This window comes from Oncorhynchus mykiss, chromosome 8 (genome assembly GCF_013265735.2).
Source record: "Oncorhynchus mykiss isolate Arlee chromosome 8, USDA_OmykA_1.1, whole genome shotgun sequence".
In the NCBI taxonomy this organism is placed as follows: Eukaryota; Metazoa; Chordata; class Actinopteri; order Salmoniformes; family Salmonidae; genus Oncorhynchus; species Oncorhynchus mykiss.
In genome coordinates, this window is record NC_048572.1 from 3,259,176 (window position 1) to 3,403,354 (window position 144,179).

The 144,179-nt window shown below is 43.9% G+C and overlaps 2 protein-coding genes and 1 long non-coding RNA gene across 4 annotated transcripts; all 3 read left to right on the forward strand.

Annotated features, from left to right (window-relative positions):
• Positions 1-6,937: 6,937 nt before the first annotated feature.
• mtmr9 (myotubularin related protein 9) lies at positions 6,938-59,098 on the forward strand. Of its 2 annotated transcripts, none has more exons than XM_036984566.1 (11): positions 6,938-7,061; positions 8,478-8,684; positions 9,231-9,339; positions 10,023-10,148; positions 27,209-27,382; positions 28,257-28,474; positions 35,599-35,760; positions 35,848-35,989; positions 38,787-39,007; positions 51,665-51,816; positions 58,928-59,098. In XM_036984566.1, the coding sequence occupies exons 2-11, from the start codon at positions 8,503-8,505 to the stop codon at positions 59,089-59,091; spliced, it is 1,650 nt and encodes a 549-aa protein (XP_036840461.1). In that variant the 5' UTR covers positions 6,938-7,061; positions 8,478-8,502; the 3' UTR covers positions 59,092-59,098. The 2 variants fall into 2 exon arrangements, with proteins under 2 accessions (XP_036840461.1, XP_036840460.1); XM_036984565.1 differs by having other exon boundaries at positions 6,943-7,061; positions 8,500-8,684.
• Positions 59,099-63,060: 3,962 nt separating this feature from the next.
• LOC118965481 lies at positions 63,061-64,286 on the forward strand. The gene is made up of 2 exons (XR_005052761.1): positions 63,061-63,460; positions 63,541-64,286. It is a non-coding gene; the product is annotated as an uncharacterized LOC118965481 (long non-coding RNA).
• An 18,119-nt stretch (positions 64,287-82,405) lies between these two features.
• LOC110529158 (L-threonine 3-dehydrogenase, mitochondrial) lies at positions 82,406-104,737 on the forward strand. Its single transcript, XM_036984572.1, has 9 exons — positions 82,406-82,561; positions 86,857-87,052; positions 87,702-87,744; positions 88,076-88,146; positions 94,296-94,445; positions 94,565-94,737; positions 94,960-95,050; positions 101,742-102,011; positions 103,035-104,737. The coding sequence occupies exons 2-9, from the start codon at positions 86,869-86,871 to the stop codon at positions 103,172-103,174; spliced, it is 1,122 nt and encodes a 373-aa protein (XP_036840467.1). The 5' UTR covers positions 82,406-82,561; positions 86,857-86,868; the 3' UTR covers positions 103,175-104,737.
• Positions 104,738-144,179: the final 39,442 nt, after the last annotated feature.

The window sequence follows — 144,179 nt, forward strand, 5'->3', positions numbered from 1 at the left end:
CAACACTAATAGACAACAACACTAATAGACAAACAACAACAACACTAATAGACAACAACACTAATAGACAAACAACAACAACACTAATAGACAAACAACAACACGAATAGACAAACAAAACCACTAATAGACAAACAACACCAAGTCAATCACACCTTTGAAAGACTACAGTATATGTAATAATTGTATATATACAGTGCCTTGCGAAAGTATTCGGCCCCCTTGAACTTTGCGACCTTTTGCCACATTTCAGGCCTCAAACATAAAGATATAAAACTGTATTTTTTTGTGAAGAATCAACAACAAGTGGGACACAATCATGAAGTGGAACGACATTTATTGGATATTTCAAACTTTTTTAACAAATCAAAAACTGAAAAATTGGGCGTGAAAATACAGTTTACAATACAATACAAAAAAATACAGTTTTATATCTTTATGTTTGAAGCCTGAAATGTGGCAAAAGGTTGCAAAGTTCAAGGGGGCCGAATACTTTCGCAAGGCACTGTAATTGCATTGTTTACCTCAGTGAACAGCTCCCATCCGTCCTCAGTGGAGGCCTGGATGTTGCTGTTGTGTGCAAAGTGAATCACCTTCAGGTTGTTCTCCCACCATTCCTGGTACCAATCAAGAGACTTGACCATGGCAGTCTTGAGGTTCTGGTTGATTCGTTCATCCAAACCTGGAGGAGGGGTAGAAAAGGAATATCAATTGACAATGGAAGATATTGAAATATGTCTGATTTTGTACCATAGAAAAACCATAACAACGACTTGTCAATAAAATAAATAAAAACCTTGGTCACAACCTATAATATCCTTATCTTGTTGCGAAGTTCATGACCTCGGTCACTCAAAACGACCTCAGCAGAACCGTAGGTATTGAAGATGTCCAATATCGCCTTGGAGGTGTCCTTGCCAGTCTTGCCCTCGATGGGTATCATACAAAATAAATAATACATTTTTGGTTCCAACCCCCCTTTTAAATGGGTTACACAAGGGGATTTAGAGTTAAGCACAATCTCTTCCTTTACTGACTTTCATGGGTATTGGCTCCACCCACTTGGTAAAGCGATTGGTCGTCATCAGACCAATCAGCTGTTGCCATTCCTGGATTATAGTGAAGAGTTCGATGAGTTCCACCACTAACATTTAAAGTGAGATTAGAAGATGACTTTATTGTTTCCCGTGTCTGTGTCATACAGTATACAGATTTTAATATTTGTAAGGATACTGACACACACACACACACACTAACACTCACACACACACACACACACGCACACACACACACACACACACACACACACACACACACACACACACACACACACACTCACACACACACACACAAAATGTGAATTTGTGGCAATTTACCGATCACGTGCCATGGTGAAACAACCGATGGGCTTCAACTCCACCACCAGTCTTCACCCTCTCAAACGTCTGGCAGACTAGACAGGTACTGACCTATAAGCACGAAGTGACACGTTGAAGCATTGTGTGCTCTCTGATATGACAATCATTGAAATCATAATAACTTCAGATATAATAGAATGTTATTGATAAACAAAAAGGTTATTTCACTTGGCCAGCTGTCCTCATCCTTGACAATTCCCACGCCAGAAGAAGTGTAGGTTGATTTTGGCAATCATGCTCTTCACTCCCGAAATGGCCAGCATGCATCTCGGTCAGCATGGCCTCCTCCTCCTCCTCCTCCTCCTCAGTGAAAATCACCCTGCTGTGTGGCTGGCCATCCTTCCCTCGTAGGTAGATATGATTGATTAACAAGTTGGAGGACAAGAGTTGACAAGAGATACTCTCGTCTAAGTGCATTGACACTGCTGTCTCTCTCTGTTTCTCTCTCTTCCCACCTCTCTCTCTTTAATCCTTTCTTTCTCTGTTTCTCTCTCTTCCCACCTCTCTCTCTTTCATCCTTTCTTTCTCTCTCTTCCCACCTCTCTCTTTCATCCTTTCTTTCTCTGTTTCTCTCTCTCTTTCATCCTTTCTTTCTCTGTTTCTCTCTCTTCCCACCTCTCTCTTTCATCCTTTCTCTGTTTCTCTCCCTTCCCACCTCTCTTTCATCCTTTCTTTCTCTGTTTCTCTCTCTTCCCACCTCTCTCTTTCATCCTTTCTCTGTTTCTCTCCCTTCCCACCTCTCTCTTTCATCCTTTCTCTGTTTCTCTCTCTTCCCACCTATCTCTCTTTCATCCTTTCTTTCTCTGTTTCTCTCTCTTCCCACCTCTCTCTTTCATCCTTTCTCTGTTTCTCTCTCTTCCCACCTCTCTTTCATCCTTTCTCTGTTTCTCTCTCTTCCCACCTCTCTCTCTTTCATCCTTTCTTTCTCTGTTTCTCTCTCTTCCCACCTCTCTCTTTCATCCTTTCTCTGTTTCTCTCTTCCCACCTCTCTCTCTCTTCCTTTCTTTCTCTATTTCTCTCTCTTCCCACCTCTCTCTCTCGTTCATCCTTTCTTTCTCTGTTTCTCTCTCTTCCCACCTCTCTCTCTCTCTTCCTTTCTTTCTCTGTTTCTCTCTCTTCCCACCTCTCTCTCTTTCATCCTGTCTCCCTCTGTTTCTCTCTCTTCCCACCTCTCTCTCTCTGTTTCTCTCTCTTCCCACCTCTCTCTCTCTTTCATCCTTTCTTTCTCTGTTTCTCTCTCTTCCCACCTCTCTCTCTCTCATCCTGTCTTTATCTGTTTCTCTCTCTTCCCACCTCTCTCTCTCTTTCATCCTGTCTCTCTCTGTTTCTCTCTCTTCCCACCTCTCTCTCTCTCTTCCTGTCTCTCTCTGTCTGTCAGTGTTTCTCTCTCTCTCTTCCTGTCTCTCTCTGTCTGTCAGTGTTTCTCTCTCTCTCTTCCTGTCTCTCTCTGTCTGTCAGTGTGTATGTCTAGAGAAGACACCCAGTAAAGGTAAAGTTAAACTACCACTACTGCTCCACAAATGTAATCCCATTTGTAGCCATTGTTCTCTCTCTTATGTTTTATCTTAACAATATATTATCACGGTTGTTTTATACTGTTAACCTTGGTTTATTGGGCGTGGGTTACTGCCAAACAGTAGCCTGTATTGAGTTTGGTTAATAAACCTGGAATTGGTCAACCCCCCCCCCCCCCCCCCCCCCCCCCCTCCCCTCCCCCAGCGACCGGCAGAGGAAGCCCAGCGACCGGCAGAGGAAGCCCAGCGACCGGCAGAGGAAGCCCAGCGACCGGCAGTGGGATAAAGTTGAAGCGTTGAGTTTTTGGCCGATATTGTGTTCTTTTTTTCTCATTGACTAAATATTTGATCTCCTTACAGTTTTCAGTTTCAAAAGCTATAAACTGTAACAAACAGAGCGGACTGCATTTTGTTATTTTTGTTGTTTTGTTTAGAAGGAGTTCAAAGGGCGAATTAGTTATTACACTTCACAGAGTTAGGTGTTCCCTGACAGAAATATTTTCAACTTGCTTTACCGTGCTGTGGTACAAAACAGAAGTTCATCAAGAGGTCAAAGCCAGTTAGCTAGAGCTAACTACAAACTAACCACTTTGCTAGATAGCTTAGCTAAGAAATTGCCTGCACCAAGCTTCCACTTTGCAGCTAATTATTTCACATTTAACTGACCTGGTAATCCAATCCAATGTGTCTCCATTCAGCATTTCTTTGCACGTGATTCCCAGAAGCCTCTTGTCGCTTTGGTCAAAAATGGGAGGGAACCCAGAGACAGCGAAAATGCTGCAAACCTTTCTGCAGCCTTGCCGAAGTACATGGGCGTCAAATACAGGGAAAGGTTTGACGAAAACAAAATATGGCAAAACGCATCTGGTGTATGTATGGCATTGGGATGCTTTCATCAGGGAGATAAGTCGTTTCAGACACTTATTGAGTCTTGAAGGACAGCTGGTGTTTGGTTGCTGGAATTATTTTTGAAGGTGGTTTGACAATCAGATGAAAAACATCATTGTATTCATGGCACATGAATGCAATGGGGTGGCAGGGTAGCCTAGTGGTTAGAGCGTTGGACTAGTAACCGGAAGGTTGCAAGTTCAAACTCCTGAGCTGACAATGTACAAATCTGTCTTTCTGCCCCTGAACAGGCAGTTAACCCACTGTTCCTAGGCCGTCATTGAAAATAAGAATTTGTTCTTAACTAACTTGCCTGGTAAAATAAACATTAAAAGGTATTAACTTTTTTACAGTTAAATTACACCTTTACTGTAAAACCCATTAAAACCAGTGGGGGGAGGGTGTGGGCCTCTGCCTGGGGCCTCCAAATCACTATGTCCCGTCTCTAGCTTAAATAGACAGATTTTGAATGGGATTTGTTATTGTGCGAATTAGATTTTTTAACACAACATGTAAAGTGTTTGTCCCATGAGCTGAAATAAAAAGTTCCCTGAAATGTTCCATACGCACCATAGAGCTTATTTCGCACAAATGTTGTGCACAAATGTGTTTACATCCCTGTTAGTGAGCATTTCTCCTTTACCAAGATAATCCATCCACCTGACAGGTGTGGCATATAAAGAAGATGATTAAACAGCATGATCATTACACAGGTGCACTTTGTGCTGGGGGCAATAAAAAGCCACTCTAAAATGAGCAGTTTTGTCACACAACACAATGCCTCAGATGTCTCAAGTTTTGAGGGAACGTGCAATTGGCATGCCGACTGCAGGAATGTCCAATTAAATGTTACTTTTCCATAAGTCGCCTCCAACGTAATTTTAGAGAATTTGGCAGTACACCCAACCAGCCTCTCAACCGCAGATCACATGAAGCCACGCCAGCAAAGAACCTCAACATCCGTCTTCTTCACTTTGGTCTGTCTGAGACCAGCCACCCAGACAGCTGATTAAACTGAGGAGTATTTCTGTCTGTAATAAAGCCCTTTTGTGGGGAAAAACTCATTCTGATTGGCTAGGCCTGGCTCCCAAGTGGGTGGGTCTATGCCCTCCCAGTCCCACCCATGGCTGCGCCCCTTGCCAATCATGTGAAATCCATAGATTAGATACTAATGAATTCATTTCAATTGACTGATTTCCTTATGAACTGTAACTCAGTAAAATCGTTGAAATTGTTGCGTGTTGTTTTTATATTTTAGTTTGGTGCTGCATCCATGGCAAAGTCTCACTGGCGCCACCTGCTGGTTTCCCAAACTTCAGTTTCAGGATATGAAAGCTCCGTCGCTGACTTTAATTCACATAGTTAGATTAGATACACATAGTACCAGTCAAATGTTGGGACACACCTACTCATTCAAGGGTTTTTTCTTTATTTTTTTTTACTATTTTCTACATTGTAGAATAATAGTGAAGACATCAAAAATATGAAATAACACATATTATGGAATCATGTAGTAACCAAAAAAAGTGTTAAAAAAAAATCAAGATATATTTTATATTTGAGATTCTTCAAAAGTAGCCACCCTTTGCCTTGATGACAGCTTTGCACACTCTTGGCATTCTCTCAACCAGCTTCATGAGAGTCACCTGGAATGCGTTTCAATTAAAAGGTGTACCTTGTTAAAAGTTAATTTGTGGAATTTCTTTCCTTCTTTATGCGTTTGAGACAATCAGTTGTGTTGTGACAAGGTAGGGGTGGTATACAGAAGATAGCCCTCTTTGGTAAAATACCAAGTCCATATTACAGCTCAACTACTCAAAGAGAAAAGACAGTCCCTCATTCCTTTTAGACAAGGTGAGTCAATCCGGAAAATAACGTTGAAAGCGCAATGATGAAACTGTCTTTCATGAGGCCACAGGAAATCATGTCCCAGAGTTACCTCTCCTGCAAGATGATACTGTAATGACCCTGGGTTTATAGGCATGGATATCGACTCTGCCACTCGAGCAGTATGCTTTTGCGGCACAGTCGATAACGCGCTGGACTTTGGGCTAGCAGGTCGAGGGTTCGAGACCTGCTCCTTGCCTGTTTCATTACATTATGTTAATCAGAGTTAACTCAGATTGAAGCTCAAATAAATGCTTCACAGAGTTCAAGTAACAGACACATCTCAACATCAACTGTTCAGAGGAAACTGTGTAAGTCAGGCCTTCATGGTCGAATTTCTACAACAACAAAAAACACTACTAAAGGACACCAATTAGAAGAAGAGACATGCTTGGGCCAGGAAACACGAGCATTGGACATTAGACCAGTGGAAATCTGTCCTTTGGTCTGATGAGTCTAAATCTGATATTTTTGGTTCCAACCACCGTGTCCTTGTGAGACGCAGAGTAGGTGAATGGATGATCTCCGCATGTGGGGTTTCCACCGTGAAGCATGGAGGAGGAGGTGTGATAGTGTGGGGGTTATTTCCTGGTGACACTGTCTGTGATTTATTTAGAATTCAAGGCACACTCAACCAGCATGGCTACCACAGCATTCTGCAGCGATAAGCCATCCCATCTGGTTTGCACTTAGTGGGGATATAATTTGTTTTTCAACAGGACAATGACCCAAAACACACCTCCAGGCTGTGTAAGGCCTTTTTGACCAATAAGAAGAGTGATGGAGTGCTGCATCAGATGACCTGGCCACCACAATCACCCGACCTCAACCTAATTGAGATGGTTTGGGATGAGTTCGACCACAGAGTGAAGGAAAAGCAGCCAAAAAAGTGCTCAGCATATGTGGGAACTCCTTTCAGACTGTAGAAAAAGCATTCCTCGTGAAGCTGGTTGAGAGAATGCCAAGAGTGTGCAAAGCTGTCATCAAGGCAAAGGGTGGCTGCTTTTGAAGAATCTCAAATCTCAAATATATTTTGATACACTTTTTTTTGGTTACTACATGATTCCATATGTGTTATTTGATCGTGTTGACGTCTTCACAATTATTCTACAATGTAGAAAATAGTAAAAAAATAACAAAAAACCCTTGAATGAGTAGGTGTGTCCGAACTGTTGACTGGTACTGTATATGTAGCATCTATAGTGTCGTTGTGAATTAGAAATAGTTTTCCATTGATTGGCATCGGAACCCTAATGTCCGATGTCCTCTTGTTCCAGTCGGCATGTTTTTGTGTTCCCACTTCATTCTCACTCAACCAGTAACATTTTTGGTCAAACATCAGCAGAGGTGCCAGGTAGGATGCTTAGTGTTTACACCAGTTACATTTAAAATCTAAATTGTTGTTGTTGGACGTGTTGATTAACCAATGTATCGGACAAAGATATCATTATCAGCTTTGCTACACTTCCAGGCTGCAGTGTCTACGCAGTTAGCTAGTCAACCTTAGATAGGAAGTTAGCTCTCTAGCTAAATCTGTAATTTGTTGATAAAACTCAACTATGGTCTCCACCGCTCGCTACTTTATTCCGTTACCTGTATAAAGCCGTCTGTCAGGAACCAAAGATACATGTTTTGTATGAACTTAAAATGATCTAATATCAGCCTACTAGCTTGCGTACGACGTTAGTTAGCTAGCTAGATGCCTAGCCGGTAGCTAATGTTAGTGGAGCTAGCTAAGAGATGTGGCTTTCTAAACAACTGGGTACTCGGGAAATCAATTCAATTATTGGCTTTATTGGCATATGTTAAATATACAGAAGTGAAATAAACAAAAATATACAGTAAACATTACACTCCATAGAAGTTCCAAAATAAAAAGAGGATTAAAAATGTAATTAAAACAATATCTCCAACTGGGACAAATCGATTTGAACAGTCAACCAACTCGGGTCTCTTTCTTGAACTCCGACCCGAAGATCACCTCGTATTTTTCCGAGTTCGCATTTGTTTGGAACGCGGCATGAGGGCTGTCACTCCTACCTCCGAGTCGGTTAGTTATCTTATCTTATGGTGCTTTCAATACAACTAATGCCGCGTTCAATACAACTGCGAACTCGGAAATCGCCGATTCCCGAACGTTCAATCTACGTTCAATCTACATGGGAACTCGGGGGGGACGAGCTCCGACTGTTGAAAAATCGACTTGAATACTCATCCAACTCGGGTCTCTTTATAAAACTCCGACCTGAAGGTCACTGCCATCATGATTTGTTTTGAACTCGGGGGATAAAATAAAAAAGGTAAATTCATGACATCGGTGATGATTTGACAGACACGTAAATATTTTTCTCAGTCGGAGCTGTCCCCCCCCCCCCCCCCAGAGTTCCCAGTTGTCTGGAACAAACTGCAGTCGGAGAATTCGCAGTTGTTTTGAACGCGGTATTTCTTGAGCTCAGACTTCCCGACATGAAGACCACTGATTTCATAATTTGACCGTTTATATATATATTTTCTTCGAGTTCCCAGTTGTCTTGAAAGCACAATTTGATTACCAGGAGCATGTTAACTAGCTAGGTGGCCAAGGCTAGTATTGCAAGCATCTGATGTCTATCAAACATTCAATTATAATTTCTTGTTGTGAAAAGGAAACTGCACCTCTTGGTTGAGAAAATAAATAAAAATACAGACTGCTCTACTCCGGGGAAGTGCAACTATCTCTGGTTAATGAACAAATACAAAAAGGCTAACTCACACTATCGCTTTATGGTAGGCTGTCTGTGTCTCTGTTTTAGGAAATGGAGTTTGCTGAGCTGATTAAGACCCCCAGAGTGGATGGGGTGGTGTTGAGGAGACCCTTCCTTCCCACAGTGGAGGGAACTCTCTGTCTGACAGGACATCACCTCATACTGAGCTCCAGACAGGACAACACAGAGGAACTCTGGCTGCTGCATGCTAACATCGACGCCATAGAGAAGAGGTGGGTGGTCTGTAGCTCTGTTCCAGGCTCAGCTTCAGGCTACTGCATGCTAACATCGACCCCATAGAGAAGAGGTGGGTGGTCTGTAGCTCTGTTCCAGGCTCAGCTTCAGGCTACTGCATGCTAACATCGACCCCATAGAGAAGAGGTGGGTGGTCGGTAGCTCAGCTTCAGGCTGCTGCATGCTAACATCGACCCCATAGAGAAGAGGTGGGTGTGTGTACAGGACAACACAATGGGGTTGTAGGGGGATATTTGGGGTTAGGGACTTGCTAGTATGTATAAAGACCTGAGTGTCCGGGTGAGGATGGGGTTAGGGGTTAGGGTGAGGGATTAGGGGTTAGGATCAGGCTGAGGGGTTAGGATCAGGGTGAGGGTAAGGAGGGGTGAGGGCTTAGGATCAGGGGTGAGGTTGAGGGTCTAGGATCAGGGGTGAGGGTAAGGAGGGGTCAGGGTGAGGGGTTAGGATCAGGGGTTAGGATCAGGGGTGAGGGGTTATGATCAAGCTTAGGGTCAGTGTTAACCTTCTCCTCCCCCTGTCTGCAGGTTTGTGGGGTCGCTGGGCACCATCATAGTCAAGTGTAAAGACCTCAGGGTGATTCAGCTGGATATCCCTGGCATGGAGGAGTGCCTCAACATCGCCAGCTCTATCGAGGTGAGGAGGGAGCATAGTCTCCATGTTTTATATTGGAACATCAATGTATCAATCCCTCCGTGGAGATAAACTATGGTATCAATCCCACTGTGGAGATAAACTATGGTATCAATCCCAACCTGGAGATAAACTATGGTATCAATCCCACTGTGGAGATAAACTATGGTATCAATCCCAACCTGGAGATACACCTCTAGAGGAGTTTCTCTGTGGTTCTAATCTCATTCATAGACACTTCTGCCTAAATGCCTGGTCTGATGGACCAACGAGTCAAACTTGGCATTCGTTAGCCGACACGGACAGTCGGAAGAAACCCCCCCCCCCCCCCCCCCGGCCTCCAAATAAATAGTCTTAATCTACCCACCAATCCTCCCCGACAACACCTTCCCTATAACTCTCCCCTTTACACTAGCAAAGCACAGATTCACACATCAGTCATGTGATTCGCTAAAATTCAATGATGACAAATACTTTAGTCAGTAGGTCCCTTCAGAATTCTATGGTCACTCCCACTAAGGTCAACTCTGAGTGGTTGCTATCCCAGGCTTGTATGTGCTGTGCACAATAACCTGGGGAGGAGGTTACTGGCTATGGTTCTCAGGCTGTGGTCACATTCTCTATGAAGTGTGCACTCGTTCACTACAGAGTGCACAATCAACGTAATACCTGCTCTCTTCCTCTAGGTTCTGTCCACTCTGGACTCTGTCTCTTTGATGTACCCGCTCTTCTACCGGCCCATGTTTCAGGTCATCGAGGACGGATGGAAGTCTTTCCTTCCAGAGGATGCTTTCAAAGACCTGGAGTCCATGGTATGTAGGGCTGCTCTGCTCACCCTGGAACCTGCTGAGATAATACGATGAGTCTACAAAACATTAAGAACACCTTCCTAATATTGAGTATCAATCCCACTCTTTTTGCCCTCGGAACAGCCTCAGTTCATCAGGTCGTGGACTCTACAAGGTGTCGAAAGCGTTCCACAGGGATGCTGGCCCACGTAGATTCACACGGATGTCAAGTTGGCTGGATGTCCTTTGGGTGGTGGACCATTCTTGATACACACAGGAAACTGTTGTGCGAAAAACCCAGCAGTGTTAGTTTTTGACACAAACCGGTACACCTGGTTATTACCGCCATACCCCATTCAAAGGCACTTAAATATTATGTCTTGTCCAGTCACCCTCTGAATGGCACAGACACAATCCATGTCTCAAGGCTTAAAAATAATTATTGAAACTGTCTCCCCTTCTTCTACTCTGATAGAAGTGGATTTAACAAGTGACATCAATAAGGGATCACAGCTTTCACCTGGTCAGTCTGTCATGGAAAAAGCAGGTGTACCTAATGTTTTGTACACTCCGTGTATATTGAGTTAATTACCGCTGCGTGTTGTATGGCTGGTTCTAATTACCCCTGTATGGCTGGTTCTAATTACCCCTGCGTGTTGTATGGCTGGTTCTAATTACCCCTGTATGGCTGGTTCTAATTTACCTCTGGGTGTTGTATAGCTGGTTCTAATTACCCCTGTATGGCTGGTTCTAATTACCCCTGCGTGTTGTATGGCTGGTTCTAATTACCCCTGTATGGCTGTTTCTAATTACCCCTGCGTGTTTTATGGCTGGTTCTAATTACCTCTGTATGGCTGGTTCTAATTACCCCTGCGTGTTGTATGGCTGGTTCTAATTACCCCTGCGTGTTGTATGGCTGGTTCTAATTACCGCTGTATGGCTGGTTCTAATTACCCCTGCGTGTTGTATGGCTGGTTCTAATTACCCCTGTATGGCTGGTTCTAATTACCCCTGCGTGTTTTATGGCTGGTTCTAATTACCGCTGTATGGCTGGTTCTAATTACCCCTGCGTGTTGTATGGCTGGTTCTAATTACCCCTGTATGGCTGGTTCTGATTACCCCTGTATGGCTGGTTCTAATTACCCCTGCGTGTTTTATGGCTGGTTCTAATTACCGCTGTATGGCTGGTTCTAATTACCTCTGTATGGCTGGTTCTAATTACCCCTGCGTGTTGTATGGCTGTTTCTAATTACCTCTGTATGGCTGTTTCTAATTACCCCTGCGTGTTGTATGGCTGTTTCTAATTACCCCTGCGTGTTTTATGGCTGGTTCTAATTACCTCTGGGTGTTTTATGGCTGTTTCTAATTACCCCTGCGTGTTTTATGGCTGGTTCTAATTACCCCTGCGTGTTGTATGGCTGGTTCTAATTACCTCTGGGTGTTGTATGGCTGTTTCTAATTACCTCTGGGTGTTGTATGGCTGTTTCTAATTACCTCTGGGTGTTGTATGGCTGTTTCTAATTACCTCTGGGTTTTGTATGGCTGGTTCTAATTACCTCTGGGTTTTGTATGGCTGTTTCTAAATACCTCTGGGTGTTGTATGGCTGTTTCTAATTACCTCTGGGTTTTGTATGGCTGTTTCTAATTACCTCTGGGTTTTGTATGGCTGTTTCTAATTACCTCTGGGTTTTGTATGGCTGTTTCTAATTACCTCTGGGTTTTGTATGGCTGTTTCTAATTACCTCTGGGTTTTGTATGGCTGTTTCTAATTACCTCTGGGTGTTGTATGGCTGTTTCTAATTACCTCTGGGTTTTGTATGGCTGTTTCTAATTACCTCTGGGTTTTGTATGGTTGTTTCTAATTACCTCTGGGTGTTGTATGGCTGTTTCTAATTACCTCTGGGTTTTGTATGGCTGTTTCTAATTACCTCTGGGTGTTGTATGGCTGTTTCTAATTACCTCTGGGTTTTGTATGGCTGGTTCTAATTACCGCTGTATGGCTGTTTCTAATTACCCCTGCGTGTTGTATGGCTGTTTCTAATTACCTCTGGGTTTTGTATGGCTGTTTCTAATTACCTCTGGGTTTTGTATGGCTGTTTCTAATTACCTCTGGGTTTTGTATGGCTGTTTCTAATTACCTCTGGGTGTTGTATGGCTGTTTCTAATTACCTCTGGGTGTTGTATGGCTGTTTCTAATTACCTCTGGGTTTTGTATGGCTGGTTCTAATTACCTCTGGGTGTTGTATGGCTGGTTCTAATTACCCCTGTATGGCTGTTTCTAATTACCGCTGTATGGCTGTTTCTAATTACCCCTGCGTGTTGTATGGCTGGTTCTAATTACCCCTGTATGGCTGTTTCTAATTACCCCTGGGTTTTGTATGGCTGTTTCTAATTACCTCTGGGTTTTGTATGGCTGTTTCTAATTACCGCTGTATGGCTGTTTCTAATTACCTCTGCGTGTTGTATGGCTGGTTCTAATTACCGCTGTATGGCTGTTTGTAATTACCCCTGCGTGTTGTATGGCTGGTTCTAATTACTCCTGTATGGCTGTTTCTAATTACCCCTGGGTTTTGTATGGCTGTTTCTAATTACCTCTGGGTTTTGTATGGCTGTTTCTAATTACCGCTGTATGGCTGTTTCTAATTACCTCTGCGTGTTGTATGGCTGGTTCTAATTACCGCTGTATGGCTGTTTCTAATTACCCCTGCGTGTTGTATGGCTGGTTCTAATTACCGCTGTATGGCTGTTTCTAATTACTGCTGCGTGTTGTATGGCTGTTTCTAATTACCTCTGGGTTTTGTATGGCTGTTTCTAATTACCTCTGGGTGTTGTATGGCTGTTTCTAATTACCTCTGGGTTTTGTATGGCTGTTTCTAATTACCTCTGGGTTTTGTATGGCTGTTTCTAATTACCTCTGGGTGTTGTATGGCTGTTTCTAATTACCTCTGGGTTTTGTATGGCTGTTTCTAATTACCGCTGTATGGCTGTTTCTAATTACCTCTGGGTGTTGTATATCTGGTTCTAATTACCCCTGTATGGCTGTTTCTAATTACCGCTGTATGGCTGTTTCTAATTACCTCTGGGTGTTGTATATCTGGTTCTAATTACCGCTGTATGGCTGTTTCTAATTACCCCTGCGTGTTGTATGGCTGGTTCTAATTACCGCTGTATGGCTGTTTCTAATTACCCCTGCGTGTTGTATGGCTGTTTCTAATTACCTCTGGGTTTTGTATGGCTGTTTCTAATTACCTCTGGGTTTTGTATGGCTGTTTCTAATTACCTCTGGGTTTTGTATGGCTGTTTCTAATTACCTCTGGGTGTTGTATGGCTGTTTCTAATTACCTCTGGGTTTTGTATGGCTGGTTCTAATTACCTCTGGGTGTTGTATGGCTGTTTCTAATTACCTCTGGGTTTTGTAAGGCTGTTTCTAATTACCTCTGGGTGTTGTATGGCTGTTTCTAATTACCTCTGGGTTTTGTATGGCTGGTTCTAATTACCTCTGGGTGTTGTATGGCTGGTTCTAATTACCCCTGTATGGCTGTTTCTAATTACCCCTGGGTTTTGTATGTCTGTTTCTAATTACCTCTGGGTTTTGTATGGCTGTTTCTAATTACCGCTGTATGGCTGTTTCTAATTACCTCTGCGTGTTGTATGGCTGGTTCTAATTACCGCTGTATGGCTGTTTCTAATTACCCCTGCGTGTTGTATGGCTGGTTCTAATTACCGCTGTATGGCTGTTTCTAATTACCGCTGCGTGTTGTATGGCTGTTTCTAATTACCTCTGGGTTTTGTATGGCTGTTTCTAATTACCTCTGGGTGTTGTATGGCTGTTTCTAATTACCTCTGGGTTTTGTATGGCTGTTTCTAATTACCTCTGGGTTTTGTATGGCTGTTTCTAATTACCTCTGGGTGTTGTATGGCTGTTTCTAATTACCTCTGGGTTTTGTATGGCTGTTTCTAATTACCGCTGTATGGCTGTTTCTAATTACCTCTGGGTGTTGTATATCTGGTTCTAATTACCTCTGTATGGCTGTTTCTAATTACCGCTGTATGGCTGTTTCTAATTACCTCTGGGTGTTGTATGGCTGTTTCTAATTACCTCTGGGTGTTGTATGGCTGTTTCTAATTACCTCTGGGTGTTGTATGGCTGTTTCTAATTACCTCTGGGTGTTGTATGGCTGTTTCTAATTACCTCTGGGTGTTGTATGGCTGTTTCTAATTACCTCTGGGTGTTGTATGGCTGTTTCTAATTACCTCTGGGTGTTGTATATCTGGTTCTAATTACCTCTGTATGGCTGTTTCTAATTACCTCTGGGTTTTGTATGGCTGTTTCTAATTACCTCTGGGTGTTGTATGGCTGTTTCTAATTACCTCTGGGTTTTGTATGGCTGTTTCTAATTACCGCTGTATGGCTGTTTCTAATTACCCCTGCGTGTTGTATATCTGTTTCTAATTACCTCTTTATGGCTGGTTCTAATTACCGCTGCGTGTTGTATGGCTGTTTCTAATTACCGCTGTATGGCTGTTTCTAATTACCTCTGGGTGTTGTATGGCTGTTTCTAATTACCGCTGTGTGGCTGTTTCTAATTACCTCTGGGTGTTGTATGGCTGTTTCTAATTACCGCTGTGTGGCTGTTTCTAATTACCTCTGGGTGTTGTATGGCTGTTTCTAATTACCGCTGTGTGGCTGTTTCTAATTACCGCTGTATGGCTGTTTCTAATTACCTCTGCGTGTTGTATGGCTGTTTCTAATTACCTCTGGGTGTTGTATGGCTGGTTCTAATTACCTCTGGGTGTTGTATGGCTGGTTCTAATTACCGCTGTATGGCTGTTTCTAATTACCTCTGTGTGTTGTATGGCTGTTTCTAATTACCTCTGGGAGTTGTATGGCTGTTTCTAATTACCGCTGTATGGCTGGTTCTAATTACCTCTGCGTGTTGTATGGCTGGTTCTAATTACCTCGGGGTGTTTTATGGCTGGTTCTAATTACCTCTGGGTGTTGTATGGCTGGTTCTAATTACCGCTGTGTGGCTGTTTCTAATTACCTCTGGGTGTTGTATGGCTGTTTCTAATTACCGCTGTGTGGCTGTTTCTAATTACCGCTGTATGGCTGTTTCTAATTACCTCTGCGTGTTGTATGGCTGTTTCTAATTACCTCTGGGTGTTGTATGGCTGGTTCTAATTACCTCTGGGTGTTGTATGGCTGGTTCTAATTACCGCTGTATGGCTGTTTCTAATTACCTCTGTGTGTTGTATGGCTGTTTCTAATTACCTCTGGGAGTTGTATGGCTGTTTCTAATTACCGCTGTATGGCTGGTTCTAATTACCTCTGCGTGTTGTATGGCTGGTTCTAATTACCTCGGGGTGTTTTATGGCTGGTTCTAATTACCTCTGGGTGTTGTATGGCTGGTTCTAATTACCTCTGGGTGTTGTATGGCTGGTTCTAATTACCTCTGGGTGTTGTATGGCTGGTTCTAATTACCTCTGGGTGTTGTATGGCTGTTTCTAATTACCTCTGGGTGTTGTATGGCTGGTTCTAATTACATCTGGGTGTTGTATGGCTGGTTCTAATTACCTCTGGGTGTTGTATGGCTGTTTCTAAATACCGCTGCGTGTTGTATGGCTGTTTCTAATTACCTCTGGGTGTTGTATGGCTGTTTCTAATTACCTCTGGGTGTTGTATGGCTGTTTCTAATTACCTCTGGGTGTTGTATGGCTGTTTCTAATTACCTCTGGGTGTTGTATGGCTGTTTCTAATTACCTCTGGGTGTTGTATGGCTGTTTCTAATTACCTCTGGGTGTTGTATATCTGGTTCTAATTACCTCTGTATGGCTGTTTCTAATTACCTCTGGGTTTTGTATGGCTGTTTCTAATTACCTCTGGGTGTTGTATGGCTGTTTCTAATTACCTCTGGGTTTTGTATGGCTGTTTCTAATTACCGCTGTATGGCTGTTTCTAATTACCCCTGCGTGTTGTATGGCTGGTTCTAATTACCGCTGCGTGTTGTATGGCTGTTTCTAATTACCGCTGTATGGCTGTTTCTAATTACCTCTGGGTGTTGTATGGCTGTTTCTAATTACCGCTGTGTGGCTGTTTCTAATTACCTCTGGGTGTTGTATGGCTGTTTCTAATTACCGCTGTGTGGCTGTTTCTAATTACCTCTGGGTGTTGTATGGCTGTTTCTAATTACCGCTGTGTGGCTGTTTCTAATTACCGCTGTATGGCTGTTTCTAATTACCTCTGCGTGTTGTATGGCTGTTTCTAATTACCTCTGGGTGTTGTATGGCTGGTTCTAATTACCTCTGGGTGTTGTATGGCTAGTTCTAATTACCGCTGTATGGCTGTTTCTAATTACCTCTGTGTGTTGTATGGCTGTTTCTAATTACCTCTGGGAGTTGTATGGCTGTTTCTAATTACCGCTGTATGGCTGGTTCTAATTACCTCTGCGTGTTGTATGGCTGGTTCTAATTACCTCGGGGTGTTTTATGGCTGGTTCTAATTACCTCTGGGTGTTGTATGGCTGGTTCTAATTACCGCTGTGTGGCTGTTTCTAATTACCTCTGGGTGTTGTATGGCTGTTTCTAATTACCGCTGTGTGGCTGTTTCTAATTACCGCTGTATGGCTGTTTCTAATTACCTCTGCGTGTTGTATGGCTGTTTCTAATTACCTCTGGGTGTTGTATGGCTGGTTCTAATTACCTCTGGGTGTTGTATGGCTGGTTCTAATTACCGCTGTATGGCTGTTTCTAATTACCTCTGTGTGTTGTATGGCTGTTTCTAATTACCTCTGGGAGTTGTATGGCTGTTTCTAATTACCGCTGTATGGCTGGTTCTAATTACCTCTGCGTGTTGTATGGCTGGTTCTAATTACCTCGGGGTGTTTTATGGCTGGTTCTAATTACCTCTGGGTGTTGTATGGCTGGTTCTAATTACCTCTGGGTGTTGTATGGCTGGTTCTAATTACCTCTGGGTGTTGTATGGCTGGTTCTAATTACCTCTGGGTGTTGTATGGCTGGTTCTAATTACCTCTGGGTGTTGTATGGCTGTTTCTAATTACCTCTGGGTTTTGTATGGCTGTTTCTAATTACCGCTGTATGGCTGTTTCTAATTACCCCTGCGTGTTGTATATCTGTTTCTAATTACCTCTGTATGGCTGGTTCTAATTACCGCTGCGTGTTGTATGGCTGTTTCTAATTACCGCTGTATGGCTGTTTCTAATTACCTCTGGGTGTTGTATGGCTGTTTCTAATTACCGCTGTGTGGCTGTTTCTAATTACCTCTGGGTGTTGTATGGCTGTTTCTAATTACCGCTGTGTGGCTGTTTCTAATTACCTCTGGGTGTTGTATGGCTGTTTCTAATTACCGCTGTGTGGCTGTTTCTAATTACCGCTGTATGGCTGTTTCTAATTACCTCTGCGTGTTGTATGGCTGTTTCTAATTACCTCTGGGTGTTGTATGGCTGGTTCTAATTACCTCTGGGTGTTGTATGGCTGGTTCTAATTACCGCTGTATGGCTGTTTCTAATTACCTCTGTGTGTTGTATGGCTGTTTCTAATTACCTCTGGGAGTTGTATGGCTGTTTCTAATTACCGCTGTATGGCTGGTTCTAATTACCTCTGCGTGTTGTATGGCTGGTTCTAATTACCTCGGGGTGTTTTATGGCTGGTTCTAATTACCTCTGGGTGTTGTATGGCTGGTTCTAATTACCGCTGTGTGGCTGTTTCTAATTACCTCTGGGTGTTGTATGGCTGTTTCTAATTACCGCTGTGTGGCTGTTTCTAATTACCGCTGTATGGCTGTTTCTAATTACCTCTGCGTGTTGTATGGCTGTTTCTAATTACCTCTGGGTGTTGTATGGCTGGTTCTAATTACCTCTGGGTGTTGTATGGCTGGTTCTAATTACCGCTGTATGGCTGTTTCTAATTACCTCTGTGTGTTGTATGGCTGTTTCTAATTACCTCTGGGAGTTGTATGGCTGTTTCTAATTACCGCTGTATGGCTGGTTCTAATTACCTCTGCGTGTTGTATGGCTGGTTCTAATTACCTCGGGGTGTTTTATGGCTGGTTCTAATTACCTCTGGGTGTTGTATGGCTGGTTCTAATTACCTCTGGGTGTTGTATGGCTGGTTCTAATTACCTCTGGGTGTTGTATGGCTGGTTCTAATTACCTCTGGGTGTTGTATGGCTGTTTCTAATTACCTCTGGGTGTTGTATGGCTGGTTCTAATTACCTCTGGGTGTTGTATGGCTGGTTCTAATTACCTCTGGGTGTTGTATGGCTGTTTCTAAATACCGCTGCGTGTTGTATGGTTGTTTCTAATTACCTCTGGGTGTTGTATGGCTGGTTCTAATTACCTCTGGGTGTTGTATGGCTGGTTCTACTTACCTCTGGGTGTTGTATGGCTGGTTCTAATTACCTCTGGGTGTTGTATGGCTGGTTCTAATTACCTCTGGGTGTTGTATGGCTGTTTCTAATTACCTCTGTATGGCTGTTTCTAATTACCTCTGGGTGTTGTATGGTTGTTTCTAATTACCTCTGGGTGTTGTATGGTTGTTTCTAATTACCCCTGCGTGTTTTATGGCTGGTTCTAATTACCGCTGTATGGCTGTTTCTAATTACCGCTGCGTGTTTTATGGCTGGTTCTAATTACCCCTGCGTGTTTTATGGCTGGTTCTAATTACCGCTGTATGGCTGGTTCTAATTACCTCTGGGTGTTGTATGGCTGGTTCTAATTACCGCTGTATGGCTGGTTCTAATTACCTCTGGGTGTTGTATGGCTGGTTCTAATTACCTATGGGTGTTGTATGGCTGTTTCTAATTACCTCTGGGTGTTGTATGGCTGTTTCTAATTACCTCTGGGTGTTGTATGGCTGTTTCTAATTACCTCTGGGTGTTGTATGGCTGGTTCTAATTACCTATGGGTGTTGTATGGCTGTTTCTAATTACCTCTGGGTGTTGTATGGCTGGTTCTAATTACCTCTGGGTGTTGTATGGCTGGTTCTAATTACCTCTGGGTGTTGTATGGCTGGTTCTAATTACCTCTGGGTGTTGTATGGCTGGTTCTAATTACCTCTGGGTGTTGTATGGCTGGTTCTAATTACCTCTGGGTGTTGTATGGCTGGTTCTAATTACCTCTGGGTGCTGTATGGCTGGTTCTAATTACCTCTGGGTGTTGTATGGCTGGTTCTAATTACCTCTGGGTGTTGTATGGCTGGTTCTAATTACCTCTGGGTGTTGTATGGCTGTTTCTAATTACCTCTGGGTGTTGTATGGCTGTTTCTAATTACCTCTGGGTGTTGTATATCTGGTTCTAATTACCTCTGGGTGTTGTATGGCTGGTTCTAATTACCTCTGGGTGTTGTATGGCTGGTTCTAATTACCTCTGGGTGTTGTATGGCTGGTTCTAATTACCTCTGGGTGTTGTATATCTGGTTCTAATTACCTCTGGGTGTTGTATGGCTGGTTCTAATTACCGCTGGGTGTTGTATGGCTGGTTCTAATTACCTCTGGGTGCTGTATGGCTGGTTCTAATTACCTCTGGGTGTTGTATGGCTGGTTCTAATTACCTCTGGGTGTTGTATGGCTGTTTCTAATTACCTCTGGGTGTTGTATGGCTGGTTCTAATTACCTCTGGGAGTTGTATGGCTGGTTCTAATTACCTCTGGGTGCTGTATGGCTGGTTCTAATTACCTCTGGGTGTTGTATGGCTGGTTCTAATTACCTATGGGTGTTGTATGGCTGGTTCTAATTACCTCTGCGTGTTGTATGGCTGGTTCTAATTACCTCTGCGTGTTGTATTTCTGGTTCTAATTACCCCTGCGTGTTGTATGGCTGGTTCTAATTACCTCTGGGTGTTGTATGGCTGGTTCTAATTACCCCTGCGTGTTGTATGGCTGGTTCTAATTACCTATGGGTGTTGTATGGCTGGTTCTAATTACCTCTGCGTGTTGTATGGCTGGTTCTAATTACCTATGGGTGTTGTATGGCTGGTTCTAATTACCTCTGCGTGTTGTATGGCTGGTTCTAATTACCTATGGGTGTTGTATGGCTGGTTCTAATTACCTCTGCGTGTTGTATGGCTGGTTCTAATTACCTCTGGGTGTTGTATGGCTGGTTCTAATTACCTCTGCGTGTTGTATGGCTGGTTCTAATTACCTATGGGTGTTGTATGGCTGGTTCTAATTACCTCTGCGTGTTGTATGGCTGGTTCTAATTACCTCTGCGTGTTGTATGGCTGGTTCTAATTACCTCTGGGTGTTGTATGGCTGGTTCTAATTACCTCTGCGTGTTGTATGGCTGGTTCTAATTACCTATGGGTGTTGTATGGCTGGTTCTAATTACCTCTGGGTGTTGTATGGCTGGTTCTAATTACCTATGGGTGTTGTATGGCTGGTTCTAATTACCTCTGCGTGTTGTATGGCTGGTTCTAATTACCTATGGGTGTTGTATGGCTGGTTCTAATTACCTCTGCGTGTTGTATGGCTGGTTCTAATTACCGCTGCGTGTTGTATGGCTGGTTCTAATTACCTCTGCGTGTTGTATGGCTGGTTCTAATTACCTCTGCGTGTTGTATGGCTGGTTCTAATTACCTATGGGTGTTGTATGGCTGGTTCTAATTACCGCTGTATGTTGTATGGCTGTTTCTAATTACCGCTGCGTGTTGTATGGCTGGTTCTAATTACCGCTGCGTGTTGTATGGCTGGTTCTAATTACCCCTGCGTGTTGTATGGCTGGTTCTAATTACCGCTGCGTGTTGTATGGCTGGTTCTAATTACCTCTGCGTGTTGTATGGCTGGTTCTAATTACCTATGGGTGTTGTATGGCTGGTTCTAATTACCTATGGGTGTTGTATGGCTGTTTCTAATTACCTCTGTATGGCTGTTTCTAATTACCTCTGGGTTTTGTATGGCTGTTTCTAATTACCTCTGGGTGTAGTATGGCTGTTTCTAATTACCTCTGGGTTTTGTATGGCTGTTTCTAATTACCGCTGCATGGCTGTTTCTAATTACCCCTGCGTGTTGTATATCTGTTTCTAATTACCTCTGTATGGCTGGTTCTAATTACCGCTGCGTGTTGTATGGCTGTTTCTAATTACCGCTGTATGGCTGTTTCTAATTACCTCTGGGTGTTGTATGGCTGTTTCTAATTACCGCTGTGTGGCTGTTTCTAATTACCTCTGGGTGTTGTATGGCTGTTTCTAATTACCTCTGGGTGTTGTATGGCTGTTTCTAATTACCGCTGTGTGGCTGTTTCTAATTACCGCTGTATGGCTGTTTCTAATTACCTCTGCGTGTTGTATGGCTGTTTCTAATTACCTCTGGGTGTTGTATGGCTGGTTCTAATTACCTCTGGGTGTTGTATGGCTGGTTCTAATTACCGCTGTATGGCTGTTTCTAATTACCTCTGTGTGTTGTATGGCTGTTTCTAATTACCTCTGGGAGTTGTATGGCTGTTTCTAATTACCGCTGTATGGCTGGTTCTAATTACCTCTGCGTGTTGTATGGCTGGTTCTAATTACCTCGGGGTGTTTTATGGCTGGTTCTAATTACCTCTGGGTGTTGTATGGCTGGTTCTAATTACCTCTGGGTGTTGTATGGCTGGTTCTAATTACCTCTGGGTGTTGTATGGCTGGTTCTAATTACCTCTGGGTGTTGTATGGCTGTTTCTAATTACCTCTGGGTGTTGTATGGCTGGTTCTAATTACCTCTGGGTGTTGTATGGCTGGTTCTAATTACCTCTGGGTGTTGTATGGCTGTTTCTAAATACCGCTGCGTGTTGTATGGTTGTTTCTAATTACCTCTGGGTGTTGTATGGCTGGTTCTAATTACCTCTGGGTGTTGTATGGCTGGTTCTACTTACCTCTGGGTGTTGTATGGCTGGTTCTAATTACCTCTGGGTGTTGTATGGCTGTTTCTAATTACCTCTGTATGGCTGTTTCTAATTACCTCTGGGTGTTGTATGGTTGTTTCTAATTACCTCTGGGTGTTGTATGGTTGTTTCTAATTACCCCTGCGTGTTTTATGGCTGGTTCTAATTACCGCTGTATGGCTGTTTCTAATTACCGCTGCGTGTTTTATGGCTGGTTCTAATTACCCCTGCGTGTTTTATGGCTGGTTCTAATTACCGCTGTATGGCTGGTTCTAATTACCTCTGGGTGTTGTATGGCTGGTTCTAATTACCGCTGTATGGCTGGTTCTAATTACCTCTGGGTGTTGTATGGCTGGTTCTAATTACCTATGGGTGTTGTATGGCTGTTTCTAATTACCTCTGGGTGTTGTATGGCTGTTTCTAATTACCTCTGGGTGTTGTATGGCTGTTTCTAATTACCTCTGGGTGTTGTATGGCTGGTTCTAATTACCTATGGGTGTTGTATGGCTGTTTCTAATTACCTCTGGGTGTTGTATGGCTGGTTCTAATTACCTCTGGGTGTTGTATGGCTGGTTCTAATTACCTCTGGGTGTTGTATGGCTGGTTCTAATTACCTCTGGGTGTTGTATGGCTGGTTCTAATTACCTCTGGGTGTTGTATGGCTGGTTCTAATTACCTCTGGGTGTTGTATGGCTGGTTCTAATTACCTCTGGGTGCTGTATGGCTGGTTCTAATTACCTCTGGGTGTTGTATGGCTGGTTCTAATTACCTCTGGGTGTTGTATGGCTGGTTCTAATTACCTCTGGGTGTTGTATGGCTGTTTCTAATTACCTCTGGGTGTTGTATGGCTGTTTCTAATTACCTCTGGGTGTTGTATATCTGGTTCTAATTACCTCTGGGTGTTGTATGGCTGGTTCTAATTACCTCTGGGTGTTGTATGGCTGGTTCTAATTACCTCTGGGTGTTGTATATCTGGTTCTAATTACCTCTGGGTGTTGTATGGCTGGTTCTAATTACCGCTGGGTGTTGTATGGCTGGTTCTAATTACCTCTGGGTGCTGTATGGCTGGTTCTAATTACCTCTGGGTGTTGTATGGCTGGTTCTAATTACCTCTGGGTGTTGTATGGCTGTTTCTAATTACCTCTGGGTGTTGTATGGCTGGTTCTAATTACCTCTGGGAGTTGTATGGCTGGTTCTAATTACCTCTGGGTGCTGTATGGCTGGTTCTAATTACCTCTGGGTGTTGTATGGCTGGTTCTAATTACCTCTGGGTGTTGTATGGCTGGTTCTAATTACCTCTGCGTGTTGTATGGCTGGTTCTAATTACCTATGGGTGTTGTATGGCTGGTTCTAATTACCTCTGCGTGTTGTATGGCTGGTTCTAATTACCTATGGGTGTTGTATGGCTGGTTCTAATTACCTATGGGTGTTGTATGGCTGGTTCTAATTACCTATGGGTGTTGTATGGCTGTTTCTAATTACCTCTGGGTGTTGTATGGCTGGTTCTAATTACCTCTGGGTGTTGTATGGCTGGTTCTAATTACCTCTGCGTGTTGTATGGCTGGTTCTAATTACCTATGGGTGTTGTATGGCTGGTTCTAATTACCTCTGCGTGTTGTATGGCTGGTTCTAATTACCTATGGGTGTTGTATGGCTGGTTCTAATTACCTCTGCGTGTTGTATGGCTGGTTCTAATTACCTCTGCGTGTTGTATGGCTGGTTCTAATTACCTATGGGTGTTGTATGGCTGGTTCTAATTACCTCTGGGTGTTGTATGGCTGGTTCTAATTACCTATGGGTGTTGTATGGCTGGTTCTAATTACCTATGGGTGTTGTATGGCTGGTTCTAATTACCTATGGGTGTTGTATGGCTGGTTCTAATTACCTCTGCGTGTTGTATGGCTGTTTCTAATTACCCCTGCGTGTTGTATGGCTGGTTCTAATTACCTCTGGGTGTTGTATGGCTGGTTCTAATTACCCCTGCGTGTTGTATGGCTGGTTCTAATTACCTATGGGTGTTGTATGGCTGGTTCTAATTACCTCTGCGTGTTGTATGGCTGGTTCTAATTACCTATGGGTGTTGTATGGCTGGTTCTAATTACCTCTGCGTGTTGTATGGCTGGTTCTAATTACCTATGGGTGTTGTATGGCTGGTTCTAATTACCTCTGCGTGTTGTATGGCTGGTTCTAATTACCTCTGGGTGTTGTATGGCTGGTTCTAATTACCTCTGCGTGTTGTATGGCTGGTTCTAATTACCTATGGGTTTTGTATGGCTGGTTCTAATTACCTCTGCGTGTTGTATGGCTGGTTCTAATTACCTCTGCGTGTTGTATGGCTGGTTCTAATTACCTCTGGGTGTTGTATGGCTGGTTCTAATTACCTCTGCGTGTTGTATGGCTGGTTCTAATTACCTATGGGTGTTGTATGGCTGGTTCTAATTACCTCTGGGTGTTGTATGGCTGGTTCTAATTACCTATGGGTGTTGTATGGCTGGTTCTAATTACCTCTGCGTGTTGTATGGCTGGTTCTAATTACCTATGGGTGTTGTATGGCTGGTTCTAATTACCTCTGCGTGTTGTATGGCTGGTTCTAATTACCGCTGCGTGTTGTATGGCTGGTTCTAATTACCTCTGCGTGTTGTATGGCTGGTTCTAATTACCTCTGCGTGTTGTATGGCTGGTTCTAATTACCTATGGGTGTTGTATGGCTGGTTCTAATTACCGCTGTATGTTGTATGGCTGTTTCTAATTACCGCTGCGTGTTGTATGGCTGGTTCTAATTACCGCTGCGTGTTGTATGGCTGGTTCTAATTACCCCTGCGTGTTGTATGGCTGGTTCTAATTACCGCTGCGTGTTGTATGGCTGGTTCTAATTACCTCTGCGTGTTGTATGGCTGGTTCTAATTACCTATGGGTGTTGTATGGCTGGTTCTAATTACCTCTGGGTGTTGTATGGTTGGTTCTAATTACCTCTGGGTGTTGTATGGTTGGTTCTAATTACCTCTGGGTGTTGTATGGTTGGTTCTAATTACCTCTGGGTGTTGTATGGTTGGTTCTAATTACCTCTGGGTGTTGTATGGTTGGTTCTAATTACCTCTGGGTGTTGTATGGTTGGTTCTAATTACCTCTGCGTGTTGTATGGCTGGTTCTAATTACCTCTGCGTGTTGTATGGCTGGTTCTAATTACCTCTGCGTGTTGTATGGCTGGTTCTAATTACCTCTGGGTGTTGTATGGTTGGTTCTAATTACCCCTGGGTGTTGTATGGCTGGTTCTAATTACCTCTGCGTGTTGTATGGCTGGTTCTAATTACCTCTGCGTGTTGTATGGTTGGTTCTAATTACCTCTGGGTGTTGTATGGTTGGTTCTAATTACCTCTGGGTGTTGTATGGTTGGTTCTAATTACCTCTGGGTGTTGTATGGTTGGTTCTAATTACCTCTGGGTGTTGTATGGTTGGTTCTAATTACCCCTGGGTGTTGTATGGCTGGTTCTAATTACCTCTGCGTGTTGTATGGCTGGTTCTAATTACCTCTGCGTGTTGTATGGCTGGTTCTAATTACCTCTGGGTGTTGTATGGCTGTTTCTAATTACCTCTGGGTGTTGTATGGCTGGTTCTAATTACCTCTGGGTGTTGTATGGCTGGTTCTAATTACCGCTGCGTGTTGTATGGTTTCTTTTAGATCTGGATGTTTCAAGGTTTATTTGTCAAATAAGGAAAACGGTTTATGTTAATTTTGTCAAATCAAATGTTTTTATAAAACCCTTTTTACATCAGCAGATGTCACAAAGTGACATAAAAACCACCCATAAAAAACCAGCTTTCCTTAAGTATTTTAATGATCTCCCCTCCTCACTACCCCACCTCCCTCTATTACTCCACCTCCCTCCTCCCCCTCTTCCTCTATTACCCCACCTCCCTCTATTACCCCACCTCCCTCCTCCCCACCTCCCTCTATTACCCCACCTCCCTCTATTACCCCACCTCCCTCTATTACCCCACCTCCCTCTATTACCCCACCTCCCTCCTCCCCCTCTTCCTCTATTACCCCACCTCCCTCTATTCCCCCTCTCCCTCTATTACCCCACCTCCCTCCTCCCCCTCTTCCTCTATTACCCCACCTCCCTCTATTACCCCACCTCCCTCTATTCCCCCCTCTCCCTCTATTACCCCACCTCCCTCTATTCCCCCACCTCCTTCTATTCCCCCCCTCTCCCTCTATTCCCCCACCTCCCTCCTCCCCCTCCATCCATCCATTCCCTCCCCACCTCCCTCTCTCTCATGCATCCCCACCTCCCGCTATTCCTCCCTTCTCCATCCATCCATTCCCTCCCCACCTCCCTCTATCCCCCCCTCTCCCTCCTCCCCCTCCCTCCATCCATCTCTCTCCACCTCCCTCCTCTCCCTCCATCCATCTCTCCCCACCTCCCTCCTCTCCCTCCATCCATCCCTCCCCACCTCCCTCCTCTCCCTCCATCCATCTCTCCCCACCTCCCTCCTCTCCCTCATCCATCTCTCCCCACCTCCCTCCTCTCCCTCATCCATCTCTCCCCACCTCCCTCCTCTCCCTCCATCCATCTCTCCCCACCTCCCTCCTCTCCCTCCATCCATCTCTCCCCACCTCCCTCCTCTCCCTCCATCCATCTCTCCCCACCTCCCTCCTCTCCCTCCATCCATACCTCCCCACCTCTCTCCCATCCCTCCCCACCTCCCTCCTCTCCATCCATCCCTCCTCTCCCTCCATCCATCATCCCTCCTCTCCCTCCATCCATCCATCCCTCCTCTCCCTCCATCCATTCCCTCATCCCTCCCTCCTCTCCATCCCTCCCTCCTCTCCATCCCTCCCTCCTCTCCCTCCATCCATCCCTCCTCTCCATCCATCCATCCCTCCTCTCCATCCATTATCCCTCCTCTCCCTCCATCCATCATCCCTCCTCTCCATCCATCCATCCCTCCTCTCCCTCCGTCCATTCCCTCATCCCTCCCTCCTCTCCATCCCTCCCTCCTCTCCATCCCTCCCTCCCTCCTCTCCATCCATCCCTCGCTCCTCTCCATCCATCCCTCGTTCCTCTCCATCCATCTATCATCCCTCCTCTCCATCCCTCCTCCATCCATCCCTCCTCTCCCTCCTCCATCCATCCATCCCTCCTCTCCATCCATCCCTTCATCCATCCATTCCCCCCCCCCTTTCATCCTTCCATCCATCCATCTCTCCTAGACTGAAGAGTGGCGTCTGAGTGATGTGAATAAGGACTACAGTGTGTGTTCCTCCTACCCTCCTCTGGTGGCCGTACCTAAAGATGTGGATGACGACACCCTAAGGAAAGCTGCCGCCTTCCGCCACGGTGGACGCTTCCCCGTACTCAGCTACTATCACAAGAAGAACGGCATGGTGAGAGGAGTGCACGGCACCATGGGAAATTGAGTTTACAGTCAATGTAGTTCACCACAGAGAAGTGTTCTCGTCTACCATGTTCATAATTTATGTGGCAGAATGACTTGAGGTCTTTTAGGCTTTTCAAGGTATTAAACCCCAACTGAATTGGTCTATTTGAGTCTGATCTTAAAGGGACATTCCACCCAAAAACTGTCTTTTGGTATTCGCTTCATTAGTCCATTGTTGCAACAAAAAACATTTGCATGTCATCAATCAATATGAGTTGGAATCGGCTAAACTTTGAACATTGAGATATTAAATAAATGATAGAGAAGAAGCCTTGAATAGGAAGAGTGAAAGAGAAAACCCTTTCATAATACAGGAAGAGAGCCGGTGGGATTTGTTTTTGGCGTTTTCCTTCAAGCCTTTTAAAGGTAGTAAAAGTCTAATCTTTCTTTTTGTTCAGTAGCACATACAGTGCCTTGCGAAAGTATTCGGCCCCCTTGAACTTTGCGACCTTTTGCCACATTTCAGGCTTCAAACATAAAGATATAAAACTGTATATTTTTTTTGTGAAGAATCAACAACAAGTGGGACACAATCATGAAGTGGAACGACATTTATTGGATATTTCAAACTTTTTTTAACAAATCAAAAACTGAAAAATTGAGCGTGCAAAATTATTAATTAATAATGAATTAAGTGCAAGGCACTGTATAACATAAATACATTTACATTTTAGTCTCTTAGCAGGCATTTTTATTCAGTGACTTGAGTGAAAAATATAACAACCTAATTAACCAATCAAAACGGTCAATTTCTGTCTTCCTCTGTGGTGTCTGCTTCTTGACCCCTGAGCTCTAATCCCTGATTCTCTCTCTGTCACCAGGTGATGATGCGTTCAGGCCAGCCGCTGACCGGCACCAATGGGCGTCGCTGTAAGGAAGACGAAAAGTTGATCAACGCCACGTTGCGGGCGGGGAAACGCGGCTACATCATCGACACGCGTACCGTCAGCGTGGCGCAGCAGGCCAAGGCACGGGGAGGAGGGTTCGAATCAGAGGCCAACTACCCACAGTGGAGGAGGATTCACAAGGCTATAGAGAGGTGATGGAAGGGTGATAGTGATCAAATCACATTTTTCACATACACATGGTTAGCAGATGTTATTGGTCACATGGTTAGCAGATGTTATAGGTCACATGGTTAGCAGATGTTATTGGTCACATACACAAGATTAGCAGATGTTATTGCGGGTGTAGCTAAATGCTTGTGCTTCTAGTGCCGACCGTGCAGTAATATCTAACAAGTAATCTAACAATTTCCACAACAACGACCCAATACACACAAATCTAAAGGGATGGAATAAGAATATGTACATATAAATATATTGATGAGCGATGGATGGTAAGATACGATAGAAGGTATAAAATACAGTATTATACATATGAGATGAGTAATACAAGTTATATAAACGTTATTAAAGTGGCCAATGATTTCAAGTCTGTAGAAAGGATTCTGCCTACATGTGCTAGTGATGGCTGTTTAACAGTCTGAGGGCCTTGAGATAGAAGCTGTTTAACAGTCTGTGGGCCTTGAGATAGAAGCTGTTGTTCAGTCTGTGGGCCTTGAGATAGAAGCTGTTGTTCAGTCTGTGGGCCTTGAGATAGAAGCTGTTTAACAGTCTCTCGGTCCCAGCTTTGATGCACCTGTACTGACCTCGCCTTCTGGATGGTAACGGGGTGAACAGGCAGTGGCTCGGGTGGTTGATGTCCTTGATTATCTTTTTGGCCTTCCTGTGACAGGTGATGTAGGTGTCCTGTAGGGCAGGTAATTGCACCCGGTGATGTGTTGTGCAGACCGCACCACCCTGATGGAGAGGGGTGAGGTCATGGTGATGGCGAGTTGATGGGGAGGGCGAGGTGAATGAGATGGTCAGGGAGAGGTGATGGGGAGGGAGAGGTGATAGTCAGGGAGAGGTGATGGTCAGGGAGAGGTGATGGTCAGGGAGAGGTGATGGTCAGGGAAAGATGATGGGGAGGGAGAGATGATGGGGAGGGAGAGGTGATGGGCAGGGAGAGGGCGAGGGGAGGGAGAGGTGATGGGGAGGGCGAGGTGAATGAGATGATGGTCAGGGAGAGATGATGGTCAGGGAGAGATGATGGTCAGGGAGAGGTGATTGGGAGGGAGAGGTGATGGGAGAGGTGATGGGGGAGGGAGAAGTGATGGGGGAGGGAGAAGTGATGGGGGAGGGAGAAGTGATGGGGAGGGAGAAGTGATGGTGATGGGGAGGGAGAGGTGATGGGGAGGGTTGATGGAGAGGGAGAAGTGATGGTGATGGAGAGGGAGAGGTGATGGAGAGGTGATGGAGAGGGAGAGGTGATGGAGAGGGAGAGGTGATGGAGAGGTGATGGAGAGGGAGAGGGAGAGTTGATGGGTAGGGAGAGGTGATGGAGAGGTGATGGGGAGGTGATGGAGAGGGAGAGGTGATGGAGAGGTGATGGGGAGGGAGAGGTGATTGAGAGGTATACAATAAGTGATCTTGTAGAGAATGATAGAGGCCTCTTCTGGCCAAAAACCTGTATTAGCAAAGGCAGCACCATTGAGGACTTTCACCATTGAAGAACTCAACTGAGTGGGACTTCCTATGGGTTACGGAAGGTTCACATAATTCCATCAAGGTCATCAGGAGGGATCAGCCAATGAATTATACTCGTGAACAAACATTCTATAACTGCTGGTGGCAGTAAATCACCAACCTTGTCTTTATATGTCAAACAACTGACTGCTTCAAAACGGAAATCACCTCACTGGCACTGCCCGCGCGCTCCCAGACGGCCTAATGGAAACGATATAGACGAGTTAGCTGACAACGCCACAGAAAAACGATGTGCACGCCTCAATGGGGCAGAAGGCCGTGTGGTTTATGGTTCTGAACGGGCAGATCGCTTGCAACAATGACACAAAGATGCCATGTGGGGAATTGTAGGTGGCTCGTTTTATCTCGTTATTGATACCCTGTCTTGTTTTGACTCAAGTCAAGTTATTTGCTAATAGGCAACAAAAATTTGCTAGCTAGCTAACCAATAACTAACGATGTATTTGAGAGACAAGTTACAAACTCGGATACCTCCTGCGTCTCACAACCTGTTGTTTCAGCCTGCTTTTTCCCAAGTTTTACTTTAGTTTTTATTTATTTACGTGTTAGTGTCAACACATGCTACCAGCTAGCTAGCTAGGTTGCAATGGAGCTCGCTTCGCCTGGAATAGCTAACTAACATTTCCAGCGCTGTAGAAGCTGTGTTTATTACGTTCTTGTCCGGGACAATATTGACAATGCAGACCTCCAATGTGGCAATTGTTTGCTAGCGCAGTATTACAGGAATGAGGTGGCTATCCTTAGCAAGCAAATGTCAATTTTGCTCGAACTTATGGGGAAAATTAATATTGGAACTTTCTACTCCAATGGCTGGACGCCGCTCGGGGCTGATGGATGATGTTTCCCTGCCTTGTCATCTGTCCATATCTGAATGGCCTGTGCTACCTGGAACTAGCCTGCCAAGGAAGTCGTCTCCATCGGCTTCTCCATCTTGTAGTGAAGTAGGTGAAGAAGATTGTTCCAATCAGCGAGGTTCGTTCGGACCTGTGTCTGCGATGGCGGTTCTGACTCCCAACTACACTGACGCCAGCAGCAGCTTTGTCCCCGAGTTCGACTCCTTTCCCTCTCTTTGGATCTGACCTGGCACTGCCTGCTATGGGATGTCTGGACCTATCGCCGGGAGCAACGGGGGCGCACTCTATCCTGCTTCTCGTGGGCCCTTGGAAAGGTTCAACGAATTGTGTGAGTGGTAGGAATGGGCGGACTTCTCCGTTCCCTTCTCCAGCTGCTGTATTGGACAGTTCAATGGTGAGAAATGTCTTAGTCCCTGGATCAAAAGCGTTGTGCTATCCAGCAGCACGAGTACAGGACATCAACAAGCTGCTCCCAGACATTATAAACCTGCATCAGGACATCAACAAGCAGCTCCCAGACATTATAAACCTGCATCAGGACATCAACAAGCAGCTCCCAAACATTATAAACCAGCATCAGGACATCAACAAGCTGCTCCCAAACATTATAAACCTGCATCAGGACATCAACAAGCTGCTACCAAACATTTTAAACCTGCATCAGGACATCAATAAGTTGCTCCCTAACATTATAAACCTGCATCAGGACATCAACAAGCTGCTCCCAAACATTATAAACCTGCATCAGGACATCAATAAGCTGCTACCAAACATTATAAACCAGCATCAGGACATCAATAATCTGCTCCCAAACATTATAAACCTGCATCAGGACATCAATAAGCTGCTCCCTAACATTATAAACCAGCATCAGGACATCAACAAGCTGCTCCCAAACATTATAAACCTGCATCAGGACATCAATAAGCTGCTACCAAACATTATAAACCAGCATCAGGACATCAATAATCTGCTACCAAACATTATAAACCAGCATCAGGACATCAATAATCTGCTACCAAACATTATAAACCTGCATCAGGACATCAACAAGCTGCTCCCAAACATTATAAACCTGCATCAGGACATCAATAAGCTGCTACCAAACATTATAAACCAGCATCAGGACATCAATAATCTGCTACCAAACATTATAAACCTGCATCAGGACATCAATAAGCTGCTACCAAACATTATAAACCAGCATCAGGACATCAATAATCTGCTACCAAACATTATAAACCAGCATCAGGACATCAATAAGCTGCTACCAAACATTATAAACCAGCATCAGGACATCAATAATCTGCTACCAAACATTATAAACCTGCATCAGGACATCAACAAGCTGCTCCCAAACATTATAAACCTGCATCAGGACATCAATAAGCTGCTACCAAACATTATAAACCTGCATCAGGACATGAACAAGCTGCTCCCAAACATTATAAACCTGCATCAGGACATCAATAAGCTGCTACCAAACATTATAAACCTGCATCAGGACATCAATAAGCTGCTACCAAACATTATAAACCTGCATCAGGACATGAACAAGCTGCTCCCAAACATTATAAACCTGCATCAGGACATCAATAAGCTGCTCCCAAACATTATAAACCTGCATCAGGACATCAATAAGCTGCTACCAAACATTATAAACCAGCATCAGGACATCAATAATCTGCTACCAAACATTATAAACCTGCATCAGGACATCAACAAGCTGCTCCCAAACATTATAAACCTGCATCAGGACATCAATAACCTGCTCCATAACATTATAAACCTGCATCAGGACATCAATAATCTGCTCCCAGACATTATAAACCTGCTTCAGGACATCAATAAGTTGCTCCCTAACATTATAAACCTGCATCAGGACATCAATAAGCTGCTACCAAACATTATAAACCTGCATCAGGACATCAATAAGCTGCTACCAAACATTATAAACCTGCTTCAGGACATCAATAACCTGCTCCATAACATTATAAACCTGCATCAGGACATCAATAAGCTGCTACCAAACATTATAAACCTGCATCAGGACATCAATAAGTTGCTCCCTAACATTATAAACCTGCATCAGGACATCAATAAGCTGCTCCCAGACATTATAAACCTGCATCAGGACATCAATAAGTTGCTCCCTAACATTATAAACCTGCATCAGGACATCAATAAGCTGCTACCAAACATTATAAACCTGCATCAGGACATCAATAAGTTGCTCCCTAACATTATAAACCAGCATCAGGACATCAATAATCTGCTCCCAAACATTATAAACCTGCATCAGGAAAATTGAGTCTATCGTAGTTCATGTGGGATTCAATGACATTATGAAGGGCAGCTCAGAACACCTGAAGATGGATTTTAAACAACTGATTGGGTCTCTGCTTGACACCAACAAACACCCCATAATATCTGTCCCTCTGCCCTCACTAAACGTGGCATTGAACAGTTCAACAGACGTTTATCCCTCCATAACTGGCTACCAGACTATTACAGCTCTGTGGGTGAAACATTAACTGACAATGTTGATACCTTCTGGAAACAAAGCTTGTTTTATAAGGAGAATGGGATCCACCCAAATCATCTGGGTTCCTGGATCCTTTCACAGCGTTATAAGGCTGCGTTGAGAGACTGACTTATCAATGACCCAAACCCAGCTCAGTTAATCCCTACCATTGTAACGCAGGTTCCTGGATCCTTTCACAGCGTTATAAGGCTGTGTTGAGACAATAACTTATCAGTGACCCAAGTCCAGCTCAGTTAATCTCTACCATTGTGTCTCTGAGTTGTCATAATGCTTCAGCAAATGTACATTGTCCCAGGGGTGTTGGAAGACACAATGTAAGTAACCTAATTTATGTCCCTCTTATTGCCCTGAATGCCTTTGCTGATCCCACGGCAGTAATCATGTACCTATGAACCAGATGTATACTGTCAGAACTGAGGCGGTGTGCCCTAGTAGACAGTCTACTGTCTGCATCTCACTCTGCACTAACATAAATAACATGAGCATGTCTACTTATTCTAAGCTTTATGAATACAGCCAACATGTCAGATTTCAAAAAGGCTTTTTGGCGAAAGCAAGCAATGCTATTATCTGAGGATAGCACCCCAGTAAACAGAGGGCGACACAAAATGCAGAAATAAAAATATAATTCATGCCTTACCTTTGACGAGCTTCTTCTGTTGGCACTCCAATATGTCCCATAAACATCACAATTGGTCCTTTTGTTCGATTAATTCTGTTGATATATATCCAAAATATCCATTTATTTGGCGCGTTTGATCCAGAAAAAACACCGGTTCCAAGTCGTGCAACATGACTACAAAATGTCTCATAAGTTGCCTGTAAGCTTTGTCCAAACATGTCAAACTACTTTCCTAATACAACTTTAGGTATTTTTTTATGTAAATAATCAATAAAATTGAAGACAGGATGATCTGTGTTCAATACCGGAGGAAAACAAAGTGGAGCGTGCTTTGACTAGACTGGAGCCTCGTTCTGAACGGTGTTACTTCTTCATTTCTCAAAGGAAAAACCTCAGCCAATTTCTAAAGACTGGTGACATCCAGTGGAAGCGATGGGAACTGCAGGAAAGCCGATTAGAAATCTGGATTCCCAATGAAATTCATTTGAAAAGTGACCTAAAAAAAAAAAGAAATCAGAACCGTTTGTCCTCGGGGTTTCGCCTGTCAAATAAGTTCTGTTATACTCACAGACATGATTCAAACAGTTTTAGAAACTTCAGAGTGTTTTCTATCCACATCTACCGACAATATGCATATCTTAAATTCTGGGTCTGAGTAGCAGGCCGTTTACTTTGGACACGCATTTCATCCGGACGTGAAAATACTGCCCCCTGTCCCAAAGAAGTTAAGAAACAAGAATACATGAAATCAATAATTTGCTAGTAACAGATGACATTCATATTCCGACTGTCTCTGAAACTCAGTTAGATAACTTATGATGGCTCAGGTTATCAGTCAACCTACCAGGGATTGATGAGGAATTAAAAAATTGTACGGTTGAGAGGGATGAGGCAAAATAATATGTCTATATAGTAAACAAATAAGTCTGAACCGATTGGCAAAACATACTGCAAATTGAGAAATCATGTGACTAAACGGAAGAAGAAGAAACTACACTAGGAAACAAAGAAGAATGATAGTAAAAACCTGTGGAGCACCTTAAGTGAAGTTTTGGGCAAAAAGGCAAACTCAGCTCCGTCATCTATTGAATCAGATGGCTCATTCATCACAAAGCCCACTGATATTGCAAACTACCCTAATTATTTTTTTCATTGGCAAGATTAGCAAATGTAGGCATGACATGCCAGCGACAAACGCTGACACTACACATCCAAGTATATCTGACCAAATTATGAAAGACAGTTACTGAATACTGAACCCCCAGGTCCAGTATTCTCCAGGACAGCCTGATAAAGCTGGTAGAAGTCTATTATAACCTCTCCTCTCCCCCCCAGGTCCAGTATTCTCCAGGAGTGCCTGATAAAGCTGGTAGAAGTCTATTATAACCTCTCCTCTCCCCCCCAGGTCCAGTATTCTCCAGGAGAGCCTGATAAAGCTGATAGAAGCCTGTAATAACCTCTCCTCCCCCCCCCCCCCCAGGTCCAGTATTCTCCAAGAGAGCCTGATAAAGCTGATAGAAGCCTGTAATAACCTCTCCCCCGAACCCCCAGGTCCAGCATCCTCCAGGAGAGCCTGATAAAGCTGGTTGAAGCCTGTAATGACCAGAGCCACAGTATGGACCGCTGGCTCAGTAAACTAGAGGCTTCTAATTGGCAGACTCACGTCAAGGAGATCCTCACTACTGCCTGTCTGGCTGCTCAGTGCATCGACAGGTAGGTAACCTCTATAGCTATCTATCTCTGTCTCTCTTTAAGTTAAACTCAATAAACTTTTATCCTTCTCGCGTCTGTCTGTCTCAGGGAGGGTGCGTCAGTACTTGTGCATGGGACAGAGGGGACAGACTCGACCCTACAGGTGACGTCTCTGGCTCAGATCATCCTGGACCCAGCCTGCAGGACCATTCAAGGATTCCAAGCTTTAGTGGAGAGAGAGTGGCTGCAGGTAACACACACACACCACACACACACACACACCCTGAGCCTGAACTATCCCCCCCCCCTAATAGCAAGCCTTCTCTTTCTGAAAATTCAATGATGATTTATTGGCATGGGAAACATATGTTGACATTGCCAAACCAGTGAAATAAACAAAAACAACAATTCATGTTTTGTTGTTGAAAAGAACAGTAAACATTACACTCATAAAGGTTTCAAAACAATAGATGTTTCAAGTGTAAAATGATCAGCTATGTATAGTGTTTTAGCAATGTAGTTGTAGTGTGAATAATAGGGGAAGACAAACAAACACAAACAAATCAATTGGGATGGCGACTTTCATGTTCCTTTTGATGGCAAGGCCCTTCTAGCCTTGTCTCTTAGATCGCTCACAGCCTTGTGGAAGGTACCTGTGGTGTTGACGTTTAGGCCGAGGTATATATAGTTGTTTGTGTGCTCTGGGGCAACGGTGTCTCGATAGAATGTGTATGTGTTGTCCTGGCAACTGGACCTTTATTTTTTTGGGGGAACTCCCATTATTTTTGTCTTACTGAGATTTACTGTCAGGGCCCAGGTCTGTCAGGGCCCAGGTCTGTCGGGCCCCAGGTCTGTCAGGGCCCAGGTCTGTCGGGGCCCCAGGTCTGTCGGGGCCCCAGGTCTGTCGGGGCCCCAGGTCTGTCGGGGCCCCAGGTCTGTCGGGGCCCCAGGTCTGTCGGGGCCCCAGGTCTGTCGGGGCCCCAGGTCTGTCGGGGCCCCAGGTCTGTCGGGGCCCCAGGTCTGTCGGGGCCCAGGTCTGTCGGGGCCCAGTTCTGTCAGAATATGTGCAAAATATCTAGGTGCTGCTGTAGGCCCTCTTTGGTTGGGGACAGAAGCACCAGATTAATCTGCAAACAGGAGACATTTGACTTCAGATTCTAGTAGGGTGAGGCCAGGTGCTGCTGACTGTTCTAGTGCCCTCGCCAATTCAGCCTTATTCTTAAATGGGTGAAGAAAAATAATCCTCATCAATCTACACACAAAACCCCATAAAGACAAAGCGAAAACAGGTTTTTAGAACTTCTGGCAAATTTATATGAAAAAAATAATAATACTTCCAACGCAGGAGTGGCTTCGGGACAAGTCTCTGAATGTCCTTGAGTGGCCCGGCCAAAGCCCGGACTTGAACCCAATCGAACATCTCTGGAGAGACCTGAAAATAACTGTGCAGCAACTCTCCCCTTCCAACCTGACAGAGCTTGAGAGGATCTGCAGAGAAGAATGGGAGAAACTGCCAAAGTACAGGTGTGCCAAGGTTGTAGCGTCACACCCAAGAAGACTCCAGGCTGTAATCGCTGCCAAAGGTGCTTCAACAAAGTACTGAGTAAAGGTTCTGAATACTAATGTAAATGTGATATGTCAGTTTAACTTTTTAATAATTTCTAAAAACCTGTTTTTGCTTTGTCATTATAGGGTATTGTGATGTCATTATGGGGTATTGTGATGTCATTATGGGTTATTGTTTGTCGATTGAGGAAAAAAACAAATCCATTTTAGAATAAGGCTGTAACGTAAGAAAATGTGGAAAAAGTCAAGGGGTCTGAATACCTTCCGAATTCACTGTATTTATTTTGAAGAGGGTGGGGCTTGTGCTGCATCCCTGTCTCACCCCACGGCCTTGTGGAAACACATCTAATAGCTGAGTTAGAGTATCCAGTGGGTTCTGGTACTCTCTCTAATAGCTGATTTACAGAATCCAGTGGGTTCTGGTACTCTCTCTAATAGCTGAGTTAGAGAATACAGTGGGTTCTGGTACTCTCTCTAGTAGCTGAGTTAGAGTATCCAGTGGGTTCTGGAACTCTCTCTAATAGCTGAGTTAGAGAATCCAGTTGGTTCTGGTACTCTCTCTAATAGCTGATTTAGAGAATCCAGTGGGTTCTGGTACTCTCTCTAATTGCTGAGTTAGAGAATCCAGTGGGTTCTGGTACTCTCTCTAATAGCTGAGTTAGAGAATCCAGTGGGTTCTGGAACTCTCTCTAATAGCTGAGTTAGAGAATCCAGTTGGTTCTGGTACTCTCTCTAATAGCTGAGTTAGAGAATCCAGTGGGTTCTGGTACTCTCTCTAATAGCTGAGTTAGAGAATACAGTGGGTTCTGGTACTCTCTCTAATTGCTGAGTTAGAGAATCCAGTGGGTTCTGGTACTCTCTCTAATAGCTGAGTTAGAGAATCCAGTGGGTTCTGGAACTCTCTCTAATAGCTGAGTTAGAGAATCCAGTGGGTTCTGGAACTCTCTCTAATAGCTGAGTTAGAGAATCCAGTTGGTTCTGGTACTCTCTCTAATAGCTGATTTAGAGAATCCAGTGGGTTCTGGTACTCTCTCTAATTGCTGAGTAGGAGAATCCAGTGGGTTCTGGTACTCTCTCTAATAGCTGATTTAGAGAATCCAGTGGGTTCTGGTACTCTCTCTAATTGCTGAGTTAGAGAATCCAGTGGGTTCTGGTACTCTCTCTAAAAGCTGATTTAGAGAATCCAGTGGGTTCTGGTACTCTCTCTAATTGCTGAGTTAGAGAATCCAGTGGGTTCTGGTACTCTCTCTAATTGCTGAGTTAGAGAATCCAGTGGGTTCTAGTACTCTCTCTAATAGCTGAGTTAGAGAATCCAGTTGGTTCTGGTACTCTCTCTAATTGCTGATTTAGAGAATCCAGTGGGTTCTGGTACTCTCTCTAATTGCTGAGTTAGAGAATCCAGTGGGTTCTGGTACTATCTATAATAGCTGATTCTAAGTTTAGTAATGTGTTTATTGGTTATATCTCCCTCCTCCCTCCAGGCGGGCCATCCGTTCCAGCAGCGTTGTTCCCAGTCAGCCTACAGTAACAGTAAGCCTCGTTGTGAAGCCCCGGTGTTCCTGCTCTTCCTAGACTGTGTGTGGCAGATCCTCCGCCAGTTCCCCTGCTCCTTCCAGTTCTCGCAACACTTCCTGGTTCTGCTCTTCGAACACACCTACGCCTCGCAGTTCGGGACCTTCATGGGCAACAGCGCCTCCGAGAGGTCTGTCAGAGAATTACATCCTGAGAGTCATACGTTATGTTTAGTTATGGATATACATTGCCTTCAGAAAGTATTCATACACCTTGACTTATTCCACATTTTGTCGTGCTACAGCCTGAATTCAACATGGATTAAATATATTTTGTTTCTCACCCACCAACACACAATACCCCATAATGACATCACAATACCCCATAATGACATCACAATACCCCATAATGACATCACAATACCCCATAATGACATTACAATACCCCATAATGACATCACAATACCCCATAATGACATCACAATACCCCATAATGACATCACAATACCCCATAATGACATCACAATACCCCATCATGACATCACAGTACCCCATAATGACATCACAGTACCCCATAATGACATTACAATACCCCATAATGACATCACAATACCCCATAATGACATTACAATACCCCATAATGACATTACAAATCAAATCAAATCAAATCAAATTTTATTTGTCACATACACATGGTTAGCAGATGTTAATGCGAGTGTAGCGAAATGCTTGTGCTTCTAGTTCCGACAATGCAGTAATAACCAACAAGTAATCTAACTAACAATTCCAAAACTACTGTCTTGTACACAGTGTAAGGGGATAAAGAATATGTACATAAGGATATATGAATGAGTGATGGTACAGAGCAGCATAGGCAAGATACAGTAGATGGTATCGAGTACAGTATGTACAAATGAGATGAGTATGTAAACAAAGTGGCATAGTTTAAAGTGGCTAGTGATACATGTATTACATAAGGATACAGTCGATGATATAGAGTACAGTATATACGTATGCATATGAGATGAATAATGTAGGGTAAGTAACATTATATAAGGTAGCATTGTTTAAAGTGGCTAGTGATATATTTACATCATTTCCCATCAATTCCCATTATTAAAGTGGCTGGAGTTGAGTCAGTGTCAGTGTGTTGGCAGCAGCCACTCAATGTTAGTGGTGGCTGTTTAACAGTCTGATGGCCTTGAGATAGAAGCTGTTTTTCAGTCTCTCGGTCCCAGCTTTGATGCACCTGTACTGACCTCGCCTTCTGGATGATAGCGGGGTGAACAGGCAGTGGCTCGGGTGGTTGATGTCCTTGATGATCTTTATGGCCTTCCTGTGACATCGGGTGGTGTAGGTGTCCTGGAGGGCAGGTAGTTTGCCCCCGGTGATGCGTTGTGCAGACCTCACCACCCTCTGGAGAGCCTTACGGTTGAGGGCGGAGCAGTTGCCGTACCAGGCGGTGATACAGCCCGCCAGGATGCTCTCGATTGTGCATCTGTAGAAGTTTGTGAGTGCTTTTGGTGACAAGCCAAATTTCTTCAGCCTCCTGAGGTTGAAGAGGCGCTGCTGCGCCTTCTTCACAATGCTGTCTGTGTGAGTGGACCAATTCAGTTTGTCTGTGATGTGTATGCCGAGGAACTTAAAACTTGCTACCCTCTCCACTACTGTTCCATCGATGTGGATAGGGGGGTGTTCCCTCTGCTGTTTCCTGAAGTCCACAATCATCTCCTTAGTTTTGTTGACGTTGAGTGTGAGGTTATTTTCCTGACACCACACTCCGAGGGCCCTCACCTCCTCCCTGTAGGCCGTCTCGTCGTTGTTGGTAATCAAGCCTACCACTGTTGTGTCGTCCGCAAACTTGATGATTGAGTTGGAGGCGTGCGTGGCCACGCAGTCGTGGGTGAACAGGGAGTACAGGAGAGGGCTCAGAACGCACCCTTGTGGGGCCCCAGTGTTGAGGATCAGCGGGGAGGAGATGTTGTTGCCTACCCTCACCACCTGGGGGCGGCCCGTCAGGAAGTCCAGTACCCAGTTGCACAGGGCGGGGTCGAGACCCAGGGTCTCGAGCTTGATGACGAGCTTGGAGGGTACTATGGTGTTGAATGCCGAGCTGTAGTCAATGAACAGCATTCTCACATAGGTATTCCTCTTGTCCAGATGGGTTAGGGCGGTGTGCAGTGTGGTTGAGATTGCATCGTCTGTGGACCTATTTGGGCGGTAAGCAAATTGGAGTGGGTCTAGGGTGTCAGGTAGGGTGGAGGTGATATGGTCCTTGACTAGTCTCTCAAAGCACTTCATGATGACGGAAGTGAGTGCTACGGGGCGGTAGTCGTTTAGCTCAGTTACCTTAGCTTTCTTGGGAACAGGAACAATGGTGGCCCTCTTGAAGCATGTGGGAACAGCAGACTGGTATAGGGATTGATTGAATATGTCTGTAAACACACCGGCCAGCTGGTCTGCGCATGCTCTGAGGGCGCGGCTGGGGATGCCGTCTGGGCCTGCAGCCTTGCGAGGGTTAACACGTTTAAATGTCTTACTCACCTCGGCTGCAGTGAAGGAGAGACCGCATGTTTTCGTTGCCGGCCGTGTCAGTGGCACTGTATTGTCCTCAAAGCGGGCAAAAAAGTTGTTTAGTCTGCCTGGGAGCAGGACATCCTGGTCCGTGACTGGGCTGGATTTCTTCCTGTAGTCCGTGATTGACTGTAGACCCTGCCACATGCCTCTTGTGTCTGAGCCGTTGAATTGAGATTCTACTTTGTCTCTGTACTGACGCTTAGCTTGTTTGATAGCCTTGCGGAGGGAATAGCTGCACTGTTTGTATTCGGTCATGTTACCAGACACCTTCCCCTGATTAAAAGCAGTGGTTCGCGCTTTCAGTTTCACGCGAATGCTGCCATCAATCCACGGTTTCTGGTTAGGGAATGTTTTAATCGTTGCTATGGGAACGACATCTTCAACGCACGTTCTAATGAACTCACACACCGAATCAGCGTATTCGTCAATGTTGTTGTCTGACGCAATACGAAACATGTCCCAGTCCACGTGGTGGAAGCAGTCTTGGAGTGTGGAGTCAGCTTGGTCGGACCAGCGTTGGACAGACCTCAGCGTGGGAGCCTCTTGTTTTAGTTTCTGTCTGTAGGCAGGGATCAACAAAATGGAGTCGTGGTCAGCTTTTCCGAAAGGGGGGCGGGGCAGGGCCTTATATGCGTCGCGGAAGTTAGAGTAACAATGATCCAAGGTCTTTCCACCCCTGGTTGCGCAATCGATATGCTGATAAAATTTAGGGAGTCTTGTTTTCAGATTAGCCTTGTTAAAATCCCCAGCTACAATGAATGCAGCCTCCGGATGAATGGTTTCCAGTTTGCAAAGAGTTAAATAAAGTTCGTTCAGAGCCATCGATGTGTCTGCTTGGGGGGGGATGTATACGGCTGTGATTATAATCGAAGAGAATTCTCTTGGTAGATAATGCGGTCTACATTTGATTGTGAGGAATTCTAAATCAGGTGAACAGAAGGATTTGAGTTCCTGTATGTTTCTTTCATCACACCATGTCACGTTAGTCATAAGGCATACGCCGCCGCCCCTCTTCTTACCAGAAAGTTGTTTGTTTCTGTCTGCGCGATGTGTGGAGAAACCCGTTGGCTGCACCGCTTCGGATAGAGTCACTCCAGTGAGCCACGTTTCCGTGAAGCAAAGAACGTTACAGTCTCTGATGTCCCTCTGGAATGCTACCCTTGCTCGGATTTCATCAACCTTGTTGTCAAGAGACTGGACATTGGCAAGAAGAATGCTAGGGAGTGGTGCACGATGTGCCCGTCTCCGGAGTCTGACCAGAAGACCGCCTCGTTTCCCTCTTTTTCGGAGTTGTTTTTTTTTTTGGGTCGCTGCATGGAATCCACTCAGTTGTCCTGTTTGCAAGGCAGAACACAGGATCCGCGTCGCAAAAAACATATTCTTGGTAGTACTGATGGTGAGTTGATGCTGATCTTATATTCAGTAGTTCTTCACGACTGTATGTAATGAAACCTAAGATGAGCTGGGGTACTAATGTAAGAAATAACACGTAAAAAAACAAAAAACTGCATAGTTTCCTAGGAACGCGAAGCGAGGCGGCCATCTCTGTCGGCGCCGGAAGGTGTCCCATAATACCCCATAATGACATCACAATACCCCATAATGACATTACAATACCCCATAATGACATTACAATACCCCATAATGACAAAGTGAAAACATGTTTTTAGAAATGTTAGCAAATGTATTGAAAATTAAATTAAATGCAGAATTATCGAATTTACAGTATAGTATTCACACCCCTGAGTCAATACATGTTAGAATCACCTTTAGCAGATATTACAGCTGTGAGTCTTTCTGGGTCAGTCTCTAAGAGCTTTGCACGCCTGGATTGTTCAGTATTTGCACATTATTATTTAAATAATTCTTCAAGCTCTATCAAGTTGGTTGTTGATCATTGCTAGACAGCCATTTTCAAATCTTGCCATAGATTTTCACGCCAATTTAAGTCAAAACTGTAACACGGCCACTCAGGAACGTTCAGTGTAGTCTTGGTAAGCAACTACAGTGTAGATTTTGTCATGAGTTTAAGGTTATTGTCCTGCTGAAAGGTCAATTTGTCTCCTAGTGTCTGTTGGAAAACAGACTGAACCAGGTTTTCCTCTAGGATTTTGCCTGTGCTCAGCTCTATTCCGTTTCTTTGACAAGCATACCCATAACATGATGCAGCCACCACCATGGTTGAAAATATGAAGAGTGATACTCAGTGTTGTATTGGATTTGCCCCAAACATAACACTTTGTATTCAGGACATGAAGTTGCATTTTTTTGCAGTTTTACTTTAGTGCCTTGTTGCAAAAAAATATTTTTATTCTGTACAGGCTTCCTTCTTTCACTCTGTCAATTAGGTTAGTATTGTGGAGTAACTACAATATTGTGGATCCATTCTCAGTTTTCCCCTATCACAGACTTTCAACTCTGTAACTGTTTTAAAGTCACCATTGGCCTCATGGTGAAATCCCTGAGTGGTTTCCTTCCTCTCTGGCAACTGAGTTAGGAAGGACGCCTGTATCATTGTAGTGACTGGGTGTATTGATACACCATCTAAAGTGAAATTAATAACTTCACAAAGGGATATTTAATGTCTGCTTCTTATGTTTACCCATCTACCAATAGGTGCCCTTTGTGAGGCAGTGGAAAACCTCCCTGGTCTTTGTGGTTGAATCTGTGTTTGAAATTCACGGCTCGGCTGAGTGACCTTACGATTGTCTGTATGTGTAGGGGTACAGAAATGAGATAGTCATTCAAAAATCATGTTAAACACTATTATCGCACACAGAATGAGTCCATGCAACTTATTATGTGATTCCATAACATAGTGGTTGAATACTTATTGACTCAAAACATTTCAGCTTATCATTTTTTATGATTTTTTTCTAAAAACATAATTCCACTTTGACATTATAGGGTGTTGTGTGTGTGTGTAGGCCAGTGACACACAAAACCATCTACATTTTAATCCATTTTATATTCAGGCTGTAACACAACAACATGTGGAATGAGTCAAAGGGTTTGAATACTTTCTGAAGACCCTGTCGTCCATGATGTTCTCTCTATAGTGCTGAACTTTGGACCAGGGCCCGTACAGTACATGGCCAGTGCTGTTCTTTCCCTTTACTTTTTTAACCTGTCAACCTTTTAACCTGCGTGTGACCTCAGACCTGGTCAGCCAATCACACGCAGGTCAGCGTTACCTCAGACCTGGTCAGCCAGTCAGACGCAGGTCAGCGTTATCTCAGACCTGGTCAGCCAATCACACGCAGGTCAGCGTTACCTCAGACCTGGTCAGCCAGTCACACGCAGGTCAGCGTTACCTCAGACCTGGTCAGCCAATCACACGCAGGTCAGCGTTACCTCAGACCTGGTCAGCCAGTCACACGCAGGTCAGCGTTACCTCAGACCTGGTCAGCCAATCACACGCAGGTCAGCGTTACCTCAGACCTGGTCAGCCAGTCACACGCAGATCAGCGTTACCTCAGACCTGGTCAGCCAATCACACGCAGGTCAGCGTTACCTCAGACCTGGTCAGCCAGTCAGATGCAGGTCAGTGTTATCTCAGACCTGGTCAGCCCGTCACACGCAGGTCAGCGTTACCTCAGACCTGGTCAGCCAGAGAGAGAGTGTGTGTTCTACAGGGGAGAATCTCTGTTCACTGCAAGGGACTGGGGATACACAAGTCACTGCTCAAGTTACCCCACTAAGTCAGACACTAATACGGCCTTAAAGAGTCACTAAGTCAGACACTAATACGGCTTTAAAGAGCCACTGAACATGCCGATTTGCCACGTTGCTCATAAAAATAAAGATTTCAGTGTTGTAGGTGTGTATCCGGTTTAATGATGTTTGTCCCCCCATGAAGCACTGCGTATTTCACATCCTCAAAATCCCAAGAATGAATCTAAGATAATTAATGTTAGTATTTGTTTCCCCAAATATGTCAAATTGCCCAACTAAAACATCGTACTAAGGTGTTTTGGTGCAGCAAATGTACATCGGCAAATCAAAAAAAAATGTATTCTATTTACACTTTGTAGTCAATTTTGACGCTAGAATAACTTTCCTGACTCCTATCAATGCCACATTGGCCATTTTAAAAGGTTTGTTGCTTTTTAAAGGCAGTCCCTCCAAGGTGGGCTGCATCCTAAATGGAACACTATTCCCTTTATATAGTGCACATGTCCTGGTCTGAAGTAGTGCACTATGTAGGGAATAGGGTTCCATAGGGTTCTGGTCTAAAGTAGTGCACTATATAGGGAATAGGGTTCCATAGGGTTCTGGTCTAAAGTAGTGCACTATATAGGGAATAGGGTTCCATAGGGTTCTGGTCTAAAGTAGTGCACTATATAGGGAATAGGGTTCCATAGGGTTTTGGTCTAAAGTAGTGCACTATATAGGGAATAGGGTTCCATAGGGCTCTGGTCTAAAGTAGTGCACTATATAGGGAATAGGGTTCCATAGGGCTCTGGTCTAAAGTAGTGCACCTATGTAGGGAATAGGGTTCCATAGGGTTATGGTCTAAAGTAGTGCACCTATGTAGGGAATAGGGTTCCATAGGGTTATGGTCTAAAGTAGTGCACCTATGTAGGGAATAGGGTTCCATAGGTCTCTGGTCAAAAGTAGTGCACTATATAGGGAATAGGGTGCCATTTGGGATGTAGACCTGTCACTCAGGGCTGCTCCAGCAAACAAGGCCCACTTACCACTCTTACTTACTTGGTTCTTATGTGTGTGTACTTTTGAAAGCCGGGATGGATTACATTTGGGACAGATAGCTCCTAGCTGGTCTCATATTAAATCTCAACTAAAACGCGTAATGAATAATGTGGAAATTGAGCAAGTTGAGATGACTAAACTGCTTGGAGTAACACTAGATTGTAAACTGTCATGGTCAAAACATATTGATGCAGTAGTAGCTAAGATGGGGAGAAGTCTGTCTATAATAAAGCTCTGCTCTGCCTTCTTAACAACACTATCAACAAGGCAGGTCCTACAGGCCCTAGTTTCTACCTTCTTAACAACACTATCAACAAGGCAGGTCCTACAGGACCTAGTTTTGTCTGATCTGGACTACTGGTCAGTCGTTTGGTCAGGTGCCACAACAAAGGGAAATTGCAATTGGCTCAGAACAGGGCAGCACGGCTGGCCCTCAGAACAGGGCAGCAAGGCTGGCCCTTGGATGTACACAGAGAGCTAATATTAATAATATGCATGTCAATCTCTCCTGGCTGAAAGTGGAGGACAGATGGACTTCATTACTGCTGTTCATTTCTTATTGTTCAGAGTAAATAACTCATGGACACTAGAGAAGCTTTAACCAAGTTTAATAGGTTAAAGGTTCTGTAAAGCTGTAATTCAGACAAATACAACGAATAATTTTGCACGCCCAATTTTTCAGTTTTTGATTTGTTAAAAAAGTTTGAAATATCCAATAAATGTCGTTCCACTTCATGATTGTGTCCCACTTGTTGTTGATTCTTCACAAAAAAATACAGTTTTATATCTTTATGTTTTGAAGCCTGAAATGTGGCAAAAGGTCGCAAAGTTCAAGGGGGCCGAATACTTTCGCAAGGCACTGTATATATACTGCTCCAAAAAATAAAGGGAACACTAAAATAACACATCCTAGATCTGAATGAATGAAATATTCTTATTAAATATTTTTTCGTTACATAGTTGAATGTGCTGACAACAAAATCACACAAAAATTATCAATGGAAATCACATGTATCAACCCATGGAGGTCTGGATTTGGAGTCACACTCAAAATTAAAGTGGAAAACCACACTACAGGCTGATCCAACTTTTGATGTAATGTCCTTAAAACAAGTCAAAATGAGGCTCAGTAGTGCGTGTGGCCTCCACGTGCCTGTATGACTTCCCTACAATGCCTTTGGCATGCTCCTGATGAGGTGGCTAACTGCTGACACACTCCAGCCACATGAGGTCTAGCATTGTCTTGCATTAGGAGGAACCCAGGGCCAACTGCACCAGCATTTGGTCTCACAAGGGGTCTGAGGATCTCATCTCGGTACCTAATGGCAGTCAGGCTACCTCTGGCGAGCACATGGAGGGCTGTGCGGCCCCCCAAAGAAATGCCACCCCACACCATGACTGACCCACCGCCAAACCGGTCATGCTGGAGGATGTTGCAGGCAGCAGAACGTTCTCCACGGCGTCTCCAGACTGTCACATGTTCTCAGTGTGAACCTGCTTTCATCTGTGAAGAGCATAGGGCGCCAATGGCGAATTTGCCAATCTTGGTGTTCTCTGGCAAATGCCAAACGTCCTGCACGGTGTTGGGCTGTAAGCACAACCCCCACCTGTGGACGTCGGGCCCTCATACCACCCTCATGGAGTCTGTTTCTGACCGTTTGAGCAGACACATGCACATTTGTGGCCTGCTGGAGGTCATTTTGCAGGGCTTTGGCAGTGCTCCTCCTTGCACAAAGGCGGAGGTAGCGGTCCTGCTGCTGGGTTGTTGCCCTCCTACGGCCTCCTCCACGTCTCCTGATGTACTGGCCTGTCTCCTGGTAGCGCCTCCATGCTCTGGACACTACGCTGACAGACACAGCAAATCTTCTTGCCACAGCTCGCATTGATGTGTCATCCTGGATGAGCTGCACTACCTGAGCCACTTGTGTGGGTTGTAGACTCCGTCTCATGCTACCACTAGAGTGAAAGCACATTCAAAAGTGACCAAAACATCAGCCAGGAAGCATAGGAACTGAGAAGTGGTCTGTGGTCACCACCTGCAGAACCACTCCTTTATTGGGGGTGTCTTGCTAATTGCCTTTAATTTCCACCTGTTGTCTATTCCATTTGCACAACAGCATGTGAAATTTATTGTCAATCAGTGTTGCTTCCTAAGTGGACAGTTTGATTTCACAGAAGTGTGATTGACTTGGAGTTACATTGTGTTGTTTGTGTTCCCTTTATTTCTTTGATCAGTGTATATATATCCCACTGAAGACACTCCTCTCCAATCCGTTCATTTTATGTTCTACAGGAAAAGAGTAACAGGATACTAAACCCTTATTACTCCCTTCAGGGGATCTGACCTGACCTCCTGACCTCAACCCCTCCTTCACCTAATCCACAGATGTCCATCTGTCTCCCCTATGTCAACACGGTGCTCTCCTCCCGTCCACCCAGCACATTCTTTCTACAGATCTCTCTCCTCAATATAGCGTCTGATCTATCATGTCAGATGTAACAGAGTCAGATTCGCGACCTCACTTCCCAGCTTGAAAAGTCTCCACCTATTGAAACGCTTTTTGGCTAAGACGTTGCTAAGTAGGTGGTCACGTGTGTTTTGCAGAGGTCCCGGGTTCTAGCCTCGGTGGGAGCTGGTGCGGGAGGAAGTGGTTCAGCTAATCACAGCACAGGGCTTTAGGGAAACATATGTTAACATTTCCAAAGCAAGTGAAATAGATCAACAATAGTAAAATAAACTCACACAAAAGTTCCATAAGAATCGAAAAGACATTTCAAATGTCATATGTCTGTATACAGTGTTTGTAATGTTGTGCAAATAGTCAAAGGACAAAAAAAGGAAGTTAAATAAACATAAATATGGGTTGTATTTACAATGGTGTTTGTTCTTCACTGGTTGACCTTTTCTCGTGGCAACAGGTCACAAATCTTGCTGCTGTGATGCACACTGTTGAATTTCACCCAGTAGATATGGGAGTTTTATCAAAATTGTATTTGTTTTCTAACTCTTTGTGGGTCTCTGTAATCTGAGAGAAAAATGTCTCTCTATAATGGTCATACATTTGGCAGGAGGTTAGGACGTGCAGCTCAGTTTCCACCTAATTTTGTGGGCAATGTGCACATAGCCTGTCTTCTCTTGAGAGCCATGTCTGCCTACGGTGGCCTTTCTCAATAGCAAGGCTATACTCACTGAGTCTACATAGTCAAAGCTTTCCTTAAGTTTGGGTGAGTCACAGTGGTCAGGTATTCTTCCACTGTGTACTCTCTGTTTACGGCCAAATAACATTCTAGTTTGCTCTGTTTTTTTGTTAAATCTTTCCAATGTGTCAAGTAATTATCTTTTTGTTTTCTCATGATTTGGTTGGGTCTAATTGTGCTGCTGTCCTGGGGCTCTGTTTGTGTCTGTGAACAGAGCCCCAGGACCAGCTTGCTCGGGACTCTTCTCCAGGTTCATCTCTCTGTAGGTGATGGCTTTGTTGAATTTAACGTCTCCTTTCTGTATTTTGATAATTAGCAGGTATCTGGATGCATTATTTGGTGTTTTGCGTTGTACACAGAGGATATTTGTGCAGAATTCTGCATGCAGAGTTTCAATTTGGTGTTAGTCCCATTTTGTGAATTTTTGGTTGGTGAGCAGATCCCATACCTCACAACCATAAATGGCAATGGGTTCTATAAATGATTCAAGTATTTTTAGCCAGATCCTAATTGGTATGTCTTTTGATTGCATAGAAGGCCCTTCTTGCCTTGTCTCTCAGATCGTTCACAGCTTTGTGGAAGTTACCTCTGGTGTTGATGTTTAGGCCAAGATATGTATAGTTGTTTGTGTGCTCTAGGGCAACAGTGTCTAGATGGAATTTGTATTTGTTGTCCTGGTAACTGGACTTTTTTTTTTTGGAACACCATTATTTTGATCTTACTGAGATTTACTGTCAGGGCCCAGGTCTGACAGAATCTGTGCAGAAGATCTAGGTGCTGCTTGCTGTAGGCCCTCCTTGGTTTGGGACAGAAGCACCAGATCATCAGCAAACATTAGTAGGTTCAGGCCAGGTGCTGCAGACTTTTCTAGTGCCCTCGCCAATTCGTTGATATATATGTTGAAGAGGGTGGGGCTTAAGCTGCATCCCTGTCTCACGTCCCGGCCCTGTGGAAAGAAATGGATGTTTGTGTACATGGATTTTATAATGGTGTATGTTTTTCCCCCAACACCACTTTCCACCAATTTGTATAACAGACCCTCAGGCCAAAGTCAAAAGCTTTTTTGAAATCAACAAGACATTAGAAGACTTGGCCTTTGTTTTGTTTGTGTTTGTTTGTCAATTAGAGTGTGCAGGGTGAATATGTGGTCTGTCGGACGGTAATTTGGTATGAAGCCAATTTGGTATTTGTTCAGTAAAAAAAAAATTTTCCACTGAGGAAATGTACGAGTCTGCAGTTAATGATAGTGCAGAGGATTTTCCCAAGGTTGCTGTTAACGCATATCCCATGGTAGTTTTTTGGGTCAAATTTATTTAGTCTTTTGTGGATTGGAGTGATCAGTCCTTGGTTCCAAATATTCAGGAAAATACCAGACCTAAGGATGACGTTAGAGTTGAACTATTGCCAATTGGAATTTGTATTTTATATATTTTATAATTTTGCATACCATCAACACCACATTTCATTTTTGGGTTGGAGGGTTTGTATTTTGTCCTGCAGTTTATTCAATGTAATTGGAGAATCCAGCGGGTTCTGGAATCCAGTGTGTTCTGGAATCCAGTGTGTTCTGGAATCCAGTGTGTTCTGGTCGTCTTTAATAGTTGACTCTAACATTTGTATTTGATCATGTATATGTTTTTGCTGTTCTTTTGTTAAAGAGCCAAAAAGATTGGAGAAGTGGTTTATCCATACATCTCCGTTTTGGATAGATAACTCTTCATGTTGTTGTTTGTTTAGAATTTTACAATTTTCCAAATGATTAGTCTGTGGATTCTTCAATTATATTGAGCTGTTTTCTGGCGTGCTGCTCCGTCTTTTTTGAGTAGATCTCTGTTCAAGTAGACTGTGAGTTTGCTGTGATCTGATAAGGCTGTCAGTGTGCTGACTGTGACTGTGAACGCTCTGAGAGACTCTGGGTTGAGGTCAGTGATAAAGTAGTCTACTGTGCTATTGCCAAGAGATGAGCTATAGGTGTACCTACCATAGGATTCCCCTCAGAGCCTACCATTGACTATGTACATACCCAGCGTCTGACAGAGCTGCAAGAGTTATGACCCGGTTTTGTTGGTTACATTGTCGTAGTTGTGCCTAGGGGGGCATATGGGGGAGGGAATGCTGTCACCTGCAGGCAGATGTTTGTCCCCCTGTGTGCTGAGGGTGTCAGGTTCTTGTCCAGTTCTGGCATTTAGGTCGCCACTAGTACATGTCCCTGGGCCTGGAAATGATTGATTTCCCCCTCCAGGATGGAGAAGCTGTCTTCATTAAAGTATGGGGATTCTAGTGATGGGATATAGGTAGCACACAGGAGGGCATTTTTCTCTGTTGAGATTTTCTTTTGAATCTCTCCTATTCCCCCCCAGGTCTAAGTTGAACCTTTCTCAGAAGACAGTCTCTCTGTGGTCGTGGGTGAACCGGCCCCAGGAGGTGGAGAGGCTGTCTAACCCGCTCTACGAGGCCAACTGTCTGGTTATATGGCCCTCCGTAGCCCCTCAGAGCCTGCTACTATGGGAAGGTAAGAACCCGGCTTCATTCCTATCCCCTGACCCCAAATGTTCTGCCTACTCCCAGGTCGGTGTTCTGTTTTGGATGGTTCACGAGTAGAATGGGTTTAGGGGAGCTGGACACTGACTTACTCGGACACACGACTAGCAACATCTAATATTTCAAACTACATTTTTGTTTGAGAGCTGTTCATTTTTACACTTAATTTATTTTTTTGATTTTTTTACAATTTCACAAAAAATAGGACTTTCAAAACAAAAAGTGTTTGTCTATTCCAGCTTCCCTCCCTTTTCTTAGTTTCCTGTTCACCTCTCAGTATGACCTCTTCCACTTCCTCTGTCTTCTGCTCTTCCTTTTTCATTCTCTTAGTATCTGTATTTATTATGGATTCCCATTAGTTCCTGCCAAGGCAGCAGCTACTCTTCCTGGGGTTTATTATGGATACCCATTTAGTTCCTGCCAAGGAAGCAGCTACTCTTCCTGGGGTTTATTATGGATCCCCATTAGTTCCTGCCAAGGAAGCAGCTACTCTTCCTGGGGTTTATTATGGATCCCCATTAGTTCCTGCCCAGGCAGCAGCTACTCTTCCTGGGGTTTATTATGGATCCCCATTTAGTTCCTGACAAGGCAGCAGCTACTCTTCCTGGGGTTTATTATGGATCCCCATTTAGTTCCTGCCAAGGAAGCAGCTACTCTTCCTGGGGTTTATTATGGATCCCCATTAGTTCCTGCCAAGGAAGCAGCTACTCTTCCTGGGGTTTATTATGGATCCCCATTAGTTCCTGCCAAGGAAGAAGCTACTCTTCCTGGGGTTTATTATGGATCCCCATTAGTTCCTGCCAAGGAAGAAGCTACTCTTCCTGGGGTTTATTATGGATCCCCATTAGTTCCTGCCAAGGAAGAAGCTACTCTTCCTGGGGTTTATTACGGATCCCCATTTGTTCCTGCCAAGGCAGCAGCTACTCTTCCTGGGGTTTGTTATTATATTTCACATTATTTAACTAGGCAAGTCAGTTAAGAACAAATGACAATGACGGCCTACCGGGGAACAGTGGGTTAACTGCCTTGTTCAGGGGCAGAACGACAGATTTTTACCTTGTCAGCTCGGAGATTCGATCTAGAAACCTTCCGGTTACTAGTCCAACGCTCTAACCACTAGGCTACCTACCATTCCCTCAGGACACTATTCTACCACCACATATCCACAACACAAAATCCATGGGTGTTTCTCAATATACATGCTACCGTGCTCCACAGTCTCATTCTCCGAGAGCGTTCTCCTACAATGTTCTCTTGAATACGTTCTTGTGAGAACGAGAGTGGAGAACACATAGAATATTCCATTTGTATTACCTGATGCTGAGCAGCATTCCCTCTACTGTATTACCTCACTTACCTCACGCTGAGCAGCACTCCCCTTACTGTATTACCTCACGCTGAGCAGCACTCCCCCTACTGTATTACCTCACGCTGTGCAGCACTCCCCCTCTACTGTATTACCTCATGCTGAGCAGCACTCCCCCGACTGTAGTACCTCACACTGAGCAGCACTCCCCCTACTGTATTACCTCAGCACTCCCCTTACTGTATTACCTCACGCTGAGCAGCACTCCCCCTACTGTATTACCTCAGCACTCCCCTTACTGTATTACCTCACGCTGAGCAGCACTCCCCCTACTGTATTACCTCACACTGAGCAGCACTCCCCCGACTGTAGTACCTCACACTGAGCAGCACTCCCCCTACTGTATTACCTCAGCACTCCCCTTACTGTATTACCTCACGCTGAGCAGCACTCCCCCTACTGTATTACCTCAGCACTCCCCTTACTGTATTACCTCACGCTGAGCAGCACTCCCCCTACTGTATTACCTCACACTGAGCAGCACTCCCCCTACTGTATTACCTCACACTGAGCAGCACTCCCCCTACTGTATTACCTCAGCACTCCCCTTACTGTATTACCTCACGCTGAGCAGCACTCCCCCTACTGTATTACCTCAGCACTCCCCTTACTGTATTACCTCACGCTGAGCAGCACTCCCCCTACTGTATTACCTCACACTGAGCAGCACTCCCCCTACTGTATTACCTCACGCTGAGCAGCACTCCCCCTACTGTATTACCTCATACTGAGAACTGCTCCCCCTACTGTATTACCTCACACTGAGCAGCACTCCCCCTCTACTGTATTACCTCATGCTGAGAACTGCTCCCTCTACTGTATTACCTCACACTGAGCAGCACTCCCCCTACTGTATTACCTCACACTCCCCCTACTGTATTACCTCACACTCCCCCTACTGTATTACCTCACGCTGAGCAGCACTCCCCCTACTGTATTACCTCATGCTGAGAACTGCTCCCCCTACTGTATTACCTCACGCTGAGCAGCACTCCCCCTCTACTGTATTACCTCACGCTGAGAACTGCTCCCTCTACTGTATTACCTCACGCTGAGCAGCACTCCCCCTACTGTATTACCTCAGCACTCACCTTACTGTATTACCTCATGCTGAGCAGCACTCCCCCTCTACTGTATTACCTCACGCTGAGCAGCACTCCCCCTCTACTGTATTACCTCACGCTGAGCAGCACTCCCCCTACTGTATTACCTCACGCTGAGCAGCACTCCCCCTACTGTATTACCTCACACTGAGCAGCACTCCCCTTACTGTATTACCTCACACTGAGCAGCACTCCCCCTACTGTATTACCTCACGCTGAGCAGCACTCCCCCTACTGTATTACCTCACACTGAGCAGCACTCCCCCTCTACTGTATTACCTCAGCACTCCCCCTACTGTATTACCTCATGCTGAGCAGCACTCCCCCGACTGTAGTACCTCACACTGAGCAGCACTCCCCCTACTGTATTACCTCAGCACTCCCCTTACTGTATTACCTCACGCTGAGCAGCACTCCCCCTACTGTATTACCTCAGCACTCCCCTTACTGTATTACCTCACGCTGAGCAGCACTCCCCCTACTGTATTACCTCACACTGAGCAGCACTCCCCCGACTGTAGTACCTCACACTGAGCAGCACTCCCCCTACTGTATTACCTCAGCACTCCCCTTACTGTATTACCTCACGCTGAGCAGCACTCCCCCTACTGTATTACCTCAGCACTCCCCTTACTGTATTACCTCACGCTGAGCAGCACTCCCCCTACTGTATTACCTCACACTGAGCAGCACTCCCCCTACTGTATTACCTCACACTGAGCAGCACTCCCCCTACTGTATTACCTCAGCACTCCCCTTACTGTATTACCTCACGCTGAGCAGCACTCCCCCTACTGTATTACCTCAGCACTCCCCTTACTGTATTACCTCACGCTGAGCAGCACTCCCCCTACTGTATTACCTCACACTGAGCAGCACTCCCCCTACTGTATTACCTCACGCTGAGCAGCACTCCCCCTACTGTATTACCTCATACTGAGAACTGCTCCCCCTACTGTATTACCTCACACTGAGCAGCACTCCCCCTCTACTGTATTACCTCATGCTGAGAACTGCTCCCTCTACTGTATTACCTCACACTGAGCAGCACTCCCCCTACTGTATTACCTCACACTCCCCCTACTGTATTACCTCACACTCCCCCTACTGTATTACCTCACGCTGAGCAGCACTCCCCCTACTGTATTACCTCATGCTGAGAACTGCTCCCCCTACTGTATTACCTCACGCTGAGCAGCACTCCCCCTCTACTGTATTACCTCACGCTGAGAACTGCTCCCTCTACTGTATTACCTCACGCTGAGCAGCACTCCCCCTACTGTATTACCTCAGCACTCACCTTACTGTATTACCTCATGCTGAGCAGCACTCCCCCTCTACTGTATTACCTCACGCTGAGCAGCACTCCCCCTCTACTGTATTACCTCACGCTGAGCAGCACTCCCCCTACTGTATTACCTCACGCTGAGCAGCACTCCCCCTACTGTATTACCTCACACTGAGCAGCACTCCCCTTACTGTATTACCTCACACTGAGCAGCACTCCCCCTACTGTATTACCTCACGCTGAGCAGCACTCCCCCTACTGTATTACCTCACACTGAGCAGCACTCCCCCTCTACTGTATTACCTCAGCACTCCCCCTACTGTATTACCTCACACTGAGCAGCACTCCCCCTACTGTATTACCTCACACTGAGCAGCACTCCCCCTACTGTATTACCTCACACTGAGCAGCACTCCCCCTCTACTGTATTACCTCACACTCAGTCTGTTTGTCTGTGTGTAGTGCACATGTTATCGTGTGTGTGTAGTGCATATGTTATCGTGTGTGTCTGTGTGTAGTGCATATGTTACCGTGTGTATCTGTGTGTAGTGCATATGTTACCGTGTGTATCTGTGTATAGTGAACATGTTATTGTGTGTGTCTGTGTGTAGTGCATATGTTATTGTGTGTATCTGTGTGTAGTGCACATGTTATCGTCATTGTGTAGTGCATATGTTATGTGCATATGTTATCGTGTGTGTCTGTGTGTAGTGCATATGTTATCGTCATTGTGTAGTGCATATGTTATGTGCATATGTTATCGTTTGTGTCTGTGTGTAGTGCATATGTTATCGTCTGTGTGTAGTGCACATGTTATCGTGTGTGTCTGTGTGTAGTGCACATGTTATCGTGTGTGTCTGTGTGTAGTGCATATGTTATCGTGTGTGTCTGTGTGTAGTGCATATGTTATCATTTTAACACCACTGGACCAGGAGGGGGCAGTATGCTGCTTGGTGTTTTATCACCACTGAACCAGGAGGGGGCAGTATGCTGCTTGGTGTTTTAACACCACTTGACCAGGAGGGGGCAGTATGCTGCTTGGTGTTTTATCACCACTGGACCAGGAGGGGGCAGTATGCTGCTTGATGTTTTAAAACCACTGAACCATGAGGCAACCCAAAAATACACCGAACTTGCCTAATAGGCAAGTGCCTTTCAGACTTTAATGTCAATTCCTGGACAGCCTTACGAACTCATGACTGGCTTACGAAGCTCACATGATCACATGACTGTCTTCCAATGCTTCGTGTGGGTTACCAGACGTCACTGAATTCCACCCTGGCATTCTCTCCCTGGCTGGGACTGGTTTGCTATCTGTGGCACGTGGACTGACTCTCTCTGCCCCCTCCAAAGTGCCCTGCGTTGTCTGCTTATTATAGGGCGTCCTTACTGACTTTAGGGTCACTTGAGTAGCAGTGACGCCTCCACAGAAGGTCAAAGGCCGGACGGGAGGCTTGCGTTCTAATTACTATTACATGAACATCGATGGACAAGCCAGCCGCGAGCAGACGCTAATCTTATGCCCGATGTCCAGCAGATGCGTTTTGTTTTGCCCGGATGTCTAGCCCGCCTTTTCCGTACTTGACGCCCTAGTGCTTCGCTTTTTCAAATAACTAAAAGCTAAAAGCTAATGGCTAAAAGCTAATGGCTAAAAGCTAAAAGCTAATGGCTAAAAGCTAATGGCTAAAAGCTAATGGCTAAAAGCGAAAAGCTAATGGCTAAAAGCTAAAAGCTAATGGCTAAAAGCGAAAAGCGAGCTATTTGGAGTCTGGTTATGAACTTCTGTTTTTACCACAGCACGGTAAAGCAACACACGAGTTTATAATATTACCCAGAACGCACCGCAGCCTTGTGTGGCGTCCCCAATGTATTGATCCTGGACTGCTCGATCAATGACCACCTCCGGAGTTTGACTCATCTGGTGGCCATGAGGCATTAGTCCCTAGTTCTTCTGATGCCGTTTTAGATTCATACAAGACGGGTCAGATGCCACTTAAGTTCCCTGACCTCTAACCCTAAAGGCTGAATCATAACTTTTCCCGGTTTACACCACTTTCACTCCCATTGACTCCTATGCATGACTAAGGATGTGTTCATAAATTCACTCTGGCAGTTCAGAGAGAATAAAATGTCACATTCGCTGTACAGACTTTACAGTGAAATGCTTTCCATCTTCCCATCAATTTTAACCATCTTCCCTGTCCCTGCTGAAGAAAAGCAGGCCCAAACCATGATGCTGCCACCACCATGTTTGACAGTGGGGATGGTGTGTTCAGTGTGATGAGCTGTGTTGCTTTTACGCCAAACATAACGTTTTGCATTGTTGCCAAAAAGTTCAATTTTGGTTTCATCTGACCAGAGCACCTTCTTCCACATGTTTGGTGTGTCTCCCAGGTGGCTTGTGGCAAACTTTAAACAACACTTTTTATGGATATCTTTAATAAATGGCTTTCTTCTTGCCACTCTTCCATAAAGGCCAGATTTGTGCAATATACGACTGATTGTTGTCCTATGGACAGAGTCTCCCACCTCAGCTGTAGATCTCTGCAGTTCATCCATAGTGATCATGGGCCTCTTGGCTGCATCTCTGATCAGTCTTCTCCTTGTATGAGCTGAACGTTTAGAGGGACGGCCAGGTCTTGGTAGATTTGCAGTGGTCTGATACTCCTTCCATTTCAATATTATCGCTTGCACAGTGCTCCTTTGGATGTTTAAAGCTTGGGAAATCTTTTTGTATCCAAATCCGGCTTTAAACTTCTTCACAACAGTATCTCGGACCTGCCTGGTGTGTTCCTTGTTCTTCATGATGCTCTCTGCGCTTTTAACGGACCTCTGAGACTATCACAGTGCAGGTGCATTTATACGGAGACTTGATTACACACAGGTGGATTGTATTTATCATCATTAGTCATTTAGGTCAACATTGGATCATTCAGAGATCCTCACTGAACTTCTGGAGAGAGTTTGCTGCACTGAAAGTAAAGGGGCTGAATAAATTTGTACGCCCAATTTTTCAGTTTTTGATTTGTTAAAAAAGTTTGAAATATCCAATAAATGTCATTCCACTTCATGATTGTGTCCCACTTGTTGTTGATTCTTCACAAAAAAATACAGTTTTATATCTTTATGTTTGAAGCCTGAAATGTGGCAAAAGGTTGCAAAGTTCAAGGGGGCCGAATACTTTCGCAAGGCACTGTATATACAGGGAGTACCAGATCAATGTGGAGCTATATACAGGGAGTACCAGATCAATGTCTCTCTCTCTCTCTCTCACTAATTTTCTCTCTCTCTCCCTCTCTCTTTCTGTCTCCCCCCTCCCCCCAAGGTGTGTTCCTGCGTTGGAAGCGCAGCTCCAGGTGTCTGGATGAGGCGTACGACGAGATGGTTCATATCATACAGTACAACAAAGAGCTGCAGAATAAAGTCAACAACCTCAGGAGACAGCTGGCCCAACTGGAGACTGAGGAGCCTCTGCTGCAAACACCATAGAGGGGAGGGAGGGAGGGAGGGAGGGAGGGGAGGTGGTGGTGGAGAAGGAGGGAGGGAGGGAGGGAGGGAGGGAGGGAGGGAGGGAGGTGGTGGTGGAGAAGGAGACAGCTGGCCCAACTGGAGACTGAGGAGCCTCTGCTGCAAACACCATAGAGGGGAGGGAGGGGGGAGGGGGGGAGGGAGGGAGGGGAGGTGGTGGTGGAGAAGGGGGGAGGGAGGGAGGGAGGGGAGGTGGTGGTGGAGAAGAGGAGTGGGAGAAGGAGACGTGAAGGAGGAAAGGGAGCAGGAGAGCAGGAAGATTAAAGGAGAGGTAACAACACTGTAGGTTACTACTCAAGCAACCTGAGGCTGTATTAAACATCTTGGACAGGATTTACCTGATCCTAGATCAGCACTCCTACTCTATCTAATGTTATTCATCATTATTCTATAAAAGGCCTTATTGATGCTCCTACTCTGAACTGCTTGACGCATACGGTCCCAGAAGAAGAGTACGATATGAACAGGGACGGAGGGATGGGGACGAGAGACGGAGAGACGGGGACGGAAAGACGGAGGGACGGGGACGGAGGGATGGGGACGGAGAGACGGGGACGGAGAGACGGGGACGGAGAGACGGAGGTACGGGGACGGAGGGATGGGGACGAGGGACGGAGGGATGGGGACGAGGGACTGGGACGGAGGGACAGGGACAAGACACAGGAACGGAGGGACAGGGACAGGGACGAGGGACGGAGTAGAGAGATTTTTGAGTACTTTAAAAATGCTTCCTCGTCTTTAAGTAATGCGGTAGATTCCTTTACACCAATCGGCTGGTGTTCGGTCAGTGACTGCTGGAAAGGTGAGAGAGTTCTCTAGAGCAGCACTAACTAAAGCCCAAGTGTATATATATCTATCTATATTACAGACATGTAATATATATGTTCCTCATGCTACCCCTGGTCACTAGCCAGCAGCTGCCTGACTTTAGTAACCCCCCACCATCTCACGTTCTACATAAATAGATCCACACACCCAGGCACCTCGTCCAGATTATGAAAGGGGCTCTTATTGCTGGATATGAGGAGACTTTGAAGCACTACTCTGAGTAACCACGGCAACACGTGCCAGTAGCTGCACTGTGTACACACACTGGCTACTTTAGAACACACAGAACCACATACACACTGGCTACTTTAGAACACACAGAACCACATACACACTGGCTACTTTAGAACACACAGAACCACATACACACTGGCTACTTTAGAACACACAGAACCACATACACACTGGCTACTTTAGAACAGACAGAACCACATACACACTGGCTACTTTAGAACACACAGAACCACATACACACTGGCTACTTTAGAACACACAGAACCACATACACACTGGCTACTTTAGAACACACAGAACCACATACACACTGGCTACTTTAGAACACACAGAACCACATACACACTGGCTACTTTAGAACACACAGAACCACATACACACTGGCTACTTTAGAACACACAGAACCACATACACACTGGCTACTTTAGAACAGACAGAACCACATACACACTGGCTACTTTAGAACACACAGAACCACATACACACTGGCTACTTTAGGACACACAGAACCACATACACACTGGCTACTTTAGAACACGCAGAACCACATACACACTGGCTACTTTAGGACACGCAGAACCACATACACACTGGCTACTTTAGAACACACAGAACCACATACACACTGGCTACTTTAAGACACACAGAACCACATACACACTGGCTACTTTAGAACACACAGAACCACATACACACTGGCTACTTTAGAACACACAGAACCACACACACACTGGCTACTTTAGGACACACAGAACCACATACACACTGGCTACTTTAGGACACACAGAACCACATACACACTGGCTACTTTAGAACACACAGAACCACATACACACTGGCTACTTTAGGACACACATAACCACATACACACTGGCTACTTTAGAACACACAGAACCACATACACACTGGCTACTTTAGAACACACAGAACCACACACTGGCTACTTTAGAACACACAGAACCACACACTGGCTACTTTAGAACACACAGAACCACACACTGGCTACTTTAGAACACACAGAACCACATACACACTGGCTACTTTAGAACACACAGAACCACATACACACTGGCTACTTTAGGACACACAGAACCACATACACACTGGCTACTTTAGAACACACAGAACCACATACACACTGGCTACTTTAGGACACACAGAACCACATACACACTGGCTACTTTAGAACACACAGAACCACATACACACTGGCTACTTTAGAACACACAGAACCACATACACACTGGCTACTTTAGAACACACAGAACCACATACACACTGGCTACTTTAGAACACACAGAACCACATACACACTGGCTACTTTAGAACACACAGAACCACATACACACTGGCTACTTTAGAACAGACAGAACCACATACACACTGGCTACTTTAGAACACACAGAACCACATACACACTGGCTACTTTAGGACACACAGAACCACATACACACTGGCTACTTTAGAACACGCAGAACCACATACACACTGGCTACTTTAGGACACGCAGAACCACATACACACTGGCTACTTTAGAACACACAGAACCACATACACACTGGCTACTTTAAGACACACAGAACCACATACACACTGGCTACTTTAGAACACACAGAACCACATACACACTGGCTACTTTAGGACACACAGAACCACATACACACTGGCTACTTTAAGACACACAGAACCACATACACACTGGCTACTTTAGAACACACAGAACCACATACACACTGGCTACTTTAGGACACACAGAACCACATACACACTGGCTACTTTAGAACACACAGAACCACATACACACTGGCTACTTTAGAACACACAGAACCACATACACACTGGCTACTTTAGGACACACAGAACCACATACACACTGGCTACTTTAGAACACACAGAACCACATACACACTGGCTACTTTAGGACACACAGAACCACATACACACTGGCTACTTTAGAACACACAGAACCACATACACACTGGCTACTTTAGAACACACAGAACCACATACACACTGGCTACTTTAGGACACACAGAACCACATACACACTGGCTACTTTAGGACACACAGAACCACATACACACTGGCTACTTTAGAACACACAGAACCACATACACACTGGCTACTTTAGAATACACAGAACCACATACACACTGGCTACTTTAGAACACACAGAACCACATACACACTGGCTACTTTAGGACACACAGAACCACATACACACTGGCTACTTTAGAACACACAGAACCACATACACACTGGCTACTTTAGAACACACAGAACCACATACACACTGGCTACTTTAGGACACACAGAACCACATACACACTGGCTACTTTAGAACACACAGAACCACATACACACTGGCTACTTTAGAACACACAGACCCAAAAAATCAGAACGATTGAAAAGGAAATGTTGAAAAATATAAACAAGATCATCGCTGTCGAAATAAAACCCTATATATCCAAAATGAAAACTTTTAAATAAATTGAAAAAAAAATCTGTTTAACCCTTGTCTTGGCAGACGTTACTACTGCCATTGCTGTTCTGCTCTAAAATAGCTTTTTGGGAGAGGTATTTCATGTGTAATATTGTCATTATACTAGCTAACTGCAGTAGATGGAAATGTGATTATGTTGTATGTTTAACACTACGATGAACCTGTTTTGTACGTTTCGTTGACTTGCTGTCTTCATTGGTCAACATGTCTTAAGATAACAGTATAGGGTGTTCATCAGGGTTAGGGTCCATTCCAATTCAAAAAGTTAACCAAATTTAGAAAATGTTCCTAGTTAAAAATGCATTGCAGAGAATTGGGAACGGAAATTGACCCCAAAACCTCGGTGGGCCGTCTTATCGCCTCAGACCAGAACATCGACCGTCATTTTCTGATAGTTTCCTGATGATTCTACACGTTGAGTCTCCGCCAGTCGTCGACACCACTGTCCTGCTGCTTTTAAAGGTTCCTCTTCCTGTTTCGGTTAGAAGAAGACACACGGCAAAAAGCTACTGACGCTGAGGTTGAGCGATCAAGTCATCTTATGACGTGACGCAAAGCGGCATTAAACCTTCTGGAAACTTCTTTTTATGACTCTCTTGTCCTGTGGCGTACGTGTTTCTATCGCGTGCGATGTGGTGGCGGTGTTGCCTATAGCAATCTTCCAAGCGCTCTCCACGCCTGCATCCTGAGAGGGCGATACCTAGTCCCCTTAGCCTAATGTAGAGGTCAAAGGGCGATACCTAGTCCCCTTAGCCTAATGTAGAGGTCAAAGGGCAATACCTAGTCCCCTTAGCCTAATGTAGAGGTCAAAGGGCGATACCTAGTGCCCTTAGCCTAATGTAGAGGTCAAAGGGCGATACCTAGTCCTCTTAGCCTAATGTAGTGGACTGTTTAGAACACAGGAAGTCCTTAAAACCTATGAACACACTGTCTTAATAATGGGACTGACTGTCTACTTATAGGGGGGCTGCCTGCTTTCTGCTAAGTCATGTTGCAGGGTTGGCTAGCCAACAACTTTACAAGAGTTGGCCTCTGAAAATTACACTGTCATTTGGGTGAAAAGCTGAGCGACTGAAGAGACCGAGACGACTATTTGGATCTGTATATTGAAAGAGTTTCTGAAAAGGGTTTCGTGTTCGATGCCCGTTTTTATATTCCTATACTTATCTTGTAAAACCGCATAATGATTTGCGTGTATGAATGGCTTTTAGATGTCAAACTAGTTACAGCTTCAGAATGACAGGAAAGAGCTGTACATATTAGCCTTATATCGGTGTCCACTGTTATCGCGTGGGTTATAATTAGGCTCATGCTATGCTATGCTATGCTATCTATACTAATACATTGCTGTTATCGCTGACACAAGTTGTTCTGTTTTAGCCTTCTCACGTTCTGATTGACATTCACACCTCTGATCAGTGCAATTCCTTCTGGGGGGGGAAAAAAATCTAAGTTAATTCTAAGTTAAATATTTTAGTTTTTTTCTCTCGTCTCCCATTTTGATTTCTTCTGTCTTTATGAAATAAACCTTTTTATTGAGTGATTTAAATGAAATATATTTTCTCGGGCATTAAAAGAGGATTGTGCTGAAGGCATTGACGTGTGTTTATTGTCCCTGTCTCAAGACTTATTTCAGACAGGTTGTGTTTCAGCTTCACACCGGACAGGCATACACTACATGACCTGCTCATCCAACATCATGTGCATTTAATATGGAGTTTGGTCCCCCCCCCACCCCCCCGTTGATGCTATAACAGCCTCCACTCTTCTGGGAAGGCTTTCCACTAGATGTTGGAACACTGCTTGCTTTCATTCAGCCACGAGCGTTGGTGAGGTCGGGCACTGATGTTGGGCGATTAGCCCTGGCTCTGCAGTCAGTGTTCCAATTCATGTTTTTACGGGGGTTGAGGTCAGGGATCAAATCAAATTGTATTTGTCACGTGCCGAATACAACAGGAATACACATTACAGTGAAAATGCTTACAAGACCTTAACCAACAATGCAGTTTCAAGAAAATGCCCCCAAAAAAGTAAGAGATAATAATAACAAGTAATTAAAGAGCAGCAGTAAATAACAAGAGCGGTACAGAGTCAATGTGGAGGCTATATACAGGGTATTACGGTACAGAGTCAATGTGGAGGCTATATACAGGGTATTACGGTACAGAGTCAATGTGGAGGCTATATACAGGGTATTACGGTACAGAGTCAATGTGGAGGCTATATACAGGGTATTACGGTACAGAGTCAATGTGGAGGCTATATACAGGGTATTACGGTACAGAGTCAATGTGGAGGCTATATACAGGGTATTACGGTACAGAGTCAATGTGGAGGCTATATACAGGGTACTACGGTACAGAGTCAATGTGGAGGCTATATACAGGGTATTACGGTACAGAGTCAATGTGGAGGCTATATACAGGGTATTACGGTACAGAGTCAATGTGGAGGCTATATACAGGGGGTACCGGTACAGAGTCAATGTGGAGGCTATATACAGGGGGTACTGCTACAGAGTCAATGTGGAGGCTATATACAGGGTATTACGGTACAGAGTCAATGTGGAGGCTATATACAGGGGGTACCGGTACAGAGTCAATGTGGAGACTATATACAGGGTGTTACGGTACAGAGTCAATGTGGAGGCTATATACAGGGGGTACTGGTACAGAGTCAATGTGGAGGCTATATACAGGGTATTACGGTACAGAGTCAATGTGGAGGCTATATACAGGGTATTACGGTACAGAGTCAATGTGGAGGCTATATACAGGGGGTACCGGTACAGAGTCAATGTGGAGGCTATATACAGGGTATTACGGTACAGAGTCAATGTGGAGGCTATATACAGGGGAGTACTGGTACAGAGTCAATGTGGAGGCTATATACAGGGTATTACGGTACAGAGTCAATGTGGAGGCTATATACAGGGTATTACGGTACAGAGTCAATGTGGAGGCTATATACAGGGGGTACCGGTACAGAGTCAATGTGGAGACTATATACAGGGGGTACCGGTACAGAGTCAATGTGGAGACTATATACAGGGTGTTACGGTACAGAGTCAATGTGGAGGCTATATACAGGGTGTTATGGTACAGAGTCAATGTGGAGGCTATATACAGGAGGTACTGGTACAGAGTCAATGTGGAGGCTATATACAGGGGGTACTGGTACAGAGTCAATGTGGAGGCTATATACAGGGTGTACTGGTACAGAGTCAATGTGGAGGCTATATACAGGGTATTACGGTACAGAGTCAATGTGGAGACTATATACAGGGGGTACTGGTACAGAGTCAATGTGGAGGCTATATACAGGGGGTACTGGTACAGAGTCAATGTGGAGGCTATATACAGGGTATTACGGTACAGAGTCAATGTGGAGGCTATATACAGGGGGTACCAGTACAGAGTCAATGTGGAGGCAATATACAGGGTATTACGGTACAGAGTCAATGTGGAGACTATATACAGGGGGTACTGGTACAGAGTCAATGTGGAGGCTATATACAGGGGGTACTGGTACAGAGTCAATGTGGAGGCTATATACAGGGTATTACGGTACAGAGTCAATGTGGAGGCTATATACAGGGGGTACCAGTACAGAGTCAATGTGGAGGCTATATACAGGGTATTACGGTACAGAGTCAATGTGGAGGCTATATACAGGGGATTACGGTACAGAGTCAATGTGGACGCTATATACAGGGGATTACGGTACAGAGTCAATGTAGAGGCTATATACAGGGGGTACCAGTACAGAGTCAATGTGGAGGCTATATACAGGGTATTACGGTACAGAGTCAATGTGGAGGCTATATACAGGGTATTACGGTACAGAGTCAATGTGGAGGCTATATACAGGGTATTACGGTACAGAGTCAATGTGGAGGCTATATACAGGGGGTACCAGTACAGAGTCAATGTGGAGGCTATATACAGGGGGTACCGGTACAGAGTCAATGTGGAGGCTATATACAGGGGGTACCGGTACAGAGTCAATGTGCAGACTATATACAGGGGGGTGTACCGGTACAGAGTCAATGTGGAGGCTATATACAGGGGGGTGTACCGGTACAGAGTCAATGTGGAGGCTATATACAGGGGGTACCGGTACAGAGTCAATGTGGAGGCTATATACAGGGTATTACGGTACAGAGTCAATGTGGAGGCTATATACAGGGTGTACCAGTACAGAGTCAATGTGGAGGCTATATACAGGGTATTACGGTACAGAGTCAATGTGGAGGCTATATATAGGGTGTACCGGTACAGAGTCAATGTGGAGGCTATATACAGGGTATTATGGTACAGAGTCAATGTGGAGGCTATATACAGGGTGTACCGGTACAGAGTCAATGTGGAGGCTATATACAGGGGGGTATTACGGTACAGAGTCAATGTGGAGGCTATATACAGGGGGTACCGGTACAGAGTCAATGTGGAGGCTATATACAGGGGGGTGTTACGGTACAGAGTCAATGCGGAGGCTATATACAGGGGGTACCGGTACAGAGTCAATGTGGAGGCTATATACAGGGGGTACCGGTACAGAGTCAATGTGGAGGCTATATACAGGGTATTACGGTACAGAGTCAATGTGGAGGCTATATACAGGGTATTACGGTACAGAGTCAATGTGGAGGCTATATACAGGGTATTACGGTACAGAGTCAATGTGGAGGTTATATACAGGGTGTTACGGTACAGAGTCAATGTGGAGGCTATATACAGGATATTACGGTACAGAGTCAATGTGGAGGCTATATACAGGGGGTACCGGTACAGAGTCAATGTGGAGGCTATATACAGGGTATTACGGTACAGAGTCAATGTGGAGGCTATATACAGGGTATTACGGTACAGAGTCAATGTGGAGGCTATATACAGGGGGTACCAGTACAGAGTCAATGTGGAGGCTATATACAGGGGGTACCGGTACAGAGTCAATGTGGAGGCTATATACAGGGGGTACCGGTACAGAGTCAATGTGCAGACTATATACAGGGGGGTGTACCGGTACAGAGTCAATGTGGAGGCTATATACAGGGGGGTGTACCGGTACAGAGTCAATGTGGAGGCTATATACAGGGGGTACCGGTACAGAGTCAATGTGGAGGCTATATACAGGGTATTACGGTACAGAGTCAATGTGGAGGCTATATACAGGGTGTACCAGTACAGAGTCAATGTGGAGGCTATATACAGGGTATTACGGTACAGAGTCAATGTGGAGGCTATATACAGGGTGTACCGGTACAGAGTCAATGTGGAGGCTATATACAGGGTATTACGGTACAGAGTCAATGTGGAGGCTATATACAGGGTGTACCGGTACAGAGTCAATGTGGAGGCTATATACAGGGGGGTATTACGGTACAGAGTCAATGTGGAGGCTATATACAGGGGGTACCGGTACAGAGTCAATGTGGAGGCTATATACAGGGGGGTGTTACGGTACAGAGTCAATGTGGAGGCTATATACAGGGGGTACCGGTACAGAGTCAATGTGGAGGCTATATACAGGGGGTACCGGTACAGAGTCAATGTGGAGGCTATATACAGGGTATTACGGTACAGAGTCAATGTGGAGGCTATATACAGGGTATTACGGTACAGAGTCAATGTGGAGGCTATATACAGGGTATTACGGTACAGAGTCAATGTGGAGGTTATATACAGGGTGTTACGGTACAGAGTCAATGTGGAGGTTATATACAGGGTGTTACGGTACAGAGTCAATGTGGAGGCTATATACAGGATATTACGGTACAGAGTCAATGTGGAGGCTATATACAGGGGGTACCGGTACAGAGTCAATGTGGAGGCTATATACAGGGGGTACTGGTACAGAGTCAATGTGGAGGCTATATACAGGGGGTACTGGTACAGAGTCAATGTGGAGGCTATATACAGGGTATTACGGTACAGAGTCAATGTGGAGGCTATATACAGGGGGTACCAGTACAGAGTCAATGTGGAGGCTATATACAGGGTATTACGGTACAGAGTCAATGTGGAGGCTATATACAGGGGATTACGGTACAGAGTCAATGTGGACGCTATATACAGGGGATTATGGTACAGAGTCAATGTGGAGGCTATATACAGGGGGTACCAGTACAGAGTCAATGTGGAGGCTATATACAGGGTATTACGGTACAGAGTCAATGTGGAGGCTATATACAGGGTATTACGGTACAGAGTCAATGTGGAGGCTATATACAGGGTATTACGGTACAGAGTCAATGTGGAGGCTATATACAGGGGGTACCAGTACAGAGTCAATGTGGAGGCTATATACAAGGGGTACCGGTACAGAGTCAATGTGGAGGCTATATACAGGGGGTACCGGTACAGAGTCAATGTGCAGACTATATACAGGGGGGTGTACCGGTACAGAGTCAATGTGGAGGCTATATACAGGGGGGTGTACCGGTACAGAGTCAATGTGGAGGCTATATACAGGGGGTACCGGTACAGAGTCAATGTGGAGGCTATATACAGGGTATTACGGTACAGAGTCAATGTGGAGGCTATATACAGGGTGTACCAGTACAGAGTCAATGTGGAGGCTATATACAGGGTATTACGGTACAGAGTCAATGTGGAGGCTATATACAGGGTGTACCGGTACAGAGTCAATGTGGAGGCTATATACAGGGTATTACGGTACAGAGTCAATGTGGAGGCTATATACAGGGTGTACCGGTACAGAGTCAATGTGGAGGCTATATACAGGGGGGTATTACGGTACAGAGTCAATGTGGAGGCTATATACAGGGGGTACCGGTACAGAGTCAATGTGGAGGCTATATACAGGGGGTACCGGTACAGAGTCAATGTGGAGGCTATATACAGGGTATTACGGTACAGAGTCAATGTGGAGGCTATATACAGGGTATTACGGTACAGAGTCAATGTGGAGGCTATATACAGGGTATTACGGTACAGAGTCAATGTGGAGGTTATATACAGGGTGTTACGGTACAGAGTCAATGTGGAGGCTATATACAGGGTATTACGGTACAGAGTCAATGTGGAGGCTATATACAGGGGGTACCGGTACAGAGTCAATGTGGATGCTATATACAGGGGGTACTGGTACAGAGTCAATGTGGAGGCTATATACAGGGGGTACCGGTTACAGATTCAATGTGGAGGCTATATACAGGGGGTACCGGTACAGAGGCAATGTGGAGGCTTTATACAGGGGGTACCGGTACAGAGGTAATGTTGAGGCTATATACAGGGGGTACCGGTACAGAGTCAATGTGGAGGCTATATACAGGGTATTACGGTACAGAGTCAATGTGGAGGCTATATACAGGGGGTACCGGTACAGAGTCAATGTGGAGGCTATATACAGGGGGTACTGGTACAGAGTCAATGTGGAGGCTATATACAGGGGGTACCGGTTACAGATTCAATGTGGAGGCTATATACAGGGGGTACCGGTACAGAGGCAATGTGGAGGCTATATACAGGGGGTACCGGTTACAGAGTCAATGTGGAGGTTATATACAGGGGGTACCGGTACAGAGTCAATGTGGAGGCTATATACAGGGGGTACCGGTACAAAGTCAATGTGGAGGCTATATACAGGGGGTACTGGTACAGAGTCAATGTGGAGGCTATATACAGGGGGGGTACTGGTACAGAGTCAATGTGGAGGCTATATACAGGGGGTACCGGTTACAGATTCAATGTGGAGGCTATATACAGGGGGTACCGGTACAGAGTCAATGTGGAGGCTATATACAGGGTATTACGGTACAGAGTCAATGTGGAGGCTATATACAGGGTGTTACGGTACAGAGTCAATGTGGAGGCTATATACAGGGGGTACCGGTACAGAGTCAATGTGGAGACTATATACAGGGGGTACTGGTACAGAGTCAATGTGGAGGCTATATACAGGGGGGGTACTGGTACAGAGTCAATGTGGAGGCTATATACAGGGGGTACCGGTTACAGATTCAATGTGGAGGCTATATACAGGGGGTACCGGTACAGAGTCAATGTGGAGACTATATACAGGGGGTACTGGTACAGAGTCAATGTGGAGGCTATATACAGGGGGTACCGGTACAGAGTCAATGTGGAGGCTATATACAGAGTGTTACGGTACAGAGTCAATGTGGACGTTGTACATGGAGGATATTTTTGCAGAATTCTGCATGCAGAGTCTCAATTTAGTGTTTGTCCCATTTTGTGAATTCTCAAAATTAATTTCTCAAAAAAGTACGATCTTTGTCCCCACGTGCAGTTGCAAACCGTAGTCTGGCTTTTTTTTATGGCGGTTTTGGAGCAGTGGCTTCTTGCTTGCCAAGCGGCCTTTCCAGGTTATGTCGATATAGGACTCGTTTTACTGTGGATATAGATACTTTTGTACCTGTTTCCTCTAGCATCTTCACAAGGTCCTTTGCTGTTGTTCTGGGATTGATTTGCACGTTTCGCACCAAAGTATGTTCATCTCTAGGAGACAGAACGCGTCTCCTTCCTGAGCGGTATGACGGCTGCGTGGTTCCATGGTGTTTATACTTGCGTACTATTGTTTATAAATATGAATGTGGTACCTTCAGGCATTTGGAAACTGCTCCCAAGTATGAACCAGACTTGTCGAGGTCTCCAATTTTTGGCTGATTTCTTTTGATTTTCCCATGATGTCAAGCAAAGAGGCACTGAGTTTGAAATGTATCCACAGGTACACCTCCAATTTACTCAAATTATGTCATTTAGCCTATCAGATGCTTCTTAAGCCATGACATAATTTTCTGGAATTTTCCAAGCTGTTTAAAATCACAGTCAATTTAGTGTATGTAACTTCTGACCCACTGGAATTGTGATACAGTGAATTATAAGTGAAATAATCTGTAAACAATTGTTGGGAAATGTACTTGTGTCATGCACAAAGTAGATGTCCTAGCCGACTTGCCAAAACTACAGTTTGTTAACAAGAAATGTGTTTAGTGGTTGAAAAACGAGTTTTAATGACTCCAACCTAAGTGTATGTAAACTTACGACTTGAACTGTAAACATTGCCTTTGTTTTGGTTTGTTTGTTTGTTAATTAGAATTGTGATTAAGGTGTCTGTCGTACTGGAATTTGGTAAAAAAAACAATTTGACGTTTGCTCTGTACATTGTTTTAGATGAGGAAATGTACGAGTCTGCTGTTAATGAAAATGCAGAGGATTTTCCCAAGGTTGCTGTTGACGCATATCCCTCGGTAGTTATTGGAGTCAAATTTTGTTGATTGGGGTGATCAGTCTGTGTTCCACATATTGGGGAAGATGCCAGAGCTAAGGATTTTGTTAAAGAGATTATTTGGAATTTGTGGTCTGTATATTTTGTCATTTCATTCAGGATACCATCAACACCACTCCTTTTTGGGTTGGAGATTTTGTATTTTGTCCTGTAACTCATTCAATGTAATTGGAGAATCCAGCGGGTTCTGGTAGTCTTTAATAGTTGATTCTAAGATTTGCATTTGATCATGTATATGTTTTTGCTGTTTGTTCTTTGTTTTAGAGCCAAACAGATTGGATACGAGGTTTATCCATACGTCTCTGTTTTTAGATAACTCTTCGTGTTGTTGTTTGTTTAAAGTTTTCTATTTTTTACAGAAGTGGTTAGTTAATGGATTCTTCAATTACATTGAGCTGATTTCTGACGTGCTGTTCCTTCTTTTTCCGTAGTGTATTTCTGTATTGTTTTAGTGATTCGCCACAGTGAAGGCGTAGACTCAGGTTTTCTGGGTCTATGTTTTTCATTGGACAGGTTTCTCAATTTCTTTCTGAGGTTTTGCATTCTTCATCAAACAATTTGTCATTGTTGTTCATTTTCTTAGGTTGTCTGCTTGACATTTTTTGATTTGATAGGGAAGCTAAGAGGTCAAATATACTGTTTAGGTTTTCTACTGCGAAGTTTACACCTTCACTATTACAGTGGAATATTTTGTCCAGGAAATTGTCTAGAAATGGTTGAATTTGTTGTTGCCTAATTCTTTTATGGTAAATATCCACACTACTTCCCTTCCATCTATAGCATTTCTTAATATTACTCAGTTCCTTTGGCTTTGATGCTTGCATGATTGATCATAGCTCTGTTCAAGTAGAGTGTGATTTTGCTGTGATCTGATAGGGCTGTCAGTGTGCTGACTGTGAACGCTCTGGGAGTTTCTGGGTTGAGGTCAGTGATAAAGTAGTCTACAATGCTACCGTCAAGAGATGAGCTATAGGTGTACCTACCATAGGATTCCCATCAGAGCCTACCATTAGCTATGTACATACCCAGCGTCTGACAGAGCTGTGACCCGGTTTTGTTGGTTACATTGTCGTAGTTGTGCCTAGGGGGGCATATGGGGGAGGGAATGCTGTCACCTCCAGGTAGGTGTTTGTCCCCCTGTGTGCTGAGGGTGTCAGGTTCTTGTCCGGTTCTGGCATTTAGGTCGCCACATACTAGTACATGTCCCTAGGCCTTTAAATGGTTGATCTGCCCCTGTAGGATGGAGAAGCTGTCATCGTTAAAGTATGGGAATTCTATTAGGGGTGATATAGGTAGCACACAGGAGGACATTTTTCTCTGTTGAGATATTTCCTTATCAATTTCTAGCCAGATGTAGAATGTTCCTGTTTTAACTAATTTAATAGAGTGGGTTAGGTCTGCTCTATACCAAATTAGCATATACCCTGAGTCTCTGCCCTGTTTCACACCTGGTAGTTTGGTGGATGGGTCTACCAGCTCTCTGTAACCTAGAGGGCAACCAGTGGGTCTGTCTCCTCTATACCATCCATACCACCCACCTGGTAGTGTGATGGATGGGACTACCAGCTCTCTGTAACCTAGAGGGCAACCAGTGGGTCCATCTCCTCTATACCACACACCTGGTAGTTTGGTGGATGGGACTACCAGCTCTCTGTAACCTAAACAGCAACAAGTGGGTCCATCTCCTCTATACCACCCACCTGGTGGTTTGGTGGATGGGACTACCAGCACTCTGTAACCTAGAGGGCTACCAGTGGGTCCATCTCCTTTATACCATGTTTCTTGTAGGATGACAATGTCTGTATTTCTGATTTCTTTGATGAAGTCTGGGTTCCTGCTCTTTAGCCCAAAGGCAGATGACCTCTGACCTTGTATATTCCAGGATGACATAGTAAAAGCTCTGTGTTCCATAGTGTCTAGTGTTATTTCTGTGTGGTTTAGGCCCTGGATCATCACGGTAGGTGTGTGCAGAGCATGTTGAACATCTGATACATACCTCTTAGGTCGCAGGATGTGGCTCGGCTGTAATAGTGGGGGTTGGTCCTGTTGCAGGATGTGGCTCGGCTGTAATAGTGGGGGTTGGGCCTGTTGCAGGATATGGCTCGGCTGTAATAGTGGGGGTTGGGCCTGTTGCAGGATGTGGCTCGGCTGTAATAGTGGGGGTTGGTCCTGTTGCAGGATGTGGCTCGGCTGTAATAGTGGGGGTTGGGCCTGTTGCAGGATGTGGCTCGGCTGTAATAGTGGGGGTTGGTCCTGTTGCAGGATGTGGCTCGGCTGTAATAGTGGGGGTTGGGCCTGTTGCAGGATGTGGCTCGGCTGTAATAGTGGGGGTTGGTCCTGTTGCAGGATGTGGCTCGGCTGTAATAGTGGGGGTTGGGCCTGTTGCAGGATGTGGCTCGGCTGTAATAGTGGGGGTTGGGCCTGTTGCAGGATGTGGCTCGGCTGTAATAGTGGGGGTTGGGCCTGTTGCAGGATGTGGCTCGGCTGTAATAGTGGGGGTTGGGCCTGTTGCAGGATGTGGCTCGGCTGTAATAGTGGGGGTTGGGCCTGTTGCAGGATGTGGCTCGGCTGTAATAGTGGGGGTTGGGCCTGTTGCAGGATGTGGCTCGGCTGTAATAGTGGGGGTTGGGCCTGTTGCAGGATGTGGCTCGGCTGTAATAGTGGGGGTTGGGCCTGTTGCAGGATGTGGCTCGGCTGTAATAGTGGGGGTTGGGCCTGTTGCAGGATGTGGCTCGGCTGTAATAGTGGGGGTTGGGCCTGTTGCAGGATGTGGCTCGGCTGTAATAGTGGGGGTTGGGCCTGTTGCAGGATATGGCTCGGCTGTAATAGTGGGGGTTGGGCCTGTTGCAGGATGTGGCTCGGCTGTAATAGTGGGGGTTGGGCCTGTTGCAGGATGTGGCTCGGCTGTAATAGTGGGGGTTGGGCCTGTTGCAGGATGTGGCTCGGCTGTAATAGTGGGGGTTGGGCCTGTTGCAGGATGTGGCTCGGCTGTAATAGTGGGGGTTGGGCCTGTTGCAGGATGTGGCTCGGCTGTAATAGTGGGGGTTGGGCCTGTTGCAGGATGTGGCTCGGCTGTAATAGTGGGGGTTGGGCCTGTTGCAGGATGTGGCTCGGCTGTAATAGTGGGGGTTGGGCCTGTTGCAGGATGTGGCTCGGCTGTAATAGTGGGGGTTGGGCCTGTTGCTCTGCTCAAGGCATGGGCATATGTCCTGCTGTCATGTTGAGGTCCTTCTCTCTCTCTCTCTCTCTCTCTCTCTCTCTCTCTCTCTCTCTCTCTCTCTCTCTCTCTCTCTCCTCTCTCCTCTCTCCTCTCTCCTCTCTCCTCTCTCCTCTCTCTTCAATTCAAGGGCTTTATTGGCATGGGAAACATGTGTTAACATTGCCAAAGCAAGTGAGGTAGATAATATATAAAGTGAAATAAACAATAAAAATTAACAGTAAACATTACACTTACAGAAGTTTCAAAACAATAAAGACATTACAAATGTCATATTATATATACAGTGTTTTAACAATGTACAAATGGTTTCCACAAATGGTTTCTCTCCCTCTCTCCCCACCGCTCTCTCTCTCTCTCTCTCTCTCTCTCTCTCTCTCTCTCTCTCTGTGTGTGTGTGTCTTTCTCTCATATACCATGTCCCTTAGCAGTACACAGCAGGTGCCCTACACGCTTTAGAAGCCCTGCTGTGTGGAAACCTGGCTGTAGTCCTAGCCCTCTTTAGTAGCCCTGCTGTGTGGAAACCTGGCTGTAGTCCTAGCTCTCTTTAGGAGCCCTGCTGTGTGGAAACCTGGCTGTAGTCCTAGCCCTCATTAGTAGCCCTGCTGTGTGGAAACCTGGCTGTAGTCCTAGCCCTCTTTAGTAGCCCTGCTGTCCTAGCTGATGATCTGGGGCTCCATTTAATACAGCTTATCCAACTAGTTTAATACAACTTATTCAACTAGTTTAATACAACTTATTCAACTAGTTTAATACAGCTTATTCAACTAGTTTAATACAGCTTATTCAACCATCCAACTAGTTTAATACAGCTTATCCAACTAGTTTAATACAACTTATTCAACTATTTTAATACAGCTTATTCAACCATCCAACTTGTTTAATACAGCTTAGCCAACTAGTTTAATACAGCTTATTCAACCCTCCAACTAGTTTAATACAGCTTATCCAACTAGTTTAATACATCTTATTCAACTAGTTTAATACAGCTTATACAACTAGTTTAATACAGCTTATCCAACTAGTTTGATACAACTTATCCAACTAGTTTAATACAGCTTATCCAACTAGTTTAATACAGCTTATCCAACTAGTTTAATACAGCTTATCCAACTAGTTTAATACAACTTATCCAACTAGTTTAATACAACTTATCCAACTAGTTTAATACAGCTTATCCAACTAGTTTAATACAACTTATCCAACTAGTTTAATACAGCGTATCCAACTAGTTTAATACAGCTTATCCAACTAGTTTGATACAGCTTGTTCAACCATCCAACTAGTTTAATACAGCTTATCCAACTAGTTTAATACAATTTATCCAACTAGTTTAATACAACTCATCCAACTACTTTAATACAGCTTATCCAACTAGTTTAATACAACTTGTCCAACTAGTTTAATACAGCTTATCCAACTAGTTTAATACAACTTATCCAACTAGTTTAATACAGCTTGTTCAACCATCCAACTAGTTTAATACAGCTTATCCAACTAGTTTAATACAGCTTATCCAACTAGTTTAATACAGCTTATTCAACCATCCAACTATTTTAATACAGCTTATTCAACCATCCAACTAGTTTAATACAGCTTATCCAACTAGTTTAATACAGCTTATTCAACCATCCAACTAGTTTAATACAGCTTATTCAACCATCCAACTAGTTTAATACAACTTATCCAACTAGTTTAATACAACTCATTCAACCATTCAACTAGTTTAATACAGCTTATCCAACTAGTTTAAAACATATTATCCAACTAGTTTAATACAGCTTATTCAACCCTCCAACTAGTTTAATAAAGGTTATTCAACCATCCAACTAGTTTAATACAGCTTATACAACTAGTTTAATACAGCTTATTCAACCCTCCAACTAGTTTAATACAACTTATTCAACTAGTTTAATACAACTAATCCAACTAGTTTAATACAGCTTATTCAACCATCCAACTAGTTTAATACAGCTTAATCAACCATCCAACTAGTTTAATACAGCTTATCCAACTAGTTTAATACAGCTTATTCAACTAGTTTAATACAGCTTATTCAACCATCCAACTAGTTTAATACAGCTTATCCAACTAGTTTAATACATCTTATTCAACTAGTTTAATACAGCTTATTCAACCATCCAACTAGTTTAATACAGCTTATCCAACTAGTTTGATACAACTTATCCAACTAGTTTAATACAGCTTATCCAACTAGTTTAATACAGCTTATCCAACTAATTTAATACAGCTTATCCAACTAGTTTAATACAGCTTATCCAACTAGTTTAATACAGCTTATCCAACTAGTTTAATACAACTTATCCAACTAGTTTAATACAACTTATCCAACTAGTTTAATACAGCTTATCCAACTAGTTTAATACAACTTATCCAACTAGTTTAATACAGCGTATCCAACTAGTTTAATACAGCTTATCCAACTAGTTTAATACAGCTTATCCAACTAGTTTGATACAGCTCATTCAACCATCCAACTGGTTTAATACAGCTTGTTCAACCATCCAACTAGTTTAATACAGCTTATCCAACTAGTTTAATACAATTTATCCAACTAGTTTAATACAACTTATCCAACTACTTTAATACAGCTTATCCAACTAGTTTAATACAACTTGTCCAACTAGTTTAATACAGCTTATCCAACTAGTTTAATACAACTTATCCAACTAGTTTAATACAGCTTGTTCAACCATCCAACTAGTTTAATACAGCTTATCCAACTAGTTTAATACAGCTTATCCAACTAGTTTAATACAGCTTATTCAACCATCCAACTATTTTAATACAGCTTATTCAACCATCCAACTAGTTTAATACAGCTTATCCAACTAGTTTAATACAGCTTATTCAACCATCCAACTAGTTTAATACAGCTTATTCAACCATCCAACTAGTTTAATACAACTTATCCAACTAGTTTAATACAACTCATTCAACCATTCAACTAGTTTAATACAGCTTATCCAACTAGTTTAAAACATATTATCCAACTAGTTTAATACAGCTTATTCAACCCTCCAACTAGTTTAATAAAGGTTATTCAACCATCCAACTAGTTTAATACAGCTTATACAACTAGTTTAATACAGCTTATTCAACCCTCCAACTAGTTTAATACAACTTATTCAACTAGTTTAATACAGCTTATACAACTAGTTTAATACAGCTTATTCAACCCTCCAACTAGTTTAATACAACTTATTCAACTAGTTTAATACAACTAATCCAACTAGTTTAATACAGCTTATTCAACCATCCAACTAGTTTAATACAGCTTAATCAACCATCCAACTAGTTTAATACAGCTTATCCAACTAGTTTAATACAGCTTAATCAACCATCCAACTAGTTTAATACAACTTATCCAACTAGTTTAATACAGCTTAATCAACCATCCAACTAGTTTAATACAGCTCATCCAACTAGTTTAATACAGCTCATCCAACTAATTTAATACAGCTTATTCCGACTAGTTTGTAATCAAAAATACCTGTTCAATTCCAGGTATCAGGGTCCAGGGGGCTAGATTTGGGACATAACCCAGAGTAATTTCCTTGAGGTCACTGAACTTTGTGTATTTTAAAAAGTGTGTCGCTCTGAATCACTGATTAACCTGTTGCTTTGGAGTCAGGGGCCTAAAGTAGTGCACTATGTAGGGAATAAGGTGCCATAGGGCTCTGGTCTAACGTAGTGCACTATATAGGGAATAGGGCCCTGGTCTAAAGTAGTGCACTATATAGGGAATAGGGCTCTAGTCAACAGTAGTGCACTATATTAGGGGCTATTTGGGACGCACATAGTGTCTTGTTTCCTAATTCCCATACCCCTGATGACGGAAAGGGGGTGTGCACCTATCGACCAATCACAAGTCATCTGAGTTATGAGCCTGCTCTCTGGTTACTCGGGTTAGTCCGTGGTCGGCCCTGCCCTGCCTCTCCTCAGATACAAACAAACCTCAAAGTCAAACGAAGGGTGTGGAAAAACCAACATGTTCACACTGTAGGTCGAGTCACATGATCTGTAGGCCTTAATCACATGATCTGTAGTCCTTAATCACATGATCTGTAGTCCTAGTCACATGATCTGTAGGCCTAACCCCCTAGACTTAGTGTCTTGTTTCCTAATTCCCATACCCCTGATGACGGAAAGGGGGTGTGCACCTATCGACCAATCACAAGTCATCTGAGTTATGAGCCTGCTCTCTGGTTACTCGGGTTAGTCCGTGGTCGGCCCTGCCCTGCCTCTCCTCAGATACAAACAAACCTCAAAGTCAAACGAAGGGTGTGGAAAAACCAACATGTTCACACTGTAGGTCTAGTCACATGATCTGTAGGCCTTAATCACATGATCTGTAGTCCTTAATCACATGATCTGTAGGCCTTAATCACATGATCTGTAGGTCGAGTCACATGATCTGTAGGCCTTAATCACGTGATCTGTAGGCCTTAATCACGTGATCTGTAGTCCTAGTCACGTGATCTGTAGGCCTTAATCACGTGATCTGTAGGCCTTAATCACGTGATCTGTAGGCCTTAATCACGTGATCTGTAGGCCTTAATCACGTGATCTGTAGTCCTAGTCACATGATCTGTAGGCCTTAATCACGTGATCTGTAGGCCTTAATCACATGATCTGTAGTCCTAGTCACATGATCTGTAGGCCCAATCCCCTAGAGTATTAACATAATATAAAATCCCCATCAGAATCTGTCTATTTAAACTAAAGATATATTTTTTTGTATGGGCTGTGTCTCAGTCCGCCACATCCGCCTATGGCTGCATTCCAAATACGTAAAAAGACACACTCTCCCCTCAGCCCTCGAATTAAGTGGACACCTCTGATGATCTATCATGAGTTAACACTTGCAGGGCGAGGGAGGAATGAAATCATTTTAAAACGAATCGCCTTTCCATGGAAATTCGTCATTGGTTTGTCCCAACGTAGTGTTTTCAGTCATCACGGAACCACCGGTGTCTGTTGTGTGTGCTTTATATGCGCCTACAGTCAATTATGATTTCATTTCATATCTTGGCCAAAAGACAATGCATCCGCGGACATCGAATACTAGCCATCTGTCGATATCAGGTACCAGAACATTTCTCTGGTAACAGTTTTACAGCACCTTAGCGTCATATGCCTTATTCCGTATTTTATCATAATGCTGCTCCATACCCCCACTTGAGGTCCGTTGCCAAATACCAGCTCTGAGGTAATACATTACACAGTATACCGGAATAACGCTTCTTACCACAATTACAGAAATCACTGGTTGACTCAGTATCATTTTTTTTTTTTTTTTTTTGCAAATAGACTGTGCAAGAAATTTGACTTCCAGACATTAGAGGAGGAGGTTTTTTTGTGGCATTTTTTTTCAGTTTTGTCACCTCTCCCTCATGTCCCTTCACACTAGTGACAATAGTGATGAGCGGCTTGAGTCATAACCCGCAGTCCGGGCGGGTTACGGGTCATTCAATATTGCCTGGCTGAAGGGCGGGCGGGTTGAATAAAGAGAAACAGTACCTTAACATGTTTTATGAATGTATCATTCTTGTGCAATTTATATCTATAGGCTACATTGAGGGTTTTTCGGTCTTAGTGCATAAACCTAAATGTTAGGGTTTAACTGTACTCGCGCCAAATAGCCAACACAGCCAATCGCTAAATGATGCTGTGTGGTGATTGTGAGTGCCGGCTGTGTTGTGTGGTGATTGTGAGTGCCGGCTGTGTTGTGTGGTGATTGTGAGTGCCGGCTGTGTCGTGTGGTGATTGTGAGTGCCGGCTGTGTTGTGTGGTGATTGTGAGTGCCGGCTGTGTTGTGTGGTGATTGTGAGGCAGCAGTGCCGGCTGTGTTGTGTGGTGATTGTGAGTGCCGGCTGTGTTGTGTGGTGATTGTGAGTGCCGGCTGTGTTGTGTGGTGATTGTGAGTGCCGGCTGTGTTGTGTGGTGATTGTGAGGCAGCAGTGCCGGCTGTGTCGTGTGGTGATTGTGAGTGCCGGCTGTGTCGTGTGGTGATTGTGAGTGCCGGCTGTGTCGTGTGGTGATTGTGAGTGCCGGCTGTGTCGTGTGGTGATTGTGAGGCAGCAGTGCCGGCTGTGTTGTGTGGTGATTGTGAGGCAGCAGTGCCGGCTGTGTTGTGTGGTGATTGTGAGTGCCGGCTGTGTTGTGTGGTGATTGTGAGGCGCTATACAAATTCAACATTCACAAGATGGGATTTCAAAATAGGCCTTGTGGCACGTCAAGGGAACTGTAGCCTGCTGTTTAGATGGGTTAAATGGAAACTGAAATCTGGACACTGACTGTAGGTCTAGAACTTCTCACATTACCTTAATAACTCCCCACTACCCTGTTTATGACGTCACAAAGAGCAGTCCAACTCCCCACTACCCTGTTTATGACGTCACCTAACCCTAACCCTTAATAACTTCTGCAGAATTAAGCGTTTCTTGCAGTAAAATGATACTCCAAATGTAGGCTAAATTTGGACCTGGGAACAGGAGCGGAGAAATATGCTGAATTTATTTCTGCATCGTGAGAGAGCGCAATAGTCAGTTAGCACCTCTACAGATTGTATCTGTCTTCATCATAAAAGCAGATAGTACTTAAAATATATATATATATATAATCTTTCCCGTTTTTTTTTTCGCTTTATTGTATTTAACTCCCCTAAACGTATTTGCACCGCGAAAGATGACCGAGAACTTTACCGATGTCAACTAGATTTAAGCATTTATTCCATCGATCTATTACATTATTCTGTTGAACAAGGGTTGATTTAGTCTTCTAGGGCAAAATATAATGACAAAAGATAAGCTGTATGTATCTAATTATAGACAAGTTGACTAACAAAAAGCCTTACAAAATGACGGAAATTATCAGCAGAAACTAAATCAGGCAACAACAAAAAATCCTGCACCCCCTGTTAAAAAATCGTTCTGCCGTATTTGACTGTAGCCTATAGTGCATGTTCTATATTTACGGGTTAGGTTTGAGTGGGGCCTCAGATTTTCACATATAGTCGTTGAGTTGGTGTGCAGGCTCAGTCAATATCCTAACAGAACACTCCCCTCATTGACGTCATGTGGGTGTGGACTCGGCGCGGCAGTGGGACCGCACCTCCGAGGCTCCGCCAATCCGAGGGGAAACCGGCTTCTCTTGAACCCAGATGGCTTCTGCTGATATATAACGCCTGGTGCTGAGACATAATTTATGAAAACTTACGAGCGTCGTATAGCTTGTCTAGTTGACAGCGAAGAGGACGGACCAGCCAAACTTGGGGAGAAGCATACCTAACCAAGGCGCAAAGAAACAAGAAACACTCTTCGAATTGCATAAAGATCCAGACAATTTATTTGGTGAGTAATTATTCATTTTAACGTTAAAGCAGATATGTTGTGTAAACTGAATTGGGGTTTTATTCAAATTTCTTGAAGCAAAATGGACAATTATATGGGAAAACATTGAGTTTTTTTTATGCTGGCGCAAATTAGAACTTTTATTTTAAGGACGTAATATAAATAACTATATTATAGAGACTGTCGCTTATTGTTAATATTTCTCGAAATCAGCAATCTAGTAGAATTAAAACAACTCGATCGATTCAACTGTTGGCACATCTAACCTTCGTTCCAAAAAAAAGTATCCTAAGCAAATAAGACGATATAGAGAAGAAGATATTACAATAATGCTTGAAATTAAAACCTGCCAAAGTGATTTATAGCATTTCCGTTACGTGGCCGATACCCGGCCTTTGTTCGGTGTAGGCTTTTTCAATCAGTCCCAGGACACCATTCATGTGAACCAGTGTGAGGAGTTGGACCAACGCCCGGTAGATGGCGATATTGAGCAGTTTCATCTTACCGTCCAAAGGGAATGTATTCATTTACTCCCCGTGGACCAATTTCTTACATTACACATTCTCCATTCAACTGCAAAGGCATCCATTTCCTCAACTCAATTTAATGGCGAGAAGGCGGGAAAAATAATTGATTGGCTGAAAGTGAAATGCAACAACCGGGACTAGCATTACCTACTCTAGCATGGTGGTGGTAAATGGTGTTTCATGAACAAAGTACACATTTTCCCTGTTTTTTGTTGTTGTTGCCTTCTCTCTATTAAATAGAGTAAAGGAGGAAATTGACGCATTTGCAGCTTGTATAGCCAGCCGCCTGCATGCCTTCCCTTTGCACAGTAAGATGAAACGACTCAATAGTGCATATCAATATGTTACGTGTACATATCTACCTCAACGACGTCGTACTCTTGCACATCTACTCAATACAGGTACCCAGTGTCTATAGCCAAGTTATCAGACCAGAGGACATTTCTCCAAAAGGTATGATCTTTGTCCCCATGTGCAGTTTGCAAGCCATAGTCTGGCTTTTTTATCAGGGTTTTGGAGCAGTGGCTTCTTCCTTGCTGAGCGGCCTTTCAGGTTATGTCGATATAGGACTAATTTACTGTGGATGTAGATACGTTTGTACTTGTTTCCTCCAGCATCTTCACAAGGTCCTTTGCTGTTGTTCTGGGATTGATTTGCACTTTTCGCACCAAAGTACCTTAATTTCTTGGAGACAGAACGCGTCTCCTTCCTGAGCGGTATGACGGCTGTGTGGTCCCATGGTGTTTATACTTGCGTGCTAGTCTTTGTCCAGATGAACGTGGTACCTTCAGGCGTTTGGAAATTGCTCCCAAGGATGAACCAGACTTGTGGAGGTCTACAATGTTTTCTGAGGTCTGATTTCTTTTGATTTTTCACGCAAAGAGGCACTGAGTTTGAAGGTAGGCCTTGAAATACATTCGCAGGTACACCTCCAATTGACTCAAATTATGTCAATTAGCCTATCAGACGCTTCTAAAGCCATGACATCATTTTCTGGAATTTTCCAAGCTGTTTGAAGGCACAGTCAACTTAGTGTATGTAAACTTCTGACCCACTGGAATTGTGATACATTGAATTATTATTGAAATAATCTGTCTTTAAACAATTGTTGGAAAAATGACTTGTGTCATGCACAAAGTAGGTGTCCTAACCGACTTGCCAAAACTATAGATTGTTAACAAGAAATTTGTGGAGTGGTTGAAAAACAAGTTTTAATGACTCCAACCTAAGTGTATGTAAACTTCCGACTTTAACTAAAGCCTTTGGCTATAGGAATGCTGCGTTTACATAGCCAGTCCTTGGCTCAACGTGATCTCAGGGCATTTCGTACGATTCTGTACATAAATCTTTAGTATACATTACGTTTGGTATGGTAGGCTTTGTATTAATTAGTGAATGTCTGTCATCCTTTCCGCATGATATGTTACAAATTGCAATTTGTACAGTATGTATACGAATTTTCTAAATGTACAAATGGTACGAATTGCAAAACGTATAATATGTTATGAAATCCAATTTGTTCTGGCTAATGTTAGATAGATGACTTATGCTAACGTTAGCTAGCATTAGAGGTTAATGTTAGGGTTTAGGTTAGGGGAAGCCAACATGGTAAGTAGTTAAATGCTGAAGTTGTCCGTGATGAGATTTGAACACACAACCCTCTGGGTTGCTAGAGGTTCTCATTGTCTCAATGTGCTAGGCTTGGCTCAACAGATGGAGATGCATGAGGGCGCTAATTTACCTTGAAAGAGGAATTCATTCAGCGAGTAAAATGAGTATCAAGGACAATTTATTATGTTGCACTTGCAACTGTGGGGAAAATGAGGCCAATCACTTCATGGCTACACTACACTATATGTTTGAATGTTCTTGGCAGACGCAGACCAAATGAAAAGTGTTTATTCAATTAGACAAATTAGACTAGGCTAGAGTTAGATACATTACGAGTCATAGCGGGACGAGAGCGAGTCATAGCGGGACGAGAGCGAGTCATAGCGGGACGAGAGCGAGTCATAGCGGGACGAGAGCGAGTCATAACGAGACGAGAGCGAGTCATAGCGGGATGAGAGCGAGTCATAACGAGACGAGATCGAGTCATAGCGGGACAAGAGCGAGTCATAGCTGCACCATATTTGCACATTGAGTGGTTTTGCACGCCTGCTACTATTATTTGCCCTAATGATTGTAGGCATGTGAAAACACTGAACCTGGAAAAAAGATATTGAATGGTCAGTGAACATCACCATTTGAGGCATGTAATTAACTAAATGTATTTAAATTCAGGCTGCAATATGTTATCGGTGTATCAATACACCCAGACACTACAAAGATACAGGCATCCTTCCTAACTCAGTAGCCAGAGAAGAAGGACACCACTCAGGGATTTCCCCATGTTGCCAATGGTGACTAAAAAACAGTTAGACTTTAATGGTTGTGATTCTATTTCTATTGTTTAATTACCATTTTCATTGTATTATTTCCCTAATCCTGCATGTTGGAGTGGGGGAGGCTGAGATTTCACTGTACCCTGTAATCTCACCTGCAACCCACACAGTTAAACGATCTGACGCTGATAGAAGAAAACTGAGTACGGATCAACAATATTGTAGTTACAGTACTCTAATTGACTAAGTGAAAAGAATTAGGCCTGTACAGAAAATGCATCTCATTTGCAAAAAATATGGCGAGGCAATTAACATTTTGTCCTGAATACAAAGTGTTATGTTTGGGTCAAATCCAATAAAACACATTACTGAGTAGCACTCTCCGTATATTCAAGCACAGTTGTGGCTGCATCATGTTATGGGTATGCTTGTAATTGTTAAGGACTGGGGAGTTTTTCAGGACAAAAAAATAAACAGAAACATGCAAAATCCTAGAGGAAAACCTGATTCAGTCTGCTTTCCACCAGACACTGGGAGATGAATTCACCTTTCAGCAGGACAATAAGTTAACCCCCTAAGGTTGATGTCCGCACCCACGCGGAAATCTTTTTTTTAATTACATTTTTTTAATTTATTTTTTTAATCCCCAGCAAAATCGGTCAGTTTAAGCTATAGATATCTGGTTTTTTTTGCATTGGAATGCGTCTCAATCCACCACAAGCCTATCTTGCACTTCCGCATCTGCTGTGACAGAGCTAGAGCAGTGTTGGTCAGGCCTTGAGACACTCCGAAAATTTGCCTTCTCACAAAATCGTCTGTAGCGTTCGAACGGTTTGGCCTACAGGGTCTCATCTGTGGAAAGTTGAGACTCTGACAAACACAATTCCTTATTTTGCTCTAAGACCCCCACAAGCATCTGAAGTCGGTACAGCCGATCTGACAACTTCTGTCTGTAGCGTCCCAACATCTTAATATGTGCAAAGGTGAGACTCTCAGGAACACATACATGTCAATTGTTTTGCTCTAGGATTTTATGACAGACATTCCTCTAGTGTAAAGTATTCAGATTTCTTGTGTACTTTCTGCCCCCCCCACTTCTGTTTATATATTTTTTATTTAACTTTTATTTATTCAGCCCAATACCTTTAGCCCATCTGAGGTCTGATGCTGCAAATTAGCAAAAGATTGATGGTGGATCAATGCATCTGATTGATGATCCAATATGTTTTAATTGCATCTGTAGCTAGCAAATAAAAACATTTATTATAGGTAATGTATTCTGAACCATGAGTTTGAGTCCTTGACAACAAAAGCATTCTACTTATTTGTAAAGTATTCAGGTGAGTGGGGTCCTTACAATGTCCCCCCCATCCTCCTCCTTTAGGTGACTGTCAAGATGCCTGTTATTAGAACTCTCAGCAAGGTGGCTAAGCAGGCCCTCCTGAACCCAGGATGTGGCTGTCAGCCAATCACAGTGGCCGTACGGACCATCAGCTTCTCACCCCGCCAGGTCACCTCGGACGCCAGCTTCCACTCCGTGTCCTTCTCCGAGACGGACCACCCCAAGGTTCTCATCACAGGTAAGACCAATCAATGAATCACTCAGTTAAGACCCCCCCCCCCCCCCCCCTCCCCCCCCTGAGAGATCACCTAAAGGAAGAAACATAACACAATAGAATCTCTTATTAATGATTTGAAGAAGCATCTTCCTCTAATGACTCTCAAGCTAGCTGTAGTCTGTGGGACTAACCTCAATAACACAATTTCTCTCTGAATAAGATGAGGTTTGTCTAACTGAACATTAACAAGGATTCTCAAGCAACAGACAGGCATAGCTCTATTTGTGGGAAGCGAACCTTAATTACACAACCTTACAACCTAACACAATAGGACCTCTATCTATGGTTTATCTAAGTAAAGACACGTTGTCTAACTTAAACTAAACGAGACTCCCAAGCAACAGATAGCTGTATTGATGAAGAGGTTGGTTTGTTGTGTGAACAGAACAGCTGCAGGTGTGAAGCTAGGGCCTTCTCCTTCTCCGATGTAGATTCTCTACGCCTGACTTAACCTGACGTATCCTGATCTCCACGGCAACCCTGTCGTCATGTTGCTGATCTGTAACGATAACGTCTCTAATGTCCTCTAATAGTAATGTGTTTTTTCTTTTGTCTCTGTCTATGTCTCTGTCTCTCTCTGTCTCCCTCCCTCCCTCTTTCCCTCCCTCAGGCGGCCTTGGACAGTTGGGGGTAGGGCTGGCTAAAAGGTTGAGGTAAGACCATTACAGTGTTCTGTAATAGCGTATGCTTGCCCTTCTACAAGTGTTGCTGTTTATTAACAGTGTATATACATATGGTATACATTAATTTAGGATCATATTTGGATGCTTATTATTAGTACTTAATCTAGGTCCCACTTAAAACAAACTACAACTTATAAAGCCTTTGTATAGCATACATAAAGCCTTCAAAGCACTGTGGTAACCCAGTGATCAAGAACCAACCACTGAACGTAGTCTTTAGGAGGGAATGTTTTAGTCAAGCATCCTCTTCTTCTTCTTCTTCTTCTTCTTGTGTTTTTAAATGTAACTTCCTGTTTCCCAGGAAGCGGTTTGGAAACAAGAATGTAATCCTGTCAGATATCAGGAAGCCTCCAAGCCACGTTTTCTACAGCGGTGAGTGATACACAACATGTCAACACAATATAACCTCTCAGACGTTATACACAGTTTCAAGCATCTGCTGATCTAGGATCAGTTTTGCCCTTTAGATCACAGTGAACAACCAAGATTTCACGGACAGAGGGGACCTGATCCTATATCAGCACTCCTACTCTGAGACACTTAAGAGTATTACTCAATTGGTCTGTTGTGAATACGGCGTGATGTCTGTGAGGTGAGACTACAGGCACACAATGGCATGTGTTGAAGTAGGATGGTGGTTTACTGTGCTACTGAAGTCGACCGGTCTGTCTATCTACCGATCTGGCTGTATTTGCATCACACTGGGTTGACGTCAGACTAGGTTGTTCTAGGTTGTTCATTCACCAGACTGTGTAAATATTCTGTTGGCGTCTGATCAGCTCACCAGCTAACGGGCTAAATTATGGTGTTACTAGGGCTGTTTCGGTGACCGTATTTCCACCACACACACCACACGAGTTATGAAGGCAGTCAAATTCCACGTGACCGTTTATTCAATAATTAGGCTTCTCCAAGCTCTGATGCTGCTGATGGTCATTAGTAGCCTACTAAACTTGCTAATTGCCTGGTACTCACCACTCTATTGTCCCTCTGACATCAACGGAAATGTATTTGAAAATCTAATTTAAACACTTCATGAGAGCCCATGAGCTCATGTTGCATAACATTTCAATAGGCTATGCAATTGCGTGATAAAATAGTGTGATGGCCTCTATTAAAAAGAGGAGGATTCCATCAGCTTTCTATAGGCTAGGCCTACTATTATGTATTTCTCAACTTTCCTGATATTAAGCACATTGCTTATCTTTACAACAGGAGTATAGCCTACCTGGCTGGCATGGAAATTAAACCACAGGGAAAATCACATTTTTTCCCGCTGCCCCTGTTTCAGACAGGTGAATCATAATGGTCCATTCTTAATCAAACAAATTTCACGACATCTACCTACTGCCATGTACCTACTGACATGTACCTACTTCTACCTACTGCCATGTACCTACTTCTACCTACTGCCATGTACCTACTTCTACCATGTACCTACTTCTACCTACTGCCATGTACCTAATTCTACCATGTACCTACTTCTACCATGTACCTACTTCTACCTACTGCCATGTACCTACTTCTACCATGTACCTACTTCTACCTACTGCCATGTACCTACTTCTACCATGTACCTACTTCTACCATGTACCTACTTCTACCTACTGCCATGTACCTACTTCTACCATGTACCTACTTCTACCTATTGCCATGTGAGCATTGCAGCACTTATAATATGGAGAAATAGACTAATAGTTTATCAATATTGAAAGCTAAGTGTTTTGATCTGTTGCGTCAGCCACATTGCTAGTGGTTGTATTAATGTGGGCTCTATCTATCTGTTGCGTCAGCCACATTGCTAGTGGTTGTATTAATGTGGGATCTATCACATCCCACAACTGTCCCCGACTATGTTTGGAATATTTATTTCTCTCACAGAGGTCAATAGGTCAACTTTGGTACTATGAGGGATAGTAGATTGACAGAGGCTAGTGTTTTTGCTGTTCGTTAGGCCTACTCATCTTAGTTGGCTGACGAAAAGTAAATGTGGACAGTTCTTCCAATATCTTCAATATGCGCCTCGGAATTGGATAAGGATGCTTCCCCGATGTGTCTGTCTTCACTTGTAGCCTGTGAGAAAGACCCGAGTCGCATCATGCAACCTTACAATGTATAAGAATCAAAATACCTGTGTCTTTGTTAACCTCTCAACACAGAATAGCTGCATGTGCAACACTCCCTCAAATCGTTTGGATAAAATATCCGTTCGATTTTATTCAGCTTTTTTTCAATTGATCAGGACCTGACATAAGGACAACTCAGAATATGCTATTCTGTTCTTCTGAAATAGCTAAAATGTCTTCATATCATGTGTCATGTCTACTCCCTCTCCCCCTCTCTGGCACTCGTTGTCGCCAGTTTTTTCATTATTATGCACACCTATCACCATTGTTACGCTCACCTGCACCTCACGAGACTCTACCTGGGCTCCATCACCTCCTTGATTACCTCCACTATATCTGTCACTCCCTTTGGTTCTTTCCTCAGGCGTTATTGTTTCTGGTTGTATGATTCATGTCTGTACACTACTCACGTTTCTCGTTTTGTTCCATGTTCATTTATTTACTAAATTCACTCCCTGTACTTGCATCCCGTTTATTAGCGTACAAGTTACAGAATAACGCCTCACCAAAGGGAAGAAACAGGTTTTTTTTACTGGTGACATCTGTTCCATGGGCCGCTCCCAGAGTTACCAGGGATGCCTCAGCTGGCTCGTCAGGCTTTCAAAACTCAGCTGGCTTGACAGGTTCGTAAGCCTCAGCCGGCTCGTCAGGCTCCCGTGCCTCAGCCGGCTCGTCAGGTTCCCGCGCCTCAGCAGAGACGACCGGCCTGCTCCTGGTCCCCGGGACCAACCCACTGGCCGGCGTCCTGCGGCTGGAACCGCTCATCAGGGAGGGGGTGCTGTCAAGTCTACTTCTGGTCCTCGGGACCGTCCCTCTGGTTGGTGTCCTGAGTGTCCTGAGGCAGGAGCCTCTCCCCCTCTCCGGCGCTACTTGTCACCAGTTTTTTATTAGCGTACATGTTACATCATGCTTAATTAGACCTGACTAAAATAAATAATGGATGTATTGTGTTGGTGTAGACTATATTACATGGATTTATTGTGATGGTGTAGACTATATTACATGGATTTATTGTGATGGTGTAGGTAGACTATATTACATGGATTTATTGTGATGGTGTAGGTAGACTATATTACATGGATTTATTGTGATGGTGTAGACTATATTACATGGATTTATTGTGATGGTGTAGACTATATTACATGGATTTATTGTGATGGTGTAGACTATATTACATGGATTTATTGTGATGGTGTAGACTATATTACATGGATTTATTGTGATGGTGTAGACTATATTACATGGATTTATTGTGATGGTGTAGACTATATTACATGGATTTATTGTGATGGTGTAGACTATATTACATGGATTTATTGTGATGGTGTAGACTATATTACATGGATTTATTGTGATGGTGTAGACTATAGTACATGGATTTATTGTGATGGTGTAGGTAGACTATATTACATGGATTTATTGTGAAGGTGTAGACTATATTACATGGATTTATTGTGATGGTGTAGGTAGACTATATTACATGGATTTATTGTGATGGTGTAGGTAGACTATATTACATGGATTTATTGTGATGGTGTAGACTATATTACATGGATTTATTGTGATGGTGTAGACTATATTACATGGATTTATTGTGATGGTGTAGACTATATTACATGGATTTATTGTGATGGTGTAGACTATATTACATGGATTTATTGTGATGGTGTAGACTATATTACATGGATTTATTGTGATGGTGTAGACTATATTACATGGATTTATTGTGATGGTGTAGACTATATTACATGGATTTATTGTGATGGTGTAGACTATATTACATGGATTTATTGTGAAGGTGTAGACTATATTACATGGATTTATTGTGATGGTGTAGACTATATTACATGGATTTATTGTGATGGTGTAGACTATATTACATGGATTTATTGTGATGGTGTAGACTATATTACATGGATTTATTGTGATGGTGTAGGTAGACTATATTACATGGATTTATTGTGATGGTGTAGACTATATTACATGGATTTATTGTGATGGTGTAGACTATATTACATGGATTTATTGTGATGGTGTAGACTATATTACATGGATTTATTGTGATGGTGTAGACTATATTACATGGATTTATTGTGATGGTGTAGACTATATTACATGGATTTATTGTGATGGTGTAGACTATATTACATGGATTTATTGTGATGGTGTAGACTATATTACATGGATTTATTGTGATGGTGTAGACTATAGTACATGGATTTATTGTGATGGTGTAGGTAGACTATATTACATGGATTTATTGTGAAGGTGTAGACTATATTACATGGATTTATTGTGATGGTGTAGGTAGACTATATTACATGGATTTATTGTGATGGTGTAGGTAGACTATATTACATGGATTTATTGTGATGGTGTAGACTATATTACATGGATTTATTGTGATGGTGTAGACTATATTACATGGATTTATTGTGATGGTGTAGACTATATTACATGGATTTATTGTGATGGTGTAGACTATATTACATGGATTTATTGTGATGGTGTAGACTATATTACATGGATTTATTGTGATGGTGTAGACTATATTACATGGATTTATTGTGATGGTGTAGACTATATTACATGGATTTATTGTGATGGTGTAGACTATATTACATGGATTTATTGTGAAGGTGTAGACTATATTACATGGATTTATTGTGATGGTGTAGACTATATTACATGGATTTATTGTGATGGTGTAGGTAGACTATATTACATGGATTTATTGTGATGGTATAGACTATATTACATGGATTTATTGTGTTGGTGTAGACTATATTACATGGATTTATTGTGATGGTGTAGACTATATTACATGGATTTATTGTGTTGGTGTAGACTATATTACATGGATTTATTGTGATGGTGTAGACTATATTACATGGATTTATTGTGATGGTGTAGGCTATATTACATGGATTTATTGTGATGGTGTAGGTAGACTATATTACATGGATTTATTGTGATGGTGTAGGTAGACTATATTACATGGATTTATTGTGATGGTGTAGACTATATTACATGGATGTATTGTGTTGGTGTAGACTATATTACATGGATTTATTGTGATGGTGTAGACTATATTACATGGATTTATTGTGATGGTGTAGGCTATATTACATGGATTTATTGTGATGGTGTAGACTATATTACATGGATTTATTGTGATGGTGTAGACTATAGTACATGGATTTATTGTGATGGTGTAGACTATATTACATGGATTTATTGTGATGGTGTAGACTATATTACATGGATTTATTGTCATGGTGTAGACTATATTACATGGATTTATTGTGATGGTGTAGGTAGACTATATTACATGGATTTATTGTGATGGTGTAGACTATATTACATGGATTTATTGTCATGGTGTAGACTATATTACATGGATTTATTGTGATGGTGTAGACTATATTACATGGATTTATTGTGATGGTGTAGACTATATTACATGGATTTATTGTCATGGTGTAGACTATATTACATGGATTTATTGTGATGGTGTAGACTATATTACATGGATTTATTGTGATGGTGTAGACTATATTACATGGATTTATTGTGATGGTGTAGACTATATTACATGGATTTATTGTGATGGTGTAGACTATATTACATGGATTTATTGTGATGGTGTAGACTATATTACATGGATTTATTATACTTTTTAAAATGTAGATGTTCCAAAGGTCTGTATCAGTGGCTTGTAGGCTGTGCGTGGAAGCCATGAGATGCTAAGTGTGTTTATGTTAATTAACGGTCAATTCCTGTGAGACCGACAGTTATATTTGCTTGACAATCACCGGCTGAATACATTTTGTGACCGCTACAGCCCTAGTCGTTACAACCAGGAAGGAAGCATTAATCTGATTCCCGTTTGGCTAATGTTACATTTATTAATTCATTAATTCAGGAGAATGTAAACTTGTCCGTAGTTTGCTTTAACATTTCTGAAATGTTAATTGAAAAGACATCTGGAGGGTTCCGTAGTTAAATTAGGGAATGATTTGGTTAGTTGTGATATTGATCCTTGTGAAAAGCTTCTTGTACAGAACGTCACCAGGAAGTGAATGTGTTTTGAACAGTTCATGAATGGTGATTGATTGGTCAAAACTGTCTACTACAATGCTTGATGAATGGTTATTGGTTAGTCAATAACCTGTAATGAACTGGCTGCTACATTGACTGATGCAGGGCCAGCCACTACTAAGTAAGTCTATAGGAATTGTCCAGGGCACTGTTTAACCAACCGTTATCATGAGTACTATTAGTAATTCTCATCCAAAATCCAGAAGACATTACAATTATACTTGGGGCTTTAAGTGAGAACACTGTTTTATATTGATGCTTGTTGTTTCTATGGTGCTTCCTGTTTCTCTTCAGGCCCCTTCATCTACTCTGACATCCTGGACTATAAGAACCTGCGTGAGATTGTGGTGAACAACCGCATCACGTGGTTGGTCCATTACAGTGCCCTGCTCAGCGCCGTGGGAGAGGCCAACGTATCTCTGGCTCGCGACGTCAACATCACTGGTGAGCAATGGAGAAACCGTCATCTTGGCTCAGCCTAGATCCTTGCCACACCAAAGCTTCCTTTTAACCTGGCCTGGGAGGTGCCCAAAGAGAGTAACTGTGAACTTCCTGTTCCTCAGGTCTCCACAACATCCTGGACATTGCAGCGGAGCACGGCCTGCGTCTGTTCGTCCCAAGCACCATCGGAGCCTTTGGGCCCACCTCACCCCGGAACCCGACCCCTGACCTCTGTGTCCAGAGACCCAGGACCATCTATGGAGTCTCCAAGGTTCACGCAGAGCTCATGGGAGAGGTGAGATAAAAACACATGAATACAGAAGAAATTACCAATCAGCATTCAGCCTCAAGCCATTCAACCTCAGTCCAGAACCAGAATCACCTTAATTCCCCATTTACATGTACCAAGAATTTGACCTGGTGAATTTGACCCCTTCAAATCATCTGAAATCATTGGTCTGTAATGTCGCTATAAGTGAAACATCCTAACTCTTATTGCCTGTCATCCCTCCAACAGTACTACCACCACCGCTACGGCCTTGACTTCCGCTGTCTGCGCTACCCAGGAATCATATCTGCTGACTCACAGCCTGGAGGAGGAACGACAGGTGAGTTAGAGAGACACACAACAAAGCGGAACACCAGGCTCCTCACATAACTCTATTTGAGTCCACCCCTCCTGACTTCAACGTGTCGTTGGGGGTTATCTAACAGGGACATGTTGTAGAACTTCTGCCTCCTGACTTCAACGTGTCGTTGGAGTTTATGTAATGGGGACATGTTCTAGAACATTATCGTTATGGCCTTCGGCAATTTTAGCCAGGGTGATGATGTGAGAACGTGATGCAGTATGTAACCCATGTCTCAACCCCTGCCCTCCTCGACACACCCCTCCCACCATGCTTGGTAACCTCACTTTGGGACGGGGTTGTGGTTGTTGCTTTGGTAACTGTAAGGAAGTTAGTCTTGTCTATGCCAGGATTTTCCTGAATGTCCTGTTTCTGTAGCCAGTGTGAGGCAGCTTGATGTACAAGCTAGTAAACTCCCTGGACACAGCCTGGTCTCATACACTAGACGTAACACTGGACACTCAAATTAGTATGACATGTTACGTTTGGTATGGTTACATGAGACAGATGGTTACTTAAGGCAAAAACGAAAGTAGGGTGGTTGGGCGTATAATGCGATCGTTTAGCAACCCAAAGGTTGCAAGTTCGAATCTCATCACAGACAATATTAGCTAATTAGCATTTTTTCACCTACTTGCTACTTTGCAACTACTTAGCATGTTAGCTAACTCTTCCCCTATCCCTAACATTATCCCTTTAACGTAACTCCTAAACTTAACCCTTCTAGCTAACCCTTTAACCTAAACCTAACCTTAACACGAACCCCTAGCCTAGCTAACATTAGCCAGCTAGGGTAACATTAGCCAGCTAGCTAACATTAGCCAGCTAGCTAACATTAGCCACCTAGCTAGATTACGTAACATATCATACGTTTCACAAATGTGTAACATATTGTACTGTACGCTTTCTGTAAGGTAACAAGGTCAGATTGCAGCTCTAACATAGCCTGGTGAACAGTTGGGACAATGGGAATACATAATGACTGTTACAAGTTAACAGAAAGACCAATATTATTCATAGAAGTAGTCAAGAGAACCTAGGATTATCTAGACCTGGTGGATTATCTAGACCTGGTGGATTATCTAGACCTTTATGGTACGCTATTTGTAATATCCGGAAAACTAGACATAACGCCATCGAAGATCACACTTTTTAAAACATTTGATTACCGTTATTTAAGTCAGTTATGAACAAATTCTTATTTACAATGACGGCCTACCGGGAAACAGTGCCTTGCTTGATTACCGTTATTTAAGTCAGTTATGAACAAATTCTTATTTACAATGACGGCCTACCGGGAAACAACTGCCTTGTTCAGGGGAACAGTGGGTTAACTGCCTTGTTCAGGGGAACAGTGGGTTAACTGCCTTGTTCAGGGGAACAGTGGGTTAACTGCCTTGTTCAGGGGAACAGTGGGTTAACTGCCTTGTTCAGGGGAACAGTGGGTTAACTGCCTTGTTCAGGGCAACAGTGGGGTTAACTGCCTTGTTCAGGGGAACAGTGGGTTAACTGCCTTGTTCAGGGGAACAGTGGGTTAACTGCCTTGTTCAGGGGAACAGTGGGTTAACTGCCTTGTTCAGGGCAACAGTGGGGTTAACTGCCTTGTTCAGGGGAACAGTGGGTTAACTGCCTTGTTCAGGGGAACAGTGGGTTAACTGCCTTGTTCAGGGGAACAGTGGGTTAACTGCCTTGTTCAGGGGAACAGTGGGTTAATTGCCTTGTTCAGGGGAACAGTGGGTTAACTGCCTTGTTCAGGGGAACAGTGGGTTAACTACCTTGTTCAGGGGAACAGTGGGTTAACTGCCTTGTTCAGGGGAACAGTGGGTTAACTGCCTTGTTCAGGGGAACAGTGGGTTAACTGCCTTGTTCAGGGGAACAGTGGGTTAACTGCCTTGTTCAGGGGAACAGTGGGTTAACTACCTTGTTCAGGGGAACAGTGGGTTAACTGCCTTGTTCAGGGGAACAGTGGGTTAACTGCCTTGTTCAGGGGAACAGTGGGTTAACTGCCTTGTTCAGGGGAACAGTGGGTTAACTGCCTTGTTCAGGGGAACAGTGGGTTAACTGCCTTGTTCAGGGGAACAGTGGGTTAACTGCCTTGTTCAGGGGAACAGTGGGTTAACTGCCTTGTTCAGGGGAACAGTGGGTTAACTGCCTTGTTCAGGGGAACAGTGGGGTTAACTGCCTTGTTCAGGGGAACAGTGGATTAACTGCCTTGTTCAGGGGAACAGTGGGTTAACTGCCTTGTTCAGGGGAACAGTGGGTTAACTGCCTTGTTCAGGGGAACAGTGGGTTAACTGCCTGTTCAGGGGAACAGTGGGTTAACTGCCTTGTTCAGGGGAACAGTGGGTTAACTGCCTTGTTCAGGGGAACAGTGGGTTAACTGCCTTGTTCAGGGGAACAGTGGGTTAACTGCCTTGTTCAGGGGAACAGTGGGTTAACTGCCTTGTTCAGGGGAACAGTGGGTTAACTGCCTTGTTCAGGGGAACAGTGGGTTAACTGCCTTGTTCAGGGGAACAGTGGGTTAACTGCCTTGTTCAGGGGAACAGTGGGTTAACTGCCTTGTTCAGGGGGCAGAACAACAGATTATTTAATTTGTTTACCTTGTCATTTCGGGGATTCGATCCAGCACCCTTTTGGTTACTGGCCCAACGCTCTAACCACTAGGCTACCTGCCACCAGCTACATATTGAATCCTGTCTGAGAAATAATTTGCAAAGCTCTTGCAAGATACCTGATCCAGGCCTATTTCAACCTTTGAATCAGGAGTGTGATGGTCAACAGTATCAAAGGCCTTGGTCTATAAATAAGGCTGCACAATGATTTGTATAATCTAAGCAGGTTAATTAACACATCATCTAGAACAAGAGTAGCAGCTGAAACCATGCTTTGTCCTGGTCTAAAACCTGATTGGTCCAAATGTATAATGGAGTGAGAATTTAAACATGTTCTTTGATTGGCCAGAGAGTCTAAAACTTTGAATAATCGAGATCGTTTGGATGTTGAATGTTAGTTATCTAAGTCAGAAGGATCTCCTCCTTCTTGTAGGGGGAAGACATGGTGTCGTTCCAGATCGTAGGGAGAACACCAGGGGCAATTGTGAAGTTCCATGGGTCCGAGGCCTATTGGCAACGTTTGGAGTTATTTGGCAACCTTATCAAAACATATATCTCTATAGACTAGACTACATGATGCTGTGATACCAACCTTATCGAAACATATTGGTCTATGGGCGAGGCTACATGATGCTGTGATGCCAACCTTATCAAAACATATAGACTTCACACACTGGGCATCAAAATTAATTTGAGTTATGAATTGATTGTCTATGGGCGAGGCTACATGATGCATGCAACTATGATTTGAAAAAGTTGACTGCCTCAGACTGCACACATCATTCACAAGTGATAATATTGTCACTCATCAGACAGACTATTCTCAATTTAATCTGGTCTTTACATGTAATAAATAATGTGTGAAATTAGTTTTGATTTAGATTGGACCATAATGCATCTGTCAGAACAGGGCCAAGATAAAGAAAATACACGTCAACTTGAATAGCAAACGGAAGACACTTTCCCTGCGGTTCATTTTCATGCCAGCCAGGTAGGCAATACTCCTGTTGTAAAGAGAAGCAATGTGCTTAATATTAGTAAAGTCGAGAAATAAATATAGTAGGCCTAGCCTATAGAAAGCGTAACTATAGAATTGCGTAACCTATTGAAGTGTTGCGCAACATGACTAATAGGAGCAGTTATATCATTCCCATGCATCAACCAGCTACGAGGAGCCGAATCTCACTGCACATCAGCTCATCCTATTCACTGGCTCTTATGAAAGTGTTCGATTTGATTTTCCATTGCATTTGCATTGATGTCAGAGTGGTTAGAGGGACAATAGAGCCCTGAGTACCAGGCCATTAGTGACCTGATGAAGGGACAATAGAGCCCTGAGTACCAGGCCATTAGGACCTGATGGAGGGCCAATAGAACCCTGAGTACCAGGCCATTAGTGACCTGATGGAGGGACAATAGAGCCCTGAGTACCAGACCGTTAGGACCTGATGGAGGGACAATAGAGCCCTGAGTACCAGGCCATTAGTGACCTGATGGAGGGACAATAGAGCCCTGAGTACCAGGCCATTAGTGACCTGATGGAGGGACAATAGAGCCCTGAGTACCAGGCCATTAGGACCTGATGGAGGGACAATAGAGCCCTGAGTACCAGGCCATTAGTGACCTGATGGAGGGACAATAGAGCCCTGAGTACCAGGCCATTAGTGACCTGATGGAGGGACAATAGAGCCCTGAGTACCAGGCCATTAGTGACCTGATGGAGGGACAATAGAGCCCTGAGTACCAGGCCATTAGGACCTGATGAAGGGACAATAGAGCCCTGAGTACCAGGCCATTAGTGACCTGATGGAGGGACAATAGAGCCCTGAGTACCAGGCCATTAGTGACCTGATGGAGGGACAATAGAGCCCTGAGTACCAGGCCATTAGTGACCTGATGGAGGGACAATAGAGCCCTGAGTACCAGGCCCTTATTGACCTGATGGAGGGACAATAGAGCCCTGAGTACCAGGCCATTAGTGACCTGATGGAGGGACAATAGAGCCCTGAGTACCAGGCCCTTAGTGACCTGATGAAGGGACAATAGAACCCTGAGTACCAGGCCCTTAGTGACCTGATGAAGGGACAATAGAGCCCTGAGTACCAGGCCATTAGTGACCTGATGGAGGGACAATAGAGCCCTGAGTACCAGGCCATTAGTGACCTGATGGAGGGACAATAGAACCCTGAGTACCAGGCCATTAGGACCTGATGAAGGGACAATAGAGCCCTGAGTACCAGGCCATTAGTGACCTGATGAAGGGACAATAGAACCCTGAGTACCAGGCCATTAGGACCTGATGAAGGGACAATAGAGCCCTGAGTACCAGGCCATTAGTGACCTGATGGAGGGACAATAGAGCCCTGAGTACCAGACCGTTAGGACCTGATGGAGGGACAGTAGAGTCCTGAGTACCAGGCCATTAGGACCTGATGGAGGGACAATAGAACCCTGAGTACCAGGCCATTAGGACCTGATGAAGGGACAATAGAGCCCTGAGTACCAGGCCATTAGTGACCTGATGAAGGGACAATAGAGCCCTGAGTACCAGGCCATTAGGACCTGATGAAGGGACAATAGAGCCCTGAGTACCAGGCCATTAGGACCTGATGAAGGGACAATAGAGCCCTGAGTACCAGGCCATTAGGACCTGATGGAGGGACAATAGAGCCCTGAGTACCAGACCGTTAGGACCTGATGGAGGGACAATAGAGCCCTGAGTACCAGGTCATTGGTGACCTGATGAAGGGACAATAGAGCCCCGAGTACCAGGCCATTAGGACCTGATGGAGGGACAATAGAGCCCTGAGTACCAGGTCATTAGTGACCTGATGAAGGGACAATAGAGCCCTGAGTACCAGGCCATTAGGACCTGATGGAGGGACAATAGAACCCTGAGTACCAGGCCATTAGTGACCTGATGGAGGGACAATAGAGCCCTGAGTACCAGACCGTTAGGACCTGATGGAGGGACAATAGAGCCCTGAGTACCAGGCCATTAGTGACCTGATGGAGGGACAATAGAACCCTGAGTACCAGGCCATTAGTGACCTGATGGAGGGACAATAGAGCCCTGAGTACCAGACCTTTAGGACCTGATGGAGGGACAATAGAGCCCTGAGTACCAGGCCATTAGTGGCCTGATGAAGGGACAATAGAGCCCTGAGTACCAGGCCATTAGGACCTGATGGAGGGACAATAGAGCCCTGAGTACCAGGCCATTAGGACCTGATGAAGGGACAATAGAACCCTGAGTACCAGGCCATTAGTGACCTGATGGAGGGACAATAGAACCCTGAGTACCAGACCGTTAGGACCTGATGGAGGGACAATAGAACCCTGAGTACCAGGCCATTAGTGACCTGATGGAGGGACAATAGAGCTCTGAGTACCAGACCGTTAGGACCTGATGGAGGGACAATAGAGCCCTGAGTACCAGGCCATTAGGACCTGATGGAGGGACAATAGAACCCTGAGTACCAGACCGTTAGGACCTGATGGAGGGACAATAGAACCCTGAGTACCAGGCCATTAGTGACCTGATGGAGGGACAATAGAGCTCTGAGTACCAGACCGTTAGGACCTGATGAAGGGACAATAGAGCCCCGAGTACCAGGCCATTAGGACCTGATGGAGGGACAATAGAACCCTGAGTACCAGGCCATTAGTGACCTGATGGAGGGACAATAGAGCCCTGAGTACCAGGCCATTAGTGACCTGATGGAGGGACAATAGAGCCCTGAGTACCAGGCCATTAGTGACCTGATGGAGGGACAATAGAGCCCTGAGTACCAGGCCATTAGTGGCCTGATGGAGGGCCAATAGAGCCCTGAGTACCAGGCCATTAGTGGCCTGATGGAGGGACAATAGAGCCCTGAGTACCATACAGTTTTGGAGACACCTAGTTACCGTGACTCAACAGTCACGTGGAATTTGACTCGTGACTGTGGTGGTCAACAGCCCTATCTTAGTGTGTATAATCTAAATAGATTGAAAGTCATCAATTACAATGATCAGACCAAACCTATCTAAACCTCTCCTCTCCTCCCTTTCTCCAGACTACGCGGTAGCCATATTCCATGATGCCGTCAAAACAGGGAAGTTTGAGTGCAACCTGAAGCCAGACACGCGGCTGCCCATGATGTACATCGACGACTGTCTGCGTGCCACCGTGGAGATGATGGAAGCGCCCGCAGACACCCTCTCCATGAGGACCTATAACATCAACGCCATGAGCTTTTCCCCTGAAGAGCTGGCTCAGGAGGTCCAGAAACAGCTGCCGGACCTGGAGGTCACCTACGACATCGATCAAGTCAGACAGGCCATCGGTAAGATCAATACATTTAATTGATCCTTTATTCAGACTGGTTGGTTGGGTGGGTTGCAAAATTCCTATTTCCTGAAAACCTAGTTGGAGGATTCCTTCCTGATTCTGGCAATCATCCAACTGGGGATTTCTGGGAATTTTGGAAAAAGTTATCCTGATACTGGTGGGTGATACCTTTGAGATCGAAGATCGATGAACGAGGGAGCCTTGTCTAAATGCGCCACTGAAGGGTCTTTCGAGATTCTCTTGAACTTCCAAGCATTTATATTTGAGTTAAATGTAGAAACTAGCAACAAAAGTCTCATGTGACAATTTTACTAACTACTTTACAGCCTTTAGAGTAAGAAGACATTATTTTAGCAGACGCTCTTACCCAGAGAGACTAGCAGACGTTCTTACCCAGAGAGACTAGCAGACGCTCTTACCCAGAGAGACTAGCAGACGCTCTTACCCAGAGAGACTAGCAGACGCTCTTACCCAGAGAGACTAGCAGACGCTCTTACCCAGAGAGACTAGCAGACGCTCTTACCCAGAGAGACTAGCAGACGCTCTTACCCAGAGAGATTAGCAGACGCTCTAACCCAGAGAGACTAGTAGACGCTCTTACCCAGAGAGACTTACAGTCAGTGAGTCATTTAGCAGACACTGTTATCCAGAGAGACTTATAGTTAGTGAGTCATTTAACAGACACTCCGATCCAGAGAGACTTACAGTCAGTGAGTCATTTAGCAGAAGCTCTTACACAGAGAGACTTACAGTCAGTGCATTCTTAAGGAAGCTAAGTGAGACGGACAACCACATATAGTAAGCAAATGTTTCCTCAATAACTAGCTGTCAGCGAAGTCAGTGCCAGTAATAAAAGACATTCACATTATGAACAAGCCCCCAACATTATGAACACGCCCCCAACATTATGAACAAGCCCCCAACATTATGAACACGCCCCCAACATTATGGGCACGCCCCCAACATTATGAACATGCCCCCAACAAAACGGATCCTCTTCTCTTCTCTCCCTTTTCAGCTGACAGCTGGCCAATGAACTTTGACGACTCTAACGCGCGGAACGACTGGGGCTGGAAACACGACTACGACCTCCCGGAGCTCGTCCAGACCATGCTCAACTACATCGGCTCAGACTCGCGCATCGCACAGACCAACTGAGGGGCCAGCGGTGACGTGCTTCTCGGTGGCGTGCTGGATTAGTGTTGTTTCTTTGTACATACTGTAAAAAATATTGTTATAGAGGAGGGAGACACGTGGTCTATGAAGACTTGTTATAGAGGAGGGAGACACGTGGTCTATGAAGACTTGTTATAGAGGAGGGAGACACGTGGTCTATGAAGACTTGTTATAGAGGAGGGAGACACGTGGTCTATGAAGACTTGTTAGAGAGGAGGGAGACACGTGGTCTATGAAGACTTGTTATAGAGGAGGGAGACACGTGGTCTATGAAGACTTGTTAGAGAGGAGGGAGAAACGTGGTCGTAAAAAGACTGGTCTGGAAATAGTCACTGTTTTCTCTCTCTCCTCTCTTTGTCTTTGTTTGTCTTTGTCTTTCTCTGTATTTCTCTGTCTGTTTCCGTCTGTCTCAGTCTGTGTGGCAGAACAAGCTACTACAATGTAAAGGTTGGTCGCGTGAGAAATAGACGTTTGACTCTCCCCTTCTGGGAAAAGGGATTAGAACACAGGGTCTGAGAGAACATGTTTAGATGAAACATCTCAGAGAGGTTGACTTGCACGGCTCTGCATTGTTCACTCTATTGTACCATTGTGACATTTTCAAGGCAAACAATCAAAGAATGTAGCGTTGGTCAATCTTAAGTGCTCGAACCCTTCTTCTCTCTGTGGTGAGCTATGTAAAGGCTATTGTAAAGGGGTTAACGATTGTATAATTGTTTTTGATAAGAGCTGAGAATTCAGGTATCAGAGGGCCTAAATGTATGGCCATAATCACATTAAGTTTAAGTTTGACTAATATATAATATGATGCAGTTTGAAACCCTTTAAAAGGTTTTTTTATCATTGAACAGTTATAATTCTGCGTTTTAATATCGATGTGTGGAAGCACACATTGAGTACCAGCTCACATTTTTCTATTATTTCATGTTATTTCAGCTGGGTTTTGTTTTTCCCACTGATTTCATTCTTCTATGTATTCTGTCTGCTGGTGATAACTGACTGGGAATGATGTTGAATCAATGTGCTCCTTGCGCTGCTTGTATGTAAAGTGTGAATGTTCCACAAATGACTCTCAAACGACTCCCTAGATAGTGTCCACCATATTCCTTAAATATTCCCTATACACTATAAAAGGGATTTGCCATTTGGTATGCGTCCTATTTGACTGTTTCCGTTAGTTCGTAAGTGACCTGTCAGGGATGTCCGTTTTCACTCCGTCTGTTCGCCAAAACGGGTCCATGTGGATGTTATTAAAAAGGGAAATGGTTTTGTGGTGGTTGTATGTTTTTCTTTTCGGATGCTATCGTTGTAAATGACTTCAATGCTTTCTGTGTGTAAGTCTGGAAACAAATGTGTGTTCTTTCAATCACAAATCTGCTTTGTCATTACAGTATCTCTTTTCTGTATCCTCTTAATATGCCATGTATTTGTTAAGGACCGTGTACAACATGCCATTGCACCATCTTTATATAGATAGTTCATTTTCATCTGTAGTCCCTGGGCAGAAAACAGTCAACATTAAAACATCAATACAATCCTACAGTATAACGCACTGTTTTCCTCCTCACTGTTACAATGTAAACAGACTCTTCCTTTAATTTTTCTCCTCACTGTTACAGTGTAAACAGACTCTTCCTTTAATTTTTCACTGCATCACGAGGCATTTATTTGATTAACATTTGACTGACAATTTGGTTAAATAAATAAATAAAAAACAAGACTGGGTAGCTACTGCGGTGAACCTGAAGCATAAGGAGGGGCTGCGATGAACCAGTGTTACGTTGAGCCATGTACAACAGTCATGACAGCTCCTGTATGAGCCAAGGAATGTTAAGCTGTTCCAAGGTGTTAATGGTGTCCTGTAAAATACTATAGGGTAGGAACATCAATGTAATCAAAACACGCAATGACACGTGACTGACTTTTACTGCACTATATACAGCCCTAGTCTATGGATTTCACACGACTGGGAATCAGAAAACCAGTCGGTATCTGGTGTGACCACCATTTGCAGCGCCACACATCTCCTTCACATAGAGTTGTGGCCTGTGGAATGTTGTCCCACTCCTCTTAAGTTGGGGCGGCAGGGTAGCCTAGTGGTTAGAACGTTGGACTGGTAACCGAAAGGTTGCAAGATGAAATCCACCAAGCTGAAAAGGTAAAAAAAATCTGTCATTCTGCCCCTGAACTAGGCAGTTAACCCACTGCTCCTAGACCAGTTAACCCACTGTTCCTAGACCAGTTAACCCACTGCTCCTAGACCAGTTAACCCACTGTTCCTAGACCAGTTAACCCACTGCTCCTAGACCAGTTAACCCACTGTTCCTAGACCAGTTAACCCACTGCTCCTAGACCAGTTAACCCACTGTTCCTAGACCAGTTAACCCACTGTTCCTAGACCAGTTAACCCACTGTTCCTAGACCAGTTAACCCACTGTTCCTAGACCAGTTAACCCACTGTTCCTAGACCAGTTAACCCACTGTTCCTAGACCAGTTAACCCCACTGTTCCTAGACCAGTTAACCCACTGCTCCTAGACCAGTTAACCCACTGCTCCTAGACCAGTTAACCCACTGCTCCTAGACCAGTTAACCCACTGTTCCTAGACCAGTTAACCCACTGCTCCTAGACCAGTTAACCCACTGCTCCTAGACCAGTTAACCCACTGTTCCTAGACCAGTTAACCCACTGCTCCTAGACCAGTTAACCCACTGCTCCTAGACCAGTTAACCCACTGTTCCTAGACCAGTTAACCCACTGTTCCTAGACCAGTTAACCCACTGCTCCTAGACCAGTTAACCCACTGTTCCTAGACCAGTTAACCCACTGTTCCTAGACCAGTTAACCCACTGCTCCTAGACCAGTTAACCCACTGTTCCTAGACCAGTTAACCCACTGCTCCTAGACCAGTTAACCCACTGTTCCTAGGCCAGTTAACCCACTGTTCCTAGACCAGTTAACCCACTGTTCCTAGACCAGTTAACCCACTGTTCCTAGACCAGTTAACCCACTGTTCCTAGGGTGTCATTGAATATAAGAATTTGTTCTTTAATAAAAGCTCAGTTACTGGATATTGGCGGGAACTGGAACCCACTTGTCAATCCAGAGCATTCCAAACGTGCTCAATGGGTGACATGTCTGGTTAGTATGCAGGCCATGGAAGAACTATGACATTTTCACCATCTAGGAATTGTGTACAGATCTTTTTATTTAATTTTATTTCACCTTTATTTAACCAGGTAGGCTAGTTGAGAACACCTTTATTTAACCAGGTAGGCTAGTTGAGAACACCTTTATTTAACCAGGTAGGCTAGTTGAGAACACCTTTATTTAACCAGGTAGGCTAGTTGAGAACAAGTTCTCATTTGCAACTGCGACCTGGCCAAGATAAAGCAAAGCAGTGAGACACATACATGTTATTCCATGTGTAACTCTGACAAGTCGGTTAGGACATCTAACTTTGTGGATGACACAAGTCATTTTTCAAATTTTTTACAGACAGATTATTTCATTTATAATTCACTGTATCACAATTCCAGTGGGTCAGACGTTTACGTACACTAAGTTGACTGTGCCTTCAAACAGCTTGGAAAGTTCCAAAAAATTATGTCATGGCTTTAGAAGCTTCTGACAACATTTGAGTCAATTGGAGGTGTACCTGTGGATGTATTTCAAAGCCTACCTTCAAACTCAGTGCCTCTTTGCTTAGGTTGAGACATTGCCGGATGCCCATCTGCTAGCCCTGGCCCGCTAGCTGTCTGAATCGCCGTGTCTCCAGCTCGCCTATCGTAGCAGCGACTACGGAATTGGCTCCCTGACTCATCTAGTGCTACTAACTGGACCCTATGATCACTCGGGTACACATGCCTCTCCCTAATGTCAATATGCCTTGTCTATTGCTGTTTTTGGTTAGTGATTATTGTCTTATTTCAATGTAGAGCCCCTAGTCCTGCCCAATATGCCTTAGCTAGCCCTTTTGTTCCACCCCCAACACATGCAGTGACCTCACCTGGCTTAACTGATGCCTCAAGACTAAACCTCTCTCATCATCACTCAATGCCTCCTCCTCTGTTCCTCTGGGGATGTAGAGGTTAACACAGGCCCTGCAGCCCCCAGCACCACTCCTATTCCCCAGACGCTCTCATTTGTTGACTTCTGTAACCGTAAAAGCCTTGGTTTCATGCATGTTAACATTAGAAGCCTCCTCCGTAAGTGTGTTTTACTCACTGCTTTAGCACACTCTGCCAACCCGGATGTCCTAGCCGTGTCTGAATCCTGGTTTAGGAAGGCCACCAAAAACCCTGAAATCTCCATCCCTAACTGTAACATTTCCAGACAAGATAGAACTGCCAAAGGGGGCGGAGTTGCAATCTACTGCAGAGACAGCCTGCAGAGTTCTGTCATACTATCCTGGTCTGTGCCCAAACAATTTGAGCTTCTACTTTTAAAAATCCACCTTTCCAGAAACAAGTCTCAATGTTTCCGCTTGTTATAGACCCCCTTCTGCCCCCAGCTGTGCCCTGGACACCATATGTGAATTGATTGCCCCCCATCTATCTTCAAAGTTAGTACTGTTAGGTGACCTAAACTGGGATATGCTTAGCGCCCTTACTGTCCTACAATCTAAGCTAGATGCCCTCAATCTCACACAAATTATAAAGGAACCTACCAGGTACAAACATAAATCCGTAACCATGGGCACCCTCTTAGATATCATCCTGACCAACTTGCCCTCTATAAATACCTCTGCTGTCTTCAACCAGGATCTCAGCGATCACTGCCTCATTTCCTGCGTGCGTAATGGGTCCGCGGTCAAACGACCACCTCTCATCACTGTCAAACGCTCCCTAAAACACTTCAGCGAGCAGGCCTTTCTAATCGACCTGGCCAGGGTATCCTGGAAGGATATTGACCTCATCCTGTCATTAGATGATGCCTGGTTGCTCTTTAAAAATGCTTTCCTTGCCATCTTAAATAAGCCCCATTCAAAAAATGTAGAACTAAGAACAGATATAGCCCTTGATTCACCCCCGACTTGACTCCCCTTGACCAGCACAAAAACATCATGTGGCATTCTGCATCAGCATCGAATAGCTCCCGCGATATGCAACTTTTCAGGGAAGTCATGAACCAATATACTCAGTCAGTTAGGAAAGCTAAGGCAATCATTTTTCAAACAGAAATTTGCATCCTGTAGCACTAATTCCAAAAAGCTTTGGGACACTGTAAAGTCTATGGAGAATAAGAGCACCTCCTCCCAACTGCCCACTGCACTGAGGCTAGGAAATACTATTACCACCGATAAATCTACGATAATCTATCATTTCAATAAGCATTTTTCTACAGCTGGCCATGCTTTCCACCTGGCTACCCCTACCCCGGCCAACAGCTCCGCACCCCCTGCAGCTACTTGCCCAAGCCCCCCCTGCTTCTCCTTCACCAAAATCCAGACAGCTGATGTTCTGAAAGAGATGCAAAATCTGGATCCCTACAAATCAGCTGGGCTAAACAATCTGGAGCTCTTTCTAAAATTATCTTGTTTTATCCCTATTACTAGCCTATCCCTATTACTAGCCCGTCTGAGATCCCCAAAGATTGGAAAGCTGCCACAGTCATCCCCCTCTTCAAAGGTGGAGACACTCTAGACCCAAACTGCTATAGATATCCATATGCATCCTGCCCTGTCTTTTCTAAAATCTTTGAAAGCCAAGTTAACAAACAGATCACCAACCATTTCGAAACGATGTGGCTATGCAAAATCCCTTGATGTTTTTGGAACTAGTGAATCTAATAAACCGATGTAAACTCAGATTTCTTTATATAAATATGAACTTTATCAAACAAAACATGCATGTATTGTGTAACATGAAGTCCTATGAGTGTCATTTGATGAAGATAATTCAAGGTTAGTGATGAATTTTATCTTTATTTCTGCTTTTTGTGAATGCTATATTTCGCTGGAAAATGGCTGTGCTTATTGAGGTTTGGTGGAGACCTAACATAATCGTTTGTAGTGTTTTCGCTGAAAAGCCTATTTGAAATCGGACACTTTGGTGGGATTAACAACAAGATTACCTTTAAAATGATATAAGACACATGTATGTTTTAGGAATTGTAATTATGAGATTTCTGTGTTTTGAATTTGGCGCCCTCTATTTTCACTGGTAGTTGTCATATCGATCCCGGTAGTGGGATTGCAGCCATAACTATAACATAATTACTTAAAAATCATACAATGTGATTTTCTAGATTTTTGTTTTAGATTCCGTCTCTCACAGTTGAAGTGTACCTATGATAGAAATTACAGACCTCTACATGCTTTGTAAGTAGGAAAACCTGCAAAATCGTCAGTGTATCAAATACTTGTTCTCCCCACCGTATATATATGCGTGTCCCACATCGAAAAACAAAGATAGTGTTAAACAATGAATGTGAAGAGTTTATCTGCACTGTATATTTGTTAGCTGTGTAGTCAGACAGGTTTAGAGGAATCCATTTTTCAAACGATCTGTCACACCCTGACCATAGTTTGCTTTGTATGTTTCTATGTTTTGTTTGGTCAGGGTGTGATCTGAGTGGGCATTCTATGTTGTGTGTCTAGTTTGTCTGTTTCTGTGTTTGGCCTGATATGGTTCTCAATCAGAGGCAGGTGTTAGTCATTGTCTCTGATTGGGAACCATATTTAGGTAGCCTGTTTGGTGTTGGGTTTTGTGGGTGATTGTCTCCTGTGTCAGTGTTTGTGCCACATGGGACTGTTTCGGGTTAACACGTTTGTTGTTTTTTTTTTTGTAGTTTATTCATGTATAGTTTTCTTATTAAAAACAAACATGAATTTCAACCACGCTGCATTTTGGTTCTCCTCTCCTTCGACGGAAGATTCCCGTTACACGATCGGTCAACATTCCATTCAAGCAATGTGGTCAATCCACAGCCATGCGGAAATCAGTGACGGTACAGTACTGATACTGTATCTTATGATAGGAATCACATCTTTCCAAGATTACAAGATCTCAGACATCTATGGTCTGTTTACATATATTTTAGAGGATATTTATAGAGAAAATGTGTATAAAACCCTTATCAACTGTAATTTAATTATTTGATAATATTTGAAGTTTACTGTAATTCTATGATCATTGGCAGTTGACGTCACATATAGCATGAAAAGATCCCAGATGTTTTAAACCACACCTCTACCGTAAATATTTGGTTGAATCCCAACTGCCAATGATCATATAGGCCAAGCCCTATATAGTTTGTATAACGGCACAAGGCGAGACCCAGATGCAGACATGGGAGGCAGATGGTTTGAATCTTTGATATTTATTAATAATCCAAAAGGAGGAGGCAAAAGAATGGTTGTGGACAGGCAAAAAGGTCAAAACCAGTTCAGAGTCCAGGAGGTACAGAGTGGCAGACAGGCTCATGGTCAAGGCAGGCAGAATGGTCAGGCAGGCAGAATGGTCAGTCAGGTGGGTACAGAGTGGCAGACAGGCTCGTGGTCAAGGCAGGCAGAATGGTCAGGCAGGTGGGTACAGAGTGGCAGACAGGCTCGTGGTCAAGGCAGGCAGAATGGTCAGGCAGGTGGGTACAGAGTGGCAGACAGGCTCGTGGTCAAGGCAGGCAGAATGGTCAGGCAGGTGGATACAGAGTGGCAGACAGGCTCATGGTCAAGGCAGGCAGAATGGTCAGGCAGGCGGGTACAGAGTGGCAGACAGGCTCGTGGTCAAGGCAGGCAGAATGGTCAGGCAGGCGGGTACAGAGTCCAGAAACAGGCAAAGGTCAAAACAGGGAGAACTAGCAAAAAGAGAATAGAAAGGGCAGGAGTACGGGAAAAACACGCTGGTTGACTTGGAATATACAAGACGAACTGGCACAGAGAGACAGGAAACACAGGGATAAATACACTGGCACAGAGAGACAGGAAACACAGGGATAAATACACTGGGACAGAGAGACAGGAAACACAGGGATAAATACACTGGTACAGACAGACATGAAACACAGGGATAAATACACTGGTACAGAGAGACAGGAAACACAGGGATAAATACACTGGGACAGACAGACATGAAACACAGGGATAAATACACTGGTACAGAGAGACAGGAAACACAGGGATAAATACACTGGGACAGAGAGACAGGAAACACAGGGATAAATACACTGGCACAGAGAGACAGGAAACACAGGGATAAATACACTGGGACAGAGAGACAGGAAACACAGGGATAAATACCCTGGGACAGAGAGACAGGAAACACAGGGATAAATACACTGGTACAGACAGACATGAAACACAGGGATAAATACACTGGTACAGAGAGACAGGGAACACATGGATAAATACACTGGCACAGAGAGACAGGAAACACAGGGATAAATACACTGGTACAGAGAGACAGGAAACACAGGGATAAATACACTGGCACAGAGAGACAGGAAACACAGGGATAAATACACTGGTACAGAGAGACAGGAAACACAGGGATAAATACACTGGCACAGAGAGACAGGAAACACAGGGATAAATACACTGGTACAGAGAGACAGGAAACACAGGGATAAATACACTGGTACAGAGAGACAGGAAACACAGGGATAAATACACTGGTACAGAGAGACAGGAAACACAGGGATAAATACACTGGTACAGAGAGACAGGAAACACAGGGATAAATACACTGGCACAGAGAGACAGGAAACACAGGGATAAATACACTGGCACAGAGAGACAGGAAACACAGGGATAAATACACTGGCACAGAGAGACAGGAAACACAGGGATAAATACACTGGGACAGAGAGACAGGAAACACAGGGATAAATACCCAGGGGATAAGTGGGGAAGATGGGTGACACCTGGGGGTGGGTGGACACAAGGACAGGTGAAGCAGATCAGGGTGGGACAGTTTTGTTTACTGGTCGTGTGCATTTCAAAGTGCTATCACCGACTAATCTCGAAACCCAGAACCAAATCAGCCAGTCTTCAATTGGGTCCCCTGGCACCGTATTCCCTACATATTGAGCAGGTTGACGTTTATTGACATGGTTCTTGTCATGGAGACAGAACTGAGAGATTTCCCTTAAGGGGAAATCTCTCAGTTGTCTCCATGACAAGAACCATGTCAATAAACGTCAACCTGCTCAATATGTAGGGAATACGGTGCCAGGGGACCAGCTGCAAAGTCAAAATTGGCTATAGTGTAAAACAAAGTGGTTACGGTTAGCAGTGGGGTTTGGGTTTGGGTTAGGTTTAAAATCTGTTTTTGTCTTTGTGGCTGTGCCAGCTAGTGACCACTGCAGAGCTGCCTCCAGGATATGATTCATGTCAAAAACACACTAACCGCCACACTTTTGACCAGGGGCCTATGGGAATAAAGTGCTATTTGGGACACAGTCTCTATCAGCCTATCAGTGAACCATAGCACAAACATCAGTCTCTACCAGCCTATCAGTGAACCATAGCACACACATCAGTCTCTATCAGCCTATCAGTGAACCATATCACACACATCAGTCTCTATCAGCCTATCAGTGAACCATATCACACACATCAGTCTCTATCAGCCTATCAGTGAACCATATCACACACATCAGTCTCTATCAGCCTATCAGTGAACCATAGCACAAACATCAGTCTCTATCAGCCTATCAGTGAACCATAGCACAAACATCAGTCTCTATCAGCCTATCAGTGAACCATAGCACAAACATCAGTCTCTATCAGCCTATCAGTGAACCATAGCACAAACATCAGTCTCTATCAGCCTATCAGTGAACCATATCACACACATCAGTCTCTATCAGCCTATCAGTGAACCATAGCACAAACATCAGTCTCTATCAGCCTATCAGTGAACCATAGCACAAACATCAGTCTCTATCAGCCTATCAGTGAACCATAGCACAAACATCAGTCTCTATCAGCCTATCAGTGAACCATAGCACAAACATCAGTCTCTACCAGCCTATCAGTGAACCATAGCACACACATCAGTCTCTATCAGCCTATCAGTGAACCATATCACACACATCAGTCTCTATCAGCCTATCAGTGAACCATAGCACAAACATCAGTCTCTATCAGCCTATCAGTGAACCATAGCACAAACATCAGTCTCTATCAGCCTATCAGTGAACCATAGCACAAACATCAGTCTCTATCAGCCTATCAGTGAACCATATCACACGTCACATGGCATGTTGAGGCTGTCTGGATGTCTTGTGTGAACTAAAGCGAACAGGTACACGAACACACCGGTCAAGAAGTTAGATACCATGAATTAATATATGTTCTCACAGTATGAAGGTCTCAATTCTCAGAGCCAGATTAATATCAGCCACCTCATATAACCTTCCTGAGGTATGTGGAGTTACATAAAACTATGGCTGATTGGGCCACTGTGCCAAACGCAACCTGCCACAACCTTTTACACGGTAGACCCAGGCAGCTGCTCAGCGGCATTCCAAATGGAAACCTATTCGCTATATAGTCCACTTATTTTGACCAAGGTCCAACAGGGAATAGGGTGCCATTTCAGTGTGACGTGCATTTCTTGGCCAATAGCATTCTACTGTTAGCTCAGGGGATTAATATTAAACCAATAGCATTCTACTGTTAGCTCAGGGGATTAATATTAAACCAATAGCATTCTACTGTTAGCTCAGGGGATTAATATTAAACCAATAGCATTCTACTGTTAGCTCAGGGGATTAATATTAAACCAATAGCATTCTACTGTTAGCTCAGGGGATTAATATTAAACCAATAGCATTCTACTGTTAGCTCAGGGGAAGAATATTAAACCAATAGCATTCTACTGTTAGCTCAGGGGATTAATATTAAACCAATAGCATTCTACTGTTAGCTCAGGGGATTAATATTAAACCAATAGCATTCTATTGTTAGCTCAGGGGATTAATATTAAACCAATAGCATTCTATTGTTAGCTCAGGGGATTAATATTAAACCAATAGCATTCTACTGTTAGCTCAGGGGATTAATATTAAACCAATAACATTCTACTGTTAGCTCAGGGGATTAATATTAAACCAATAACATTCTACTGTTAGCTCAGGGGATTAATATTAAACCAATAGCATTCTACTGTTAGCTCAGGGGATTAATATTAAACCAATAACATTCTACTGTTAGCTCAGGGGATTAATATTAAACCAATAGCATTCTACTGTTAGCTCAGGGGATTAATATTAAACCAATAGCATTCTACTGTTAGCTCAGGGGATTAATATTAAACCAATAACATTCTACTGTTAGCTCAGGGGATTAATATTAAACCAATAGCATTCTACTGTTAGCTCAGGGGATTAATATTAAACCAATAGCATTCTACTGTTAGCTCAGGGGATTAATATTAAACCAATAGCATTCTACTGTTAGCTCAGGGGATTAATATTAAACCAATAGCATTCTACTGTTAGCTCAGGGGATTAATATTAAACCAATAGCATTCTACTGTTAGCTCAGGGGATTAATATTAAACCAATAACATTCTACTGTTAGCTCAGGGGATTAATATTAAACCAATAGCATTCTACTGTTAGCTCAGGGGATTAATATTAAACCAATAGCATTCTACTGTTAGCTCAGGGGATTAATATTAAACCAATAGCATTCTATTGTTAGCTCAGGGGATTAATATTAAACCAATAACATTCTACTGTTAGCTCAGGGGATTAATATTAAACCAATAGCATTCTACTGTTAGCTCAGGGGATGAATATTAAACCAATAGCATTCTACTGTTAGCTCAGGGGATTAATATTAAACCAATAGCATTCTACTGTTAGCTCAGGGGATTAATATTAAACCAATAGCATTCTACTGTTAGCTCAGGGGAAGAATATTAAACCAATAGCATTCTACTGTTAGCTCAGGGGATTAATATTAAACCAATAACATTCTACTGTTAGCTCAGGGGATTAATATTAAACCAATAGCATTCTACTGTTAGCTCAGGGGAAGAATATTAAACCAATAGCATTCTACTGTTAGCTCAGGGGATTAATATTAAACCAATAGCATTCTACTGTTAGCTCAGGGGATTAATATTAAACCAATAACATTCTACTGTTAGCTCAGGGGATTAATATTAAACCAATAACATTCTACTGTTAGCTCAGAGGATGAATATTAAACCAATAGCATTCTACTGTTAGCTCAGGGGATTAATATTAAACCAATAGCATTCTATTGTTAGCTCAGGGGATTAATATTAAACCAATAGCATTCTATTGTTAGCTCAGGGGATTAATATTAAACCAATAGCATTCTATTGTTAGCTCAGGGGATTAATATTAAACCAATTCGCATTCTACTGTTAGCTCAGGGGATTAATATTAAACCAATAGCATTCTACTGTTAGCTCAGGGGATTAATATTAAACCAATAGCATTCTACTGTTAGCTCAGGGGATTAATATTAAACCAATAGCATTCTATTGTTAGCTCAGGGGATTAATATTAAACCAATAGCATTCTACTGTTAGCTCAGGGGATTAATATTAAACCAATAGCATTCTATTGTTAGCTCAGGGGATTAATATTAAACCAATAGCATTCTATTGTTAGCTCAGGGGATTAATATTAAACCAATAGCATTCTATTGTTAGCTCAGGGGATTAATATTAAACCAATAGCATTCTATTGTTAGCTCAGGGGATTAATATTAAACCAATTCGCATTCTACTGTTAGCTCAGGGGATTAATATTAAACCAATAGCATTCTACTGTTAGCTCAGGGGATTAATATTAAACCAATAGCATTCTACTGTTAGCTCAGGGGATTAATATTAAACCAATAGCATTCTATTGTTAGCTCAGGGGATTAATATTAAACCAATTCGCATTCTACTGTTAGCTCAGGGGAAGAATATTAAACCAATAGCATTCTACTGTTAGCTCAGAGGATGAATATTAAACCAATTCGCATTCTACTGTTAGCTCAGGGGAAGAATATTAAACCAATAGCATTCTACTGTTAGCTCAGGGGATTAATATTAAACCAATAGCATTCTACTGTTAGCTCAGAGGATTAATATTAAACCAATAGCATTCTACTGTTAGCTCAGGGGAAGAATATTAAACCAATAGCATTCTACTGTTAGCTCAGGGGATTAATATTAAACCAATAGCATTCTACTGTTAGCTCAGGGGATTAATATTAAACCAATAGCATTCTACTGTTAGCTCAGGGGATTAATATTAAACCAATAGCATTCTACTGTTAGCTCAGGGGATTAATATTAAACCAATAGCATTCTACTGTTAGCTCAGGGGAAGAACAGGACGCAACAACAATACAGAGCAAATAATGGGACGAGCATCCGTCTGAGTCTCCTAGTGTTTGTGGCTCTGTGTTTTGTGTGTGTGTGTGTGTGTGTCTCTCTCTCTCTCTGAGTGATTGACTGACACTGTACAACAAACCAGAGAGTAGCAGTTCTGTCTCCACATGCTGGCACCTTTCTTCAATTTCAGCACGTCAGTAATAATGGTCTTCTGGCCTGAGTGACCTTGGAGGGTTTTGTTCTGCTGCAAAGGAGGAAGAGGAGCAGGACAGAGTAGGGGAGAGGGGGGGGAGGGGGAGGACCGGGAGGAGGGGGAGAGGAAGAGGAGGGCCGGGAGGGAGGGAGAGGGGGAGGACCGGGAGGGAGGGAGTGGATGAGAGGAGGGAGACAGAGGGGGAGACAGAGGTCAAGGATGGAGAGGGTGAGGCCCAGAAGGGAGGGAGTGGATGAGAGGAGGGAGACAGAGGGGGAGGGAGGGATGTAGGAAGAGGACGGGGAGGACAGGGGAGAGGGGGAGTGATAGCAGTGAAACCTGCTCTGCATAATCACTGGTCTCTCTCTCTCTCTCTCTCTCTCTCTCTCTCGGTTTCAGTTCCCACAGATATTCTCTCCCTTGTCCTTCCTTTCTAAAACGTTGAGATTGCATCTTGTTGAAATGTTTGACACCTGTTTGACACACTTTTTTTTTACGATACATGGGTTTGAAGAAGCTCCTCTGCATTCCTTGCAATCTCTAACTTTAGTGAGGTTCTCAGCTTTAAGTCATAAAGGTGCGATGTACTCCTTTTCAGGTAAATCATTTGTTTTCCTAACCAACAACGTATAACTGTTGCTGAACACTGTTCTGTACATCTGAGGGATGTAAGCGGAATAGTCAACATCACTCACACGTCACATAAAGATTCAACACAATGCATCCTATTTTTAACACCTCCATAACAAATGACAACCTTAACAACGTATTCCAAATGCCTCCACACAACTCCTAATGGAGGGAGCTTCATGTCTTGTGATGTTAGACCAACACATTGTGGTTGTCAGCTAAATGTGTACTGATTACATCTAGAGGCAGATAGAAGCAGGTTCCATCACATTCATAGAACACCTCTACTGGTTCTAAGAATCCTGGGGGGGTCAAATTACTGTCACGTCTGTATGTGGCTGGTGTTACTGTGGCGTAGAAATTAGAGCCGGTTGGTTCTCTTTTCTTAGAACCAAAGCCTTGAAAGAGGGAGGGGTGGGGTTAGAGGAGGATTGGAGGTTTTGGTTTTGTAATGTCTCTCACTGTTAGTCTTCCTGGATAGCAGAGCTTGGTTTTGTAATGTCTCTCAGTGTGCACGTTCACATGCACATGCACACTGGGCTGAACCAATGGGAGGGCCTGTGCCAATGGGAGGGCCTGTGCCAATGGGAGGGCCTGAGCAAATGGGAGGGCCTGATCCATTGGGAGGGCCTGAGCCAATGGGAGGGCCTGAGCCAATGGGAGGGCCTGAGAGCCCTGGAACTTGTTTTTGTTCCTTCTTCTCTTCCGGTAACAAGATGGATGTCAAGGAGGGGTTACGAGGGCGTGGCCTGACGACTCAGACTGAATTCTTCCACTGTTCCACAAAACTATATTTAATTTCAGAATTGATAAAAAAATAATGTAACCTTTCCCTTCTGTTTGATTCAGCCTACGCTGTTTAAATATAGGATTTTAACCCCCACAAATATTTTTTTTACAGTATCTGACAATGTCCTCTTTCAAATGCTTTCCTATAAATACACTGTAAAGACAGTAAATACACTGTAAAGACTGTAAATACACTGTAAAGACTGTAAATACACTGTAAAGACCGTAAATACACAACTTGAAGCAACCACATATTTACCCATGGAGCACGTTCTGATTGGCCAGTGAGGGGCCAAGCCTTCGACACGCCCACAACTCATTTTTTTTCATAGAAACCATCCCTTTCGCGCTAACGACAGCAAGTGCGCCAATAATTGTGACAGTGAAAACAGCAAAAATATTTCTGAGACACCCCTGAACCCTGAACGCTACCGCCTGCACTTACATCTACCAATGAGTTCAAATAGAGCCCTCCATCTTAACTCCTACTCCACATTGACTGGACTGCTCCAACAGCGCAGAAGAGAACCCCCTTTTTTTCTCCTCATCAGGAACAGAAAGCACTCAGGCGTTTCTTTTATGCCTGCTACGTTAGGGTTAGCGTAGTTTTACACGTTAGGAGTGTCCTTACAGGCCTTTGCTATTATGCTACAGTGATTATCTCTCTCTCTCTCTCTCTCTGTCTCTCTGTCTCTCTGTCTCTCTGTCTCTCTTTCCCTCTGAAAGGCTGGCAGTCAATCAAAAATCATTCATCTGAACGGCTGTGTTCATTGCTATTTTTAAAAATAATTTAGGCAGCTCATTGCCTCGTGACCGTCCCGTTTTCCTCTGGCCCAGTTCTCCAGCTCATTGCCTCGTGACTGTCCCGTTTTCCTCTGGCCCAGTTCTCCAGCTCATTGCCTCGTGACTGTCCCGTTTTCCTCTGGCCCAGTTCTCCAGCTCATTGCCTCGTGACTGTCCCATTTTCCTCTGGCCCAGTTCTCCAGCTCATTGCCTCGTGACTGTCCCCGTTTTCCTCTGGCCCAGTTCTCCAGTTCAGACTTATACAGACTTTCTTGAGGGTCATTCCATTAGATTTTTTGATCACTTTTTGACCTCACTCCTTTTGATTTGACAAACTTTTCCAGACATGTTTTCCCATGGATGAAGTGGTCAGAAAGTGACTTCTTTTTGGATCTAAATGTCAAAACATTTCAGGAGATAAAAGGTGCTCAGAGTTGACCCATATTGCACACCCCCAACCTAGCACGAGACATCCATGTCTTCATCACTGGGAAATATAAACGCGTGAGCTCGATTATCATTTAAAAGCTTACAAACAATTTAATATACTATATGTATTGTTTTGGTTGTCAATTATCTACAAATCCATAAACTCTTTAATACAAGGTGTCGTGTTTTGGCTGATAAATGTAGTGAAATGTGAATAAAATAGACATTTATACTTTCAAATGGTACCACAAAGATGGTTGGAGGTCCTTATATCTGAGAATGTTGACTTGAATGGGAAAATCTGTTGTTTTAAATTATGCTGTCAATCCTCCAATAGGAAACCTATTGAAATCATCTAAATATACACTGAACAAAAATATAAACGCAACATGCAACAATATCTAAGATTTTACTGAGTTATAGTTCATATATGGAAATCAGTCCATAGAAATACATTAGTTAGGATTTCACTATGGACTGGGCAGGGGCGCAGCCATGGGTGGGCCTGGGATGGCATAGGCCCACCCAATTGGGAGCCAGGTCCACACATTGGGGAGCCAGGCCCAGCCAATCAGAAATATTGTTTTCCCGCAAAAGAGAAATGCTCACTAACAGGGATGTAAACAAATGTGTGCACAAAATTTGAGAGAAATATGAATTTTGTGCAAATGGAACATTTCTGGGATATTTTATTTCAGCTCATGAAACATGGGACTAAAACTTTACATGTTGTGTTTATATTTAATAAAATATTTTTAGGAAAGAAATTCCACAAATGAACTTTTAACAAGGCCAATTGAAATGCATTCCAGGTGACTACCTCATGAAGCTGGTTGAGAGAATGCCGAGAGTGTTCAAAGCTGTCGTCAAGGCTTTGTACTGACTCAGAGATGGGTGAAGGACCACAGGGATGTCTGGCAAGAACAAAGCCAAAAGATAACAGGGCAAAGAGGTTCTCTTGTCTCTTGTCACAGCAACGCACTCCGGATCACCGTGGGTACCGAGAAAACAGGATGTGTGTTTTCTCGGAGGAAAGAGACATATGGAAATAGAACCATGAAACATTAAACTCTAAACAAGGCAATTAGACCTATACATCCTTACACACTACTGCCAGTGAGCTCACGGAAATTCTAAATAGCGAGTTCCAATCAGTACCTGAATAGGTGATTCATAAACGGGTCCTAAATACATCTAAACATTATATTTTCGTTCAAAACGTTCTCTAAGATCTAAACCTCAACTGGAGTTGTGTGTAAAGGGTGTGACCAATGAGAATGTTGATGAAGCTCCTAGGTATAACATTGGGTGGTCAGTATTGTAAAATCACATTGACTAAGTTATTATCAAGATGGGGATACGGTGTATTCAGTCCCCTTGACTTTTTCCACATGTTGTGACGTTACAGCATTTTTCTAAAATGTTTTAAATAGATTATGATTAGGAGTATGATAGGAGTATGATACTATTGTCACGATCGTTTGTATAATTAATAAGGTGCAGCATACGTAGAGTTCCTCATGTTTATTACAACAAAAATACTAAAGAGTAGCAAAATGAATGTGAAGCTATGCAGTGCTCAAGGCAACTATATTTTCCCAGTGGGAAAAGGCTGCCTAAATATGATCCCCAATATTAGAGACAACGATAAACAGCTGCCTCTGATTGGGAACCATACCAGGCCAACATAGAAATACAAAAACTAGAGTACCCACCCTAGTCACACCCCGACCTAACCAAATTAGAGAATTAAAGGCTCTCTAAGGTCGGGGCGTGACAGCTATAAGTTTGGCACACCTGTATTTGGGGAGTTTCTCCCATTCTTCTCTGCAGATCCTCTCAAGCTCTGTCAGGTTGAATGGGGATCATCGCTGCACAGCTATTTTCAGGTCTCTCCAGCATTGTAAGTCCGGGCTCTGGCTGGGCCACTCAATGACATTCAGAGATTTGTCTCGAAAGCCACTCCTGCATTGTCTTGGCTGTGTGCTTAGAGTCGTTGTCATGTTGGAAGGTAAACATTCGCCCCAGTCTGAGGTCCTGAGTGCACTGAAGCAGGTATTCATCAAGGATCTCTCTTCACTTTGCTTCGTTCATCTTTTCCTCAATCTAGTCTCCCAGTCCCTGCTGCTGAAAATAATCCCCACAGAATGATGCTGTCACCCCCATACTTCATTTTACGGATGGTGCCAGGTTTCCTCCAGACATGACGCTTGGCATTCAGGCCAAAGAGTTCAATCTTGGTTTCATCAGACCAGAGAATCTTGTTTCTCATGGTCTGAGAGTCCTTTAGGTGCCTTTTGTCAAACTCCAAGCGGCCCATCGTGTGCCTTTTACTGAAGAGGCTTCGTTCTGGCCACTCTACCATAAAGGCCTGATTGGTGGAGTGCTGCAGAGATGCTTGTCCTTCTGGAAGGTTTTCCCATATCCACAGAGGAACTTTAGAGCTCTGTCAGACGTCACCTCCCTGACCAAGGCCCTTCTCCCCCTGATTGGTCAGTTTCGCCGGGTGGCCAGCTCTAGGAAGAGTTTTTGTGGTTCCAAACTTCTTCCATTTTCGAATGATGGAGGCCACTGTGTTCTTGGGGACCTTCAATGCTGGAGAAATGTTTTGGTACCTTTCCCTAGATCTGTTCCTTGACACAATCCTGTCTCTGAGTTCTACGGACAATTCCTTCCACCTCATGGCTTGGTTTTTGCTCTGACATGCACTGTCAACTTGGGACCTTATATAGACAGGTATGTCCAATCAAAATAATTTACCACAGGTGGAATCAAATCAAGTTTTGGAAACATCTCAAGGATGATTAATGGAAACAGGATGCACCTGAGCTCAATTTCGAGTCTCATAACAAATGATTTGAATACTTATGTAAATAAGGTATTTCTGTTTTACATTTTAAAACATTGAATACATTTGTAAAAAATAATTAAAATCTGTTTTTTCTTTGTCATTATGGGGTATTGTGATGTCAATGTGGGGTACTGTGATGTCATTATGGGGTATTGTGATGTCATTATGGGGTATTGTGATGTCATTATGGGGTATTGTGTGTAGATTGCTGAGGACAAACACGTATTTAATCCATTTTAGAATAAGGCTGTAACGTAACAAAGTCAAGGGGCCTGAAAACCTTCCAACGGCACTCTATGTCTGTTTTAAAAATGTTTTCTGTGTTTTAGGCACACAGATCCACTGTACTAGTTGTTCAGGCTCTGATCTTGTCACATCTCGATTACTGTCCAATGATTACCAGGCACCAGGGATCTCTTCAGACACCCATACATACCCCACAAGACATGTCACCAGGGGTCTCTTCAGACACCCATACGTACCCCACAAGACATGTCACCAGGGGTCTACCTAACTACCTTCACAGTGTTATACAGAGCCATGATCACATGGAACTACCTTCACAGTGTTATACAGAGCCATGATCACACTCCCTTCCATCTCCAATTACTCAGCAAACAGCTAAATGACTTTAAAACAACATCTCATGGCACGATATGGACTGTAAAATGACGCACACAATCTACAAACACATTATTCTTTTTTTTGCGTTGTTTGTATATCATTGTAGTTTTTATTTGTGTGACTGTTCTTGTGTATCAGTGTTTGGTTAATTGTTGTGTTTTATGTTTTTGCGTGGATCCCAGGAAGAATAGATGCTGCTTCGGCAAGAGCTAACATGAATAAAACCAGTAATGTACAGCAGCAGTAGGCCTGACAGAAACGTCACTAGACTGATACATTCCTCTCTTTATAAATAGGGAATTCAACTGGAATTAAAATGGTCTTCTGATGTGATTTAAGCATTGACATGGAATAATGGATATGGAATCATTTTATTATTGAGAGTAAATAATTTAAGAACTATATAAAAAAAACTGGGGGTGGGGGGGAAATAGAGGAAAAAAAGAATTAGAGGAAAATAAAATAAAAGATTTCTAAAAGTTGTTTATTAACCATTATTTGACCAGGTGTTATTAACAGAAAACACAACTCTTGCACAACTAAGGGCCTGGGAAAGAGTTGAAAGGTGGAGGTTGAAGAGAAGAATGTTCCCATTTGAAATCAGTAGCCCCTAATCGAGGCCACCCGTTCCCCACAATAACAATTGTTTCTGGTCCTTGTGTCACTTCGTTTTCTCAGAACAACGTTTGTGTTACTACAGAACACAGGAATTGACATGGTACTCAATCTCCTCTCTCACTGGAATCTGGAAACAGAAATATGTCCAACCTATTACCCATAGTGCACTACCAGAGCCCTGATCCAAAGTATTGTACTCTATAGAGAATTAGGATGCTTCGGGAAACACTCCAAACATTTCCCATCCCTCTAACACAGAACCCCTGGCAGGCAAGAGGCAGCTTGATTTGTCAACGTTAGAAGGTGAACTGCAGTGTGTACATTACGTAGCACTCTTCAAGGTTACTCCGAGTCAGGCTGTATTCCCCCAAGAAGATTATTCTACTGAGATTAAAACACAATAAACTTGGGAGACTGAGGCACATGTTTTCTTACCCAACCAACCAACCATGCCAAACCAGGGGACAGATTTGTTTAATAAAGACCCAACCTTTGAAGAGCTCCAGCCTCTAGATAACTAGTAATCAGACAGGCCAGGCAAGCAAACACCTACTCCTTTAACACACATGACGGAACGAGAAGTGTAAACAGTGAGTGTGAGATAGATAAGGTCCGTACTGTATCCAAAACAATCTGCCCTGTGATAGAGATGGTAAGGTCCTTTAAACCCAGCCCTCTGGGCACACACTGGTTGAAGCAATGTTGTTTCCATATCATTTCAAGGAAAGTACGTCGAACCAACGTGGAATAGACGTTGAAATGACGTCTGTACCCAGTGGGTAATCCTCTCTATAGTGCACTCATTTGGACCAGAGCCAATAGGGTGCCATTCCGGAAGCATCCAATGTAACTGAAAGCTAGGTATGATCCTGCGTCCCTCTTAGTGAGCTGATAGAGACGTTTATAGTCCCTTCGCTACACAGAGGGCACCTTGTTTTAATACGGTACAGATCATATCTGTTTACAGGCACATTTTGTCTTGATACAGATATCTAGTTTACAGGCACATTTTCCTTTTCCTAAAGCTTGCATAAGACCCTACCTGGCCCAGGGTCAACTGTTCATTGTTCAGCGTTCTGAGCATCAACCAGCTCATAGCTTTTCTTCACACTAACTTTTCCCATCACTCACCACTGGATTAGGCTAATTCATTGTAAAATAGGCTTATGGGAAACATCAATAAACTCTTTCCTGCTGGACCACAGACAGAGAGGAGCTTTACAGTACAGACTAGGGCTGTACACTACACACTAGGGCTGTACACTACAGACTAGGGCTGCACACTACACACTAGGGCTGTACACTACAGACTAGGGCTGTACACTACACACTAGAGCTACACACTACAGACTAGGGCTGTACACTACACACTAGGGCTACACACTACAGACTACAAACTAGGGCTGTACACTACAGACTAGGGCTGTACACTACACACTAGGGCTGTACACTACAGACTAGGGCTGCACACTACAAAACGAGGGCTACACACTACAGACTACAAACTAGGGCTGTACACTACAGACTAGGGCTGCACACTACAAAACTAGGGCTGTACACTACAGACTAGGGCTGCACACTACAAAACTAGGGCTACACACTACAGACTTCAAACTAGGGCTGTACACTACACACTAGGGCTGCACACTACAAACTAGGGCTACACACTACAGACTAGGGCTACACACTACAGACTAGGGCTGTACACTACAAACTAGGGCTGTACACTACAGACTAGGGCTGTACACTAGTCAATAGACTGAATAGAGCTCACTACACTATAGAATATAGGATATATGGTGCTATTTGGGACTCACCCAATAGACTGAATAGAACTCATGATTGGCTAGGTACATTATACAGTATAGGATATATGGTGCTATTTGGGACTCAGCCAATAGACTGAATAGAACTCACGATTGGCTAGGTACATTATACAGTATAGGATATATGGTACTATTTGGGACTCAACCAATAGACTGAATAGAGCTCACGATTGGCTAGGTACATTTCTAAATGTGTTCCGTTAGTTACTAGTTACCGGTCCAAAATTGTAATCGGTAACGTTTCTTTTGGATTACCCAAAATCAGTAACGTTATCTGATTACAGATTCTTTTTTTTTTTTTAACTAGATGACAATTTATTGGGTTACTTTAAAATTCAGAAAGGATTTTTGCAAAATAAAATATATTATGAATCCTTTCTGTTTTCTCAATGACATTCAATACAGCATTGAAAAAAGGCACAAGTTTAAGTTTGTTCCAGCTGAGCGAGTCTGACCACTATGTCAGAGACCACTATGATGTTAAAGACCACTATGATGTCAGAGACCGCTATGATGTCAGAGACCACTATGATGTCAGAGACCACCATGATGTCAGAGACCACTATGTGGTCAGAGACCACTATGATGTTAAAGACCACTATGATGTCAGAGACCGCTATGATGTCAGAGACCACTATGATGTCAGAGACCACTATGATGTCAGACACCACTATGATGTCAGAGACCGCTATGATGTCAGAGACCACTATGATGTCAGAGACCACCATGATGTCAGAGACCACTATGTGGTCAGAGACCACTATGATGTCAGAGACCACTATGATGTCAGACACCACTATGATGTCAGACACCACTATGATGTCAGAGACCGCTATGACGTCAGAGACCACTATGATGTCAGAGACCACTATGATGTCAGAGACCACTATGTGGTCAGAGACCACTAAATCACCAAATGCCTTTGACCGTTCCATGTTGTCTTCTTAGGATAGGGATAGTAATCCAAAAGTAACTGAAATTAATCTGATTACAATATATTTATATATTTTTTTTGCTGGTAATGTAAGTGATTACAGTTATTTTGTAATGAGATTACAGTGTATTCTATTACTCCCCGCCCCTGACTGAGCTGCCTTCAAGGGCACTGGTGGTAAATGTGATAGTAGTTTGATGACATCTGCTGGCACACTTAACATAACGGAACATTCATATTCATTCACATGGTAGCCAATAGTCACTTCGGTCCCATAAGGCACGCTGAGCTAAACGCTCAATCCTGCAGCACATATATTACAGTAGCCTACAACCAGTCACTGTAAACTATTGTTGTGGGTTGAATCAGCCCATTGAACCCATGATGAATGTGGCCTCCTAGCCTACAACGTTTGCAGCAGTTTTAAACTTCAGAGACTTGAATGATTCAAGTGGCAGTTGTTCAATGCTGTTACTGAACATTTTGTATAATTTGATGTATGTATTGGTGCGCTTGTTCGTAGCTTTCGCTTCCGTTGTCTATGTTACGTTTTAGACAGAAAATGATGCCAGTCTCAAGCACGTTATGACAGTCTTGATAAACGTGACCTCTACCTTTATTTGTATGACGGTGAATTGGCACCCCCTCGTGTTGAAAAACATAACCTACACTTCACTCGGGTAGGAAACATAGAAATATCGCAGTAGAAGAGAGATTAACAAGCAATTTTTAGCTATATAGATAACTAAATTACATTTAAAATGAAAGGAATCAAGGGATTGTGCATCTAGTTATCGAATTATCGAATCGAAGTCACATTTTATACAGGCACTTTTTAGGGCACACACACGGGCTTCCGTCAACGTATTTAAAAACCGAAGGATGTCCGTTCGTGCAGAAAGGGCTTCTTCTAATGTTTTTAGTAATATTTTGTGGTTTGTACATTACATAAATAATGGTGCTTGTTATGTCGTGCTGTCTGAACAAGTCAACATCGATTTAGTTTAACTCGTGTCTTTAAAAAAGGGCTAAAAAGGGTTAATTGGCGCTTCCTTTTCCGTTCACAGCGCACATGAATCATATCTGAACTAGAGAAGAAGAAACAGCAGCGTGTCATTATCACGTAGAGTTTTTTTCTCCACTGTTTTCGTCAAAATGTCGTGCGCAGCGGTAAAATTGTTGGTTTAAGTAGCCATTAGTCTTTTTTTGTTGTTAACAAATCATGGGGGAACACAAGTATTTATGAATAATATACAAAGGACAATTGGGCTAGGGGGATAGGGGCAATATCACATTACACAAGGACCTTAAAGGACATACATACACTTGATAATTGTAACAGATTTTTTGTTGGAGGATTTAATTGTATTAATATTTATAATTCATTTATTTATATTTTAAATATAGTTCAATCTCTTTTTGTAATGTAAGGAAATGTGCTGTTTTGTTTGTAAATTCACATTTGTGAATATGAAATTTGGCCAAAAGAATAACGAAATTAATTACATAAAATTGTTTCAACTTATTTATATCGTAGGTAAAGAACTCAAGCAGTACATTTCTCCACAATCGTGTAAGATCTTCATAAATGCGTTCAATTACAAACCTACTGATGTATTGCAACAGTTTCCTTACATGAATACAATGCCAAAAAAAAGATGCAACACTGTTTCTGGGTGATCATTACAAAAGGTATCATTTGAGCCATTAATCAGTTGTAATTACCAACCATGTTCGCATCTTGCATCATGCCTCACTTATGCCTTCTAGTTTACTATATATATTTATAAAAAAAACGGAATCTATGGTATTATTTAGGATACCAGACAGAAGCTCCTACTACACTAAATAAAACGAATTAGTTGAACAACAGTGCAGAAAGTTTGGTTTCACAAAACAATGTTCAAAGTAGTTGTACTTTGAACTTCACACCCTCGCGTCTCTGAATGTTATATATATAGGTCCGTCCCTAAACTCCCTGCTAAGCTGCCGGTCAGGTAAAACTTTTAGGACAACGTCCTAACTAAATAAATACAGTGGCCAGTAGATGGCAGTGTTTGAAAGTAGCTTGGGATAGAAGAAAACTCCCGGAATCACGTCGAAATCATTGATGACGTAGGCTACTTCTGATAAAGTTGCTTCGTTCAAAAACAACTGGAAACTCGGAAATATCCGAGGTCATAACATCGGTGAATTTCAGGTCAGAGAGTCAGACCTCTAGAAAGAGGCTCGAGTTCCCAAGTTGGATGACAGTGTGAAACATTATTCCCAGTTGGAGATTTTTTTTCCGAGTTCCCAGTTATCTTGAATAGACTGAAGTTGGAGGTCGGAGTTTTCCGAGCGCCCAGTTCCAAGTTGTTATGAACACGACAATATGCTACATGGCCAAAGGTGTGTGGAGTTAGTCTTAAATATTTCTAAAACTAAAAGCATTGTATTTGGAACAAAACACTCACTAAACCTCAACTAAATCTTGTAATGAATAATGTGGAAATTGAGCCAGTTGAGGTGACTGAACTGCTTGGAGTAACTCTGGTTTAAACATATTGATACAACAGTAGCTAAGATGGTGAGAAGTATGTCCATAATAAAGCACTGCTCTGCCTTCTTAACAACACTATCAACAAGGCAGTTCCTACAGGCCCTAGTTTCTACCTTCTTAACAACACAGCAGGTCCTACAGGCCCTAGTTTCTACCTTCTTAACAACACTATCAACAAGGCAGGTCCTATAGGCCCTAGTTTATACCTTCTTAACAACACTGTCAACAGGGCAGGTCCTACAGGCTCTAGTTTCTACTTTCTTAACAACACTATCAACAAGGCAGGTCCTACAGGCCCTAGTTTCTACCTTCTTAACAACACTATCAACAGGGCAGGTCCTACAGGCTCTAGTTTCTACTTTCTTAACAACACTATCAACAAGGCAGGTCCTACAGGCTCTAGTTTCTACTTTCTTAACAACACTATCAACAAGGCAGGTCCTACAGGCCCTAGTTTCTACCTTCTTAACAACACTATCAACAAGGCAGGTCCTACAGGCCCTAGTTTCTACCTTCTTAACAACACTATCAACAAGGCAGGTCCTACAGGCCCTAGTTTCTACCTTCTTAACAACACTATCAACAAGGCAGGTCCTACAGGCTCTAGTTTCTACTTTCTTAACAACACTATCAACAAGGCAGGTCCTACAGGCCCTAGTTTCTACCTTCTTAACAACACTATCAACAAGGCAGGTCCTACAGGCCCTAGTTTCTACCTTCTTAACAACACTATCAACAAGGCAGGTCCTACAGGCCCTAGTTTCTACCTTCTTAACAACACTATCAACAAGGCAGGTCCTACAGGCCCTAGTTTCTACCTTCTTAACAACACTATCAACAAGGCAGGTCCTACAGGCCCTAGTTTCTACCTTCTTAACAACACTAACACAACAACTGGAAACTCTGGGGGGAAAAACGAGCTACGACTGGGAAATTATATTTTGAATAAGAGTACTATTTTAATAGTAATTTTAAATTATACACCATTTAAGTGTATTGTGATTGTGATGGTAATGGGGTCAAAATGATAATGGATATTGTGTTAGAGACCAGAAGATACCAGCTGAATGACTGGACATTTGTCTCTAATAACAATGACACTGGGACAATTCATCTTTATTACACTTGGGTAGTGCAAACCAAAATGTTACCACATAACTGTTCAGTGCGTAATTTAGCAAGCAGTCATGTAGGTCAAGATAGTGATTTGAAATCAGCACTCTTTATGGGGAACAAACAGTTAAATGTATTGATGTTGATAGAGATGAATGTGACAGAAGAATATAAACTAACTAGATTCTTTGTTGTAATGTGCCCTGGCACACACCAGTCTGTGGGTAGCTCTGCCAGCCTGTTGAACCAGTAGGTAGATAGGAGAATCGATCTTCTCCACGCTTCCAAAACGCATGTGCATCAAGTAGAGAAAAAGCGGGCTAGACATTAGGCAACTTACGCCAAAGCAAAGCTGTTCGACACACATACGACAACACCGAGTTACACAGAAAGAATGTAGCCAGCTATATGTCCTAATGTTTTTGCTTGAAGTTAATCTTTCATTGTCCTGGAGAATAATACGCAGCGTAAACTACCGGGAAAAGGAGCTACACGTAAGTCAGAACGCCGTCTGCTGATAGAATGCCCGTTAGTAAATGCGGGAATTTGATTGGTCTGATGAGAGCAAAGATTTCTCATCCGAGCGGAGGAGGGCAACTGAAGGACAAAATTAGTACAGAAATGACCATTAGAAACAGCTCAGATCTGCATTTTCAAAATGCAGGAAGATATTTATTATGTATTTGATATTTTTTTGTCTGCGTTAACATGACACCTGATTATACAGTAATTGTGCCAGCCCAAAACCACTGATAAACTAACAGTCTAGCTCTACGTCAACTAGTCTTTCTGTGATTCCTCAGAGAAGAAGGTATGAGAGAAGAATCAGGAAAGAGCCTGTATTTTACCTTATCCCAGTCTGTTCTGGAGACAGCAGGAACGACATGTTCATCTGTCTCTATCAGGGAGAACAGAGCACATCAAAGTCAAGTGAAGAGGCTGGTGACCACCGCCAGCCACCAGGTGAGTTAGATATCACTGATGGTCAATCAGTTAAGGTCTATTGAATTAATTATGCAGTTATCTGATCACCTAGCATCTGCAGCCTGTCTCTTCCCAAGAGTAGAGTATACAGGGGAAGAGGTAGGTGTTCAGGGAACTAGAGGAAGTGTGACGTACAGTGTTTCGCCAAGTAGTGTCTCCTCTAGTAGGGATGGAATCGCTACGGTGACTATGACAATATTATGTTGATTCTACAGTACGAGTACTAGTTAACGTTAGCTAGCGCTAGTCGGCTGTACCTGCGCCAAAACTCTGGCATTTCTTCATTCTCTGGCCTCCAAATCATCGTTTGAAATGGTGAGCCAATACATTTTCAACACTTTTATTTCCATGACTGATCAAAACCAATGCTCCCTCTTGGCTCTCTGAATCTGAAACATACAGGGTTTTGGGAAAGTTTTCAGACCCCTTGACATTTTCCACATTTGGTTACGTTACAGCCTTAACCTAAAATGGATTCAATCATTTGTACTTGCTCATCAATTTACACACAATAGCCCATAATGACAAAGCAAAATTAGATTTTTTTTTGCTTATTTATGAAATGAAAAAATGAATATTACATTTACGTAAGTGTTCAGACCCTTTACTCAGTACTTTGCTGAAGCACCTTTGGCAGCGATTACAGCCTCGATTCTTCTTGGGTATGACGCTACCAGCTTGGCACACCTGTATTTGGGGAGTTTCTCCCATTCTTCTCTGCAGATCCTCTAAAGCTCTATCGGGTTGGATGGGGAGTGTTGCTGCACAGCTATTTTCAGGTTTCTCCAGAGATGCTCAATCAGGTTCAAGTCCAGGCTCTGGCTGGGCCACTCAAGGACATTCAGAGACTTGTCCAGAAGCCAATCCTGCATTGTCTTGGCTGTGTGCTTAGAGTCATTATCCTGTTGGAAGGTGAACCTTCGCCCCAGACTGAGGTCCTGAGCGCACTGGAGCAGGTTTTCATCAGGATCTCTCTGTACTTTGTTCTGTTCATCTTTCCCTCGATCCTGACTAGTCTCCCAGTCCCTGCCGCTGAAAAACATCCCCCCAGCATGATGCTGTCACCACCATGCTTCACCGTAGGGATGCTGCCACCACCATGCTTCACCGTAGGGATGGTGCCAGGTTTCCTACAGACAGGCTTGGCATCCAGGTCAAATAGTTCAATCTTGGTTTCATCAGACCAGAGATATTTTGTTTCTCATGGTCTGGGAGTCTTTAGGTGCCTTTTGGCAAACTCCAAGCGGGCTGTCATGTGCCTTTCCGTCTGGCCACTCTATCATAAAGGCCTGATTGGTGCAGTTCTGCAGAGATGGTTGTCCTTCTGGCCACTCTATCATAAAGGCCTGATTGGTGCAGTTCTGCAGAGATAGTTGTCCTTCTGGCCACTCTATCATAAAGGCCTGATTGGTTCTGCAGAGATAGTTGTCCTTCTGGCCACTCTACCATAAAGGCCTGATTGGTGGAGTGCTGCAGAGATGGTTGTCCTTCTGGCCACTCTACCATAAAGGCCTGATTGGTGCAGTTCTGCAGAGATGGTTGTCCTTCTGGCTACTCTACCATAAAGGCCTGATTGGTGCAGTTCTGCAGAGATGGTTGTCATTCTGGCTACTCTACCATAAAGGCCTGATTGGTGCAGTTCTGCAGAGATAGTTGTCCTTCTGGCTACTCTATCATAAAGGCCTGATTGGTGCAGTTCTGCAGAGATGGTTGTCATTCTGGCTACTCTACCATAAAGGCCTGATTGGTGCAGTTCTGCAGAGATAGTTGTCCTTCTGGCCACTCTACCATAAAGGCCTGATTGGTTCTGCAGAGATGGTTGTCATTCTGGCCACTCTATCATAAAGGCCTGATTGGTGCAGTTCTGCAGAGATGTTTCTCCTTCTGGCCACTCTATCATAAAGGCATGATTGGTGCAGTTCTGCAGAGATGGTTGTCCTTCTGGCCACTCTATCATAAAGGCCTGATTGGTGCAGTTCTACAGAGATGGTTGTCCTTCTGGAAGTTTCTTCCATCTCTACAGAGGAGCTCTAGAGCTCTGTCAGAGTGACCATCAGGTTCTTGTTCGCTTCCTCCCCCGATTGCTCAGTTTGGATGGGGCGCCAGCTCTAGGAATTGTCTTGGTGGTTCCAAACATCTTCCATTTAAGAATGATGGAGGCCACTGTGTTCTTGGGGACATTCAATGCTGCAGAATTGTTTTGGTACCCTTCCTCAGATCTGTGCCTCGACCCAATCCTGTCTCTGAGCTCTACAGACAATCCCTTCGACCTCATGGCTTGGTTTTTGCTCTGACATGCTCTGTCAACTGTGGGACCTTATATAGACATGTGTTCCTTTCCAAAGCATGTCCAATCAATTGAATTTACCACAGGTGGACTCCAATCAAATTGTAGAAACTTCTGATGGATGATCAATGGAAACAGGACGCATGTGTGCTCAATTTGGAGTCTCATAGCAAAGGGTCTGAATATTTATGTAAATAATATTTCTGTTATTTTAGTTTGAATACATTTGCAAAAATAGCAAAACAAAATATTATTTTTTGCTTTGCCTTTATGGGGTATTGTGATGTCAATATGGGGTACTGTGATGTCATTATGGGGTATTGTGATGTCATTATGGGGTATTGTGTGTAGATTGCTGAGGATTTTTAGTTATTTATTGAATCAATTTTAGAATAAGGCTGTAACGTAACAAAATGGTGAAAAGAGAAGGGGTCTGAATGCTTTCCGAAGGCGCTTTCTGTGAGCAAGATGTTTGAATCATTGAATTGCAATAAAATCGCAGTAAGAATCCTGATGAATCGTGATACATACAGTATAGAATCACAGTACATATTGTTTCAACTACCTCAGTATCATGATAAGATCACGAGGTCCCTGGTAATTCATCCTTCTTTACAAGCTATTTCCTAGTTTTGATGTTCAAGTGTTCTGTTTCCAGGGCAGCTAGATTGCCAAACAAGATAACCTCAATAACTGCCATGGTCAAAACACTTCCGTCAGGAAACACACACACACACACACACACACACACACACACACACACACACACACACACACACACACACACACACACACACACACACACACACACAGAGGGCATAAAATACAATGCACAATAGATTGTGCATAAACACACTCATCAGATATGCATGCTTGACCCACTAGGGGGTGCTATTGTAACATTCAGGGGAAGGTAGTAGACCACTAGGGGTGCTATTGTAACATTCAGGGGAAGTTAAAACACCACTAGGGGGTGCTATTGTAACATTCAGGGGAAGGTAGTAGACCACTAGGGGTGCTATTGTAACATTCAGGGGAAGGTAGTAGACCACTAGGGGGTGCTATTGTAACATTCAGGGGAAGGTAGTAGACCACTAGGGGTGCTATTGTAACATTCAGGGGAAGGTAGTAGACCACTAGGGGTGCTATTGTAACATTCAGGGGAAGTTAAAACACCACTAGGGGGTGCTATTGTAACATTCAGGGGAAGGTAGTAGACCACTAGGGGTGCTATTGTAACATTCAGGGGAAGTTAAAACACCACTAGGGGGTGCTATTGTAACATTCAGGGGAAGGTAGTAGACCACTAGGGGTGCTATTGTAACATTCAGGGGAAGTTAAAACACCACTTGGGGGTGCTATTGTAACATTCAGGGGAAGGTAGTAGACCACTAGGGGTGCTATTGTAACATTCAGGGGAAGTTAAAACACCACTTGGGGGTGCTATTGTAACATTCAGGGGAAGGTAGTAGACCACTAGGGGTGCTATTGTAACATTCAGGGGAAGTTAAAACACCACTTGGGGGTGCTATTGTAACATTCAGGGGAAGGTAGTAGACCACTAGGGGTGCTATTGTAACATTCAGGGGAAGTTAAAACACCACTTGGGGGTGCTATTGTAACATTCAGGGGAAGGTAGTAGACCACTAGGGGTGCTATTGTAACATTCAGGGGAAGTTAAAACACCACTTGGGGGTGCTATTGTAACATTCAGGGGAAGGTAGTAGACCACTAGGGGTGCTATTGTAACATTCAGGGGAAGTTAAAACACCACTTGGGGGTGCTATTGTAACATTCAGGGGAAGGTAGTAGACCACTACGGAGTGCTATTGTAACATTCAGGGGACGGTAGTAGACCACTAGGGGGTGCTATTGTAACATTCAGGGGAAGGTAGTAGACCACTAGGGAGTGCTATTGTAACATTCAGGGGAAGGTAGTAGACCACTAGGGGGTGCTATTGCAACATTCAGGGGAAGGCAGTTGAGGCTAAATTCCACTGTTAAACAATAGGAAGGTTTCCATTGACTCAGGTTGGTTTAAGCGACGTCACTGATGAAGCATTATGACATGTGTAATGGACATGGCAGATATAAGGCATTATCTGGCATTCGGAAAGCATTCAAACCCATTTACTTTTTCCACATTTTGTTTTACGTTACAGACTTATTCTAAAATTGATTACATCCCTTTTCCCCCCCTCATCAAGCTACACACAATACCCCATAACGACAAAGCAAAAACAAGATTTGTAAAAATAATAAAATACAAAAATAGAAGAAATATCACATTTCATTAGTGGTGGTGAGTTAAGACAATCATAAATACTATCAGACTATCATCCAAATGATGGATGGTTTGAGCTACAAACTATTCAAAGCTGTTTTTTGATCTATGACGCTCACAAGGATCCCGAAGGTACACAATAGTCATTAGAAGCTAAGGAGTTCATCTACATAGAAGACCACAGGAAATCCCAGGTCATAGTGTCTATAATACTGTAAGGGGTTAATCTAGAAGACCATAGTAAATCCCAGGACATAGTCTCTATAATACTGTAATAATGTCATAGTTGCCGTCACAAACTCCACACAGTTCTCACTGACTAGTTGGATATTCATTTCCCTGTGTGCAAACAATTTTTTGTACTTACAGCATTTCTATACCGTAAATAGATTTTTTTTTCAGGTTTTTGCTTTGACATTTGTAAAAAAAACTAATTAAATGCAACTGTTTATGTCAAATAGTTTTGTTTTCTACTTGTAGTCCTGGTTATCCTGAACAGAACATTGTAAAAACCCTTCATCGTGAGGCTAAATGTCATGGCTGGACATGTCAGATAAATGAAAAGACTGATGGGCTCTAGGGACTGATAGGGTTCTACTCAACGTTGTAAACTATACCCAAGACACAATATCTTCACACGTACTGTAGACCTATGGGAATAGTCTCACAAATGGGGTCAGATCCAAAGCAGTAGCCATTTTATGGAAAAATAATGTAATTCCCCTTATTTTCTCAATTTGATCTAATTGCTTGGTGTGCCAAGTATTTTTTTTTGTAAATGTGTATATTTTATTTATTGAACCTTTATTGAAATTAACTAGGCATACTCTCACGTCACGTGTGATTTAAGTTGCTGATGGACTGTGCCATCCCTGTGGCCTCCGCAATGGATTAGTCCACTGAGACAGGTGGGAATCTTAGGTTGTTGGACTGTGCCATCCCTGTGGCATCCGCAATGGATTAGTCCACTGAGACAGGCGGGAATCTTAGGCTGATGGACTGTGGCATCCCTGTGGCCTCCACAATGGATTAGTCCACTGAGACAGGCGGGAATCTTAGGCTGATGGACTGTGGCATCCCTGTGGCCTCCACAATGGATTAGTCCACTGAGACAGGCGGGAATCTTAGGCTGATGGACTGTGTCATCCCTGTGGCCTCCGCAATGGATTAGTCCACTGAGACAGGCGGGAATCTTAGGCTTGATGGACTGTGCCATCCCTGTGGCCTCCGCAATGGATTAGTCCACTGAGACAGGCGGGAATCTTAGGCTTGATGGACTGTGTCATCCCTGTGGCCTCCGCAATGGATTAGTCCACTGAGACAGGCGGGAATCTTAGGCTGATGGACTGTGGCATCCCTGTGGCCTCCACAATGGATTAGTCCACTGAGACAGGCGGGAATCTTAGGCTGATGGACTGTGTCATCCCTGTGGCCTCCGCAATGGATTAGTCCACTGAGACAGGCGGGAATCTTAGGCTTGATGGACTGTGCCATCCCTGTGGCCTCCGCAATGGATTAGTCCACTGAGACAGGCGGGAATCTTAGGCTTGATGGACTGTGTCATCCCTGTGGCCTCCGCAATGGATTAGTCCACTGAGACAGGCGGGAATCTTAGGCTGATGGACTGTGGCATCCCTGTGGCCTCCACAATGGATTAGTCCACTGAGACAGGCGGGAATCTTAGGCTGATGGACTGTGTCATCCCTGTGGCCTCCGCAATGGATTAGTCCACTGAGACAGGCGGGAATCTTAGGCTTGATGGACTGTGCCATCCCTGTGGCCTCCGCAATGGATTAGTCCACTGAGACAGGCGGGAATCTTAGGCTTGATGGACTGTGTCATCCCTGTGGCCTCCGCAATGGATTAGTCCACTGAGACAGGCGGGAATCTTAGGCTGATGGACTGTGTCATCCCTGTGGCCTCCGCAATGGATTAGTCCACTGAGACAGGCGGGAATCTTAGGCTGATGGACTGTGGCATCCCTGTGGCTTCCGCAATGGATTAGTCCACTGAGACAGGCGGGAATCTTAGGTTGTTGGACTGTGGCATCCCTGTGGCCTCCGCAATGGATTAGTCCACTGAGACAGGCGGGAATCTTAGGCTGATGGACTGTGTCATCCCTGTGGCTTCCGCAATGGATTAGTCCACTGAGACAGGCGGGAATCTTAGGCTGATGGACTGTGTCATCCCTGTGGCCTCCACAATGGATTAGTCCACTGAGACAGGCGGGAATCTTAGGCTGATGGACTGTGCCATCCCTGTGGCCTCCGCAATGGATTAGTCCACTGAGACAGGCGGGAATCTTAGGCTGATGGACTGTGGCATCCCTGTGGCCTCCGCAATGGATTAGTCCACTGAGACAGGCGGGAATCAGACAGGTGTTTCATGTGGCATGAATTTTTTTTATACATTTGCAACTTTACAACAAAAAATGATCTGCCCGACCAACAGCCTATTGACCAAACAATCGACCAGTTGACTAAATTGCATTTTAATCAAATTAATCAGATGCAATGATAATACTAATCATATGATGCAGTACTGCCATTTGAATTCTAAATGCATAGGCTACTGCTTGCAAAATTAATTTTGTTCAAATATCAAATTTATAAAAGTTTCACCGTCCAATTATTTCATATTAACAAGGGTTGCAAATTTCACCATGGCGCAGTCCGTGACGATACGTCACATGATAATTATTAGAATATGGCAAATAGTCCAATTTTGGACTTCTATCCATGCTGGCATTTGCTTGGCTACCTGAGAGGTATACAGGCTGTCTTCAAGTGTTGTAAAAAAAAAAACATTTTTAGGTGCGACTTCATTATATCCAGCTGTTTTTATTATTATTATGAGATAGTCACATGGAAACGCACTTCAGTAGGCAATAATGGTTGTGTCTATTTTTATGAGAACTTTCAAAAAAAATCTTTTGGACAAGAAAACTAGCGTGGTGTAACGATCTTCGTCTTCGTCGGATGAGGAGTAGGAAGGATCGGACCAAAACGCAGCGTGGTAAGTGTCCATGATTATTATTTATACCAGAACACGAAAATACAAAATAACCAAGTGAATGTAAGAAATAAAAATCGAAACCGTCCTATCAGGTGACACAACACTAAACAGGAAACAACTACCCACAAACACCAGGTGGGAAAAGGCTGCCTAAGTATGGTTCTCAATCAGACACAACGATAGACAGCTGCCTCTGATTGGAGAACCATAACCAGGCCAAACACATAGAAATACAAAAACATAGAACAACAACCTAGAATGCCCACCCCAACTCACGCCCCGACCAAACCAAAATAGAGAGATAAAAAAAGGAACTAAGGTCAGGCCGTGACACGTGGTTATTAGCTCGTATGGTTATTGGTTATCAATCCACTTTAAACTGAAGTAAATTAGAAATCCAATCTATGCCGAGTTTGATGGAAAAAGAGAGATTCAGATGTCTTGGCACATGTTGAGACCAGTCATAACATAAATAATGTACTCCACATTTAGCAGACATGTTTATGCAAAGCAACTTACAGCAGTATAGTTATTTTTTTAAACTTTATTTAACTATGCAAGTCAGTTAAGAACAAATTCTTATTTACAATGACGAACAATGGGAACAATGGGTTAACTACCTTGTTCTGGGGGCAGAACGACATATTTTTACCTTGTCAGCTCGGAGATTCGATCTAGCAACTTTTCAGTTATTGGCCCAATGTTCTATCTACGAGGCTACCTGTCGCTCCACTTGTTGGTTTGACAAGCTACTATAATGGTTTGGATAGTTTTTGTGTTTGTTTTGGAAGCCCCATCAGTGGAGAAACAGCAGTCATTCAGCCTGGAGAAGAAGTCAAAGATGTCCAAGAAGAGGTTCATGAAGTTCTGAGTTTTCAGAAAAGCATGCATCACAACTTACTTCATTTGCACAATTTTCTCTCATTCACTTTTGCTTCTAAATGTCCACACTCATTGCAAATGAGCTATGCTGGTATAACTGTATGAGCTGGAATTTCCTGGCGTTGCAATTAGTTTATGTTCGTTTTCGCTCGTTAGCAATTAGCTAACAACGTCTATGTTATTTCGCTATTCGTTTGTGCTACTTAATACCAGAAGCGCCCCCTTGTGTGTTATGCCAGAAACACCATAAATCCCTGGATGAGATGGAAATGTGGATACCGCCCAAGCCTGAAGTGAACTAATAGGGTGCCATTTCTGACACCATTGTTTTCCTGCCGGATGGACCCTAATTCCTTTTAGAGTACACTACCTTTGACCTGAGCCCTATGGTCGACTGTCCTGTGACTCAGGAGCCCTGAGCCCTACGGTCGACTGTCCTGTGACTCAGGAGCCCTGAGCCCTACGGTCGACTGTCCTGTGGCTCAGGAGACCTGAGCCCTACGGTCGACTGTCCTGTGACTCAGGAGCCCTGAGCCGTACGGTCGACTGTCCTGTGACTCAGGAGCCCTGAGCCCTACGGTCGACTGTCCTGTGGCTCAGGAGACCTGAGCCCTACGGTCGACTGTCCTGTGGCTCAGGAGACCTGAGCCCTACGGTCGACTGTCCTGTGACTCAGGAGACCTGAGCCCTAAGGTCGACTGTCCTGTGACTCAGGAGACCTGAGCCCTAAGGTCGACTGTCCTGTGACTCAGGAGACCTGAGCCCTACGGTCGACTGTCCTGTGACTCAGGAGACCTGAGCCCTACGGTCGACTGTCCTGTGGCTCAGGAGACCTGAGCCCTACGGTCGACTGTCCTGTGGCTCAGGAGACCTGAGCCCTACGGTCGACTGTCCTGTGACTCAGGAGACCTGAGCCCTAAGGTCGACTGTCCTGTGACTCAGGAGCCCTGAGCCCTACGGTCGACTGTCCTGTGACTCAGGAGACCTGAGCCCTACGGTTGACTGTCCTGTGGCTCATGAGACCTGAGCCCTACGGTCGACTGTCCTGTGGCTCAGGAGACCTGAGCCCTACGGTCGACTGTGCTGTGGCTCAGGAGACCTGAGCCCTACGGTCGACTGTGCTGTGGCTCAGGAGACCTGAGCCCTACCTTGGCTGTGTTTAGACTGCAGACACGTGACTGTGGTCAGAGCAGCACTTCATCAGCTAGTGCTGGGTTGGTTGGATCGGTCCGGTCAACTTAACCAGAGCAGCTGGTCACCGAGCGAGGGAAAGGGAGGTGAGGGGAGGGGAAAGAGAGAGAGAGAGAGAGAGAGAGAGAGAGGAGTGACAAGGTAAAGGATAGAGATGGTGCAATTGAGGAGAGAGGGGAGGGAGGTAAGGAGAGAGAGGAGGTGAGGGATGGAGAGGGAGTGAGAGAGGGGAGGGAGGTAAGGAGAGAGAGGAGGTGAGGGATGGAGAGGGAGTGAGAGAGGGGAGGGAGGTAAGGAGAGAGAGGAGGTGAGGGATGGAGAGGGAGTGAGAGAGGGGAGGGATGGAGAGGGAGTGAGAGAGGGGAGGGAGGTATGGAGAGAGAGGACGTGAGGGATGGAGTGAGAGAGGGGAGGGAGGTAAGGAGAGAGAGGAGGTGAGGGATGGAGAGGGAGTGAGAGAGGGGAGGGATGGAGAGGGAGTGAGAGAGGGGAGGGATGGAGAGGGAGTGAGAGAGGGGAGGGATGGAGAGGGAGTGAGAGAGGGGATGGATGGAGAGGGACTGAGAGAGGTGAGGGATGGAGAGGGAAAGAGAGAGAGAGAGAGAGAGAGAGAGAGAGAGAGAGAGAGAGAGAGAGAGAGAGGAGTGACAAGGTAAAGGATAGAGATGGTGCAATTGAGGAGAGAGGGGAGGGAGGTAAGGAGAGAGAGGAGGTGAGGGATGGAGAGGGAGTGAGAGAGGGGAGGGAGGTAAGGAGAGAGAGGAGGTGAGGGATGGAGAGGGAGTGAGAAAGGGGAGGGATGGAGAGGGAGTGAGAGAGGGGAGGGAGGTATGGAGAGAGAGAGGAGGTGAGGGATGGAGAGGGAGTGAGAGAGGGGAGGGAGGTAAGGAGAGAGAGGAGGTGAGGGATGGAGAGGGAGTGAGAGAGGGGAGGGATGGAGAGGGAGTGAGAGAGGGGAGGGATGGAGAGGGAGTGAGAGAGGGGATGGATGGAGAGGGACTGAGAGAGGTGAGGGATGGAGAGGGAGTGAGAGACGTGAGGGATGGAGAGGGAGTGAGAGAGGGGAGGGATGGAGAGGGAGTGAGAGAGGGGAGGGATGGAGAGGGAGGGAGGGAGGGAGGTGGTTGTTATTAAACCAGCCATCCACTTCCATGACTCCTCCGTCACCCAGCCAACCAGCCAATCAGTCAGTCAGTCTGTCAGTCAGTCAGAGAGCACCAGGTCAACCATCAGGTCAAAGTCAGGTGTGTCTCCCCAATCGCACCCTATTCCCTTGATAGGGCCCACGTTAAGTGTACGATATAGGGAACAGGGTGCTTTATGGGACGCTGGCAGTAGGAGGGAAAGGAGGACAAGTACTGCCCACAGTACCGTTCAGGATCAGTAGACATGCATCCCAAATAACACCCAATGTGTTCCCTACATGGTGTCGTATTGGCCCTGGTCAAAAGGGAACAAGGTACCGTTCAGGATCAGTGGAGATGAGATATGAAGAACCATGCAGTAGCCAGCATATGGTTGACTGGCCTCTCTAGACCAGTGGCTCCTTTTGTACCACCAAGAGAATTTTGCTCTGCCTGGATTACCCCTGAAGTACCCCCACTTGTGCATTTTGTCGGTAGGCCTATGGTCTCCTGAGTCTTCTCAAGTACACCCTGTGGTTAGATCCTAGTCGCCCTGGTTGGGAACCAGCATGCAGAGCAGTCACTCTGAGTGATGGGAGTTCCTCCAGTCTTGGCCGTCTTTAGGCTTTTCAGATATTTGGACTCCAGGCCTGGAGATATCCTTCAAATCGGTCTTCTCACGAAAACTGTGGGATCTTATATAGACAGGTGTGTGCCTTTCCAAATCATGTCCATTCAATTTGAATTTAACACAGGTAGACTCCAATCAAGTTAGCTGTTAGTTTAGTAACAACCCAGTCCCAGGCCCTCAGACTGTTAGTTTAGTAACAACCCAGTACCAGGCTCTCAGACTGTCCCAAGCCCTCAGCCTGTTAGTTTATTAACAACCCAGTCCCAGTCCCTCAGACTGTTAGTTTAGTAACAACCCAGTCCCAGTCCCTCAGACTGTCACACACACACACACACACACACACACACACACACACACACACACACACACACACACACACACACACACACACACACACACACACACACACACACACACACACACACACATTGTGATGGACAGCCTAGGTATAAAAGCAGCGAGAATGAGCAGCAGGATTGTTGACCTGAGTGAGTTGCCATGGCCACCTCAGTGACGTTCCTGTCGCTCGTTGCCTGATGGACTAGTTCAACAACATGCTCCTCGTAATAGCACCCCCATGTCTGATACTTGATAGGTCCATAATGTTCCTGCCTGCTTGGGGTTGATCACGTCAACCGCATCATGCCAGAAACCCGAGACCCATTCCAATTCACATACCGCCCCGACAGATCGACAGATGATGCAATCTCAATCGCACTCTACACTGCCCTTCGCCACCTGGACAAAAATGAACACTTATGTGAGAACGCTGTTCATTGACTACAGCTCAGCGTTCAACACCATAGTGCCCTCAAAGCTCATCGCTAAGCTAAGGACCCTGGGACTGAACACCTCCCTCTGCAACTGGATCCTGGACTTACCACCAGGTGGTAAGGGTAGGCAACAACACATCTGCCAAGCTGATCCTCAACAATGGGGCCCCCCAGGGGTGTGTGCTTAGTTCTCTCCTGTACTCCCTGATCACCCACAAATGTGTGGCCAAACACGACCCCAACGCCATCATTAAGTTTGCTGATGACACAACAGTGGTAGGCCAGATCACCGCGGGGAGGTGGGGAGGTGAAAGTGGGGCAGCAACCACGAGAGAGAGACAGAGAGAGAGACTAGGCTGCTTATCAAAGTCATTGTAAAGGGGGTAGGCCCTGTAATAGACTAGTGTCCTGTTCAGGGGGTGTCCTGGTACATCAAGCTGCCTCACTACAGAAACAGGAGATAGACTAGTGTCCTGTCCAGGGGGTGTACTGTACATCAAGCTGTCTCACTATAGACTGTTGTTATGAATACTAGGGGTTAGGGACAGGACTGTTGTTATGACTACTAGGTGTTAGGGACTGGACTGTTGTTCTGACTACTAGAAGTTAGGGACTGGACTGTTGTTATGACTACTAGGGGTTAGGGACTGGACTGTTGTTATGACTACTAGAGGTTAGGGACAAGACTGGACGACAGCTGTCACCTTCCCCTTCTTATCTCCTCATCACCCCTCTTACAGTCCTCCGTCCCAAACAGACCACTGTTCCCTTCATAGTGCACTGCTTTTAACCTGGGCCATATGGAATAGAGTGCCAATTGGAATGCACACTCAGTCAGCGGTCTGATGCGGTCTGGTCTGGATTGCCACGACAACTAAGACCAACCAAAAGTTGCATGGTAACCTGTGAATCGGCCAACGAGCCACGCCTCTACATGCTACATGCGTCCTGTCATGTCAGAGGCCTCAACTTGTACGTGGCCATGTTTATGTTAAGGCTAGTTTATGGATTAGGTAGAGTTAAGTTGTTTATCTGTGATGTTAAAAAGGTTGCTGCTGCCTCCCTGTCAGCCTGTCAGATTCTACTTACAGAAAGTATTCACACCCCTTAACTTTATCCAAAATGTGTTGTGGTACAGCCTGATTTTAAAATGGATTCAATTGAGATTTTGAGT

Coding starts and splice junctions, on each gene's coding strand:
- mtmr9 (XM_036984565.1), top strand. CDS start 6,990: ATGTTTTTGTGTTCCCACTTCATTCTCACTCAACCAGTAACATTTTTG. Junction 7,062..8,499: donor AACATCAGCAGAGGTGCCAG/GTAGGATGCTTA, acceptor TCTCTGTTTTAG/GAAATGGAGTTTGCTGAGCT. Junction 35,761..35,847: donor GCTGCTCAGTGCATCGACAG/GTAGGTAACCTC, acceptor TGTCTGTCTCAG/GGAGGGTGCGTCAGTACTTG.
- LOC110529158 (XM_036984572.1), top strand. CDS start 86,869: ATGCCTGTTATTAGAACTCTCAGCAAGGTGGCTAAGCAGGCCCTCCTG. Junction 87,053..87,701: donor CCCCAAGGTTCTCATCACAG/GTAAGACCAATC, acceptor TCCCTCCCTCAG/GCGGCCTTGGACAGTTGGGG. Junction 95,051..101,741: donor GCCTGGAGGAGGAACGACAG/GTGAGTTAGAGA, acceptor CCCTTTCTCCAG/ACTACGCGGTAGCCATATTC.